The 116,487-nt window shown below is 42.2% G+C and overlaps 3 protein-coding genes across 5 annotated transcripts; 1 reads left to right on the top strand and 2 right to left on the bottom strand.

Annotated features, from left to right (window-relative positions):
• The first annotated feature begins 1,255 nt into the window (after positions 1–1,255).
• TAF11 (TATA-box binding protein associated factor 11) lies at positions 1,256–8,621 on the top strand. Of its 2 annotated transcripts, XM_082638252.1 has the most exons (5): positions 1,257–1,544; positions 4,560–4,708; positions 6,763–6,850; positions 7,202–7,298; positions 7,965–8,621. In XM_082638252.1, the coding sequence occupies exons 1-5, from the start codon at positions 1,374–1,376 to the stop codon at positions 8,093–8,095; spliced, it is 636 nt and encodes a 211-aa protein (XP_082494378.1). In that variant the 5' UTR covers positions 1,257–1,373; the 3' UTR covers positions 8,096–8,621. The 2 variants fall into 2 exon arrangements, with proteins under 2 accessions (XP_082494379.1, XP_082494378.1); XM_082638253.1 differs by lacking the exon at positions 7,202–7,298 and having other exon boundaries at positions 1,256–1,544.
• Positions 8,622–11,569: 2,948 nt separating this feature from the next.
• BLTP3A (bridge-like lipid transfer protein family member 3A) lies at positions 11,570–65,659 on the bottom strand. 2 transcript variants are annotated; one of them, XM_082637467.1, is made up of 21 exons: positions 65,392–65,659; positions 46,211–46,373; positions 46,071–46,109; positions 45,262–45,353; positions 36,878–37,067; positions 36,424–36,564; positions 35,823–35,993; positions 34,941–35,133; positions 27,860–27,946; positions 27,173–27,343; positions 26,647–26,786; positions 26,099–26,240; positions 25,657–25,850; positions 23,992–25,448; positions 19,127–19,323; positions 17,225–17,379; positions 16,990–17,140; positions 14,836–15,098; positions 14,281–14,389; positions 14,049–14,155; positions 11,570–13,642 (listed from the first exon to the last, which is right to left on the bottom strand). In XM_082637467.1, the coding sequence occupies exons 1-21, from the start codon at positions 65,433–65,435 to the stop codon at positions 13,517–13,519; spliced, it is 4,332 nt and encodes a 1,443-aa protein (XP_082493593.1). In that variant the 5' UTR covers positions 65,436–65,659; the 3' UTR covers positions 11,570–13,516. The 2 variants fall into 2 exon arrangements, with proteins under 2 accessions (XP_082493593.1, XP_082493594.1); XM_082637468.1 differs by having other exon boundaries at positions 27,227–27,343.
• Positions 65,660–80,441: 14,782 nt separating this feature from the next.
• Positions 80,442–93,306, bottom strand: SNRPC (small nuclear ribonucleoprotein polypeptide C). The gene is made up of 6 exons (XM_082638828.1): positions 93,231–93,306; positions 92,832–92,874; positions 87,382–87,490; positions 84,972–85,061; positions 83,395–83,499; positions 80,442–80,785 (listed from the first exon to the last, which is right to left on the bottom strand). Exons 1-6 carry the CDS (start codon positions 93,236–93,238, stop codon positions 80,661–80,663), a joined length of 480 nt encoding a protein of 159 aa, XP_082494954.1. The 5' UTR covers positions 93,239–93,306; the 3' UTR covers positions 80,442–80,660.
• Between the last annotated feature and the right edge of the window lie 23,181 nt (positions 93,307–116,487).

Here is a 116,487-nt window from a genome sequence, read left to right as displayed (position 1 = left end):
AGAAACAAAGAGAGGAATATGGTAACGCGCACCTACATTTCCAAGGCCATTCCTTCTGAACACATAAATATGTAATGGGTGTGGGAACCTAGTGATAAAGACGTGAGTAAAATGCCCCCCTCCGTACCGCAATGAGGAAACAGGGGAAAATTTTAAAAGGGAAATATCCGTACTTCATGCTCCCAATCCCTGAAATGGCTCGTTAAAGCGAAACACTCAAAGGAAATATCTCCCTCCCAGCAGGATTTGTTTCCCCTTACTTTTTTTTTTTTTTTTTTTAGCCGCCCCCGAGGCATGTGGGATCCTAGTTCCCGGATCAGAGATCGAACCCGCTCCTCTTGCAGTGGAAGTGCGGAGTTCTAACCACTGGACCGCCAGGGAAGCCCCTATTTCCTCTTACTTTTTTTTTTTTTTTTTTGCGGTACGCGGGCCTCTCACTGCTGTGGCCTCTCCCGTTGCGGAGCGCAGGCTCAGCGGCCAGGGCTCACGGGCCCAGCCGCTCCGCGGCATGTGGGATCCTCCCAGACCGGGGCACGAACCCGTGTCCCCTGCATCGGCAGGCGGACTCTCAACCACTGCGCCACCAGGGAAGCCCTCCTCTTACTTTTGATGACATTAACCAAAGTGACATTAAAAGTCACATTTGTAAAACCGACCCCAATCTTGAGTCCTGGTGAATTGGGAAAATAATACAATTGCGTAGAAACCGCCTGTTTTTTGTTTGTGGTGCTAGGACTGTTCCTGGCTCGAAGTAGACGCTCAGTAGTTGTGGAGTTAATAATGCACTGGATAAATTCTGTTCAAGCTGTATGACTATTTTCTTTCATTTTAGGTGCTTGAGGAACGGAAGAGAAATGCTGGCAATTCAATGTTAACACAAGCCCGAGGTCTCTGTCCAATTGAACTCTAAGAGGTTGAGTTCCCGCCTGCGTTTGCCCGGTAGCCGCATCCCACAACAAGGGCGAACAACGGAATTGAGTTTTCTCCTGTCCCCAAACTTTACTCTGAGGAAAGCGGATTAAGGACGGAGTTCACTGACACTGCGTTTTGAGAAAGACGGAAAGGAAAAAGAAGCCCTTCAGTAAACAACAAAGCTCTCCTTTACAAATGCTGGTTTCCCAAGGTGGAAAATCCATAAGCTGATTTCCGTGCCCTCAATTTTCCCTCTCCCCACTGCCACCAAATCAGAAGTAAATCGGAGCCCTGAAGTCCTCTAGGCGCGCCTCTAAATGACCTCTCGGAGGAGCGGTATGGGTGATGTCATAGCAGCGCGACGACAGGAAGTAAGCTCCCGGGCTGCGGTACTGTGCGGAGTCCAGAGCTCCTGAGTCTGACAGCACCGCGATCTCCTCTCCCATCTTCTTCTCGCCGCCATGGATAATGCCTGCGAGTCGCCCACGGAAAAAGGTGGAGAGACAGGCGAGTCAGATGAGACGGCCGCTGCTCCTGGGGGCCCGGGGCTTACTGACACGGACGGAATCCCGGAGGAAACTGACGGAGACGCAGATGGGGAATTGAAAGAAGCCTCGGCTGAAGAAGGCGAGGTAGGGAGAGATGTGTTGATGAGGCCGGAGGAGTTGTGTCACTGGCTGCTTGACAGGCTTCTTGGTTGGTCCCTCCCAAGCTAAGATAGTCGAACTCACCATGACCCTTTAGATCTGCCATCGCGGGGTTGGGGGGAGAGAGGAGACAAAACCTTCAGAGCCGGTTCAGTTCCAGAGACCCAAGCACTGGCTCAATATTTTTAATCCCTGCCCTTAGGCGTTAAAGCTACTTCTAAGGGAATTTCAAATTGCCTGTTGGTTTTCCTGGTGAGGAAATTGAGGTCAATGCCAATCAACACTGAAACTTAGGGCAAAAGCTAGAACCCAGGATTCCTAGTACTACTTTCACCCCAATATGGTTTCTTAGATATTGCTTAAGTGTAACTTTGTCATTATAGGCTGCAGTGTCGTTAAAGGGAGACTTTGAGGTAGTTACTAATTTAGTCACGTTCTTATCCTCTTCGGACATTTAACTGCTACCAGTGACCTGGGTGCTGATGTCCAAGGGTCTCTATGGCACCAAACCTATCAATTGTGCCATCCCAAGAGTTCAGCAATGTTGCTCCGCTGAGCATCAGTCAGGATACTAGAATCTCAGCGTTCTCTAGGTTCCATTTCTGAAGGTAGAATCTTGGGGTCTTAGAGCTATAATTCCTGTTTGAATATAAGTGTGAGAGCATGGGTGAAGACATTGAATTAAATGGAAACAGACTTTCAGAGCATAAAGTTGTATCAAATTATATAAAGTTAAGAACTTTTAGAAAAAGAAAAATGTGACAAAACTACTTTAAGAAGGAACTTTTAAAACAGATCTCAAGGCCAGAAAGGATTTAAGTAATAATTAGCTTAGTCCAGTAAAAAGCTCACTACATACAGAAATTTGCACCTAGAAGATTAAAAAAAATTTTGATGCTTGTGAAACACTTTTTTTTTTTTTTTTTTAGCGGTACGCGGGCCTCTCACTGTTGTGGCCTCTCCCGTTGCAGAGCACAGGCTCCAGACGTGCAGGCTCAGCGGCCATGACTGACGGGCCCAGCCGCTCCACGGCATGTGGGATCTTCGCGGACCGGGGCATGAACCCGTGTTCTTTGCATCGGCAGGTGGACTTGCAACCACTGCGCCACCAGGGAAGCCCATGTGAAACAGTTTTTTTAAATTGATCACACAAAGAAAAGCATAAATTCTTAAAAGTAGAAATCATAACAGATCATATCCTGTTAGTACAGTGCAATAGAACCTGAAATTAACAACAAAAAGTTTCTCCCACTCCCACTCCCTCCAAAAAACTAACACCTGGACATTTTAAACTAGTTTCTAAATAGCCTTTGGATTAAAGAAATTAACAGAGAACGCCACATCAAATCCAATGGGATTTGACCAAAACTTTATTTAAAGAAAAATTCATAACCTTACATATTTTTACTAACAAACAAGAGATATTGAAAATAAGCACCCAGCTCAAGAAACCAGAAAAAGAACAAAATAAACCAGAAGAATGTAGGAGCAAGGAATTAATCAGGATGAAAGTAGATGTTAATGAATTAGTGCTTAAAAACATAAACAATAAAATTAAGACCTGGTTATTTGAAATGTAAATGTACAACATTATGAAATAAGAAAGGGCTATAGGCACTGATACAGAGATCTTTAAGCTTTAAGAAAATTTGATGTTCAAGTTTAGAACAAGTAATTTTGAAACTTCAAGAAAAATGGCTCATTTTTAAGGATAATGTAAATCACCAAAACTGAAGCACAAAGAAGTTAGAAAATTTGTATATATCAGTAACTAGAGAAGAAGTTGAAAAGGTTGTTAAAGATTTACTGCCTTCGCTCTCAACTTACTTCTCATATTCCTGTATGAGTTTAAATGTGAGTTTCTCTTTAAGGAAGCAGAAGTTAAATCTCATTAATGAGGTTTTTTGTATCCTTAGATTCTATATTGCTGGAGGGGATGAAGTTTGGATTTTTTTGTTGTCATTATTAAACAGATATTAAACATCTAGTATGAGTAAAACAATGGGTAAAAAACAATGAGTAAAAAAATATTTATGTGAGGAGAGATAAATAAGAGACAAACCTATCTTCAAAAAGTTGCCAGTCTAAGGGCTTCCCTGGTGGTGCAGTGGTTAAGAATCCGCCTGCCAATACAGGGGACACGGGTTCGAGCCCTGGCCCAGGAAGATCCCACATGCTGCGGAGGAACTAAGCCCATGTGCCACAGCTACTGAGCCTGCGCTCTAGAGCCCACGAGCCACAACTACTAAGCCCGCGTGCCTAGAGCCCGTGCTCCGCAACAAGAGAAGCCACCACAATGAGAAGCCCATGCACCACAACAAGGAGTAGCCCCCAATTGCTGCAACGAGAGAAAGAACGTGCACAGCAACAAAGACCCAATGCAGCCAAAAATAAATTAATTAAAAGAACTAAAGAATAACTAAAGTTATCAGTCTAGTAATGGGAAGTAAATATTTGCATGATACAGTGGTATTGAAAGATAGGAAGAAAAGAGCCCTACATGTGGGAGAAGCTCACTTAAAATCCCAAATTCAGAAAAACACTGCTTTGATGAGAAGGTGCCTCCTTTTTAATATTCTTTCCACATAGAATCATCATCAGTAAAGAGATCTATAGATTTAGATGAAGAAGAGCTGGCTGGGTAGAGAGGACTTTTATGACATCCCCTCTAAAAAATAAGGTCAGAAGAAGGCGATCAGGGGGAGAGTGGTTTTCATGATCCTTGGCACTACATTGCCCTTGTAAACAGATAACTGGAACTAGGATCATAGCTAACCTGGAAAACTGGACTATTTAGTAGGTTTTCTTTCCACAGCAGGGCTAAAAACTCCTTTAGGAGAGACAGGGTAGCTTATATTTGATGGTACAGCCAATGCCTGGAACCAAAAAACTACAGAAATAAGTAGATTTGTTGTGTTGTAATGAGAAATGATGTCTTCTTACCTTACCCAAGTCTGGGAAGTAGGTCAAATATATAAAGGGTTTCTTTTGTCTTCTTAGCTCAAGAGTCAGGATATCTCAGATTTAACAGCAGTTGAAAGGGAAGACTCATCATTACTTACTCCTGCAGCCAAAAAACTGAAAATAGATACCAAAGAAAAGAAAGAGAAGAAGCAGAAAGTGGATGAAGATGAGATTCAAAAGATGCAGTAAGTCACTTTTCTGATCTTTCCCCTTTCAAGGCTCCAACCTAATCACACAAAGTTAATACATTTTTCTTGTCCTTAAATTTTTTTTCTTTTTTAAACTCAAAAGAAAATAAAGCAATTAATATTGTATTATGTTATGGTATAGAAAATATAAGTAAAAAGAAAAATATCACCATAACACCAAAATGAACACTGTTAATATTTTGATGTATATTCACCAAGATATTTTCTTTATATATATATATAGATTAAATTAAAACTTTCAGGGCTTCCCTGGTGGCGCAGTGGTTGAGAGTCCGCCTGCCGATGCAGGGGACACGGGTTCATGCCCCACCAGGAAGATGCCACGTGCTGCGGAGCGGCTGGGCCCGTGAGCCATGGCCGCTGAGCCTGCGTGTCCGGAGCCTGTGCTCCGCAACGGGAGAGGCCACAACAGTGAGAGGCCCACGTACCGAAAAAAAAAATTTTTTTCAAAGATGTTAAAGACTGTTTGTAACCTGTTTTCCACATTATATATGGTAAATGTTTTCCATGTCAATAATTATACATCTAGGTCATAATTTTCTTCAAAATGGAAATAGCTTCATTATGTTTTCTGATTGTAAAAATGGTATGGGTTCATTGCAAATAATTCAGAAAATACAGAAAAATAGAAAAAATAATTACTTATAATTCCACCACCCAGAATTTACCCAGAGTATATATTTGGCTATATACCTTTTCAGATATATTCTTTAATGTTTGATATATCAGTATTTAGCTAAATATTTTCATGTCAGTAAATATGCCCATAAATCATCTTTTTTTCCCTTAATTAATTAATTTATTTATTTATGGCTGTGTTGGGTCTTCGTTTCTATGTGAGGGCTTTCTCTAGTTGTGGCAAGCAGGGGCCACTCTTCATCGCGGTGCGCGGGTCTCTCACTATCGCGGCCTCTCTTGTTGCGGAGCACAGGCTCCAGACACGCAGGCTCAGTAATTGTGGCTCACGGGCCCAGTTGCTCCGCGGCATGTGGGATCTTCACAGATCAGGGCTCGAACCCATGTCCCCTGCATTGGCAGGCAGATTCTCAACCACTGCGCCACCAGGGAAGCCCCTAAATCATCATTTTTAATGGCCGCATTGTATTCCATTATGTGGATGAACTATGATGTAACCTATTTCTGTAGTTGTTCTGGGTTTTTTTTTTCCTCTTTTGACAACGTTATGATCAACATCTTTGAGCACATCTTTGCATACTTGTCCATTTACTTCCTAAAATAAACTCCTAGAACGTAATTGGTAGTTTAAACAGTATGAACGTTTTCAAAGGATTTTCATTTGTATTTCCAGATTCTCCAAAAAGGTTGTTCCACCTCACAGTCTACCAGCATGTATGAGTTTGTGTCCTCCCATCCTCACTAATACCATGCTTTTTAACACTTCTTTATCTGTTTTATGAAAAATGTTAATCTTGCTTTTAGTTCATCATTTTAATTTCTTTAGTTAATACTGAAGCTTAATTTTTTCCCTCTCTATATATTGGCCATTGGTATATTTTGTAAATTTCCTATTCACTTCCTTTGCTCATTTTCTAAAATTGGTATGGCCATCTTTTAATTTATTTGAAAATTTAACTATATATTAAGATTATTAACCCTTTTCCATATATTTTATAAAATTTCCCCTTAATCTGTTAATGTTGGAAACTACTGGTTTGAATATAAATTTACATATTAAATTTTTATCTTTAATGTGAAGTGTAGTGAGGTAGCCTTATGGGGAGAGAGAGCCTAATGCTGAAAACATAACCTGTGTAGTGTGATTCAATGACCCAACATTGTTGTTTTTGTTCTTAGTGAAGTAAGAAAGGAACTTGCATTTCACTTATTGTCAAGTTCCGTAAGAGTAGAAATGCTTTCTCTTCATTCCTCATAAACACTAAGCCTAATACTATTGATCCCTTGAAAAATTTATTTTTTAAATATCTGAGACTTGCTTTTATTGACATAATAATATATATCTTAAGTATTCATTCTTATAAGTGAACTTAATGACCTGAATCTTTGTCTAGAATCCTGGTTTCTTCTTTTTCTGAGGAGCAGCTGAACCGTTATGAAATGTATCGCCGGTCAGCTTTCCCTAAGGCAGCCATTAAAAGGGTAAGGATGGACTACCACACTCATTTCCATGAGCTATGAGAACTGAATGAGACTCAAGAGCTGTATCCATTGGCATTTTAAGTGAGGTGTTAGGCAAGTTGGTGGAACATTTAGGCAGGAAAATAAAAATAGCATGCCCCTCAATAATCTGACCAGGTGTAATTTTGTATTCTAGGGATAGGGTCTCAACAAATAGAATAGGCCATTATACACCTGAATCCTTTTGTTTTACTGGTGTCAATTTCAAATCCAGCCTTTAGTGAACTCTTTCAGTGCAGAGCTCTTATGGGTACTATGTTCCAAAGCCGGTCCTTGACTACCTTAATCACAGTCTTTTGTCCTTCTTTCAAGCTGATCCAGTCCATCACTGGTACCTCTGTGTCTCAGAATGTTGTTATTGCTATGTCTGGTATTTCCAAAGTTTTCGTCGGGGAGGTGGTAGAAGAAGGTGAGTGGTGTTGGTCTAAATACTGGATTGAGCCTGTGGTGGTCTTATTTCCAAGAATATCTATAGTGAGGGACTTATTAAGGCACCAGTGGTGGTTTCCATTTACACTAGAAAGGGAGCCTTGCATTCAGGAGAGCATGAACATTATTCCTTGAAAGTTTCAATACTGGAAGGCCTGGAAACACCTAGGAAATCTGCCCTCCTGATTCCTGTCCTCAGCCCAGGGTGACAGAAGCAGACTTTGTATTTTCCTCCAATGGATTTTGCTCATTTCTGCTGCCAAAAGTAAAGATACAAAAAAAAGCAGTCACTGGGGCTGACCAGTGTGGTATGGTGAGTAGTTGTCCCTGATGTTATGAACCCTGGGAACTGCCCCCTGTCCATCAAGTAAAGAACCTGGCTGCTGCCCATTGCTAATTTCTAGCTGGTGAAATACCTATTCTTTTAAGGAGAAGATATGTTTTAAACTGTTGCCTATGATAAAACCTGACGTGGGATATACTAAAGCTAACATGATACATTTTATAGCATTCTCTTAAGGGAAAATGTCTTGGTTTATTTCTTTAGCAAGCTTAAGAAGAGTTAATGAGAATTACAGGACTCAAAAGGATTGTAATACATAAGCTCTTGTGTGATAATGAAACTCTCTCCTTGCCCTCTGTTTAGCACTGGATGTGTGTGAGAAGTGGGGAGAAATGCCACCGCTACAACCCAAACATATGAGGGAGGCTGTTCGGAGGCTGAAGTCGAAGGGGCAAATTCCCAACTCGAAGCACAAAAAAATCATCTTCTTCTAAACCACAGTCTAGAAGGGCCTGGTACTGAAGGAAGAAGTACTCATTCCAGACTTCCTATTGCATGAGACTCTCTGCACTGGTGCTTTAGTATCTCAGTCCTCGAAGGATTCCATGATGCTTTAATCTCTTCCTCAAAACTCTGATATTCATTATACCTTGAAGGCATGCAGCCTGTTTCATACTTGCCTTGACTAAATATTGGGACCTCTGAGGGCATTCTGAGGCATTTAACTATTTATTACTGGCTAGTTGGGAGAAGAAAGGTTGATGAGCCTTAAGCATCTTCTGGACAGGAATGCTGCTTTCAGGAAGAAAACCCTTCCAAGACGGTTTGACGGTTTCACATTGAAGCCTGAAGTTGCAATGACTTAGGATGTTTCTTACATTTGGTTTTAAGTAAATGAAACAATCAGAAACTTTTGACTTGTGATACTCTACCGTGAAGGACACGGTGACAGCAGGAGCAGTGGAGTAGTCTGTCCCTGTAAACATTTTGGTGAGTGATCATTAAACTGTTTTCCAACTTGCCATGTGTGCGTTCGTTTTCTGTCTAGCAGGTTGGAATGGCGGGGAGAAGTTCATCGTTCTTTTTGGTGTCAGAGTAAAACTGGTCTTGGCTTTTTTGTGAAAATTTGAGCCCTCCCCATTTCCTACCAGAACAATTAAAATTTTATCTCATAAGAGTACTTAAAAACAATGTAAAACCTCATATGTTTCAATTGCTATAAACAGATATACCAGAACCAATACTGTTTAATAAGTTTAATTTGCTTTTTTCAAGTGGTTCACAGAACCAGTACACTCAAGCTTTGATTAGATACTGCAACATTAATATTTCCCAATACTGACCAATATTCCAGTTCATTGGATACATTCTCATTGTTTTCCTCACATAGAGGGGAATGGAGTGACCTTTTATTGAGTGATTAGCAGTAATAAGGCTACTGTAATATAATTGGCAATCCCCAATAATTCTTTCCTCTCAATCATTTGGTGTCATAAGGAGAGGGGTTTTGAAGCTGTTCTCTTTTGAAGCTTTCCTGAGCATGTCTTAGTAAAGATTCCAATTCTGTTTAGCACCCTGAGTGGGGGAAACAGCTTGGACACACAAAGTTGGGCAAATCTGGATTTTAGTATCTTACATTAAAACTCATGGCTTTAAACATATAGCTAGCCAACGGAGAAGACACTTCGGTAGTGTATTCCACAAAGAAATGCTGTAAGACTCGGGCTAAATCTTGACCAAAAACTAATATATTGAACGGAGAAACAAAAACAGATCTCTCAGCTCTCAGAGGGAGCTTTTTAAGTGGTTATAAGAACTATACCTATTGCAATTTGAGATACTGGATAAGGCTGAAATTTACAAATAATAAGGAAGTTCACGTCCCAAGTCTAGCCACTTAGCAAAGCCTCACAGTTTAAGGTTATCTGAGAGTGTTTCCCCTTGTATCTGTTGTAAGAGAGGGAGAAAATAATCCCCATTCAACAACAGCTACTATCCGTACCTACCCAGAGGTGAATGGGAATATTCCTATTCTAGCAGAAGGTGGGGGAAGATCCTGGGGAAGGCCATAGTCCCTGAAAGGATAGGACATCACACCAGAATCTCTTGAAACACAGTAATTACTATGGTAAATCACAAGGCAATGACACAGCTCTTGCAGTTCTCAAATAACCATCCTACTAGCTTGTGTAGCAATGTTGTTTCCATAGTTTTGTGATATTACTATAACTGTTTTTGGAAGTTTAGGCAAGTATTAAATAGGGGAGAGAAAAAAAAAAAACCTTAAAGGTTTGGAATGGAAACTTCCCATATCACTATATTCAAACTACCTCTTCTTTCCACTACCCCCTGAACTAGCCTATGGGGAAACTGATGTAAATGGGTTAAATGGAAGCATTTAAGTTATGGGGTATGTGAGGGGTGGCTTATCCCTTGTATATTCCATAGACAGGAACCATTCCTTTCAGAACCATGAAAAAGGGTACGTAAAGGTTGAGGCCTGTGACAAAATGAGGGTCAGATTAAATACACAGCAAAAAGCAGCCATCACGAGAATAGAACCTACTCCTGTCCTAAGTCTAATAAACTAGGTTAATTATTCCAGTGAGTTGAAAACAGAGTTTGAGATTGATAACCATCCCTGCAGCTCAGCTAAGAGAGATTTAAACCAGTCCATATGCACTAAAGCACATCTCTAGTATATCCGTGTAAACAGGAACTCTAGACAGTCAGATGATACATAGGTGTAAATGCTTCACAGCTGAAATGGTGATGTGCGGTGGCTGAAGTCTTTTGAGGGATAGCAGTGCTATCACTCCAGACATTTTCTTGAGGTATTGTTATTTCTTGTTCAGAGTCTTAGAGCTCCAAGGCAGAAATTGTAAGCAGTCCAAAGGAGCTGATACTACTATGTTTTCCTTCTGTCTTTTTCCTTTACATTTATCCTGAGGACTACCAACAAGGTCACATTTCTTCATTATGAAAGTCGTTCTTCCCCCAATGAATAGGAGTATGAAGTTATACAAGATGATTTTTACTAAAATTCCATGGGACATTGACCCCAACCACATTTCCTGAGGCAGGAACTTCAAGACACAATGCCCAAAGCTGTCACATAAGGAAATTCATATTCTAGGGCTCCATTTGTCACATGGACGAGAGTGCCAGAGAGCCCAGAAACCTGACTGAGCTCTGCTCATTAAAGGGGTGAGCCTCAGTGCTTGCCAGATGTTTCTATTGCCTCCCACTAAGCACAAGCTTAAAGTGAGGGTGTACCAAGCAATTCTTTGCATGGAGGGACACAGTGGGTAGAAGAGGAGGGGAAGGGAAGAGAATCAGAATGTGATTTTATACCAATTCAGGTGAACCTAAGGTTGAATACTTCTATTTTCTGGCTACTGGCTCTCCCTCCTCCCCCTTTAAACACATTAGAAATGACGTACTTGAGAGGAGCAGTGATTCTTTTTGTTCATCATTCTGCCTTTGAAAGGGGCACTTAAGGGGGAGTCTGTGGAGGGATGCAGTTACCCTTTCCGTTGTATATCACCAGATAGCCCTAGTTTTCCATAATTCCTCTTGGAAAACCATCATGCAAGGATTCCTCTTAAACCTTCTGTACCCATACAGTTTCTGCCAGCACCACTTCTTGAACAATGACCTCTAGAAGTTTCTGATTTGCTACGAGAAGTGCTTTCTTTTACCTAAGGCTAATAGGTACAGCCCTAGAGCTAGTATTTTGGGACCTGAAGAACATGTCCCTGCTCTTGACTGAATATCTGACCTAACACTACCCTCAGCTTTCATCTTTCCAGAACTGGAGCCAACATTTTAAAGATGTGTGGAAGTACCTCCACCACCTGATAATTTTTGCTGTTCTCTGGACCTTTCCTCTCTTCACCATATACTTTGTAAATAAGGTCACCAGAAGTGCACAGATAATTTAAGACATTACCATGGCCTTGCATGAGGTGCTGTTTTCTGTGTTGGCTGTGTTTTGTGTTGTGCCCTTCCTGATGATGCAGTCGGGCTTTTGGCCACAGCAGCACACTGACCCCTCCTCCCTCTCAGCAATGCTTAGGTTTCTTTCCTGAGTTCTAACAGAGCTCACTGCCTCGCTGGTTGCTGATTCTCCCATAAGTGTATTACTTCACACTTACCTACACAGAACCTCACCTGTCACTTTCCTGAGTATTCACAGCCCAGTTTGTGAATCTTCTGCAATTTCACTTTTTTTTTTTTCAGTTTCTTCTGATTTATCTTTCACTGCCTGGAAGCAGTGACATTTGATTGCACTGTAATATCCTACTTTCAGGTTATTTATAAAATTCTTAAATAAGGTTAAACCAAGCATCAACCCATAGGGAAATTACCCTGTTAACATTCTCTCTAGAAAGGTGTTCATTTTTAAGTCTCTACGTTGTTTCCTAAGCATGAGATAACATTCCCATAATCTCATAGTAATTGTTGTTCTTAAGATTGCCTTAGTGACGAACCACAACAAAAAGTCTGTAAAAGTCTGAGCAAATTAGATATTGTTCCTTCTTGAACACGTATTTCTTTTTATCCTCAAAAAACTAGAATATACAAGTCAGGCATGATTTCCCATAAAGGAAACCATTTTATCTTTCCTTCAGTAGGTCATGTGTGATTAAGACTTTAGTGACATTACTAAATCACTATTTTGCCATCTTGCCAATTCAAGGTGAGTTAGCTGATGAACTTCTGTCCAACACAGCTTGAAGTATATCACAGAGCAGTATGGATGAAGATAGAGTGTTGGTAAAGAATTCGGTAGTAAAGAAAGAGGGGGAAATAGCTCTTTCATCAGGCAGGGGCAAAACCTAGCTAGGTTGAAGGGTTTTGTTTTGCTTTGTCTTTTACTTAAGTCAAACTAACATGATTTTAAAAAGCCACAGTGATAGAGGGGGGTGAGAGGAAACAGGCTGAGATGTTAATGTTCAGTTTAAAACACATTTTCAGCTCCCAAACCACCAGGTGCTAACGAGAGTGCTGGTAGAAAGTCATAATGCTGGGAAAGCAGATGTGCCAGGGACCCCAGGGAGACAGGAAATAACCTGTGAGGTGCAGCTGTGGAAGAGAGACAGGACACAGCCAGCAACAGCGGCGCAGAACCAAGCTGCCCTACCGATCCTCACCATGTCATGCCTTCAACCTAGCTCAGGGTGAACAGTTTTTTCTTAACTTTCAAACAAATTGCATTATAGAAGGGAAGGATGATACAAGTGAGCTGCTACTGTTGTTTACTTCCTACCACAGCATCACAGCAATGAAAGCATCACAGAAAGAAGGCTTAGCCCTGAAACATCTGACTGTAATATAAGCCAAGAGGACATGAGCTTGGTTTCCTTTCCAAACAAGGCAGACTCCATGTCTCATGTATTCTTGTGCCTCCCCAGGCTCCCGCCTTGCTGGCTATTTCCTGTTCTACTCTACTACCGTGGCCGAAGCTCAAGCCAAGGACTTCTCAGGTCCACTACAGGAAGCTCTGGAACATAGAATCTTTGACGGCTCTGTGGGTGACCAACTGAGGAGATGGGTACTCTGCCTTGTTCACACAGGTGGAGCAAGCAAATGTCTCTGCTATGAAACCAGACGGTGAAATGACCCTACAGTGTTGAGGAGATTCCACCTAGTGTGCAGAGGGCCAAAAGGCTTTATACAGGAAAGACGTGATGCCTGAGCCACGCACAAAGCTGCCCCCAACTTCCTGGAACGTGGTAATACTTTGCCCTGTCTTCCATCCAAGTCAGAACTGCTAGTAGAAAGGACACCACGAGTAGTGAGTTGAGCATCCTTAGCTGACTTGTCCAACACTGGATGGCGCCTGTCGCAGGTGGTGCGATTGCTGGTGATCTCCTCCTCTCTCCTTGGCACAGATGGCTGAGCCACTGCTGTCAGAGCTCAAAGAGGGGGTTATATTTCCTAATCTCCTGAAGAAGTTTCTCTTTATCCTGGTTGGCATGAGCCAATGCTTGTTTAGTTTCTATAAGTTCCTTTTGTAGGGTAGGCAGTTCTTGTACCTGAGGAACAATTAGTAATTCACAGTGAATGAATAAGGTAACACACCTTGCAGAAACATCCAGTAAGGGAACAAGGAGTAAGAATTCAAGCAGAACAACCCACAAGTTTGGTCAATGATCAAGAGAACCCAACTAGATATTTGCTAAGAGCCTAAACCCCTCTTCAGAGTTCATCAGGTGCAGGGACAGCAACAGGTGGAAGATGTCATCAGCAACTATTCACCTCCAGCTCCTGACTTACGTCCTCTGTTCAGCACTTCTAGAAGTTGCTGCTAGGTGACAGGAGCCCAGACCACCCAGCTGTACCCAGCACAAGCAACCTTTTCAGCCCTCTGGGTTTTACCAGCTTCTGTGATTACAGCCCCTAAGGGTTTATGGGAAAGGTACTGTTCAGTTATATCCTCACCTGTGGACCAAAAGCCTCCCCTGTGGGCACCGGAAACATCTGTTCTTTTGGGGGCTGCCTCTTCTCACTTTTAAGTACTTCGGCTGATGATCTGTCCTGAGCAGCAGCTGGAAAAAAGTAAAGGTTCTAAATGACAAGCTGCCAGCAACGTTCAGACTATTCCTAGTTGTCACCCATTCCTTTAAAGGAGCAAAAAGGCAGAGAAGCCGGGAGGCTGACAAGCCCAACTCACCGCCTATGTGGAACACACCATCGTCACTCCGCTTCAGCACAACGTGCTCCAGGGCTAGAGTGATGGGGATGGGGCCTGGAGAGGTCGGATAGATGGGGGGGATATCGTCCTATAGGAAAGAGAGAAACCACATGATGCCCCCAACCAGCTCAGAGCAGCTTAGGTAACAAGCCATGCTTCTACCACTGAGCTGGAAGCACTTTTATGTCAAATGTATGTTTATCCATACATTCTTGCGAGATGTGAGAGGCATAATTGAGTCTCTCCCACTCTAGAGGTGGTGAGACTGAGGACCTGATAACCTAATGGGCTTGCACAGTCATGCTGCATGCCAAGGGTCAGGGCTAGAGACAAGATCCCCTCACTTGAACCCAGGACTCTTTGCCAGCAACGCATTTTTATATACTACTGTAACACTGACAAAGAACGCTAATATGCATTTCCTCACTTGATCCTCACCACATTTTACAGGGAAAGGAGAAGAAGTTAACAGCTGTCACTGCTAGAATCCCTTGCCTGACAAAGTGTAGGGTAAAACCCCAAAGTTCCTCTCACCTTTAGAGTGATCCTGGAGTTCAGGAGCTCAATCTTCATGGGAACTACCAGAGGGATCTCCTCATCCTCCAAGAAGGGCCCCAGGCCACTGAGCACCGAAGTGAGCAGCTCAAGGTCACAGCCCTGAAGCAATAAACGTAGGAAGCCATTCTGTGTGGCCAGAGGGGAATGAACAGCTGCACCAGGCCCCACCTCAAAGCGAAGGCCTACAGCTGGCCTGATGTGGCCAGTCTTCAAAGTTGAGGCTTCCTGAAAGCTTGTGCCTTTGAGAAGAAAGACAGAAGGAAAACATATTAATTAATTACTAGTCAGTGATTGCTCTAAGCACTTTATATATATTTAATATTCCTAACAACCCTGGGCCAGAAGTATTATTATCATTCCCATTTTAGAGATGAAAGAACTACGGCACAGAGAGTAACTTGCCCGAAGTAACACAACTTGTAAGTAGCAAGGATACGATTTGCACGCAGGCAGCCTGACTGCAAAGACTGTGGGTTGGCTACTTTGCTCTAACGCCTCTCATGACAGAAGGGATGTTAAGGACCAATAAAAAGCTGGTCTTGCTATGAATCAGAGGCACTGGGCTGATGGCCAAGGTAAAGCTCTTAAAACAGAGGACCCTTGGGAATTCCCTGGTGGTCCAGTGGTTAGGACTCGGTGCTTTCACTGCTATGGCCCAGGTTCAATCCTAAGGGAACTAAGATCCCGCAAGCCACACAGCACAGCCAAAAACAAACAAACAAGCAAACAAACAAACAGAGGACCCTGAACTCTGCTAAATTTGATCATCTCTTCCTTTCTCCAGGTCTTGGTCTTCTCACCTCTCTCTGAGGAAGCCAAGTGGGATCTATGCTAATTTACTCAAAACTGCATAAAGAATAATCTCAGGTGTAGCCAAGGCTATGAAACAACTTACATACCTATATAAATGCAAATTGGTACAACCATTCTGGAAAACAAATTGGCATTATCTACTAAGGTTAAAGCTATACCTACCCTAATGACCTAACAATTATTTCCTCAGGAATATAAACCTGGAGAAACTCTCCAACATACATATCAGGAGACACGTACAAGGATGGGCATGTCAAGACAAACTTATTTGAAATAGCAAAAAAACTGGGAACAACCCAAATGTCTGTTCAGAATAGACTGAAGAAGTAACTAGAGTAATGGGTACAAGAGATATTTTGGGGGTGATGGTGATGGTTGTAGAACCCTGTAAGCTTACTAATATTTATCAAATTGTATACTTACAAGGAGTGAATTTCATAGTATGCACAAGCAGTTTTTAAAAAAGCAAAAAGTGGTATATTTCTACAATAGAATATTATATAGTAGTAAAAATGAATAAATTATAGCTAACTCAACAACCTAGAAGAATCTGAAGAATATCATGGTACTTGAAGGAAGCAAATCACAAAAGAATACAAACTATGATTCCATTTAGAAAAACCTGAAAAACTGCAAAGCTAAATAATACATTGATACAAACACATGCAGAAGAATTGTAAAGCAAGAGAATGAGAAATAAAAAATTCAGGACAGTGATTCCCTATGATAGGTGAGAGGCAAGAGGAAGGTTCTGGAGAGGGACTCCTGGGGTCTTCAAAGTTAATGGTACTGTTCTATTTACTAAACTAGGTAGTGGGTACATGGGTTCATTGTACTGTTGTTATTTTATACCTTATATATATTTTACAAGTATTCTTTAGTATCTACTCAATATTTTTAAAAAACTTTTTAAACAAAGCATGTAGCTTAAGCCCAGATTTTTCCTGTCATCTTTTATAGTATAAATGATAATTCATATCAAAGGACTGAATCAGAAGTTCCCTGATCAGATATAGCTTGATGTTGGCAGCCTCACAAAGAAGTGGACACAGTCCTCATGTATAAGCATAAGTAGCACCTGGGAGTTGAGGGCGGAGACTAGCCTACTGAGTACAAAACCCCAGAAAGAGCTCTGGGAGGCTCCTTGCAAGAAGGAGGCTTCATTAGACTTCTTCCTCCCACCGATGGCTGCTGGAGAGAAGCGCCAAGGGCTTGGCACTAAGGTAGCTGCCCTTGGAGCACAGTGACAGGAGCAAGTTAAGCTATGGATGCCCCAGAAAAATCCCACCAGCTCTCCTGCAATCCCACCATCCTCACCTGGGCACTGTCCATGCAGGAACCGCCAGAGCCCCACGGTGCCTAGCTGCTGGAGGGTCAGCTCCTCTGCTTGCAGGGCCACAGTCAGGTCCTCACCATGTACCTCAATCCCCAAAGACACCTCATTCACCTTCAGGACCAGAACTGAGACCTGTAAAAGGAGACTCCCTTAGCTGAGTCCCAAGCTTCCAGCTTACAGCCTACCCTCTGCAGAGAAGAAAGTAGAACAGCTGACCAGGTGAAGATGGAGGTCTTCCCCACTGGGTGAGGCTGAACTGTTGGCCTCCGGTGACCCCTGGCCATAACTATCCGCAACAGGGCTCCCTTGAACACCGGCACTGTCTAAGACATTGGGAAGAGATCCTGGTGGAAGAGATTCTGGACCAGACTCTGCATAAGAAAGGTAACAAAAGAATTTGAGAGTCAAAAAATTCTATTCAAATCCAATCTCTAAAAACAGTGACAACTGCAAAAACAAAACATTTATGACACTCATGAGACAACTGGAAATTTGAAGACTAACTAGATATTTAATGAATTTAGGGAATTATTGTTAATTTTTAAAAGGACAATGGTATTTGGTCACCTTAAAAAAACGTCTGGGGCTTCCCTGGTGGCGCAGTGGTTGAGAATCTGCCTGCCAATGCAGCAGACACGGGTTCGTGTCCTGGTCTGGGAGGGTCCCACATGCCGTGGAGCAACTGGGCCCATGAGCCACAACTACTGAGCCTGCGCGTCTGGAGCTTGTGCTCCTCAACAAGAGAGGCCGCAACAGTGAGAGGCCTGCGCACCGCGATGAAGAGTGGCCCCCGCTCGCCGCAACCAGAGAAAGCCCACGCGCAGAAATGAAGACCCAACACAGCCAAAAAATAAATAAATAAAATTAAAAAAAAAAAAGTCTGTAAATGGAAGCAACCTAAGTGTCTATGGACGGATAAATGGTTAAACAAAATGTGGTATAAACATACAACAAATAATGGTCTTAAAAAGGAAGGAAATTCTGATACATGCTACATACAACGTAAATGAACCTTAAGGACATTTTATGTGAAATGAAACAAGCCAGTCACGTATGGTTCCATTTATGTGAGGTACCCAGACGGTCAAATTCATAGAGACAGAGAGTAGAATGGTGATTGCCAGGGGCTGGTGGAAGACGGAATGAGGAGTTATTGTTTAATGGGTATAGAGTTTTGCAAGATGAAAGAGTTCTGGAGATGGATAGTGGTGATGGTTGTGCAATGATTCGAAGGTAATTAATGCTACTAAATTATAGTTTAAAATAGTTAAGATGGTAAATTTTATGTTATGTGTATTTTACCATAATTTTTAAAATTTTTTAATATTTAAAAAATTTGTATTTTCTAGAGATGCATAATGAAAATATTTATGGATAAAATGATATGTTTGGGATTTGCTCCAAAATAATATGGGAGGAAGGGAAGTGGGCAGAAGAATATATAAAACAAGAATGGCCATGAGTTCTTAATATCTGAAGCTAGGTAATGGGTATATGAAGGTTCGCTATTTGATTCTGTCTATTTTTAAATATTTGGATTTTCCCGTAAGAAATTAATAATAATAACAAAACAAACATGGATATATACCATCCAGCTTAAGAAACAGTACATTCTCTTTTTATTTTCATTTAGATACTCTTAAGGGGTGATTTTAAAAGTTTTCATTTCAATAAGCTGAAAGAAATAGTGTTAACTCCTAGTGGTGATTAATCTAATGCCTAAAGGTTACTTGTTTTATCATAGACAGAAAGCTCCTAGTTATTTTCCAACAATAAAATACATAGTTTAGGCAAAAAGCAGACAACAAACACACACACCATTGATACAGCCACAGAATTAGTCTTACCGCCACAGCTACATGGCTGTAAGACTAGCACTCTCTTCTTTGAGTGTTGTTCTGTGATAAAGGTCAAGTACTAATCAATAACCTAGAAGATGTGGGGATAAAGTCAGAGCCACAAATCCACTAAAATTTCTCTCTTCTTTTGGTTTTCTGATTAAGAAAATGTCTACTTTATCAAATCTCAGCTCCTTTTGCATCCTGCTGGTCTGAATACAGGCATCAGAAAGAACACTCTTGGGGCTCTACAACTCTGCCCGGCTCTGCTTCCACCTACCAGACTCCAAGAGCATCACAAAGTTCTCACTGCCATCACTGTCCACTGAAATCCGGTCTTCAGGGCCACTGTTATCCAATGAGACACCATCAAATGACTGCTGAGATACTGTCCTCTTCATGGAGAAAAATCGGAGTCGGGCAGCACCTCCACCTACTGGGGCTGCCACCCCCTCATCTATCTTGGCCATGGGCTCCCTGTTTAAAAAACAAAAACAAAATCCACAAATGTGGCTTAGGAGGTATGTTGTTCCATTCCCTTGCAATACCCATCCTTTTCAGCCCAGACCGTTATTGTATACATAAACTTTGATGTCAACTATTACCCGCTACAAGACCACTTTTCAACTGCTGGCCTTTCTGAATCCTCATATTCCAGCATTTCAAACTGCATAGGCAGTTCTCCCATATCAAATGTCAAGGTTATTCAGGGTCATCCCATGTACAGAAGAGACCAACTACCTACAGCCCTGGTGCTTATGAATGGTACCTGAAACCCATGTTCATTCCTCAAGTACTTACTGAATAACCTCTGCATACAAGGCACCATGCAAGGCACCGGGCAGTGGTGGGGAGTGATGAATAAGACATCCCCTGTCCTCAAAGAATGTACATTCTATCAGGAGAGGGGAGACTTATACACAAATAACCTTATATGGTAGTAAGTCACACACACCGTAAGAGGGACAGGGATACAAGCCAAAGGCTAGGCAATACCAAAGAGGGGAAAGGATGAAGAGAACGGCCCTGTGGAAAGAGATTATGTTTGAGGTGGTCCTTGAAGGACTGTGAAAGAGATGACAAAGAGGGCCTTCCATAGGGAAGAAACAGCATGAGCAAAGGCATGGAGCCAGAAAACGAAATGTACCTTTGGAGACTAGTAAAGAGCTCAACTCAGCTGGAGCATAAGTTTTGTCGGGGGAGAGCAATAGAAGATAAAGTTAGAAAGGTTTCTTTAAAGAAATCTTTAAAGACCTTATGTGCCCACGCTCTGATTTTATTTATAGGTGAAGAAACTGACTCAGTCCCAGTTAAAGGTAGAATTAAGAAGAACCCAAGTCTCCTAACTTCTTGCTAAGTGCTTTTTTCACTTTACCACATGAGTGGCAGCCCGATTATAGAAAACCCTGGACAAAAGATAATGCATGAAAGTGCTCTGAAAACTGTGAAGTGCAGGAGGCATACAGGAAATCTCTGTATAGTCTACTCAATATTGCTATGAAGCTAAAACTGCTCTAGAAAATAGTCTATTTTAAAAAACTGTAAAGTGCCATATGGATATATCATAATAACTGATTATGCCACACTAAGAAGTTCAAACTCAATTCAGGGAGAATAAAGAAAAAGCCAGAAGGCTTTAGAAACGGGAAATAACAAGATCATACCTGTGGTTTAAGAAGTTTGACCTGGGACTTCCCTGGTGGCGCAGTGGTCCAGAATCCGCCTGCAAATGCAGGGGACATGGGTTCGAGCCCTGATCTGGGAAGATCCCACATGCCGCAGAGCAACTAAGCTTGTGTCCCACAACTACTGAGCCTGAGCTCTAGAGCCCGCGAACCACAACTACTGAGCCCGCGTGCCACAACTACTGAAGCCCGCACGCCTAGAGCCCGAGCTCTGCAACAAGAGAAGCCACCGTAATGAGAAGCCCACGCACCACAAGGAAAAGTAGCCCCCGCTCACCGCAACTAGAGAAAGCCCGCGCGGAGCAACAAAGACCCAATGCAGCCAAAAATAAATAAACAAATTAATTAATTAATTAATTAATTAAAAAAGAAGTTTGACCTGCCTTTTCCAAATATACTAGAGAGGGAAAGATATCCAATGAGGAAATCAACTAATAGTTCACTAAAATAGTCCACATGTGGGAGCAGACAGGAGAAACAGATGTGAGACTCCCTAGAGCTGTGCTCCCAGCGTCATCCTCATAGGAACATTACCATCTAAAGGGGAACTCATTAGAAATGCAGCTTCTCAGGCTCCATCTCAGACCTACTGGACGAGGAACTCTGGGGACAGGGCTCAGCACTCTGTGTTTTAACAAGCCTTCAGATGATTCTGAAGCATGCTTAAGTTTAAAAGTATGGTCAGAACCCGACAAATGCCTGGAAGAAGCAGAGCTTGAATGAGCAAAGGAATGATGCCACCAAAAAAAGAAAGAAAAAGAGAACTGGCCGGGGGAGGGAGGGATAAGGAATTTATCCTTTTATATATATGAGGCTCAAGGCACCCCTGGGAGATCAATGTGGAGCTATGGGCAGTAGGTAGTTTTAAAGCAAGAGCAGGGGAGGGGAGGGAAGTCAGGACTGAAAATAAGGACTCTCGCAGACGTGAGGAGATGGACAAAATAACCTAGAGCGAAAGTACAGCTGATCCTTGAACAACACGGGTTTGAACTGCACAGGTCCATTTATATGCAAATTTTTTTCAAGAGTAAATACTATAGTACTGCACAATCCACGGATGGTTGAATCTGTGGATGCGTTGGAACCATTTATATGCAGGAACCTCTTATAGGTAAGGCCAACTATAGGTTACATGCAGATTTTCAACTGCACAGAGATTCAGTGCTCCTAATCACCACATTGATCAAGGGTCAAATGTATTCAAAAATGTGGAGTGATATAAACCTTCTGAAAGTTTGGTAAATACATCAAGAACCTTAAAATGTTTGTAGTGTTTGACCCAATAATTCCACTTCTGGGTTTTATTCTAAAGATTTAGATATGCATAAAGAGTAATGTTCACAAAAATAGGGACGTTTAACACAGCCTTGGTTTTACCTGAGAAAAAATTGGAAACAGACTAAATGATGCCCCCCAGAGAGTGGACTGGATGAATAAGTTATGATACACCCATCTGCAAGAATATAATAGAGCAATTAAAAATTGTATGTTCAAATACCTCATGAATGGGAAACTATTCACAATAAATCATAAAGTGAATAAAACTGGAAATTTTCTATATTATATAGAAATAATATAAATACACAAATATTATAAAATAATATTTGTGTATTTTATATGAGTAGGCACATATAAGCATTCGCATGGATACACAAATATGTGTAGAAAAACTGGAAGCAAACAGATGCAAATGTAAACAATGGCTATCTCTGGACAATGTCATTACAAGTGACTGTTAACATTTTCTTCTTTATTCTTTTATTTTTCCCCATTGTCAACGAAATGAACACAAATCATTTTTATAATTTAAAAAATAAAAATTATGACAAATGTGATCAGAATATGGACAGCCTAGTGCTGTGGAACAGTTCCATTTACAGGATAAAAGGAAGAAGAGAGCAGCCAAGGGAAAAGAAAAGACTCCTTCCGAGAAGTGCGAGGAACTGGGTGGGTTACAAGTGCCCAGAATGAACTGACCAGCAAGGCTGACTGCACAGAGGAGTCCTGGAAAAAGATGACTGAGAAAAGGCCACTGGCCTGGGCAGTTAGGAAGTCAGTGTTGGTGTTTCAAAAAGAGTTTGTATCACACACCTTTCTTTTCTCCTTTTAACCTCTCCTCTTTTCTCATCTCCCTTACTCTTCTCTAATTAGAAAAGGCAGCACATCAGGTGATTGGGAGTCCAGGCTTTCAATCCCCACCCCACCACTCACAAGCTGTGTGATCCTGAGCAAGTTTCTTACCTCTATGAGCCTCAGTTTTCTCATCTGTAAAATGTGGAGTGATATTAGGACCTGCCTTATAGGGTTCTTACAATAATTCAATGCATTAATATTGTAATATTTAGGACAAGACCTGACACATAGAAAGTACTCAATAGATGTTGCCTAGTATTATTACATAATTAATCCTTTAAGCTCTCCTCCTCTTTCCTCCTAGGCTATCTAGGCCTAGCAGGTGCTAGTATACCCGCAGGCATTGCTTTGAGACACACTTAAGAAAATCCACTTAGACAAAAGTTCTAAAGCCACTGATCTTCAAACCATGGTCCCCAAACCACTAAGTGTCCCAGCGAAGATTTCCCACAGTTTTCATTATCTTTCCTAAAACCACAGGCACCCATGGAAAAATCTATACCTTCCCACTCTTCCGACTGTGCATTTCTGTGTTTTCTGCTTACTCCCCACTGTAGCCCCGGCGTCTAACACAGAGCCTGGCACACAGTAAGGGCTCAAAAAATACTTGTTGAACGGATGAGTGAAATTCTTCCTTCTCTATTACTCTGACAAATATTGATAAGGTGTACCAGAAAGAGCAAGTCCAAAGCCCCAGCTTTTCTAGTTATAAGATACAGGATCCATGGGCTCATCCTCTCTGAAGCTTCCATTTCCTCAGTTATAAACTGGGGATACAAACATCTGCAGCGACCTCCCCGAGCTGCTGTGGGGATTACATCAAACAGAATACTATATGAGAGCCCACTGAAAAGAATAAAATATCATACAGATGCCAGGTATTATTATTCTGATACAGCATAGATGTATCAATAACAGTGAATCAGTGAAAGAGGAGATAGCTTGATGCTAAGAAGCAATAAATGTTGACTTGAAAACTGCCCAAGACCAGGCTAAGATACATGGAGGCATGAGAAAATCCATGGGGTTTTGTTATTTTATTGCAATTTCTGGTTCTTCTCCTATCACAGAATTAGGTGTAGTCCTGAAAGTAAAGTCCCTCTGACTGTATGCCTATATCCTCTAAGTAGCCTGAAAGTTCTTCCGCTGCTCTACAGGCAGCTCTGAAAACTAAAGCCTTTGCCACATTAACTAGGCCATTCCATACACACTCCTGGACCACGCGGTGCTTCCCAATCTACAAGTGCACATGGCAGGAGGCCTGAGCCCAATGGCCAGAGCTAGGAGGGAGAGAGGAGGTGAATGAAGGAGGCAGAGAACCACTCACTTGGCTGGGGGCAGAGACAGCATCTTGTGCATGGTGGAGGTCATTCGGTCTCTGCCCAGACTGAAGGCATCCTTAGTCAGGGACATAGCTTCCTTGGTGAGGTCCATGGTGGCATGTAGAGCCTCCTTTGTGGCATCCTTGGTCATGTGAATAGCACTTGATAATTCTCCCTCAATGTTCTTCAAGGGGATGAGCTCGCCCTGTCCATTCACAGCAGTATCCTTGCCCCCTGGGGGCTTCAACTCAGCTGGTGAGCTAGGTGCCTGGGCGCTGCTCAGTCTCTTGGCCTGTAAGGAATCAACTGCCTCATGGCCCTTCCCTGCCTCCTGCTGTGCAAGAGAATCTGAGTCCTGCACTTCTCCATTGCTATGGAGAGGCAGTGGCCTATCCTGGGATGCATCCAGATTTTCAACGTCACTGTCCTCCAGAACCTTCCTGGGGCTTGCTGGGCCCTGTTCTGAGGAGGCATCAGACTTCAGCTCCCTATCCTCTGAAGGAGACAGCTCTGAATCTACAAGGCTTGTAGTATCTGAACCCTCAGAGTCAGCTTCGACAGCCCCAGGGACAGGATGCATGAGCAGAGCCACCTCAGCACTGGGGAAGAGGACGCCAATGCAAGCTGTCTGGTCCTGTAGAGGAGACCCAGTCATGGCCTCGGTATCCTTAGTAAGCTGCTCCTGAAGACCCTGGAGCACCTCCTTCAGGCGGAGGAGAGCCAAGTACTGGTAGTGGTCAAGCCTCACTCGGACATGCTTAGGCGAGTGTACGAGCACATGCACATCTGCCGCGTCCTCCAGCTCTGTCAGAGGCCCTTTGTTATCCACACTACTGCTGCCTTCTTTCAGAATTTCCATGACTTCTGTAAGGCCTGATAGGCTTTTCAAATCATGCTCAGTCTTTGACCTCTGATGGGACACACTGTCAGGGGCATGGGCCTCAGAATGGACAGGACTGCCAAAGCTGGCGGATGCTTTCAGCCTCCCTTCTGTGGCCATAAGGAGCTTTCGTGCCTGGGCTTGCTGCCAGCGGAGGGGTAGGCAGGCCCAAATCGACAAGGGGAAGGGGGCCACAAAATTCAAGGAATGGCCTTTGAAATTCTCTGTTCCCTCAAAGTCCAAGGAGATCTGGGTGAAGTGGATGGACCAGAGATCCTGGGAAGCCTTAAGCCTCTGGGGAGGGAGGGCACTAGATTGAGGGAGTCGGGAATCCACTTGGAAGGCATGATGCAAAAACAGCATGTGCAGAAGGCTAAAGCCGCCTGGCACCTTGGGAAACTGAACATAATTGGAATGAAAGAACTCAGCAGCAGCAAAACCCCGGAAGAGACTCTGGAGGTCTGGACAGCTACAATGTGGGGCGTGACGTGTATTGGTGGCAGTCACGCCTGATGCAGAGAAGACAAGGGCCTGGGGACGGTGCAACCCAGCCCGCTCTCTCTTCTCCAGCGGGAAGCTCACCTTCAGAAAGAAAATGAAACCCAATTCAGAATGGCCAGCTGAGCAACTCTGCAACCCACCGTTAATACACACATGAAAGACCGTTTGGGCTGTAAAACTGCTTTCCTTACTTCTATCAAATGGACAGAGCAGAACCTTGGATTATAGCCATGGTAGAAGTGCAGCTGTGGCTGCCAACAGGGAACAAAAAGCCCACTCTCTACCCTACCTTCAACCAGAAGGCATCCAGTCGGATGTCCAGGTGTTCATCTTTCTGGCTTGAATCTTCCAGCTTATAGATAGCTTTGAACTGCTCCAAGCTGCGGTATAAATCCAGGCAGAAGAGGTTTCCCCAGAGCAAGCTGACAGGATCCACAGTAAATGTCAGACCATTTAACTGAATGTAAAGATTGGGACAGGGAACTGGAAAGCAGAGAAAAAAAGAAACCATGAATGAAGTAGCAGCTCGACTCTCACTTATCAGCTAATATTCATTTTATTATCAAAGGTATGTATTTACACAGGGAAGAGTTTTCAACAAAGGTGTGCTAAACTAACTCAAACACTTAAAACTCCAAATGACAAACAGAATATAAGCAGAGAGCCCCCGAGGCTGACAAATGCGAAGAGCAAGAGCAAGACAGTAAGGACTGACCAGAGCAGATGCTTACCTGGCAGCTCCTGATTATCGGGGAAGTAATACTCTGTGAACTCAATATGAATGGCAGAGACCTGAGTGGGGAGGTTGTGAAGTTTCCGACTGCAGGAAAGGAGTGTCGATGGCTTCTTACTTGGCTGTCCAGCTGTAGAAACCTATGCAATCACGAGTTGCTGTTAGCATCTATATAGCACCCAGAATAGAATGTCCTCAATTTCCTCTGAGATAGGAGGATAAAGCCTCTACAACTCTTCCAAAGTCCGTCACAGGGAGCACAGTGCTCTTCACGCAGATTCCAGGCATTCTCACACCCGACTAACACTATCTACGAGTTCGTTTTTTCAGTGAAAGGTTTGTAGTGGGGTATTCAGAGGAAAGTGGGGAATCCCAAGTCCTGATCTCAGCAGTCACACTCAGAAAGAAACAGACCAAAGTGTCAAATCCACCTGGAAGGGAGGGAAACAGCCTCCGAATTCTACAACCTTGATCACATTTGTTGCGTTCCAAATGAACTGCTCCACCCCTTTCCAGCCCTGTTTCCCTGTGTCGTGGGCTCCTTACCTGGTGGACGTCCAAGTCATCCACCCGTATTACCAAGCAGCTAGAGCGTAGGCGATTCCATGCTGGAGGCCGAAAGACAGCCTGTTGGCTCTGAGAGGGGCTTCTTTCAAGGGGGCTCTTTCGAGGACTGGAGAGAGAATCTAAATAAAAATAAGAAGGTGGGAAAAAGAATCAGATACACTCAACTATCATCATTAATAGAATTCGGAAAATAAAAACCCTAAGATTATTAATGCTATATGTAGGAAAGAGTTTAACACTGGCAAGCTCCAGGATGGAACTCAAAAACTATTCTCTCCTTAAGACCAAGGCAACGGCCTACTGAATAGAGAAGCTGACAACCTCTCTTCCACACTGCAGCTACCCCTGGAGACAAACAGGACTCCGTAAAGAAAAAAGTCACGGATGTCTCTCCGTGGGATAAAGTTGGAATAATCAGCTGGGAGTAAGTTGGGATAATTAGCCAGTCCAGTGCTTAATGTCAAGAGGCAAAGCAACAGGAGTCCTCCAGCTCCTCATAACCCACCTGCCTTCCTCTGGAAGGGAGAGTCTACCCCCAGGTGCCAGGGTGGTTTCAGACCTGTCTCCTCATGCCACTTCTCCATTTTACTCTGAAATTCCATCACCAGCTTCTGGGCCCACTGGCCTCGGGTCTCCATGGCCTCACAGTGACGCACCCAATGTTTGCAGCTATCGCCTGTGTGATAAAGCAAAAAGATTTTAGTCTAAGATCATGATCCAATGTTACAAATTTTCTTTTCCATTGGTATAGTTTTCCATAATTCAGAATCTGATCCCTCACCACCAATCCAAAATTCTCTGAGATAAGTAAAAATTATCTAGTGAGAGTACTCAAGTTCTTCTGGATTCTATATGTGATTTTTCCCTAGGGTTCCCTAAAGGTCAGCTGCTGACTTTTGCCATCTTTGACCATGGACCACTGGAGAGGTTCTAAAACTAGTGGAAGTAAGGGGTAGAGCACAGAATCAAAAGCAACTTCTCAGACACTGCCTCCCCTCCTACTGCTTCTCATCAACAGTAGACCCTGCAAGTTTCCAGAAGATGTCCTCTTGAAAAGGACTATTGCCAACACCTCTCTGAGCATGTGCTGCAATCCCTGGCACCCTTCTGCTGGGCAGTCAGGGATGAACCCAGGCATATGGCCTCAATACCTAGGCCACGCTAAAACTGCACCCATTCAGAATTCTCCTACCTGCCCAGTGGAAGGGGTAATAGTCAAATGCCATCTTGCGAAAGGTAAGCTGCATTGCACCACCCATGAGTCTGTTTGCGGAGACACCTACAAAGAAAAATAAAGGTGAACAGCAGAAGAAGAAACAGAGGCCTAAACACCATTTGAAACATTTAAAAGTCCTCCTAAGGGTCAGCTCCAAAGCCTGGCTGATACATAAGTGCAGCCGAAAGGCCATGATGTCAGGTGATTTGCAAGGCTGAGGCCCTCCTCTTTTGAATTGCAATGGACATGCTCTAAAACATTTTTTTTAAAAAGCATATTCCACTGTCTCTGTAAATGGCTGTCAGATTTCCGGAAAGACAAAAGAAACTGCAAAACTCAGGATTCTAGAATTCCAATCCTAGGTCTCCCACAGGCAACCTTGATTGATTGATTCCCCCAAACCTGGCAACACTAGTATTGCTGCCCCTCAGCACAACACCTGGAGAGGCATAAGCCAAACTCCCCAAAAAACAGGACCCATATTACTTCCTTTCATATCTTAGCTAAAGCTGTGATATAAGACTGTCATTACACACTGTACATATGAAGTACCATGGAATACTAAAAACACTGCACTAACAAGGACATTATAAACATACAGAATAGTGTAGATAAATTGAATTTTTTTGCAATAAGTCAAATATTCTATTGTTTATCTTGAATTTACACTTAATTCTTACTAAATGAATGAACTTTCCATGTTTCTGTCTTATCTCTCTAACTAGACTCTAAGAACTGTAAGAACAAGGACTATTTCTTCTACATATGTGTGTTGTCTAACCTACCCTGTTCTGCACTTCCCTCCTATCCCTTCCATCCTATTTCCAGGTGAAGGGAAATACCATGGAAACTTCTAGCTGTAAGCTGGTACACCTACAACCAGGAGGGTCATTTCCATCCACTCTAGATATCACCACGCCAAGGTTCTGTACTAACCACCATCCTACTAGGAGATACACCTACACCTGTGTTCCTGTTGCTCAACCTTTTTGTCAAAATTACCACCTCATAGGAGCCTGTTTAGCTATTTTTTCCTAATTGTCCCTTCTCCATGAAATTTAATACCACAGATATACTGTATATCTTATGTACTATATGTCTACCTGTGCTTTATACATAAAAAGAATAAGAATAAAGCTTATTCCTTTTATTCAATGCCAGGTTAAGAAAGACTAAATAATTCTTTTAAGTTAAAAGTTAAGGGACTTCCCTGGTGGCACAGTGATTAAGAATCCGCCTGCCAATGCAGGGGACACAGGTTCAAGCCCTGGTCTGGGAAGATCCCACATGCCATGTGGCAACTAAGCCCGTGCGCCACAACTACTGAGCTTGTGCTCTAGAGCCCACACACCACAACTACTGAAGCCCGCATACCCTAGAGCCCAGGCATCACAACTACTGAGCCCATGCGCCACAACTACTGAAGCCCGTGCACTCTAGGGCCCAAGTGCCGCAACTACTGAGCCCACGTGTTGCAACTACTGAAGCTCGCACGCCTAGAGCCCATGCTCCACAACAAGAGAAGCCACTGCAATGAGAAGCCCAAGCACCGCAATGAAGAGTAGTCCCCCCGCTTGCTACAGCTAGAGAAAGACCAGCACATAGCAACAAAGACCCAATACAGCCAAAAATTTTTTTTAAAAGGTTAAAAAATAAAGTGTGAAAATTTAAATTTAAAATTTTAAAGCTATTAATATTTAACTTAAGTTTATAACTATATCTGCTGAGTAACTTTTATATATATATAAATTTATTTATTTATTTTTGGCTGCATTGGGTCTTTGTTGCTGTGTGCAGGCTTTCTTCAGTTGCGGCGAGTGGGGGCTACTCTTCAATGCGGTGTGTAGGCTTCTTATTGCGGTGGCTTCTCTTGGTGCAGAGCACAGGCTCTAGGCGAATGGGCTTCAGTAGTTCTGGCACGCGGGCTTCAGTAGTTGTGGCTCACAGGCTCTAGAGCGCAGGCTCAGTAGTTGTGGCGCACGGGTTTAGTTGCTCCGCAGCATGTGGGATCTTCCCGGACCAGGGCTTGAACCCGTGTCCCCTTCATTGGCAGGCAGATTCTTAACCACTGAGCCACTAAGGAAGCCCTGCTGAGTAACTTTTAATGTAATTTATTTCTTATATAAATTATAATGTATAGAATCACATATGCAATTTAGTAATTTATATAAATACATAATAGTGATATAATCAAATTTTTAGTTATTCAAAATTATTTTTGAATAAAATAAAGTTTTTAAATTAATTTCTTAAAATTATTATTTTGTTAGCTTTTAACTTTTGCTTAACATGAGAAAATAACTTTAGCTTAACTAGGTGCTAGATATTCAGATAGTGTCAATATTTTTCCTTTTCAACATTTAACTAAATTATTGATTTGTTAAACAATTTGTAGAATTAAATAATAAAATATAAACGATTTTTATTTAATTCTCAAAGTTCAAATCACAAAAGTACTAAGGATTAAACATAAACAACACTGATGAGGCAGCCAATGACAGCTGCTAGCTGTGTACAGGCCACCTCTCACCATCTGACTTTAAGATCAAGCAATAGATAGATAGAAAGTCTTCTAATCACAGCCATCTGTTTGCCATTGTTTATAGCCCTGATCTTCCATGAACTCAACATCAGTGTTGCTCATATGATACCCAAGAAAACTCAGTAAGAGAAATTAAATACTAAGGAATAAAATTTTGTCAATAAGGTTAAGCACTGTTATATCTAAAATTTTTTTCACCCCCACCCCCACCCCCACCCCTCACCAAAGAACCAATTTTCAACGTCCAGAATAGGCAAACATCAAAACAGAAGGATCAGTGGTTGCTTAGAGCTACAAAATGGGGAGTGTCATCTAATGGGTACAGAGTTTCTTTTACAGATGACAAAAAGGTTCTAAAATTAGATTGTAGTAATGATCACATAACCCTATGACTATACTTTAGAACACTGAGTTGTATATTCTAAATGGGTGAACTGTACAGTATATGAATGATATCTCAATAAATATATATCTGTTTAAAATAAAAGAGTGGATTTTTATCTGCTGTGGGGAGATATCATCCCAGTTGAACATGCATGACCTAGGCTACTGGAGGGAGAGGGAGCATGGCTCCCTCTATTGGATTTATTTGGAACTAAAAGAACAATAAACTACACGACTGAACATATTAAAATAAGGTTTAGAATAGAAATCAAATATAATTACCCATTATCAACATATTTAATTATAAACACATAATCATATATGACACATAAATGGTAAATAGTGTACATAAATGACTAAAATTCTCCAGTGAGATGGTGGGAGAGGATAGCCTAGCCTGAAGAGAGATGAAGAAAGCTTTGGCTCACAGCCCTTATCCTGAGGGAGATAACTAAAAAGAGGCAGATGACACTCTTTTCCCCATCAACCACCCTCCTCTTCCCAGAAGCCTGAAGGGTGAGCTGCTCCAGTTTGATTTTAAGAGACAGTGCTGCCCCACTGCAAGCCAAGCTGTCCCCAGTTACCCACCAAGTTTCCAATAACTTCACCTCCAATACCAAGGCTATAGTGTCCCTTAATGAAAAAGCAGACAGATGTAGCCTTCAAGGAGTCCCTAGAGCAGCACTCCAAAAGAGCTTTCTGTGATGATGGCCATCTTCTATGGTCCATAGATTATAATGAGTACTTGAAATGTTGTTGGTGTAAATGAGGAACTGGATTTTTAATTTTATTTAATTTTGATTTTAATTTAAATAGCCACATGTGGCTACTGGCTACCATATTGGACAGAGAGTTCTAGAGCAATGCTATCCAATACAAATGTAACATAAGCCATATAAGTAATTTAAAATTTTCTAGTAGCTACATTAAAAAAGTTTTTTTAAGTGAATTTAATTTTAATATTACACATTATTTAAACCAGTATACTCCAAATATTATCATTTCAACATGTAATCAATATGAAAATAATTATTAAGGTATTCTACACTCTTTTTTTGTACTGTATCTTCAAAATCCCAGGTGTATGTTACACTTCCACCCCATCTCAATTTGGATCAGCCAATATTTCAAGTGCCCAATAGTCATATGTGGCTAGTGGCTGCCATATTGGGCAGGACAACTCCAGAGAATCTTAACACCCTTTCCGTAACACCTAGTCCTCCCTTCCCCTTTCTTCCCAAATCCAAGGAGAAGAATCAAAGTCACAAGAACTCTTTGTGTTCCTTGCCCCTTCACAGAGTCACCTGCCACACCTGGGTATGGTTGGCTGGGATTTATCCCTCTATCTAAAAATATCTTATCCAGGGCTTCCCTGGTGGCGCAGTGGTTAAGAATCTGCCTGCCGATGCAGGGGACACGGGTTTGAGCCCTGGTCTGGGAAGATCCCACGTGCCGCGGAGCAACTAAGCCCATGAGCCACAACTACTGAGCCTGCACGTCTAGAGCCTGTGCTCCACAACAAGAGAAGCCACGACAATGAGAAGCTCACGCACCGCGATGAAGAGTAGCCCCCGCTCGCCGCAACTAGAGAAAGCCTGCGCACAGAAACGAAGACCCAACACAGCCAAAATAAATGAATAAATAAATAAATTTATTTTAAAATAAATAAAATAAAATAAAATAAAAATATCTCATCCAAAACTTCCCTAAAATCCACCAAGTAGATTCACTTAGCTTAATAAATACATCGGGGCTTCAGGGAAGGCTAGTCATTCACCTCTTAGTATGGATTGCAGGACCCTGTTACATGAAGAGGACAGTGCTATACGCCCTTATCAAGCAAAAGGATGAAACTCTCAATAATGTATTTTTAATAAAGATTTCTGAAAGGATTAAAAACAAAACAAAACAGGGACTTCTCTGGTGGCGCAGTGGTTAAGACTCCACGCTCCCAGTGCAGGGGGCCCGGGTTCGTTCCCTGATCAGGGAACTAGATCCCACATGCATGCCACAACAAAGAGTTTGCATGCTGCAACTGAAAAAGATCCCGCACGCCACAACGAAGATCCTGCACGCTGCAACTAAGACCCGGTGCAATCAAATAAATAAATAAATATTTTAAAAAACAAAACAAGGGCTTCCCTGGTGGCGCAGTGGTTGGGAGTCCGCCTGCCGATGCAGGGGACACGGGTTCGTGCCCCGGTCCGGGAGGATCCCACATGTCGTGGAGCGGCTGGGCCCATGAGCCATGGCCGCTGAGCCTGCGCGTCCGGAGCCTGTGCTCCGCAACGGGAGAGGCCACAACAGTGAGAGGCCCGCGTACCGCAAAACAACAACAACAACAACAACAAAAACTGAAGTCCCGTGAATTCCCTGGCGGTCCAGTGGTTAGGGCGCCGCACTTCCACTGCAGGGGGCATGGGTTCGATTCCTGGCCCGGGAACTAGGATCCCGCGTGCTGGGCAGCGCGGTGAAAAAAAAAAAACAAAAAAAAAACACCCAAAACAAAACAAAACAAAACTGCAAGGTCTTTATAGCAACACTTGGAAGAAACAACCAAACAAAACAATAATTGTTTTAGCAAAGAACTTCCAAAACTAGTGGCTTACAAACCAGTGAGCAATGTATTTCCTGTGGTGGCAAAAGCAATCTTTATGCTGTCACTGCTCCTTTCAGTTCTTTCATATTGGGAGTGGAGAGGGGCTGAAGTCACATCAAGACCAAGGTATAGCAAAGCAAGAGAGGCATTGGTGTTTGGTGTTCCAGAAAGAAAAGGTAGTAGGTTCCCCCAAGGAAAACGAATCGAGGTCTCATTAAGAAGCAAACATAACCTCCACAGAGGAAAAGGCAGCAAGAACACAAGCTTCCATAGGACGGCATCTAAAAACAAGAGCTGGTGGCAGAGGGGTGTAGAGGGGGAACAAAGAGTACTGAAGGAACTGGCAGCAGAGAAATAATAATACCGAATACTGGCCTATGATTAATGTCTTTCAAATTTAGTATATTATGTCATTTGAGCCTGATAACGACCTATGAGGTAAATGAGTAAGATATGATTTAACTTAAGTTCACAAATGAAGAAACTCAGAGAGGTGAAGTGATTTCCCTAAGGCTCATGAAGGAAAGAATGCGTCAATTATTTTTTCATTCTGAATAAATGTGTATGTATACTTAACACCAGTTGCTCTAGTGAGTCTCAAATGGGCAGAGATGTCTGCCGAAAAAGCAGGTGCTATTTGTTTATGCTCTGCTTAGAGTGCCACAAAATAAAAGCAATGTCTGAAGGGCTCTGGGCTTGACTTTCCTAAGGACCACTCCACTCTGCATTAACGTCCTCTCTTTATTTAAAGATGGCTCTCCTATATCCTGTGTCTACTCTTTTTCATATGAAATACCCCCGTGTCTTTCAACTCTTTCCTTCTATGCTATGGTTCCCATAGCATTAAACAATCTGCACACCCTTCCTGGGATGCTTCCTCTTTGTTAATGTCCTCAAGGACAGCATCAAAAACAAGGCTCAGAGTTCCAAATGGAGTCTACAAAGGTGCCAGAGAAGAATTTCCAGAGTTCTGGAACCCACACTTCTATTGATGCAGTTTAAATTAATATGTGATTTAGGGAACACCATGTTAAAAAAAATTGCTCTAATGAATGAAAAAGCATCACAAGAACACACCATAACCTCTCTGCTTGGGAAGAACACATTTATACATAATAACTATTTAAATTGACTCAAAGATCTGAAAATTCTGAGGTTTCCTATAGTTGAATTTACTTTCCTGAAAGCTTATACCAGTGGTTAGCATTGCCCAAAAGACTCTGAGGAGGGAAAAAAAAGTATACACTGCTTGGGCTCTACCCCTGAAGATTCCGATTTCGTGGGGGCTGGGAAGAGGCCCAGCTCCTGTGTCTTACTGTCTCACAGGTAGTTCTGCTGCATCCTAAAGGCTGAAGAGCACTTGCAGACAGAGAGCTGCCACAGGAGCACAGAGGCCTAAGGAAGACCTGTGATTAAGGGGAGCCAGACAAATACCCCACAGAGTCTTGAAAACAGCCTTCCATCCCCAAGCTTTGCCCAGAGCTCCAGGCGGTGATGGACTATCCTGCACAGGCTTAGGCCTCACGGGGTACCTGGCTCTCGGGACTGGCTATCATCACAAATGTGCAGGTCCAGGCGGGAGATGAGCAGATGGTAGGAGGACTCTTTCACATCAAATTTCTCAAAGTACTGGCTGAGGCGGCTGCTGCTGCTGTTGCTGCTGCCCTGGCTGCCACCGAACGCCTGGGCCCAGGACTGCTGGGTGCTGGGAGCAGGTGGGGTGATCTACATGTGACAGAGAGAAACAAGAAGCCAGACCCAGACAGCCTCCTTGCTGGCTTTCTTTAAGCTTTAGTTCAGCCTGAAGAAAACCACAATTTGACAAGGTGTCCCTTCCTTCTCATAACTATTCGCCTGGTATCTCATGTAGGTCTATCCCACTTAAATAACCCAAACTCCAAGAAGCCAAATTATAATTCATCTAGTAACTGTCAGAGTCCTGTTCTGAGATTTGAATTGCCTTCTAAGCTCCCACCCCCCTAGAACTTAGCTGACTGATACTAAAACACCTCCTCCAGGAAGTCTTCCCTAAATGCTCTCTTTCAGCCCAGGTAGTTGGATCCCTTTTCTTTGTGCTCTCATGGCACAGTGTTTACCTCTATTACAGCACTTATCACATAATATTGTAATAACTTGTTTATAGTCCATATTTTAAGACAGCAAGAGTTCCAAGGACAGGAACAAGAGGCGTTCCAGTGGCTAACACTGTATACCTAACACACTAGAGGCACCCAAAGAACAGAATAACTGGATAAATCAGAGGCACAGGCAAAGCCTACGTACCTACAGAAGTGAATGACAAATTCCCCCAAATAAGCCTAATAAAGTCTAGGCTCCACATACGGTGGAGGTATGAATTAGGTCCGGCCTACCATCTACCCACTGCCACCAAGGGTCTCTGTTTCACTTCTAACCTGTACAGGTTCAGGGGCCAGGCTCTTTCTCTGCTGGGCTGACTTCTCCATGGCCTCACTCAGTGATTCTGCATATTTCATCATAGCCTTGAGCTGTGAGTCAGTTAGCACCCAGAGCAGGTCATCCAACAGGAACATCAGCTTGGAGGCTATCACATTGCAATCTTTGGTCTGAAGGGGTCACATAGAACACAGTGTTCAACATCTGGTACCATCCCAACTACTCAAAGTGACCACTGCCCAACCAATTTCAGAGATGGCTTTTCAATCCCCAATACATGAAAGGAAAGTATCAAGCACTGTGGAGAGTCAATTTCTTACAAAACTACTAAAGTTTTCTGTGATTAACAAGACGCAGCAATAATCAACTGCCTATGTGTCCCTATATACAGGTAAAAATCGTGGTTTTCAAAATTAAAATGACAGGGAGGTAGAAATGTTTCCTCATTAGCAGATACAGTGCAATACTGAATTGCAGGTCCTCCCCTTTCTAATGTCATTCCAGGGGCCAATAACACTCAAAAAGGAAGAAATGCCATCTCCCATGCTATCTGGGAGAATAAAAGATGGAAGTTTTCATGAGGACAGAGAACACACTCACTCTTCTCTTGAGGGCTATTTGGATCCTGCCTTGGTTGGTAATAAGCCTCAGTGGAGTGGTGACTGGGTCCTGATCACCATTGTCTGTAGCATCTGCCTCAATTCGAAGTGTTTGCCAAGTTATTTCCTTAAATGTTAAAACCTAGAAGGAAAGAAAGTAAAATCCCTTAATTCTGTGGATGAAATTAATCAAGAGGAAGGAAGTCCAAGGGGAAAAGACTGGCAAGGCAGAGACCCCCACCATTCTCAGCTGGGATCCTACCCACAGAAGGCAGTGTATCAGAGATCCATAATTGAGGAAAGGATGTAACAGTAACACTGGACAGAAGGGATTCTTGGGTTCCCAAGAATGGGGGAGACTTTGAGGAAATCCCCAAAGCAGGAATAACATCCTTTGAGAATAAGTCCTATTTTGAACCCCCCATTCTCCCTTCTCAGAATGCCAGGGCTGTCACCTCTCCTCGGCGGGGGTCAGTGATACGGGTGAGGCGGAGGTCACTCTGCTGCCAGTTGGGGTTCACACTATAGCCCTGGAGCTGCCACAATTCAAAAGAAGCGTGGAAGGCCTTGGAGTGAATCTTGATGGTGATGGAATTGACGATGATGAACATCCCCTCCACCACCTTCTCGGCAAAGCCATACTCACTACAACAAACGAGGCAGACCAACATTCAGGATCATATGACACTTGACACATACTCTTTTTTTTTTTTTTTTTTTTTTTGGCCATGCCGTGCAGCTTGCGGGATTCTACTTCTCCGATCAGGGATTGATCCTGGGCCCTGGCAACGAAAGTGCCGAGTCCTAACCACTGGACTGCCAGGGAATTTGTAGGCATACTCTTTATACTAGAAGACATAAGACAAGACTCTTAACAACGCCTGTCTTTGGATGCTAGAGCTGTGGATGACTTTCTAAAAATTTTTCTCCTCCCATTTCTGCTTTATATTTTTTACATTTCTAAAAATTTTTATGATGATGTAGTACTCTTTCTGATGAGATTTTTTTTTTTAAAGAATGGAATAAAAGAAAGAGTTGACCTGGAAACAATCTCTGGTTAGAAAGAATAAATTGAAAAAAATATTTTCACAGTCCACAAACTACCTGAATAAATAATGAATATTGTCTGTGAGGAGAGCTATAACAACAGAAAGGAAACACTAGGTTTCTATAACATCTTCAAAGACAGAACATACTCTGCAAAAGTAGTGAAAAGAGGAAAGAAGTACAGCCAGGTTAGCATGAGGTCTAATACTGTGAAATCTAGTCAAGAACAGTCCCACCTCTGCCCTGTCAAATCTATCCCAAAGAGCATAGCTGTGTTTTATAGTGAGAGGCAGAAACAGCAGGGAGAGGAACAAAGGCCATCCTTAAAGTCCTTCCGGACGTGGAAAACACAGACATTCTTGACATGTAGGTGAAACAGTTCTCATTACAAGAGATAAAAAATTCTGGGAATTACAAACTGGAAAAAAAAATCTTTGCAATTTATATCACAAAGGGCTAATATCTCTATATAAAGAGTTTCAAAAAACTCAGAAGAAAAAGACCAAGAGCCCAATAAAAACGGGACAAAGTAGGGACAGTTCACAGAAAAATAAATGCAAATAGATATTAAACATAAAATGATGTTCAACCTCACTCATATATAAAAACTACACTGAGAGTCACTTGATTTATGACAAAAGTGACAATGTAGTCGGGAAAAGACTGTCTTTTCAATAATGGTGCGCGGTCAGTTTGAGGCTATCTGCAAAGAGAAAAAATAGTATTGACCCTTATCTTACATTAAACGAACAAAAAAACAAGTTTCAAGATTGATTGTAGATCTAAATGTGAAAAGTCAAACAATAAAACTAAAAGAATAAAGTTAGAAAAAAACATAGGAGAATATCTTCATGCCTTAAGATAGGAAAAGATTCCTTAAACAAGACACAAAAAGTGCTAACCATAAAGGGAAAAATAGATATATAGGACTATATTAAATTAATTATTTCTGGTCAACAAAAAAGTAACATTAGGAGTGATAGGGAACCCACATAGTAGGAGAAGATATTTGTAATACATGTATATAACCAAGGACTTGTTTCCAGTATAAAGAACTTCTACAAATTAATAAGAAAAAGACAAATAACCCCCAAAATAACCCAAAAGATAAATGGGGGCTTCCCTGGTGGTGCAGTGGTTGAGAGTCCGCCTGCCGATGCAGGGGACACGGGTTCATGCCCTGGTCCGGGAAGATCCCACATGCCGCGGAGCAGCTAGGCCCACGAGCCATGGCCGCTGAGCCTGCGCGTCCAGAGCCTGTGCTCCACAACGGGAGAGGCCACAACAGTGAGAGGCCCGCGTACCACAAAAAAAAAAAGATAAATGGGCAGAATACATCAATGCTTTGTGAAAGAGGATATTTGAAATTCTAATAAACAAATCATTCAAAAAAATGCAAACTAAAATCGTAATGTGATACAACTACACATCTACTAGATGGCTAAAATAGAAAGAGAGACAATACTAAGTGCTAGCAACACTGCCGGGGGAAAAGTGGTACAAGCACTTTGGAAAAGTGTCCAGCAGTATGAACTAAAGCAGAACATATGCACAGCCTAGGACCCTGCAACTCTACTGCTAGATATATAGAAATCAGAAATGTGTACATACGTTCACCAAGAGGTATGTATAAGAACGTTCATAGCATCACTATTCTTTTCTCTTACATATTTTTAATTTACGTACAGAAAAGATCATTCTTTGTGGTGTACACATCCAGGGTTTCAACAAATGCATAGAGTCATGTATCAACCACCACAGTCATGATAGAGAACAGTTCGATGTAGCATCAGTATGCTTAATAGCCAGAAACTGCAAACAAATCAAATGTCCATCTACAACAGAATGGATAATTGTGGCATATAATGGAATAACATACAGTAATGAGGATGAATGAACGATAACTACATGTAACCACATGGATGACTTTCACAAACATCATGTTGAACTAAAGTATGTAGACACAAATGATGACATAATTTGTGATTACATTTATATAACTTTAAAAATAGGGAAAACTAACGTGTGGTGTTAAAAATCAGGATAAAGTTATCCTTGAGGGTGGGTATGACTAGGAAGGGTGCAGGAGGCTTCTGGGATTCTGGAAGTGGTCTGTTTCTTCTTGTAAAGAATCATTAATCTATACACTTATTTGTGCACTTCAATATAACTTACCAAAAAACTACACAGAAATACCATGTGTTATCTTTAGACAAAAATCCTAAAGTTTGGACTTCCCTGGTGGTGCAGTGGTTAAGTATCGGCCTGTCAATGCAGAGGACACGGGTTCGAGCCCTGGTCTGGGAAGATCCCACGTGTCACAGAGCAACTAAGGCCGTGCGCCACAGCTACCGAGCCTGTGCTCTAGAACCCGCAAGCCACAACTACTGAGCCCACATGCCACAACTACTGAAGCCCGCACGCCTAAAGCCCATGCTCTGCAACAAGAGAAGCCACCGCAATGAGAAGCCCGCGCACCACAACAAAGAGCAGCCCCCACTCGCAACTAGAGAAAGCCCGCACGCAGCAATGAAGACCCAACACAGCCAAAAACAAAAAAATAAATTTAAAAAAAAGCCTTAAGTTTGAAAATATTGTCTATTGGCAAGGCTCTTGGAAAACAAGAACTCTTATAACATTGCTGGTGGTAACATGAAATTACAAAATCCTTATGGAGGGTAATTTAGCAACGTCTATCAAAATTATACATGCATTTGCTATTTGACGCAGCAGCCCCACTTCCAGGAATCTATCCCAAAATATGCTGGCAACAAAAGTGGAAACAAACCAAATGTCCATAAACTGATGAATGGATAAATAAAATGTGGCATATCCACACAATAGAATATTATTCAGCCATAAAAGGAATAAAGTACTGATACATGCTACAACATAGCTGAACCTTGAAAACGCTATGCTAAGTGAAAGACACCAATCACAAAAGACCACATAATATATGATTCCATTTATATGAAATGATCAGAATAGATACAGAAAGCAGATTTATGGTTGCCTAAGGCTAAGGCAGGGGAGAATGAAGAGTGACTGCTAATAGGTATGGAGTTTCTTTTGGGGTGATAAAAATGTTCTAAAATTGATTGTGATGATGGTTGCACAACCTGGTGTATACACTAAAAACTACTGAATTGTATACTTTAAATGGATGAATTCTGTAGTATGTGAATTATACCTCAATAAAGCTGTTTTTTAAAATATGCTGGAAAAATACTAAGTAACTTACGAACAAGGTCATTTATTACTGCACTACTTTTAACAGCAAAAAACCTAGAAATAATTCGAATATCCATCAACAAAGAACTGGCTATATGAACAATGACGCCTCTATAAAATATACTGAGTATTTTGCAGGTGCAAAAACGAATAAGAAATATCTCTCTACATACTTCTATGAAGTGCTCTCCAGGATATACTTTTAAAAGAAAAAAGCAATGTGGAAAGTGTTTATGGTATGTTACATTCTGTGTAAGAAACAGAGTGGAGACAATACAAACATACATACATATAACATACCTTGTGTTATAGTTTTAACTTTGGAACTAGGTAATTTTACATAGGTTAAAAAATAAATTAAAAACAATTTAAAAATTTAAGACAAACTGATATAAAACTCCTAGAAGATAACATAAGAAAAAACCTAGATGACCCTGGGTATAGCAATTACATTTTAGATACAACACCAAAGGCGCTATTCATGAAAGAAATTATGGATAAACTGGACTTCATTAAAGTTAAAAATCTGCTCTGTGAAAGACAATGTCAAGAGAATGAGAAGACGGTCCACAGACTGGGAGAATATATCTGAAAAAGACACATCTGATAAAAAAGACTGTTACCCAAAATATACAAAGAACTCTTAAAACTCAACAATAAAACAAACAACCCAATTAAAAAATGGGCCAAAGACCTTCATAGATACCTTACAAAAAATGATATACAGATAGCAAATAAGCATGTGTCTTATAAGCTCTACATCATATGTCATCAGGGAAATGCAAATTAGAACAGCAATGAGATTCCACTATGCACCTATCAGAATGGTGAAAATGCAGATCACTGACAACACCAAATGCTGACAAGGACGTGAAGCAGCAGGAACTCTCATTCACTGCTGGTAGGAATGCAAAATGGTACAGCCACTTTGGAAGACAGTTTGGTGGTTTCTTCCAAAACTGAACACACTCTTACCACAGATCCAGCAATCATGCTCCTTTGTATTTACTCAAAGGAGTTGAAAACTTAATGTCCATACAAAAACCTGCACATGGACATTCACAGCAGCTTTTTTCATAATTGTCAAAATTTGGAAGCAACCAAGATGACCTAATAAGTGAATGGATAAATAAACTGTGGTATATACAGACAATGAAATATTATTCAGCACTAAAATGAAATGCGATATAGAGTCCTAAAAAGACACGGAGGAACCTTAACTGCATATTACTAAGTGAAAGAAGGCAATCTAAAAAGAAGGAATCATCCTGGAAAAGGAAAAACTATGGAGACAGTGAAAGGACCAGTGGTTGCCATGGGTTGGGGCAGGGAGAGGGATGACTAGGTGGAGCACAGAGGATTTTTAGGGCAATGAAAATACACTGTATGATACTATAATGGTGAATACATGTCATTATACATTTGTCCAAATCTATAGAATGTACCACCAAGAGTGAACCTTAATGTAAACTATGGACTTTGTGTGATTCTGATGTGTCAATGTAGGCTTATCTATTGTAACAAATATACCACTCCATTTGGGGATGTCAATAATGAGGGAGGCTGTGCATATGTGAGGGCAGGGGGTATATGGGAAACCTTTGTACCTTGCTCTTAATACTACTGTTTAAACCTAAAACTGCTCTTATACTGTCTTTAAAAAAAAATGAAACAAATGAATGCCTCTGTATGTCAAATTGGTATCCAACCATAAGAAGAATGATTTCAAGGAATTTTAAAACACAGGTTTTTTTTGTTTGTTTTCTGTTTGTTTGTTTGTTTTTTTCAGTATGCGGGCCTCTCACTGTTGTGGCCTCTCCTGTTGCGGAGCACAGGCTCCGGACGCGCAGACTCAGTGGCCATGGTTCACGGGCCTAGCCGCTCCGCGGCATGTGGGATCTTCCCGGACCGGGGCACGAACCCGTGTCCCCTGCATCGGCAGGCGGACTCCCAACCACTGCACCACCAGGGAAGCCCTAAAACACAGTATTTTTTTTTTTTTTTGCGGTATGCGGGCCTCTCACTGCCGTGGCCTCTCCCACCGCGGAGCACAGGCTCCGGACGCGCAGGCCCAGCGGCCACGGCCCACGGGCCCAGCCGCTCCGCGGCACGCGGGATCCTCCCGGACCGGGGCACGAACCCATGTCCCCCGCATCGGCAGGCGGACCCTCAACCCCTGCGCCACCAGGGAAGCCCCTAAAACACAGTATTTTGACAATACATCCCTAATGGGATATATCATAAGGTTAAAACACACATACACACAAAGAAAGCTACTGCATTCAGTAGTCTTATCGATAGTTATAATACTGGTTTTGTTATTTTTTGAAACTACTGAAAAAGTAAATCATTTATTATATTATTGTAGTTAGGAACCAAGATTCAGCATATGAATAAAAAATACAGGGACTTCCCTGGTGGTCCAGTGGTAAAGAATCCGCCTTCCAATGCAGGGGATGCGGGTTCGATCCCTGGTCAGGGAACTAAGATCCCACATGCCGCGGGGCAACTAAGTCCGCATGCCACAACTACTGAGCCCGCACACTGCAAACTACAGAGCCCACATGCGCCACAACTAGAGAGAAGCCCATGCGCTGCAAAGCAGAGCCCATACCGCAATGAAAGATCCTGCACACCTCAACAAACACCCCGTGTGCCACAACTAAGAGCTGACACAGCTAAAAAAAAAAAAAAAAAAAGAATCCAGCATTTATCTTGACATTCCTGTACAAACTGTATTTCAAATAGTTGGTGAAAGAAAGTTCTTTATAGAAAATCACAACTAATAAATGCAATAGGAAAAAAGAATTATAAAATCTCAATTTTCTATCCTACAATGATATAATAGATCTACAGACAACTATCATCAATGGTCCTTAAACCATGAGGTAAGAGGTAGATGAGGAACTTACCATAACGGACAAGTCAGGCCAACATCATCTGAATCCACTGATTAATCCTAACCAAAGGAATATTATGTGCCTCCCGTTATGTTACAGTAGGAAATACATGGTACCATTCATGAAGTATTTTTACCAAGAAAACAAACAAACAAATAAATCAAATCCAGCCTTTAAATCTAACTAGCAGATTAAACAAGAAACATTTTAAATGACACCTTGAGGACACAATCAGCCAAAATATAAAATGTGGGAAATTCTTTAGAAGAAATACTCCAGTTTCTACAAAGAACAAATGATATATAAAAAAGTGTAGGGGTGGGGTACTGTTCAGAGTTAAAGCGCTTTAAAAGGCATATCCTCAAATATAAGGTGTGGAGATCTGTGGCACCACACTGAATTGTAAAAAAATATTTCAGGGCTTCCCTGGTGGCGCAGTGGTTGGGAGTCCGCCTGCCGATGCAGGGGACGCGGGTTCGTGCCCCGGTCCGGGAGGATCCCACATGCTGCGGAGCCGCTGGGCCTGTAAGCCATGGCCACTGAGCCTGCGCATCCGGAGCCTGTGCTCTGCAACGGGAGAGGCCACAACAGTGAGAGGCCCGCGTACCGCAAAAAAAAAAAAAAAAAAAAAATTTCAGAGACAATTCAGGAAAACCGAATATGCAATAAGTATTAGATGATAAGGAATCCCTATTAGTTCTATTAATTGTGATAATAGTACTGTGGGGTTTTTTCTTTCTTCTCAATCCTGTCTGTTAAAGACACACAATACAGAAGTACTTACAGGTGGAATCATATGGCACCTGGGATTTGCTTTCAAGAACTACAGAGTGGGGCTTCCCTGGCGGCGCAGTGATTGAGAATCCTCCTGCCAACGCAGGGAACACAGGTTCAAGCCCTGGTCCGGGAAGATCCCACATGCCGTGGAGCAACTAAGCCCATGCACCACAACTACTGAGCCTGAGCTCCAGAGCCCGCATGCCACACTTACAGAAGTCTTCGCACCTAGAGCCCGTGCTCTGCAACAAGAGAAGCCACCACAATAAGAAGCCCGCACACCGCAACGAAGAGTAGCCCCCGCTGGCCGCAACTAGAGAAAGCCCACGTGCAGCAACGAAGACCCAACACAGCCAAAAATAAATAAATAAATAAATAAATAAATAAATAAATAAATAAATAAGAACTACAGAGTGTGCGAACACACACACATACACACACACAAAGTGGCAGAAGAAAAGTATAAAAAGAATGGTAAAATGTTGAGAATTGTGAAAGTTAGATCTTCGGTGCATGGGGGTTCAGTACACTATTCTCTCTATTTTAGTGCATGTTTGAAATTTTCCATAATAAAGTTTTTATTTTTTAATTAAAAGGTGATCCGGGGCTTCCCTGGTGGCGCAGTGCTTGAGAGTCCGCCTGCCGATGCATGGGACATGGGTTCTTGCCCTGGTCCGGGAAGATCCCACATGCCACGGAGCAGCTAGGCCCGTGAGCCATGGCCACTGAGCCTGCACGTCTGGAGCTTGTGCTCCGTCCGCAACGGGAGAGGCCACAACAGTGAGAGGCCCGTGTACCGCAAAAAAACCCTAAAAACCAACAACAACAAAAGGTGATCCAAACCAGTTAATATGTTGTAAATAACAGGACCCAAAGCAACTAACCTCTGCCCTGAAGCGAGGGCAATAGGAGACTGTCCATTGGGGGGCCGAGGCTCTTCACATGTCTTCATCTCCACCTCTACCTTATCCAGACACTGAAATAAAAGCCACAGAGAGCTAAGCATCTGCACAAAATCCCACACAGCACAGACTGTGTCTTACCCATCTCTGTGCTCCAATACCTAGTCGAGGGCTGTGCCCACAGTAGGCAGATAATAAATGTCTGTCGAATGAATGAATGAACAAACTGAAATACAAAGAGAGCCCTCATCTTCACCCTTCCATTTCCGTTAGCAGCAGAACTCCATGACAGGCATGGGATTAGCTCACCACAGAAAAAGAAAACATATATCCAAGTTACCGAGATATTACTATTCCTGGGAACTCCAGTCTTTGGGGTAAAGATATGTATCAATCAGTTCCTGGAGGGCTTTCAGCTGATAATCACCCAACAGGCAACATGAACTAAACTTCTAATTTTTCCTCTGTCAGGAATCCAAAGGAAATGTAAAGGTAGAACCTGGGCAGCAAAACTTGTTTTAAAATAAAAACGAAAATCAAAACAAAACAAAACCAACTCAGGACTCCAGGGTCTTGTGTCTCAGTGCTAACTGCTATGTTGCGCAGCAGTTCCAGAAAAAGCCCAGACAATAGTCACTCTGTCTCACAGAGAAGCTCGCAAGCCAGACAGAAGAACCCACACTCCCAAAAGGTACAGCCCATCAGGGCTCCTCCCCATCTTCTCTCAGATCTTCTAAAACCTTACCCCGGCCATCCCCATTTGATTACTTGCAATCAAGAAAGGTCATTACCAAGCAAATTGGGTGTGTCTTCAACTTTGTCCACTGGATCTGAAAGAGGAAAGCAAAGACTCAGGGCTTTGGGAGTCACCCCTCAAGAAGGCAGGCCTGCTGGCCAAAGAGAGTAGCAGCGCTCTGACCCCCATTCTCACCCGGATTGAGGCCCTGTTGCAGTAGACCCGAGTGATGGCTAACCAGGTGGGAAGCTCCAGCACATTCTGTAGAACCTCTTCATCCAGCTCCAGGTTGGTCAGCTGACCCTCCCCTTTCAGGGTGCTCAAATTGATTTTGTCCGGGGAAAGATTCTTAGTGAACCTGAAAAGAGTGATGATAAGAAGCTATTATTTCCACAGAAATCTGCAAATGGGCATTATAGCAAATAACACTTCTCAATTTAGAGAAAAGAGAAAGTTAAAGAACAAATGGGGACTAATGGCCACACTGTCTCTATGCCATGTAAGATGTTAGGTGAGGACTTCCCTGGTAGAGCAGTGGTTAAGAATCCACCTGCCAATGCAGGGGACATGGGTTCGAGCCCTGGTCCCAGAAGATCCTACATGGCACGGAGCAACTAAGCCCGTGCGCCACAACTACTGAGCCTGAGCTCTAGAGCCCACAAGCCACAACTACTGAAGCCCGTGCACCTAGAGCCCGTGCTCCGCAACAAGAGAAGCCACCACAATGAGAAGCCCGCTCACCGCAATGAAGAGTAGTCCCCACCCGCCTCAACTAGAGAAACCCCGTGCGGAGCAACGAAGACCCAGTGCAGCCAAAAATTAATTAATTAATTAATTTTTAAAGAAAAGATGTTAGGTGAGACATGTCATTCTGTCTCGACTGTGTCATCTTTCTACTCAAGAACCTACGATGGGAATTCTGGAGAAATGGCTATAGCAGTGGCAAAAGAGCCTTTTGACACATCTGAATCTCCATATAAAACCAGAACTAGATAGCAACTAAAAAACCCATGGATAACATTTAAAACAAAACTAGAAGATAAAGCATCCTCATAAACCCTCATACACAAGCAGGCAGGGAAAAAACATTAAGAGCCACAAGACATGAGTGCTATAAGCAGCTGTGCATATCAACACAGAGGAAAACAATAGGGCATCAGACAGATCAGAGAACAGAAGAACTCCAAGATAACCAAGTACTCAGCGAAAAGCAATGTGGGCCAATTTGAGAATAGCAACTGAAACTGGAGGGATTTGGGGCAAGGGGCCCAAAGGAGCTGAAGCAATCTAACCCTGTAAACTCATGGAACTAACCAAGGCTCCTTCCTAGGACAGGGTGCTGCTGGGAGAGGAATCCAAACTGAGCAAGACAGAAATGAAGAAAAGAGATGGTCCAAATAAAAGCGGGGCGGGGGCATTGGGGGGTAACAGACCAGGACATCTCAGAAAGCAAGCCATTATACTTTTAAACACTACTTGAAACAGCAGAAGAGGGAGCTCTATGAGGTTAGAATATAAAACAGTAGCAGATTAAATTATTGGCTTGTTAAGTAGGGTAAAGTGAAACCCCAGACCCTTACACCTACCTTTACTGATGTGACAAAAGAACACACAACCACTTACAGACTTGCCAAAGGGACTGAACCTGAATCTCATCACGCTACTGGGTCCAGCTGCTAATTTGCAGGAAATACAGAGGAAAACTGCTGAACTGCACCATAAGTGTGCAATCAGCAAAATCCAGGCCATGGGAAACTCTACAGGTCAAGGGGCCTGGACATAAACAATGCACACAGGCCCATCCTCTCCCTGTTCCACAGTCACTGTCTCGTCTTTGCTCATGTGCTCTTGCCACCCACTCCTTTTCCTGGAGCACCCTTATCACAATTTGCCATTCAAGCCCCAACTCCAGACTTCTCACTGAGGCTTTCTTTCCCTAACTGCTTGAACTCACATTAAACTCGTACCTTCTACATCCCTGGAATCTGTAACACACATTTAGGTCATAATCAGAGAGGGTCTTAGGCTGTTCTCTAATTTTCCCATGTGTAACTACTGCTGCACAATTAGATGTTGAGCCCTTTGATCAGGGGCTTAGTCTTAGCCATCCCTCCTAATAAAATGGTTCCCTGACAGAATGCTGGGCCTACATACCTCGTAGCTAACTGCCCTGTTGACTGACTACTCCCAGCTCCCTTCTCTCATCTTTTTGGCTGGATCAACTTAAGGCCATTGCCTCACAGCATAACCCCCTCTCCTGTATGACAAGTTGTCTAGATGAATCTCACCCATGTAAGTTCTCACTGTTGTTGCCTCACATAGCCACTATTTTCTACCCCAATAATGAATTCCATTTCTCCTTCCACCTGTAACTATACTTAGCCCTTACATATATTAGATGCTAATAGCTGACTTTAGAGTTATACGTTGTTTACCAACTTTTTTTTTCCACACATATCCTTTCCTTTTACTAAGCTATGTTTTCAGTGTTTGTGGTTTTCCTTGGACCATAACATCATGACGGGCAAGAGTTTTATCTTTACAATTTTCCCCTACAGTGACTAACATGGTATTGGGCTGGCCAAAAAGTTCATTCGGGTTTTTCAGTAAAGTGTTATGGAAAACCCGAACGAACTGTTTGGCCAACCCAATACTATGTAAAAGGGCTCTGTAACAATTTTTTAAATGATAGTAAAAAAATTTTTAGAAGTTTATAAACACACAGTACTGTATGATATTAACAGATACACAGAAATGCACTGGCATGATAACAACAAATTCAGGGAAATGCTTACCTGTGGGACAAGAGGAGGAGACCACAGCAAGGTGACAACCTGTATGGACAACGCTTATTTCTCAAGTTGGGAGGTGACTGTATGGCTATTCATTATATCACTCTCTATACCTTTCAGTATGGCAAATATTTCACAATAAATCTACCTAAGATTTCTCTCAGTGACTTACTGTATAAACTTCCTGTTTGAGAGAGCTACTCCTCCCATGGGTCTCTCACACTCTTACATGTCTTGGTGGGTAAGAAAAACACAAAACACATGACGCTGACCACTCCTTACCCAAGCCACTTCTCAGGATTCTGTTTGCAAAGCGTTTTGAGGGATGAAGTAATGTCCCCCTCCAGGGCAAAGAGCAGGCTTGTGTACCACGTACTATAAAAGCAATGGATTCCCCAAGCTCAATGTTCCACTCCTACAACACATGTACAGGCATCCAGCAGGGCCTGTTCATACCACGCCCGTGGGACCTGTGGGGGCAAGGGGAACTAGTGCAAACCTGTGTTTATGCTGCTTGCTGGGCCATGAGTAATAAAGTCCTTTGTCTGTGACCCAGGAGCCTCATGCTCTGCCAGCAACCACGAACTGCAGCAGGCTGTTAGCTTCTAAATAGGATAAAATAAAATCCCAGACCCTTACACATACTTTTACTGATTTTAATTCATAAAAAAAAATTAATCAACATTTACTGAGTATGGATCAATTTTATTCTCAGAACAAAAAAAACAAGTTTTCTATAATGGCTCCTATTCTCTGAAAACTAACTTGCCACAGAGGGAAAGAGAATTCCTTTTTTCCTGTAAAGAAGGGCCACCTACTAGGAAACAGGACTGGGTGTGAAAGGGAAAAAAGTACACCTTAAACACTTCCACTATGTCAAACAACAACAACTGAAAGTAAAGGAAGATACAGTGCACATCCCTGAGTAAACTGGAGGAAACACAGTCCTGAAGGAAGGAAAGGAAAGCAGAAGACAGAACTCAACGTTATTTGTAATCACTAGGTACCAGCAGGCTTTGTTTTTCAAGCCCCTTTCGTATCTAAAATAAGATATTACAATTATTTCCTCCCACCAACCCTTCCTTTACTCTTTAAATATTCAGGGAAGCCGCCTCGGCTCAGAAATGGGGGCGGGGCATCCGTCAGAAGAATTAGTCTTCAAGATAATAATTTTTGAAGACATAAAATTAGTTTTGAGGACTGTGTGTCTCCCCTCTCCTCTGCACAGATTCTGATAAGACCCCGCCTCCCCACCTCAGCTGAGAATCACTAAGATAAGCTACTTTTCCTTCGGATAAAAAGCTATTTTCAAGAAAAAAAAGTAATAGGGACTTTTTCAAGTATGTTTCTCTCTGAAAAAAAGAGGAACATACTTCAAATAAAATGAATAAGTTACACTGCTTATTAGCACTGACATTCGCAGAGTGACTGTATTAAATAGACAGCATACATCTAACTTCTGTACTGTATTCTATGCAAAATCTAATTCTATTTACAGCTCCATATAAAATAAATGTCATTTTTCATTTTTTCAAGCCTTAAAAAAATAAAAAAGTATGACAACATTTTACTTTGTACCAGGCACTGAAAAGGAACTTAAACACATTATCTCAATCAGTCTTCGCAATACCCCATATGAGGTATGCCTCATTATCCCCATTTTAAAGAGGAAGAGAAATGGTTCTGATGAACCTAGGGGCAGGACAGGAATAAAGACGCAGACAAAGAGAATGGACACGGGGAGGGGGAAGGGTAAATTGGGACAACTGAGAGAGTAGCATGGACATATATACACCACTAAACGTAAACCAGACGGCTAGCGGGAAGCAGCTGCACAGCACAGGGAGATCAGCTCGGTGCTGTGTGACCACCTGGAGGGGTGGGAGGGGGAGGGGATATGGGGATACATGTATACATATGGCTGATTCACTGTGTTATACAGCAGAAACTAACACCCCATTGTAAAGCAATTATACTCCAATGAAGATGTTAAAAAAAATAAAGAGGAAGAACATGAGGCTCAGATGTAAAGTCATTTGCCCAAGGTGACAGGGCAGGAAGAGGCAGAGGAAAAGCATGAACCCAGCTCTGCCCACTGGACTGTCTTACTTCTAGTAACATTTTCACTCAGTAATATGTTCCTCTAAAACACATCTGGCACAGAATGAATTTATAAGCTATCTCAGAAATGGTTAGAGGACATCTTTTCCCTTTTACAACCTACCATGGACTGCTTAACCTGTATAAGAAGAATAAATCTGTTTGGGGGGGTAAAGTTAGAGTGTAACTCCATCAAAAACTTCTCTGCACTTCGCCAAACAAATCAGATTAATAAAATCTTTCTTAAGTATGCCCAGGGCTAAGTCACCACCATACCAGCAGTAATGCCCAGTCTCTACCAAGACACTGACAAGAGACCACACAGGTTACTGTGCCACCAGCTCTATGATCAAATATGCAAGTAAGTTAGTAAGTAATCATCAAAAACTGAACACAAGAAACCACCAAGAGTTCTTTACTTATGCTCTAAGGATGGCTGACAGTACAGGCAGGTTATGCTGGACCACCACAGGCTGTTCTCCCATAACAGTAATAATGATATAACATAGATTTGTTTTTTAATTTATAAATTTACTTTTAGGAGTCAACAAAAAATGGCTATTGCCTTACCAGCTTCTCAAAAATGCAGTAAGAATTCCTCACCTGATTTTGTCCTCATTTTATAATAACAAAGAATAGGTGAAAGGTGACCCATGGGGCCAGTCGTGGCGGAGGTTTGTGGAGGTCTACTCAACCAAAGAAACCACTGATCTCAGATCTAATTGGAAACCATCCAACAACCCCTGGTACAAATTTCATTCAGCATTTGTGCTCCTAATAGAGGATGACATCACTGAGTCCAAGGGTGGCTGAAAAGGCTAATGGAAGCCTGCTATTTATTCCACTTCAAGAATGTGGGAAAACATGGCCATCTGTTACTGTTACAGAGCATAGAAGCTAAGATGAAATCAAGATGGAAAAACAGATTTTGATCAGGTTTCATTTCTGCCAAAGAACTGCAATCTGCCAAAGAGACAACAGAGAAAGGCTCTCAGACATCTTTACATGTACCACAATGATGGGAAGTGAGAATTCTTAGATTTGCAGAGTCACAGAATTTCAGAGCTAGAAGGGATCTTAAATAATCACTTAGTCCAGGGACTTCCCTGGTGGTCCAGTGCTAAAGAATCCGCCTTCCAATGCAGGGGACAGGGGTTCGATCCCTGGTCAGGGAACTAAGATCCCACATGCCACAGGGCAACTAAGCCCCCGTGCCACAACTACTGAGCTCACACACCTCAACAAGAGAGCCTGTGTGCTGCAAACTACAGAGCCCATGCACTCTGGAGCCCGCACACTTCAACTAGAGAGAAGCCCGTGTGTTACAATGAAAGATCCCACGTACCACAACTAAGACCCAATGCAGCATGCATGCGTGCATAAATAAGTAAATAAATATACATAGTCTTTTTTTCACTTTCCATTTTTAAAGGTCATTTTAGCTGGATATGGAATCCAGGCTGAGTTTCTTCCTTTAAGCATTTTAAAGATATCATCCCATTGTCTTCTTGCCTCTTTTGTTACTGATGAGAAGTCAGCCATTAATTTATATCAATGTTCTCCTTTCTGTGATGAGGCATTTTTCACTGGCTGCTTTCAAGTTTTTCTCTTTATCTTTAGTTTTCAGCAATGTAACTGTGATGTGCCTGGGGTGGTTTTCTTTGGATCTATCCTGCTTAGGGTTCACTGAGCTTCTTGGATTCAGTAAATCTGTTTTTCACCAAGCTTGAACATTTTGAGACATTATTTCTCCCACTCTCTCTCTCTGTTGCAGCTCTTTTGAAATATCATTAACATACCATATATACATCCATTTAAAATGTACAGTTTTTTTAGTATATTCAGATGGTTGTACAACCATAAGCTTAATCAATTTTCACTACCTCCCTCAAGGAAAAAAAAGCCACACCCTGCAGCTATCACCCCCAATCTCCCCATCCCTCCCAAAGCTAGACAACTGTCATTCTATTTTTTGTCTCTATAGCTTTGCCTATTCTGGACACTTAATATAAATGGAATCGTACAATACGTGGTCTCTTGTGACTAGCTTCTTTCACTTAGCATACTGTTTTCAAAGTTCATCTATGTTGTAACATGAATCGGCACTTCATTATTTTTTATAGCAAAGAATATTCCATTGCATGAATATGTCACATTTTGTTTATCCATTCATCAGGTGATAGATATTTGGGTTATTTCCACTTAGAGAATATTATGAATAATGCTACTATGAAAATGCAAGTACAGGACTTCCCTGGTGGTCCAGTGGTTAAGACTGCGCATTCCCAATGCAGGGGGCCTGGGTTTGATCCCTGGTCAGGGAACTAGATCCCACATGCCTCAACTAAAAGTTCACATGCTGCAACTAAAGATTCCCCATGCTGCAACAAAGATCCCATGTGCCACAACTAAGACCCAGCACAGCCAAATAAAAAAATAAATATATTTTTTTTAAAAAGCAAATACAAGTTTTTTTGTGGACTTAGAATTTTATTTCTGTTAGACATACACTTAGGCGTAGAATTGCTGGGTCAAACGGTAACTGTTTTACTTTTTGAGGAACTGCCTATTTTCCAAAGTGGTTGTACCATTTTGCAATCCTACCAGCAGTATTTGAGAGTTCTAATTTCTCCACATCCTCACCATCACTTGTTATCATCTGTCTTTTTCATTATAGCCATCCTAGTAGCCATTGTGGGTTTTGGGGTTTTTTTTAACATCTTTATTGGAGTATAATTGCTTTACAATGGTGTGTTAGTTTCTGATTTATAACAAAGTGAATCGGCTATACATATACATATATCCCCATATCTCCTCCCTCTTGTGTCTCCCTCCCACCCTCCTTATCCCACCCCTCTAGGTGGTTACAAAGCACCGAGCTGATCTCCCTGTGCTATGTGGCTGTTTCCCACTAGCTACCTATTTTACATTTGGTAGTGTATATATGTCCATGCCACTCTCTCACTTCATCCCAGCTTGCCCTTCCCCCTCCCTGTGTCCTCAAGTCCATTCTCTACATCTGCGTCTTTATTCCTGTCCAGTCATTGTGGTTTTGATTTGCATTTCCTTGATGGTCTCATGATGTTGAATATCTTTTCATGTATTTGTGGCCATGTCTATTCAGATACTCCGCCCATTTTTAAATTGGTTACTTGTTTTTTTTATTATTTAGTTGTCAGCCATTATTCAGAATTTTTTTGTCTTGTTTTAGTTATCTACTGCAGCATAACAAATTACTCCTAGTGCCATAAAACAGTAAGCATTTTATTAAGCTCACACATTCTGTGCATTAGAAATCCATTCAAGGGATAACTAGGGTTGTTTTTCTCTGATTCATGATATCTGGGGCCTCACCTGGGAAGAGATGAATGGCTGGGAGCTGGGATCACCTGGAGCCCTCTTCATTCACATGGATGGGCCCTGAGCTAGAATGTCTCAAAGGCTGGGCTCAGCTGGGACTGTTGACTGCACACCTACATGTAGGTGCTTCGTGTAGTTTGTATGTCACTTCCACCCCCATTCAGTTGGTTACAAGAAAGCCACTAGGGCCAAGAGAAAAACATGTAAGGTGACAGATATCATTGTAGCCATCTTTGGAAAGTATAATCTGCCATGTATCTTATTCTCTCTTCTCTCCTTCTAGGACTCCAATTACACATATTTTAATATTGTCCCATAGTCACTGAGGCTGTTTTTGTTTTTCAATCTTTTCTGTTCTTCAGAGTAGATAATTCCTACTACTCTATTTTCAAGTTCACTGACCCTTTCTTTAGCCATCTCCAATCTGCTGTTGAGCAAGTCCACTAAATATTTCATTTCAGACACTGTACTTTTAAGTTCTAGATTTTATATTTGGTTCTTTTCATACTTTCCATTTCTCTGCTCACATTCTCCATTTGTTATCAAGTCTGCTTTAAAGTCCTTGTCTGATATTTATTACTACCAAGTTTATTTACTACTACCAAGTTTGCTTTAAAGTCTTTGTCTGATAATTCCAACATCTGAGTCATCTTGCGGTCATTTCTACTGACTGCCATTCTCTGGACAATGAGTCACATTTTCCTTTATTACACATGTAGTCATTTATTATTGTATACTGGACATTATTGAGATTCTGGATTCTGTCAATCTTCCTTTGAAGAATTTTGTTCTGTTGGGCAATTAACTCAGCTAGATTCATACTCCAAACTCTGTCTTCCCTGTGGTGGACAGAAGCTGAATCTCAGCTCAATTCTTTCAGCTTTCAACCACTGCCTTTCCAGGCTCCATGGAGTCTTCCCCCATGCATGTCAAGGATTAAAGCAGATTTTAGGGCTTCCCCTTCTGTTGCTCCCTTCTTTTTTTTTTTTTTTTTTTTTTATAATTGCAAATCTCTTTATTCTTTTCTTTTCTTTTTGGCTGCACTGGGTCTTCGTTGCTGCACACGGGCTTTCTCTAGTTGCGGCGAGTGGGGGCTACTCTTCATTGCAGTGCGCAGGCTTATCATTGCGGTGGATTCTCTTGTTTCAGAGCATGGGCTCTAGGCATGCGACTTCAGTAGTTGCAGCACGTGGGCTCAGTAGTTGTGGCTCACAGGCTCTAGGGCACGTGGGCTTCAGTAGTTGTGGTGCATGGGTTCAGTAGTTGTGGCTCACAGACTCTGGAGCACAGCCTCAGTAGTTGTGGCACACAGGCTTAGTTGCTCCGCAGCATGTGGTATCTTCCCGGACCAGGGATTGAACCCGTGTCTCCTGCACTAGCAGGCGGATTCTTAACCACTGTGCCACCAGGGAAGCCTGCTCCCTTCTTTCTGAGATTTATTCCCTCATTTTCCAGCCCCTCTTATAGCCCTGAACTCTACTCTCTGACTCCCCAAGCTAGTAAGACTGCAGACTTTTGCTTGAGTGCTAGCCATCACCCACCATGCAAACTGGGGAGTGTCCTCAGGCAAAAAGCTATATAAGTGAGACTCTTACCCAGTGCAGTTCCCATCTTTCAAGTTCCCTGTCAGTTTCTGCCTCATTTGGTCACTTTCCAAAGTCTTCCAGTTGTTGCTTTTTACATACTACCCAGAGTTCATAATTGTTACATGAGGGAGGGTTAGGTCAATATAAGAAACTCCTATATTATTAGAAATAGAACCGTTTTCTACCTCTGTCAAGCCATTTCCTCAAATGAAGTGAGTTCCTGAACACTGCAGCCCCTTCTTTCGCTCAGGTTAAAAAACACAGATTTCAAAAAAAGAGACATACAGAGAGAAGAAAGAAAAACAGATTTCTCTTAGAAAAGGAAAACGCATATTTTCAGCTCTGCCTGGGAAAGCACTACACCAGATGGCGCGAGGAAGTCAGCTTGAATGAACTTAGCCATCCCTATCTGGATTGTCTACATTTCAGAACTCCCCAACTTTCAATTGACTCATATATACCACTGCCCAGACCCCTGCTGCCCAGACCCCTGCCCCATCCTCACTGCCACTGCAACAAAAACCACTTTTGGAAAATAAAAAACAAACTTGGAGCTTCCAGAGTATCTGTGGATTGAGGAGCTATGAAAGTAAGAGTAGCTTAGGGGAGCTGACCCTGTAGGACATACTACGAATTCGAGTTGGTCTAGTTAGAATAGCATTCCTGCTCCCAAATATGTTCTCTATTCCTCCCCTTGAGCTGGGTGAAATCATATACCCTAATGAACTGGGAATTTTGGTGAGAAAGTAAGGGGAGCAGAGCATATAGGCCTGAGGGTAGGGGATATGGTAGCAGAGGACTGAGGGTAGAACCGGGGCAATGGGTGCATGAGAAGGGGGGACTTAGGAGGTGGGAAAGAGACATAAAGGAGAGAAGAGCGAGGATATCAAGCGCAAACTTGAGCTGTTTCAGATTCCAGACTAACTCAGTGGTTCTCAGCCCTAACAGACTCAACTCTACGAGTGGTATTGCCAAGACTGACAACATTTTCTAAAATAATGTTCAGAACAATCTTCCCCCATGGTAGCTGCAGTCCTGGAACATTCACTCTAGTTCAAAGCTATGCAGGGAATTCCCTGGTGGTCCAGTGGTTAGGACTCCGTGCTTCCACTGCAGGGGGCATGGGTTCGATTCCTGGTCAGGGAACAAAGATCCCACAAGCTGCGCAGAGCGGCCAAAAAAAAAAAAAAAATCTGTGCAGTACTTTGTGTTTACATGTAAGTAGGCTTATATAATCTAAACAGGTAATTCACCTCTGTAAACATCTAACAAACATTAAGAAGTCAAAAAGGACAAAGGACAGGGAGTTCCCTAGTGGCCTAATGGTTAGGATTCCGGGCTTTCACTGCCGTGGCCCAAGTTCAATCCCTGGTCAGGGAACTGAGATCCTGTAAGCCACTTGGTGCAACCAAAAGTAAATAAATAATTAATTTTTAAAAAGACAAAGGACAATCCTTCTTTGTGTAAAATGATTCTGCATACTGCATGACGTCAGCATCTCCAGCCCACTCATTAAATGCTGGTCACCCTCCTCAATCACAACCAAAAAAAAAGTCCTTGCTGAGATACAATGATCTCAATGATCTAAAAGATCTTACTCCAAGGAATGGGAAAGGAAAACGTTTTCTTCTTCTTCTTCATCTCCCCGCCTCCTTCAAATGGTTCCCTAACAATCAAGACCCAGATCTCCATCTAGTGAGCTTATATTATATATAATTAACACACTATTGCTTTTGTGGGCTAAGTGGGAACCTATTCAACATTTACAACACTATTTCTACTACGGGACCACACACTCCAAATTTCAAACTTAGAAATAAATTTTGAGAACATAACACTTCCGTAAGTCAGAGACTTAAATACACTGACCTCTCACCATCAGTGTTCTCATTCTTTAAATGATGGGCTGACATCCAAGATAGATATAGATATAGATATAGATATAGATATCTCCAAGGCACTATAAAGACTGAGTATACATGTAAAATGATCATTGCTGTGGGCAAATAAAACAACATCAATCAACAAATAATTTATAATACATCTAGTCCTTATTTTTGTGGCAAGAAGGTACAAACTACAAACCCTTTACCTAACTTGCTAATGTGAATTCTTTTTACACCTTAGTTTTTCCGTTTACTACAGATATTGATTGATTGATTGATTCCACTGCTTATAAATATTGGGAAATGTTCTTTAGCATCTATAATCAGCACCAGTAGCACTTGCTTCATCATGCAAAGATAAAAGGTCCCTTAATGACACTGGGTGAATTGGATTCCCTTGCCCTTCTGCTCTCCCACCCCCACTCCTGCTCCGGTCTATGGTTCCGTGAGTTATAACTATGCACCCCCATTCTACATACCTTCTCCTGCACCCACTTAACCCACTCAAAACATCTTAAACTCTCTGGTTTTCAAAGTAGCCAAAGGACATAAGCCCTGCCATATGGAGGTCACACTCCAGTGGTTGTAGAGAATTAAGCTGTGATAAAAAGAATCTTTTTTTTTCAGCAATTAACGCCATACTTAACAGATTACTATTCAGCCAGGCTTTATATTAGGTGAGGGTAACTAAATGACCTCTAATTTTTTTTTCCGCTGTGAGAATACAGTATATGATTGTGCTATCTTCTTAAACTTTGGATTATTAAATCTTCTAAGGACCCAACCCAGTATTACATTTCAAGTATTTCACCTATGCTGAGGTCAAAATTTACCTTGTAGTGTGCCTTGATAAGAAAACAATGATAAATGGGACCAGCCCTTGTTTCCTTCTCTCCTTAAGCAGTGATACAGAGCATTCATCTCTACCTCTCCATATTAAAATATTAAGAAACGTAATTCTTAAATATCTAAAGAATTAAGACATTTGGGTAAGTTAGGCACTGTTAGTGATCTCTCTTGAGCAACTTTAATAAGATAAGTAGTAGTCACTGTTCATTGAATACTTTTTCAGTACCAGGCACTTTTATACATTATTTCTAATCCTCAAAACAACAGAGTGCATTATTATCCCCCATTTTACAGATGAGAAAACTGAAGCTTCAAGAAGCAAAAAGACTTCTGAACACCAGTTTACAAGTAGCAGAGTCAGAATGTACAGCCACCTTTTAGAATCCAAAGTCCTGGTTCTTTCTACTACTATGACATGCCTCTCAATTAATTTTTCAAAGCAGCTAATTTCATTATTTGTGAATCATACATTAAGCTTTGTACATCAGATACATATGACAGTACTGCTTTGAAATTTTTATTGCTTATAAATGCTACTTTTTAAGACACAAGACAACCACTTTATGATAAAAGGGAATCATCCTTGGAAAGTTGTAAAGACTCTAATACAAAAACTATGAAATTCAGGGCTTCCCTGGTGGCGCAGTGGTTGAGAGTCCGCCTGCCGATGCAGGGGACGCCGGTTCGTGCCCCGGTCTGGGAAGATCTCACATGCTGCGGAGCGGCTGGGCCCGTGAGCCATGGCCGCTGAGCCTGCGCGCCCGGAGCCTGTGCTCCGCAACGGGAGAGGCCCGCATACCGCAAAAAAAAAAAAAAAACAACTATGAAATTCAAATTTTAGCTTCTTTAGTAAAGATAAAAGACTATGCCAGTGGGGGACTAAGCTTATAGAACAGAATGAAATTATTTAATATCCAGGGTAGTCTGAAGACCAAATATTTAACAAAAACTCAAATGCCTAAAGAACGGCCCCTCCTTTCTCTCAAGGTACATGACCGTTATTTTGACAGGGAGCAAAGCATCACATCCATTCCAAGCAAGAAATGTTCTGGGTTAATGGTTACAAATTACCCTAATTATTTTCATTGAACCTCCCAATTTGAACATTTCTCCAAAAAGATCTGTTTTCAAGGTTCTGACATTTGCTTGTGACTCAAATCTACAAATAAATCAGAATTTGAAAATTAAACAGAGGCAAAAATAAAGTGGCCATCTGGTTTACCACAGATGAAGTAAAGAAATTTTCAAAACATATGCATCAGAATGACTAAAATGAAAAAGATAAAAAATACCAAGTGTTGGCCAGGATATAGAGCAACCAGAACTCTCATACATTTCTGGTGGAAGAAGTGAAAATTGGTACAGCCACTTTGGAAAACTGTTTGGCGATGTCTATTAAAATTTAACATATACATATCCCACAACCCAGAAATTCCACTCTTAGGTATATCCCCAACCAATATGTATACATTCGTTCACCAAAGGACATGTACTAGAATGTTCCTAACAGCACTATTCAGCATAGCCCTAAACTGGGGAACTATCCAAATGTCCATCAATAGTAAAATGTATAAATGCATTTAGGTATATTCACATAATAGAATACTAGACAGCAATGAAAATGAAAAATCTACAAATTGATATAACAGAGATTAACCTCACAAAAATAATGTTGAACTAAAGAAGCCAGACATGAAAGCATACATTCTGTGATTCCATTTATGTAAATTACAAAAAAAGACAAAACTAATCTTTGCTGTTAGAAATCAGGACAGTGGCTACCCTTTGGTAGATGTAATGATGGGAGGAGACACAAGGGTGCTTCTTGGTGCTGATAATATTCTCTTCCTTCACATGGGTGCTGGTGGCAAGAGTATGTTTAGTAGATGAGAAGCATTAGAGCAGCAGAGTGATTAAGGAGCCCGGCTCTGGGGACTTCCCTGGTGGTGCAGTGGTTAAGAATCCGCCTGCCAATGCAGGGGACATGGGTTTGATCCCTGGTCCAGGAAGGTCCCACATGCAGAAGAGCAACTAATCCACGCGCCACAACTACTGAGCCTGCACTCTAGAGCCTGCACTCCACAACTACTGAGCCCGTGTGCTGCAACTACTGAGCCCGTGTGCTGCAACTTCTGAAGCCCGCTTGCCTAGAGCCCATGCTCTGCAACAAGAGAAGCCACTGCAATGAGAAACCCATGCACTGCAACAGAGTAGCCCCCACTCACTGCAACTACAGAAAGCCCGCACACAGCAATGAAGACCCAAAGCAACCAAAAATAAATAATAAAATTTTAAAAAATAAATAAAATAGAACAGATGATTAATAGGCATTAAAAAAAAAAAAAAAAGGAGCCCGGCTCTGGAATGGGAGTGACTGCGTTAGAATCTCAGTTCCATCACTTACTAGTTATGATTTGGGGCAAGTTATTTAACTTCTCTGTGCCTCATTTCTTCATCGATAAAATGGGCCTAATGTCTCCTTCACAGGGTTAGTCTGAGGATTAAATCATCATAAGACTTGTAAAATGCTTATTCGCACAGTTGGCTGTTACTATTAAATATTTGCTGAGTAAACAAAAGCACTTATTCTGAAGCAACACAACAAGATGAGGAAGGAAACAAATACATATATGATTGCACTATTGCCAGAAAATGCACAAAATAATTATTTGGGAAATGAAGATGACAATAAGTAAAGTCTAGTATAAAGGGGCGTGATCTGGAAGCTGAGACTAGGCCTAGAAGCCTTCACCTAAACAGACCCTGGGCAAGCAGGGCAAGCCTCTCCGAGCCTGCAGCTCCCAGCAGTCCACCAGAGGCTGGCCCAGTGATCTCTCCAGGATGATGAGTATAAACGAGTGGAGACACTGATCAGAAACGGAGAGGGCTGAGCTCACAGTCAGGCTCTCTTATTCTCTGAAAGGACTCTGAAATCTTCTATGCCTCTGAATTTCACCTAATGCTTATGTTTTTTAAAATATCTATCATGTCTATCAGCCATGTCTTTGTCACTCGGGGTCACATTTCCCACAGCCATTCTGAGTAAATAATTCATACTTCTGATGGGTTTCTAAAAGAGCCAGTTGGATTAGTTGCTGTCACCCATACCATGGAAGTGTATTCTCTGGCCATGCAATAATAGCTACTCTTTATTAAATGCTACTTCCATGCCAGGCACTATAATAAATACTTTATCCCCAATTCTCAAAAAATTCTGCAAAGCATGTAGTATTCTTCCTTATTCTCATCCTTTACAGATAAGAAAACTAAGGCTCAGAAAGGCTGCCCTGTTCATTAAGTGGCAGAGCTAGAAGGTGAAAAGCTCTTTTCCTGAGCCATAGTCCCTTGACTCACTTTACAATCTATCATATTTCTTCTTACTTGTATAACAAAATGTCTTAGCTAAGGTGTTCTAAAACAAGAATAATCTAATTCGGTGAAAAATCAATTTTGGATATTTTTTAAATGATTACTTTTGTTTCTAAGTAAAGGTCTCCTCCTGGGTTTATTTAAATGAATACTGTACATTGAAGCTATTTGTATTAAACAGCAGTCATCCAAACCATAGGTTGAAGGCCTTAGAAGAGATTTATACTTCTTTCCTCCTGAATCCCCAGTGCCCAGATCAGTGCTTGGCCTAGAGAAGACACTTAACAAAAGTATCTTGAACATCACCTCCTTCAAATCTTGTTTACCAAAATACTCTACTAACAAGTAGGATGCATTCCAACAAGAAACTTTAGTACCTGAAACTTCATGACCAAAATTAAAAATAATATGCGAGTCACTGGGATATCCTTCCTGCTATAGGACACTCTTCCAGGTCAAGCGGCACTGTCATCATCAACAAGTAATTATTAAACACCTATAAATATTTACTTAATATAGTAATCCAGTATCCCTTCTCTTCTCTCTCCTTCCCCATCAGGTTTGGCAAGACACAGAAGCTATAGTTCCCCTCCAGGCAGGCCGGCCTCTGTACGTGTAGTAGAGACCATACAAAGACACAAATGTCACATGTGATTAAGGCAGCTTTTCCAAGTTAAACCAACAGAAGGGCCTCAGGAGCTTGACCTTTCCCCCAATCAGACCCATGTCCTAGCACTTTTCCAGGAGCCCTGAAATTGCAGCCCTGAATAACCTTCTCCCCCCACCTCCTCAGTCAAACACACAACCCTGAGGAAACAAGAAATTTCTTCCAATGTGTGTCATACCTATTCCTAATTCATCTAAGAGATACTTTGTTCACTAAGGATTCACTGAATGTGTCAGCAATACTATTAAAATTTTTCTTTAAAAACTCTATCTTCATAGAGGGTGCACAGAATATGAGTATCCTATGGGGAAAGTATACCAGAATTAGAAAGCTGGGTTCTATTTCTCTACCTTTTTTTTTGGCCGGGCCATGGGGCTTGTGGGATCCTAGTTCCCGGACTAGGGATTGAACCGGGCCCTTGACAGTGAAAGCGCTGAGTCGTGACCACTGGACCTCCAGGGAACTCCCTCTATTTCTCTACCTTACCTTCCACTGCAACTTAGGCAAGTTATTTATCCTCCTAGGCTTTACTTTCCTCAGCCATAAAATGAGAGGTTGAACTAGTCAAGGATTATTCAGGGAATTCACTCAAGATGCCTTATGGGGTTAAGGCATGTGCTTTAAGGGGTTCTTAACCCTCCCCCTCCCCCCGGGGAACTTATATAAAAAATTACTTGTTTGTGTATGTGGATTTTTCAGGAGAAGTCTATGGCTTATATCAAATTGTCACACAAGTTGTGGCCCCCAAAATAGCCATATCTCATGTTTTATCGAGCACTTACTATGTGCTAGGCACTGCACCGAGCCCTTGTGTATTAACTCATATAACCCTCACAATAACCCTTTGAGTTAGATACTATTATTATCCTCATTTTACAGTTAAAGAAAGTAAACCAAAAGGACTTCCCTGGCGGTCCTGTGGTTAAATTTCACCTTCCAGTGCAGGGGTGCGGGTTCGATCCCTGGTGGGGAAGCTAGGATCCCCCATACCTGGGGCCAAAGAACCAAAACATAAAATAGAAGCCATATTGTAACAAATTCAATAAAGACTTTTTAAAAAAATAATAAAGAAACCAGAAGAGCCTGGGCTTCTAAACACAGTGCTATGTTAGGTAAGGTCATCTCTAAACTTTAAAATCCTCTGATTCTGTGTTCACTCAAATTAATGGTTTTCCTTTAGTTAAATTTTCTGTCTCATTTCACAATCATTAGTCCTACACATAAATCTTTACACAGAACAACCAAATTTATGGAACACCCAAATGAATGTTACCTGAAAAACAATATACTAGGGAATTAACCAAGTAAAGGGTCCAAAGGCACTTTCCCACTCCAGCCTCCAATCTGCTTTTACTTTTAAAAACATGGTGTGGTGATTAATCAAAAGATGTATCTGAATCTAATGACTAATTAAAGTCTAAAATCAAAGTAACAGTAAATTGGCCAGTGTCTGCCAGAAAAGGAGATGCAGTGACAGCAATAGTGTCTCACACACCACTCACCAAGGCAATGAGAAGACCAGGAAAGATACATGAGTGCAAGGTCTGGGGTCCCATGTTGACTGGCTTCTCCCCCTACTCGCACCTCCTGAAAACCACTGACCACTGTGGAGCCAAGGACTGGATCACTCTCCACGTGACAGACAACGGCTGTCTAAAGGTATTAAGGTATCACCAAGCCCCGCTTGGAATATGGAGTGAAAACGAACTGAAAGGCTAGCTTCCAATTTTTGTGGACACCAGTTCTGACAACCTGCAATCGTAATCAGGGGTCAGCAGTCACCCAATTAAAACTGAATTGTTTTGCCTGTCACCTGGCTCGGGTCCAAATGACTTGAGGGACATCACATTGCTTAATAAATGACTGCAAAGTAGAAGTGGGCGTCGTTAGCTATTTTCACAGGCTGTCAAAAAACCTCCACATCTTAAAGGGAAGGTTGTTGAAACTTTATGCCCAACTCTCATGGCCCTTCTCCATTTAGTCTATGTAAGGAGAAGAGAAGCAAAGGAAGGAGAAAGGAGATCAGAGGAACGGCCCTGGGTGCAAGGATTAGGTTTTTCAAGGGTGATGCAACAGGGTCAGCCAGACGATGAAGAGGAGGAGCTGGGTGCTTCTGGGAAGGAGAAACCAGTGTCGGGGTTGGGAATCTGAACAGAATATGGGTTACGCGGGACTGGGTGACAGGGTTATTTAGAAGGGGCCGGGGAAGAAGGATCTAGCTCGGAGCAGAACTAGGAAGAGGAAGGCCGGGGTGGCGGTGGTGGGCGGGTCAAGAGGCGGGCAGATGGCCCCGAGGGAGGGGCAGCGGGTCCTCAGCCGAGAGGAAACATAGCGGGGCGGGCAGGAAAGGATGGAAACCGCGGGGTCCACGAGTGACGGGCAGAGGGCCCAGGGGGCATGCAAGGGAGGACGGGGTGACCTGCCCGGCGGTGTGGGAAATGAGGGTGCGCGCAGCCGGTCAGGAGACCCTTGGGGTCGGGAGGGCCTGGGGGCTGTTAGGCTGGGGAGGAGAGCCTGGGCACCCGCGCAAGGGCAGGGGAGCCGGGTCCCGGAGGGCCCAGGGCCAGGGAAGAGCAGAGTGGTGACAACGTTTGGGGCCACCGGAGCGGGGAGGCGGACGTCCGGCTCGAGTTGAGGCGGGGATCGCCGCCGAGTCCCGGCCCGGGCTGAGGAGAGGGAGGCCGGCCAGGAGCACGGCGCCAGGGAGGAGGGTCGAAAGGGGCGAGGAAGGGCCCGGGACCGCTGGGGCCGGCGCTGGCGCTCTCACCGGGACAGGTGCTTCAGGATCTGCTTCTTAATGAGCCCGGCCATGCCGGAGCCGCGGCCCGCGTGGAAGGCAGGCGGGCAGCTGTGTTCTCCTCAGCCGCCGAGAAGAGGCGGCCCCTCACCTCGCCGCGGCGCGGGGACCGGACGCCGCCGCCACAGCTGCCGCCATGGCGCCCTTGCGCCCCTGCCCCGGCGCCCGGAGCTCCGCCACGATCCCACCCACCCGCGCGGCGACAAGAAGATCGCGCGCCTCCAGCCTGGCTCGCGGCAGCCCGGGGCGCGCGGTGTGGGAGGGGCGCGCGGCGGCGGCGGGGGCGCGCGCGGCGTGGGGCGGGGCGGGCGAGCGCTGAGCTCGCTCTCTCCCCTCAGCCCCGCCCGCTGTCTGAAGCCGAGGGGGATCTGAAGAACTTCGCCTCTGAACTGCAGGAGGTTCACACCCCGGCAGTCTCCTTGAAGCATTAGGGAAAGGTGGCGTGTCTGTAATTTTTTGCAGGAATTAGCTAGGTAATTGCACACCTCCTGGTCCGCTTCTCATTCATTTCCCTCACACGTTAACTCATTTGTTTAGCACCAGCTAACTGTACTGCAGGAATCGGGCTGGGGAGTGAAAAGTAGTCTCAAGGACCTCACAGGCCCATAGAACCACTGCGCTCTGCTGCTTTGTGCTGAAGAGTGAGAGGGGGGCGCCCCGCCATCCTCTATGTGCCCCTCTTAGCCTTTACCTTGTTAACCAATGGATATATGTTTACTCAACACATATGAGATGTACTGCAGAGGCACCCACTCTCAAATGCTGGGGGCAGCAGAAAATGAGGCAGTAACTTTAAATGACCAAGGGCTTTAGAGATTAACTTTGTTTAAAAATAAGGAAACTGAAGCCCAGGGGAAATAGTTGAAAGAGCTTACTGAAGGTCACAGCTACATAGTGAGACAAAAGACTAGAACCCAAGTGTTCTTACTCTCAGTCCAGTGCTACTTCCACTCAGTCCATACATTTAAAAGTGTAACCCATATGCCGGGGACACCTGTAGATTCAGGCAAAGGTAGAAAGGTGGCAGTTTTCTGGACTTAAACCTTCAAGCAAAAACCTGAGCAAAATACTCTCCGAGACAGGCTCATAGGAAATCTGGCCACCGGTTAATTTTAAGTTTATTCATTCTTGTAAATAGGTAATACATGAACATAATAGAAAAATCAAGATAAGCCTCCCCCCTTCCTTGTCCCTCAGCCATTCAATTCCCTTCCACTAAACAACTGTTACCCCTTTCCCAAATTATGTTTTTGTTTTGTTTTAATTTATTTCATTTTATTTATTTATTTTTGGCTGCATTGGGTCTTCGTTGCTGCGCGCGGGCTTTCTCTAGTTGCGGCGAGCGGGGGCTACTCTTCGTTGCGGTGCGCGGGCTTCTCATTGCGGTAGCTTCTCTTGTTGCAGAGCACGGGTTCTAGGTGCGCGGGCTTCAGTAGTTGTGGTGTGCAGGCTTCAGTAGTTGTGGCACGCGGGCTCTAGAGTGCAGGCTCAGTAGCTGTGGCGCACAGACTTAGTTGCTCCACAGCACATGGGATCTTCCTGGACCCGGGCTCCAACCCGTGTCCCTGGCATTGGCAGGTGGATTCTTAACCACTGCGCCACCAGGGAAGCCCCCAAATTATGTTTTTAAAAGGGAACAAATCATCCTCAGCCTGGGTTCTCTACTATCCATTTTCCTCCATCAAGACTGCATAATCTATCATTATTTGTTCCTCTGCCCACTTCTCACCAGAATACATACCAGGGACCAATAGACCCCACGGAAGAAGAGATTTCTTGCCAGGATTATTGACCATAATAGCTCCTTCCCAGTTCGGCTGTCACCTGCTGGGGCCTCAGGGCAATTTCTTGCATTTCTTGCTCCTTTTCCTAGAGCACCCCAGCAGGCGACTGGATATCTGACATTAGCTATGTAAAACAAAACTTGCCTCAAGCTCAGAGACTCAGCATCCTTGTTAGATGATTCATCATGCCTGATGAATGAGATATTTTTATTGAAAGCAAAAACTCATGCTCTAAAAAAAATATGGCCCCTCTAAGGACCACGGAATAGGAGAGTTCATACTCTCACCAGTAGTATCGTACTTTCCCTGCAATGCTAAGAATGCAAAGCACATAAAAACAAAAGGGATTTGGGGCCGATCTGTTTTTTTTTTTTTTAAGGTTAAACATTTCATTTTGAAATTATTGTAGATTAACATTCAGTTAAAGTAAGAAATAATACAGGGATCCCTGTACCCTTTACCCAGTTCCCCCCAATGGTAACATCTTGCAAAACTTTAGTACAATATCACAACCAAGATATTGACATTGATACATTCAGTGTACAGAATATTTCTTCCTGATATGAATCCCTTTTATTTCCTTTTCTTGCCTTATAGAGTGGACTACCACTCCTGGAACTTTGTTTAATAGTACTGGCGAGAGCAGACATCCTTTCTTTGTTCCCAACCTTAGGGGGAAAGCATTCATTCAGTCTTTCACCATTAAGTATAACGTTAACTGTAGATTTTTTTGTAGGTGCTATTTTCAACTTAATGAAGTTCTCCTCTATTCCTATTTTTTCTGAGAGTTTTTATCAAGAATAAATGTTTAAGGACTTCCCCAATGGTCCAGTGACTAAGGCTCCATGCTTCCAATGCAGGGGGCCTGGGTTCGATCCCTGGTCAGGGAACTAGATCCCACATGCTGCAACTAAGAGTTTGCATGCCACAACTAAAGATCCTGCACGCAGCAACTAAGACCCGGCACAGCCAAATAAATAAATAAATACTTAAAAACAAATAAATAAAGGATGTGATTTTAAAAAAAAGAATAGGGACTTCCCTGGTGGCACAGTGGTTAAGAAATTGCCTGCCAATGCAGGGGACATGGGTTTGAGCTCTGGTCAGGGAAGATCCCACATGCCCTGGAGCAACTAAGCCCATGTGCCACAACTACTCATCCTGCACTCTAGAGCCTGAGAGCCACAACTACTGAGCCCGCATGCCACAACTACTGCAGCCCGTGTGCCTACAGCCTGTGTTCACAACAAAGAGAAGCCACTACAATGAGAAGCCTGCACACCACAACAAAGAGTAGCCCCCGCTCACTGCAGCTAGAGAAAGCCCACACGCAGCCAATAAATAAATAAATTAATTAATTAATTAATTTTTTAAAAGAATAAATGTTTAATTTTTTTCAAAGGCTTTTTCTGCATTTAATGTTATGTAATTTTTTTTAGCCTGTTAACATGATGGATTACATTGTTTGACTTTTCAAATACTGAACCAGCCTGCATCCCTAGAGTAAACCTCATTTAAACATGGTGTATAGGGCTTCCCTGGTGGCGCAGTGGTTGAGAGTCCGCCTGCTGATGCAGGGGACACGGGTTTGTGCCCCGGTCCAGGAGGATCCCGCATGCCGCGGACCGGCTAGGCCCGTGAGCCATGGCCACTGAGCCTGCGCGTCCGGAGCCTGTGCTCCGCAACGGGAGAGGCCACAACAGTGAGAGACCCGCGTACCGCAAAAAAGGAAAAAAAAAAAACATGGTGTATAATTACTTTTATATATTGATGAATTCTACTTGTCAATATTGGGTTAAGAATTTGTGTATATTTCCTTGATGGCTAATAATGTGGAATGTCTTTTCATTTGCTTATAGGTCATTTGTAAATCTTCTTTGGAGAAATGTCTATTCAGGTCCTTTGTCCTTTTTTTTTTTTTTCATTTATTTTTGGCTGTGTTGGGTCTTTGGTGCCATGCACGGGCTTTCTCTAGTTGTGGAGAGTGGGGGCTACTCTTCATTGCAGTGCGCAGGCTTCTCTTGTTGCGGAGCATGGGCTCTAGGTGTGCAGGCTTCAGTAGTTGTGGCTCGTGGACTCTAGAGCACAGGCTCAGCAGTTGTGGCACACGGGCTCACTTGCTCCACGGCATGTGGGATCTTCCCGGACCAGGGCTCAAACCAGTGTCCCCTGCATTGGCAGGTGGATTCCTAAACACTGCACCACCAGGGAAGCCCCCCTTGTCCATTTTTAAATTGGGCTGTCTTTTTATTATCAAGTTGCAATAGTTCTTTTTGTACTCTAGATACAAGTCCCTTATCAGATATATTATATATATATAATATATATAATATATAATATATTATATATATTATTATATTATATATAATTATATATAATATATATTATATATTATATATTATTAATATTGTATATAATATTATATATATTATATAATATATAATATATATTATATTATATATAATTATATATAATATATATTATATTATATATTATATATATAATTATATATATTATTTCAAAAATTTTCTCCCATTGTCTTTTCATTTTCCTGACTGTAAACTTTGAAGCACAAAAATTTTTAATTTTGATATCATTTCTTTTATTGCTGTTTTTCATGTTGTGTCTAAGAAATCATTGCATAATCCAAAGTCATGAAGATTTACATGTTTTCATCTAAAAGTTGTATAGTTTTAGCTCTTACATTTACTCGAAATGATCCATTTTGAGCTAATTTTTGTATATGGTGTGATGAAGGGAAACAATTTCATTATTTTGCATGTGGATATCTAGTTGTCTTAGCATCATTCATTGAAAAGAATATTCTTTCCCTATTGAATTATCTTGGTGAAAATCAGTTGCCATGTACCAGGAACTGACATAGGTTGTAGGTCAATTATACTTCAAAAACTAACAAACTCATAGAAAAAGAGATCAGACTTGTGGTTACCAGAGGTGGGGGGTTGCGGGGGGAATGGGGAATTGGATGAAGGCAGTCAAAGGTACAAATTTGTTATAAGATAAGTAAGTACTAGGGATATAATGTACAACATGATAAATATAATTAACATTGCTGCACGTTTTATATTAAAGTTGTTAACAAAGTAAATCCTAAGAGTTCTCATCACAAGGAAAAAAATTTTTTTCTATTTCTTCAAATTTGTATGTTTATGAAAGGATGGATCTTCACTATACTTATTGTGGTCATCATTTCATAATGTATGTAAGTCAAATCATTATACTGTACACCTAAAACTTATACAGTGCTGTATGTCAATTATATTTCAAAACTGGAAGTAAAATAATAATAATAATAATAGAAAAGCAATTGCCAATATAAGGGTTTATTTCTGAACTCTTAATTCTATTCCATTCATCTATATGTCTAATCTTATGCCAGTAACACAGTGTCTTGATTAGTGTAGCTTCATAGTAAGTTTTGGGGTTTTTTTTAATAAATTTATTTTATTTATTTTTGGCTGCGTTGGGTCTTTGTTACTGCGAGCAGGCTTTCTCAAGTTACACAGCGAGTGGAGGCTACACTTCGCTGTGGTGCGCGGCCTTCTCATTGTGGTGACTTCTCTTGTTGCGGAGCACGGGCTCTAGGCACACAGGCTTCAGAAGTTGTGGCACGCAGCCTCAGTAGTTGTGGCTCATGGGCTTGTAGTAAGTTTTGAAATAAGGAATCTATAGTGTTTTTGAGTGTATAGCTTTTAGTTGTACAGCTTTTGTTTGTCTAGGTATTACATTATTTATACAAACCTTATCACAGTCTACTGGTATTGCCATTTACCAGACATAATGAAGTATAGAAACCTTACCTCCCTTTATGTTCCTTTTTTCTCCTGGAGGTATAATTGTCTTAAATATCTCCTCCACATATGTTTAGAGCTGCATTAATCAGTGTTGTGATTTTTGCATCAACCATCAAACGTAATTTAGAAAACTCAGGAAAAGTATAGTCTACTGTACTTAACCATATTTTTGCTTACCATAGCCTTCCTTCCTGATGTTATGAGATTCATTCATTTATTGTTTCCTTTCTGTTTAGAGAACTTTTTAGCCCTTCCTCTAGGGTATATCTGCTGGCAACAAATTCCCTTAGCTGTGCTTCATTGGAGAACATGCTTATTTCCCAGTCATTCCTGAAACACTATTTTCACTGGATATAGAATTCTGGACTGATAGGTCTTCTCTTTCAGCACTCGAAAACTGTTTGCCACTTCCTTCTGGTATCCATGGTTTCTGATGAGAAACTGCTGTCCTTCGAATTATTTTCCCTCAAAAGTAAGGTATCATTTTTCTCTGTGTTTTCAAATTTTTTGTTTTTAGTTTTCAGAAGTTTGACTGTGTCTTGGTGTAGATTTCTTTGAGTTATCCTGGTTGAGATTCACTCCATCCACTGCAAACCTTTGGAAAGTTTTCAACCATTATTTGTTCCAGTACTTTTCTTGGCTCTTCCCTTTTTTCCTCTCCTGGAACTCTAACAATATGAATATTACATATTCAGGGACCCATGGGTCCCTACAGCTCAGTTCATTTTTTTTTTGTAAGTCTATTTTCTGTTGTTCAGATTGGGTATTTTTATTGTTTTATCAAGTTCTCTGATAATTTCCTGTTCCTGATTGTTTGCTGTTGAGCCCATCCGCTGAATTTTTTTACTTATTTGGGGGTTCCAAAATTTCCATTTGTTTCTTCTTTTTTTTTTTTTTTTTTTTTTGGTACGCGGGCTTCTCACTGTTGTGGCTCTTCCCATTGCAGAGCACAGGCTCCGGACGCGCAGGCTCAGTAGCCATGGCTCACGGGCCCAGCCGCTCCGCAGCATGTGGGATCTTTGCGGACCGGGGCACGAACCCATGTCTCCTGCATCGGCAGGCGGACTCTCAACCACTGCGCCACCAGGGAAGCCCTGGTTCTTCTTTTTGCCTTCTACTTCTTTGCTGAGATTTTTTTTTAAAATATTTATTTATTTATTTGGCTGCACTGGGTCTTAGCTGCGGCATGCAGGATCCTCCTTGTGGCATACAGGATCTTTTTTTAGTTGCAGCACGCGAACTCTTAGTTGCAGCATGTGGGATCTAGTTCCCTGACCAGGGATCGAACCCGGGCCCCCTGCATTGGGAATGCGCAGTCTTAACCACTGGACCACCAGGGAAGTCCCCTTTGCTGAGATTTTCTATCTCTTCCTTTGTTTTGAGCATGTTCTTAATTGCTCATTGGAGCATTTTTATAATGTCTGCTCTAAAATCTTTGTCAAATAATTCTAGCATCTCTGTCATCTTGGTGTTGACATGTATTGATTGCATTTTAAAATTCAGTTTGAGATCTTCCTTGCTCTTGGTATGATAAGTGACTTTAAATTGAAACCTGGATATTTTCATATTATGTTCTGAGACTCTGGATCTTATTTAAACCTTCTGTTTTGCTGACATTTTCTTGCAATGGCCTGGCAGGATAAGTGGGGAGATGCCCTCCTGTTACTATCAGGTGGAGATAGGATTGCCCAATTAGCCTCCTTGGACACCCAAGGGAAGAGCTCCCCATTATTGCTGGGCTAAAGTGAAAGTTCTGGCTTTCCAGTAGGCCACAGCTAATACTTTTCCAGCTGACAGTGACAGAGTGTTGTTACTGCTCCCCACAAGGCCTCCACTGGCATGGGGGTATGTGCAGCCTCATCACCACTGGGCATTGTTGAAAGTCCTTAAAGTCCTGACTAAGCATCTTCTGAAACTATATCAGTCAAGAGGGGGCAATGCCTTGTAACTGCCAGATAAGAATGATAATCCCAGCTCTTCTCTGATACCACCCTGGCAGGAATTTGGGGCACTTCATTATAGCCTCACAAGGGTGGAAGTGTAAGCTCCCCACTTGCCCTTTGTGGCATGGGTTGCGGTAGGGTAAGTTTTTTTCTATGCTGTTTGGCTGGAGTAGAGTGGTTACCGTCTAAAAGTTTTCTGTCTTGCTAAGCTGCCTCTTTTCTGGTCCTCTGGCTATAGGGAGCAGGCTTTTCTTGGGGAGTTTTTTGTCTGTTGCCCATTGGAGTTTCTTGGTTACCAGCTTCTTCGGCTCCAAGTCTGGCACCTTTGAGGCAAAAAGAACATCCAGACAGCTCACTGTGTTGTTCCTTGGGTCCCAGGTTCCCTAGCAGTTCTGCCTTCTTTTCTCCACCTTTCAGAGTTTCTTTTGCTTGTTTTTTAATATAATGTCCAGGATTTTAGTAATAAGAATAGAGAAATGTACAACTATTCCATCTTTCTGGAAGCAGAAGTTCATACATTTTAAAAAACTTATTTCAAAATAATTATAGATTCACAGGAAGTTGTTAAGATAATACAGAGAAGCCCCATGTGCCCTTCACTCACTTTCCTGCAATGGTTATATCTTACACAACTACAGTACAATATAAAACCCAGGAAACTGATATTGGGGGGTGTGTGTGTATAATTCTGTCATTCATTATGTGTGTAGACTTGTGTAACCACTACCACAATAAAGATACAGAACTATTTCATCACCACAAAGATCTCCCTCATGCTACCCCTTTATAGTCATTCCCTGCTCCCCCCTAACCCCAACACCATTCCTAACCCTTGGCAACTACTAATTTCTTCTTCATCTCAATAACTGTGTCATTTATATAGATGGAATCATGCAGTAGGTGACCTTTTCAGACTGGCTTTTTTCACTCAGCATACTGCCCTTGAGATCCATCCAAACTGTTGTATCAACAGTTCATTCTTTTTTATTGCTGAATCATATTCCACAATCCATATATTTTTAAAACACCTAGGTGATCACTTTATTTCAGACCCAGTAGCTTCGCTCACCTGCTTGGTAGGACAGCCATATCTCTAAATTCATGATTAGGGACTTCCCTGGTGGTCTAGTGGTTCAGATTCGGCGCTTTCACTGCCATGGCCCAGGTTCAATCCCTGATCAGGAAACTGAGATCCCATAAGCCGTGCAGTGCAGCCAAAAAAAAAATCATGATGAAACATTCATTTGTACATACTGTGCTTTGTATGGAACAAAAGAGGACATACACAATGCCCAAAGAAAGATAAGACTATGCAGGGCTTCCCTGGTGGCGCAGAAGTCGAGAGTCCGCCCGCTGATGCAGGGGACACAGGTTCGTGCCCTGGTCCGGGAAGATCCCTCATGCCACGGAGCGGCTGGGCCCGTGAGCCATGGCCGCTGAGCCTGCGCATCCAGAGCCTGTGCTCCGCAACAGGAGAGGCCACAACAGTGAGAGGCAAGCGTACCGCAAAAAAAAAAAAAAAAGATAAGACCATGCAAACAAGGAAAGGTAGTTTTATAGAAGACTCAAGAGCAAGAGGGTTGAGTAGCAAAGAGATGGTATTGCTGTCTGTAAGGATTCTTGAGAGCAGTTTTCTAGTTTGTGGTAGTTATGACTTAAAAACAACGAGGGGAACTTCCCTGGTAGTGCAGTGGTTAAGAATCTGCCTGCCAATGCAGGGGACACGGGTTCAAGCCCTGGTCCAGGAAGATCCCACATGCCACGGAGCAACTGAGCCTGTGTGCCACAACTACTGAGCCTGTGCTCTAAAGCCCGCGAGCCACAACTACTGAGGCCAGCACGCCTAGAGCCCATGCTCCACAAAAAGAAAAGCCACCCAATGAGAAGCCTGTGCACTGCAAAGAAGAGTAGCCCCTACTCACTACAACTAGAGAAAGCCTGCACGAGGCAATGAAGACCCAACGCAGCCAGAAACAAAAAATAAATAAATAAATTTATTTTAAAATATATATATATATTACTTTCCTCCTGGAGTATCTCTTTTATCAGCCAGGTAGGTTCAGCTGCACATAACGGAAAACTCAAGATAATGTGTGACCTTAATAAAAAAGATGTTTACTTCTCTTCCAGGTAAAAGAAGTTTAAGGTAGAAGTACATGGCAGCTCTTCAATCTTTAGGGACCTATGCTCCTTCTCTCTTGCTAACACCATCCTTAGTTGCCAATTCATGGTCCAAGATGTCGCTTGCATTTCAAGCAAACATCATATCCACGTTCCTGTCAACAGAAAAGAGAAAGAGCAGGAAAAAAAGGCATGTTCCCTCCTGCCATATGGGCTCATCTAGTTACAAGCTGTGGGAAATGAGCTATGACCCACTGCCGATGGTCATGCATACTGATAAAAATTAGGCATTCTCTTATTAAAGATACTAAGAGATACTGGGGTAGGCAATTAGTAATGTCTTACTGCCACTCTAGGCTCTATTGTTATTCTTTTTGTCCTCCTCACATGCTTCTCTCTCTAGCAGAGCCCTGAGAGATAAAAGGGATGAAGAGGGGGAAAATATAGCATGAGTGTAGAGGTAAAATTCTTTGTCCTACTTTTTACTTCTATATTCTTTCAACAAGCATCCCCAGAAAGTACTAGGATGTGATGTACAGGCAAAGAGGAGGGGGGAAGGATTAAGAGACCTGTTTCTCAGGGTCATTGTGAAAGCTAAGTACTTACAAAGGGCTTTGAGATCTCGGCCTCCTGTGCTGAGTTCAATGTTGCATCATCATATGAAGACGTAAGTCATCTTATGGGCTTTTCTTTTTCAAGGATGTGAAACCAGTTTGCCTTTATTTTTTGTCTGTGCCACACAGCACGTGGGATCTTAGTTCCCTGACCAGGGATTGAACCCGCACCCCCTGCAACGGGAGCTCGGAATCTTAGCCACTGGACCACCAGGGAAGTCCCCTTATCGGCTTTTCTTAATTGGCAGCCAGGGAAAGATACTTATTCAGAAGGAACAAGTATGGAGAATTTGGACAATCACCTGGTAGGTGATCAAAATTACTGTTACCAATGAGGGGCGGATGCCTGTGTGCCTGCCTACAGATGTGATATTCTAGGGATGCAACTGAGGACATGTACCAAACTGTAATCATGAGGAAACATCAGGCAAACCCAAAATGAGAAATGAGGAACATCCTATTAAACAAAAGCTGGTGAAATCATCAGTATCATAAAAGACAAAAGAGAGGCTGAGGAATTGTTCTAGATTAAAAGGAGACTAAGGAGATGTGACAAAAAATTAAAGTACATGATCGCAGAGAGGATTCTCTACAGGAAAGGTGAAAAAAATACAAGGACAATGTTGGATCAGTGGGCAAAAATGAAACATCGTTGGTAGATTAAATTATTGAATCAAGGTTGATAACTAAACCACAGTTGTGTAAGAGAATATACTTATTGTTAGGAAATACACACTTAAATATTTATGGTAAAGGGTTACTCTCAAATGGTTCAGAATAAAAAAGAATGTATATATATGGAGGGAGGGAGAGAGAGAGAGAGAGAGAGAGAGAGAGAGAGAGCGAGAGCACAAGCACAAAAGATAAAGCACATGAGGTGAAATGCTAACAGGTAACAAAAGGTGATGGGTGATTCTGATTAAAGGGTATGTAAGTGTTCTTTGTGCAGTTCTTAAACTTTTCTGTAAGTTTGAAATCTACCACTCTGACCCTTAAAGAGCAAGAATAAGGATCATTTGGACTTTTTTACTCTTGCACTTGTCTGACGAATTATTCTAGATGCTGAATTCGATCCTGTGCCAGAAAGTCTAACCTTTAAGTTTTCAATTGGTAGGGAAAGAAATGTCTTCAATTAGTTAATGTTTATTAAGGTTTTCATGTAAAACAATATACCAGGCAAGCCTTCAGGACACTTCTGTCAGAGGAACAAGTATGGATAATTTGGATAATCAACTGGTAGGTAGGTGATCAAAATTACTAGAGTAAATAGTAATTTACTAAATAAATTACTATTAGTAACAGTTATTTAGTAGTATTAGTATATACTAATTTACTAATACTAATTTACTAATAAATCACCTTAGTAAAATTACTAAGGTAGGCCAGGGTTTTTTCTTCTGTTCACCAAGTGAAAGATACTAACTGACTGAAGCTATGTAATTGGGACAAGCACCTAATCACCACTGGACTTTTTCCATACAGGATGACCAAGTTAGCCTGTGGTTCTATGCAAGGATCCCATTTCTCATGCAGCCTGGAATCAAGAGGCCTGGCATTCTGACAAACCATTAAAGCCATGCAGTAGACATGATGACAGCTTGGACTTTATTTTATTTTATTTTTTTATACGGCAGGTCCTTATTAGTTATCCATTTTATACACATTCATGTATATATGTCAATCCCAACCTCCCAAATCATCCCACCACCACCACCCCGCCACCACTTTCCCCCCTTGGTGTCCATACGTTTGTTCTCTACATCTGTGTCTCTATCTCTATTTCTGCCCTGCAAGCCGGATCATCTGTACCATTTTTCTAGGTTCCACATACATGCGTTAATACACGGTATTTGTTTTTCTCTTTCTGACTTACTTCACTCCATGACAGTCTCTAGGTCCATCCACGTCTCTACAAATGACTCAATTTCGTTCCTTTTTATGGCTGAGTAATATTCCAGTGTATATATGTACCACATCTTCTTTATCCGTTTGTCTGTCGATGGGCATTTAGGTTGCTTCCATGACCTGGCTATTGTAAATAGTGCTGCAATGAACAGTGGGGTGCATGTGTCTTTTTGAATTACGGTTTTCTCTGGGTATATGCCCAGTAGTGGGATTGCTGGGTCATATGGTAATTCTATTCTTAGTTTTTTAAAGAACCTCCATGACAGCTTGGACTTTAACTACACTCCCCATGGCTTTGGATCTGCCCATAGGAAAGGAAGCAAATATGTTACCCCACATCAACACTAACTTCTTCAATTCTTGGTATCTAGGAGTAGTCTGGTTTGTACCTATACAAATGCTCACATTACAGTTGACTCATATTTTAGAATTAAAACCAGATGTCTAAAGGCATAAATCAATAGCAGTAAGTTTATCTTCTTTATAGCCTCTTACAAAGGAAATGTCTTATGATCATTCATTATAATAGTTTGCCCTAGAAGGAGTTAATAAACAAAATAAAAAGAACCTTCCTTAGAACTATTTACTCCTACTCTTGTTCACTGTAGTTAAAACTTGTTAAACTTTTAAGTCATCATATTGTTTTTCTGAAGCTATGTAAAACACTTTCTTCAAAGACGAGAAATGTTTCTAGGGTGGATATTCAACCTTAAAAACATACCGTGGAAAAAGCTTCCTTTTAGGAAAACCTGGGTTGTTTTCTGTGTATCCACAGGCTCTTTACGCTGAGCCTCACAGAGCTATACAAAGCAGAAACTTGCTGAGTCACACATAAGCTCACTTGGCACGGTTTCCCCTAACAAACCCTTAAGTCTGCAGAAGATTTTAAAAACAAATCTGAGCTATTAAAGTCATACAAACAAAAGACATATAAATTATCAATTTCTGAGACTTAAGTCCTCCTTAAAAAGATGTGACAACAAAAAACTAAAAAGCAACAAGTAGTCCTGGCAAAAGCTCAGACTAGGAAGTTGACACAGCTCCTACAGAGGCTGAGCATAAAGATCATCTCACTGTAAGGATATCTATTTCTAACCTCTTGTTTACCGAGATATGGTGATTTATTTGCCTAAATTAGCTTCTCTTCAAAATATTCATGAGTTTCTAGGGAAAAAAAGTAATCTACCCATTGTCATTTTAATTTCTAGCTACAAATCTTTTCAAAATTATAGACACATACATAGAGTTATATTCATTTTACTTATTTATAAAATTTATTTATTTGGTTGCGCCGGGTCTTAGTTGCAGCAGGCGGGCTCCTTAGTTGTGGCATGCGAACTCTTAGTTGCAGCATGCATGTGGAATCTAGTACCCTGACCAGGGATGGAACCCAGGCCCCCTGCATTGGGAGCTCGGAGTCTTTACCACTGTGCCACCAGGGAAGTCCCCAGAGTTACAACCTTGAGTAAAATAGATCCTAAGACAGAGTTTGCCAAACCCACTAATAATAATCAAAATTTCCTAGGGAGCGTTCCCAAAATGCAAATTTCCTAAGCCCTAAACCAGATATATAGAATCAAAATCTGGCATCTTTATTTTGGAAAAGGTCCTCCATAATTCTGATCACCAGGCCAGGTTGTAAACTGCTGGTGTAGGGCACCCTCTGCCCATCACTATAATAACCTCAGATGGGAAAGGTGGCTTCTTTTTTAAATAGCTAATGATTCAAAATCCAAAAGATACAAAAAGGTGGGAAACCTTTCTCCTTCATCCCTGTCCCCCAGCCACCCATTTACTCTTCATGGGCAACCAATATCTCCAGCTGCTGATCTGTCCTTCCAGAGATCCTTTAAGCACACACAGGCACATACTGGTATCTCCTTTACAAAAGGATAGCAGCAAACAATACATTGTTATGTGAACAAACCAAAGGGCAGGGCAATGTGTATCTCGGAGTTCTTTCCCCATCAGTATAGAACTTCCTTATCCTGTTTCAACAAGCATGGTACATGCCACTTCGTGGATGTAACGTACTTGATAAATCAGTCCCCTTTCACTGGACACCTATGTGATTTCCAGTCTCTTGCTATAACGCATAATCTTGTACACAAGTCATTTCATACATGTGCAAGTCTATCTGTAGGATAAATTCCTAGACATAGAAACGCTATGTCAAAGGATACAAGTATTGTAATTCTGAGCGATACTGCCAAATTGCCCTCCCCAGAGGTTATACAATTTTCACTCCCACTTGTAGTATGAAATAGTTTAGATTTTACACTAAGCTGAATATGAACAGTGGCGATGGCTTACTTTCTAGATGTCCCCCTGAAAATATCCTCCTTTTATAGCCTAGTAACAAATAACATTCTGCAAACACCTTCTGCACCATGAAAATCTGCATAGTTTTCCCATTACTAATAGAACATTTTCTGACTATTTGAAGTCCAAGAAAAAGAGGAGCTGAGTGCAAGGAGGTTAAGGCAATTCTTGCTGCTGTTAGCTGACATGCACTCACCGTGAAGCCTTTTTCCCTACTTTAGCATAAAAGAATTAAAATTTTCCACTCACTACACAAAGTATTATTAATGTGAAAAATTAACCAGGTGCTGTTTATTATTTTAATCAACAAAAGCTCTACAAGTGTTGGATTTACCAGTTTTTGCACAAGAGAACTTTACTAAATAAAGACAAGGTGCCCAAAGGGACCCACTCTACAGCTAAGGGAAAAGAATGTCATACAGAGGGCGTGCTGAAGAAAGAATAAGCTAGAGAAACACAACTGGACTCTCCTTTATAATACAAAAAGAATACAGAAGGGAGAAAAAAGGGAACACATTTTTAACTAAAAGAATTGACAATTTTATTTTCACATTTCACAATACAAATGAAAATTGCTTTTTTTGTCCCACCACTCCCCTCCAAAACTACTCTCTCTTTGATAGGAAGGGGGAGCAGGTCTTCCTTGTCATCCTGTTAGAAAACATCCCGAGTCACAGCACCATGATCTCCTGGTGAAGTAATATAAAACTGATATAAAGAGGTTCCCCAATCTCCTTATCTGTCTGGTCGAGTCATTCCTGGCCGGGTGGGCACCATCATGGGACGGGCGGGAGGTCTCATCATTGGGGGCCCAGGCATCATTGGCATGTGGCCTCCCATAGGCGGCCTCATTCCAGGAGCTGCAGGTAAAACAAAGAAAAGGAAAAAAGACAGTCAAAAATACTACTTAGGAGAGCTTGATGGGACTTCAATTAAAGACAAAAAAGTAGCCCCCCCCTGCAAAATGCTGGAAAAAAGACATACTTGACAGAAGAAATGCAACAAATTCATCACATCTGTAAATTACTTAGACATTCTCAAACAAAAAACAAAAAGGTCAACACAAGAACCATATGGGAATCATGATCTAATGATAGTAAGGGGGAAACTATTAATAGACTGCTTTCCAGAAATCACCAGGGACTAGTTCCCTAAATTGACCTTATTTCTCACTCAGGGAAATTCACAACTAAGTCACATGTTAGTCAGCTCTTTTAATCAGTTCTATCCACCATATAACCAGGAGCTATTTCATGAATGTACACAGGCACAGAGGACAATCTTACCACTAAGCGTTTGTTCGGAGTTGTAGGAAAGGTGAGCAGGAGGCCCATGCTGAGAACCTGTTAGTAACCATACTTAGCTCAAGTCAAGAAAAATAATAGGCAATAATGTGATTTATAACAATTAGCACACACACACAAATCTGATTTTTCTAATACATTTCAGAAACTATTAATGAGTTTTTTTTAAGTGTCCCATCAATATACCAGCCAAATAAATGAGTCAGGGAAGGGAGGGCAAGCAGACAGGTGAGGGTTGGGGAGGAATACAGGCAGCTTCACAGAAGTAGTAATGTTCTACTTCCTCAGCTGGGTGGTGGGTTCATGGTATTAATTGTATTACTATGCCTTATAATTTTCATGTTATGTATCTTCTTTTTAAATATCAAATTTTACCTAATTATTTATTTTCAACTAAATCATTTTGATTAAAGGCTTGCAATAAATGCTTCAAGAGAAAACTATATTTAAAGTTGAATATAGCCTTATCACGAAAAGTAAAACACAAGGATATGCAAAAACACAAAATCCAACAGGTACAGAATTAAATTTCAACAGAAACAGAAAATACTAAAACTTCTAAATATCTTATTAAAAAATCCCTCCATAACATAACCTGTATTCAGCATTTCTTAGAAGAAACTGATCTAGACCAAAGACTGAAAATGAGGCCCCTGAAAACTTTTTCTTTGGTCTCCATAATGCCTTAAATCTTAATTAGTTGTCAACATTGGCAGTTAATATGTCTTGTTACTAATAAGTAATTCTAGATATCTTTTTTCATCTTTGTATTGTGGAAATGTTCGAACATACACAAGCATAGAAAAAAAGAATATAATGAACATCCATGTACCCATCAACCAACTTAAACAATTATCCACCCGAGGGCAACCTTGTTTTATCTTATCCTCATCCATTCTTATCCTTGCCTACCCCCCAGCTACTCAATTATTTTAATGCAAATCCCATAATTTTATTATTTTATCCTGGCTAAAAACAACAACAACAAAATACTTGGGCAAATTGGCAACACTAAGCCTGTATTCTCAAATGTCAACCACAGGTTGACGCTGAGTTCTAGAAGCCTTCTTTGCATGTGACAAGCATTCCCCAATTCACATCCTTAACCCCTCTAGGAATGTGAATCTGTGATCCCAATTTAAGAATGCAAAAGACATCTGAATCACTTAGATTGTGATTGTGAATCACTTAGATCCACAAGTCAGTAAGGCAGGAATTCTCTTTATCTAAACTCTCCCACCCCTAAATGAGACCCACAGCAAGCATACTGAATGTTTCTGGCCAGGAAGCTAGCTACTCTAATGCCTTTGCACACTGTCTTACCAGTTGAGTTGTAGGCTTCTTATGTCAGTTGTAGTTACTCTAATTACATAATTTAATTATTCTGCAAACTGATGAAATACGAATGCAGAAAAAGAACTATTTCTATAAAAACTAAGCTGATAATAAGACTCAGGCAAATCATCCCCCAAAAGTACTCACAAATTTGGTAAGCGAAATGATCATAAAAAATAGAAACTAAATTGCCTCACAAGGTCTCTAACCACTTCAAAGAAAATGAAACTGAAGTTGGTAAAGGACGCATTATGAGTATGGCTTTCTGGTTTATGCAAGAAATATATGGTGTTCCAGTCAGTAGACTCATTCTCAAAGCAAAGGCCCTGACCATGTATCAGAAAACTCTGCAAATTAATGTACATTTATGTTTATGTTAAAATAAAATGCTTGAGGCATAAGTTTTTTCCCCTTCCTGAATAAAAGACTAACTACCAGGCCTAAGGCCTTTTTCATAAATACTAATTAACCTAGTTAACCTGCAAGATTAAATCAGCAATAGGCGGTAGCTCTGCTCCAAATCAAAACCAAGAAAAGCAGCAGCACAAATATATATCCACCCTTCTCCGCATTATAAATGGCCAAAAGTCAGGAGGGGGTGACAGGAGGGACAGAGAAGGAAAAAAGAGGCAGTCTTATCCTGCTTTCAGTTGCACAAGGTCTTTGGATACCATCCAATTACACTGATAAACCAAGTATTTCTTTTTATCATTATAGATTCACCAAATGTAATTTGTTGCAATACATTTAGACAGCTAATTAAGAATTCTATTTAAATGGAAAGCTAAAACACAATGGAGCATCCAAGAAGGAAAGAGATTCAAACTTACCAGGTCCCACTGGCATCATCCCAGGAGGAGGAGGGCCCATCATTGGCATCATGGGAGGGCCCCCCATGTGGGGTGCTGGCATCATCCCAGGGCGAGGAGGACCCGCTGAAATAAAGAATGGGGCCTGAGGCTGAGATATGCTTGTATATTAACATTTTCTCTTCTCAGTGAAATAGGGCCTCATGATCTGGCCCAAATTCTGTAATAGTTCTGTAACTTCTTATGGTTTCTTTTATAACAGCAGATTCACAAAAATCAGTGGGCTACAAAACTTTAGTTACATTATGACTAAAAAACAAGAACAAGCCTGCCTAGACAGAAGTGTAAAATAAAGATAAGTTTCCCAGGTTAAAAAGATTCCAGAGGGGGCCTCCCTGGTGGCGCAGTGGTTGAGAGTCTGCCTGCCGATGCAGGGGATATGGGCTTGTGCCCCAGTCCGGGAGGAGCCCATATGCCGCGGAGCGGCTGGACCCGTGAGCCATGGCTGCTGAGCCTGCGCGTCCGGAGCCTGTGCTCCGCAACGGGAGAGGCCACAACAGTGAGAGGCCCGCGTACCGCAAAAAAAAAAAAAAAAAGATTCCAGCAGTTTAAATTTTTAAAAGAAGGGTATTATACCCCTGATGAACTTAAGCCACAAGTACCTAATTTCAGATCTTTTTTTCCAATCAAAACTATGTTTAAGAGAGTCTTTGGAAATACGAAAATGTTTCCGCACAGATATTCCTGAACAATAACAATCTGGAACAACTTAGATGTCCAACAATAAGCAAATGGTGAGACTAATTATGTACATTCATACCACTGACTATTCTACCATTAAAAATAATGGAGTTGAGTGCCAGCCAGTCAGGATAGAGTAGGAGAGCAAGCCAGTGAGCCTGATCAGGTCCCAGGGTGGCAGGATTCCAAGAAGGGTTTGGTGGGTCACTAGTGGTCTACCTGCATTAGTGTGCAACTATTATAAACAGCCTACTTCTCTGTGTTTATATCCATGATAATTTACAGGACTGAGTTTAGGTCTCTGAGTTCAATTTAATCTGAACCCTTCCAGGAGGGCCAAAGAACTTATGGCCTAGTTGCTCAATGTCCTCCTGTCTGTCATGCAGAAACAACAAACCTTCCGAGAGAGTAGAGTCCTTTGATCCACTCCTCTTTTAACTATGCAGTTTTTGTCTTTCACAGGTATATATATTGGTTTTAGATGAGTTACAAGGTTGGGAGAGAGACTGAGGAGTTTATCAGCTACATCAATCCTCCAGTGTTGTATTCATAGCAGTAAACAACTCAGCAGCAATACCTCTTTATACATCAGCTCATCTAATCACAGGTACATTCTGAGCTTTCCATTGACTCTATCTCAGACCCATTTGAGATGCCACAAATATAATACCCTAATAATAAGGTAATCAGAAGGTAACTCTAAAGATATTTCAGAAATTATACCACTGAAGCTGTTTTCTATTACTGCCTATGAATTCACTTAATGAACATTTGAAAGCCAACTGTGAGATAATCCAACAAAATCAAGGATAATCTGCCTAGTTACACCCCTTAAGATAAAAACTTTATAAACTTACGGAGACTGGGGGGAGGTGGAATCATTGCCCCTGCAGGAGGAGGAGCAGAGAATGGAGTAGGAGGTATCTTTCCTTGTTGGAATGCAGCGGCTTTGGAGAGTGAGGAAAAAAACAACAAACAGTGAATGAGAATTCAGCAACCTATTTATTTACTAAAATAACCACTTTCTTTTAAATTTTTAACAGTCCCATTATTTCACTCTAAAAAGCATTCATCTAAGATTACTACATCATGGTCTCCACAGTTTTTAAATCAACTGTAGGTACTCACAAGCTAAAACTGCAATTAATTGGTTTACTGATCTGGGTTTTTTAACCTGTTTTTATTTCATCAGCATTCCTACAGATGAATTAACTATGAGAGACTAGTTAACTATGAGTGAAAACCTCTCACCTATAAATGTCTTACCAAAGAGCAGCAGTCATCTTTAATCTGTACATGTAGTTTACACTCAATTCAAGTTGCTCATAGTTTTGTTTGAAAAATGTGTGATAACTGCCCAGAGGCCAGGCTTTGTAAAATTTCAATCCTTCCTATATATGCTTTCCTCCATCAAAACAATACACCATTTTGGTTTACCTGTTTTGAAATTAATGCACTGAGGTAAGAGATGTAAAAGAAACAAAGATTTCAAAGCAAGAGCCTGCTCCGAAGGAGATTATGAGCTTGAAAAATGCCCAATAAAATTATCTTTTAATTTTTCTTTCAGAAAATATGAGGCACAAATGAAAACAAAAGAAATTGAAGATTGTTTATACTTGGTTTGGGAAAGGAGTCATACATAAATACTAAAATACACATTCATAAAGTCTACTCCTGAATTTGTTAGCTCTTCCCAATTCAGTGCAGCCTGCAGCCCAGACACTCCCCCGTTCCACTCCAACCCCACAAGTGCAAAGGAGATCAAATTACTCAAGTAGATCACTGGTAATTCATGAGAACCAGATCCAAAAAATGACCCCGAGTAGAGATTTATGAACAGCTATCATATTCCTCCAAACAGAGCCTGTGCTCTCTAAGGGATCACATCCCCCAGCAAAAGCCTTTTCCAATCAAAAGTCACCTCCCACACGTTGTGTAGGACAGCTTGTAAAGGCTGAAGAGGGAGTGGCTAAGTAGCGGACTCAACATCAACATAATCCTGAACATGATGAGGTATGCCCCCAAGGGCTTGCTTCTTATCCTCTAAAAGTCCTCCATCAAAAACATTTACTCATCTTTAATTATTCGGCTGAGCACAAAAAATAACAAACATAATGCTAACCTTTAATGCAAGAAACTTCCAACATCTTTTCAAATAGAGGAGAAAATGATTACATTATATTTTTTCCCAAAGGAAATGAGACAATGTCTGAGATTTGCTCCTTAATAATCCAGGAGGGGAAAGGGAGGAGATTGCCTCAACAAGGGGCAATTCTGTCCCCTTGGGAACACGGGGCAATGTGTGAAGATATTTTTAGTCACAACTGGGCATTGCTATTGGCATCTAGCAGGTATAGGCCAGGGTTGCTGAACAGTCTACAATGCACAGGACGGCCCCCAACAAAGAATTATCAGGCCCCAAATATCAATAGTGCTAAGTTTGAGAACTTTAGTATAAATGAAACAAGACTGCCACAGCAGAGTGATGCGGGTGTGGCAGTCATGGGAGGTTTATTCTCTAAAGTTCTCCTTCTATTGTGCTTAAAATTTTCCATGATAGTTTTGCTTTTTTTTTTAAAAAATAAAATCACACCACAATCAAAGTCCACATTTGCCTGCCAGTTCTGGGTACAATGAACGATCAGGAAAGGCCATGTTTCAAATACACCAGGATGATCTAACATAAAAATGCAGTATCTCTTTCTGTCAGTGTCTTGGACGCAACTATCCTAAACAACAAAAATGTTCTTAATTAAACAAGAGGAGTATGGCATGTATGGCAGGGGTCCAAAACATACCCAAACTATTCTGTCACATCAGTTACTTCCTTTGTGACCAGTTATCTTTGCCAGGACAACGAAGAATAAAAGTGTCTCAAACTCTTCAAAGAGAGCTACAAACTCACCCCCACCTTTTCCTATTACAACCAGAAAACAGATCTAAAAACCATGGCTCACTACAAAGGAGGTTCTGCATAAATGTGCTACAAAATCTGGTCCACATCAATAGTGAAATATTAGGCAACTCATTCTTCTCTGCCCAAATTCCCAGTCTAATCAATACCTGATTGCTCTAACCTCAAAAATTAATATTAATGTTTTCCTATATCCCTGGGAAACCAATGACCTTCCACTTCTTTGATTCAGCACATCAGAATGCTCCTATTTATCATTCAGAATGAGTTGCTTCTGTGAAAAACAACAGAGAGACAGGGACGAGAAAGAATGGGACCATTCTACCACATCAGAACAAGAGACTGAAACGCACTTGTTTTGTCAATCAGGCTCTGAGCCTGCTCTTCCATCCATTTCTGATAGTAGTCTTTCACATTCTCTTTGTGTTTCCTACCACTGCAGTGTGTCTTTCTCACAGATGGCTGTAAAACAAAAGGTTGTATCAGTCAGAGAAACAAATATCCAAAACCAGAAATTTTTTAAAGCCTTACCTTTTAATAGGTAGCCTGGCTACCTCTAGCAGCCTTAGCTGGTGCCAAAGCATCACTTAAAAACATTATCCAGCAATGTACTGTGGTAATTTACCTACTGTATTTATTATCTAAACCAGGGGTCAGAAAACTATGGCCCATGGGTCAGCCACCTGATTTTGTGGAAAAAAAGTACCGGAACACAGCGGTGTTCATTTGTTTACGTATAGTCTATGTCTTGTCTCTACAACAGCAGAGTTGAGCAGTTGCAACAAAGACTGGTCCACAAACCCAAAATAATTACAAGCCAGCATTTGAAGAAAAAGTTTACAATCCACTGATCTAGAAAACAATATCATATAATGCCCTTCCTTAGGCTATTCTACAGCAAAATAATATAGCTTATATACATTTAAATAACACTGTTTATGGGAGTATATTCTTTTAAAGGACCATGGGTCTGGAAAACAGACTCCATGTGAATCACACACAGACCTTTGTCTCTAGCCCACTAATCCTTTTGTTCTTTCTTTAACAGTTTTATTGAGGTAAAAATGACATAAGATAAACTCCACGCACTTAACCTTTTGTTTTTTTAAGTTAACATTTATTTAACTCTTACTACATGTCAGACACCATGCTATGCACTTTACAAGGAGTGCCTCAATCTCTATAGAAATCACACGTGCATGGTACAGTGGAATACTAATCAGAAAGAACGAATCACTGATACATGCGATACGGACAAATCTCAAAAACGTGCTGAGCAAAAGAAATCAGATACACACAGAGTGTATAAGGATCCATTCATATGAAGTTTAAAACCAGTAATAATGATCTTTAGTCATAAACACCAGATCAGTCAGTGCCAGGGGTGCAGGGGACTGATCGCAAAAAAACACAGGGAACTTTCTGGAGTGATGGAAATGTTCTATATCTTGATGCATACATCAAGTTGTAATCATTTGACAAGTCATCAAACTGTACACTTAAAATGTGTGCATTTAATTGAATATAAATTATAATTCAATACAATTGATTTTAAAAATCACAAGGTTGGACTTCCCTGGTGGTGCAGTGGTTAAGAATCCACCTGCCAATGAAGGGGACATGGGTTCCATCCCTGGCCCAGAAGATCCCACATGCCGCGGAGCAACTAAGCTGGTGCGTTACAACTACTGAGCCTGCATTCTAGAGCCCACGAGCCACAACTACTGAGCCCGCAAGCTGCAACTACTGAAGCCCATGCGCCTAGAGCTCATGCTCTGCAACAAGAGAACCCACTGCAACAAGAAGCCTGTGTACTACAACGAAGAGTAGCCCCTGCTCACCACAACTAGAGAACAAAAGCCTGCACACAGCAACGAAGACCCAATGCAGCCAAAAATAAAATAAAATAATTAATAAAAAAATAAAAATCACAAGGTTATTGGGACTTTCCTGGTGGTCCAGTGGCTAAGACTCCACACTCCCAATGCAGGCAGCCTGGGTTTGATCCCTGGTCAGGGAAGTAGATCCCATATGCCGCAACTAAGAGTTTGCATGCCACAACTAAAGATCCCACATGCCACAACCAAGACCCAACCCAGCCAAATAAATAATTTTTTTTAATCACTAGTATGTATAAAATAGATAACATGAGAACCTGCTCTATAGCCACTCTACTTCACTTCGCTGTACAGTAGAAACTAACACAACATCGTAAAACAACTATACCCCAATAAAAAAAAAAGTTTAAAAAATTTTTAAAAATAAAATGTTTGGTTCTACTGGAAAAAGAAAGAAATTTAAAAAAAATCATCCACTGCATGCAACTCAATTGTCGGGAAGGACATTTGAATTTTTTAAAAATTTATTTATCTATTTTTGGCTGCGTTGGGTCTTTGCTGCTGTGCGCAGGCTTTCTCTAGTTGCAGTGAGCGGGGGCTACTCTTCGTTGCGGCGCGTGGGCTTCTCATTGCGGTGGCTTCTCCTGTTGTGGAGCACGGGCTCTACGCACATGGGTTCAGTAGTTGTGGCTCGCTGGCTCTAGAGCACAGGATCACTATTTGTGACGCACGGGCTTAGTTCTTCCGTGGCATGTGGGATCTGCTGGACCAGGGCTCGAAGCTGTGTCCCCTGCATTGGCAGGTGGATTCTTAACCACTGCACCACCAGGGAAGCCCCAGGACATTTGAATTTTCACAGAAGAAAAATAAGAAAATAAACCCTTTACCTACTTAAAAAAAAAATCACAAGGTTATTATCTTCTGTTTATGCTTAAAGACTTGTCTCAAAACACATAGATGGTAAGAAAACTAAGGCCTGGAATCCAGATCTCATTCAGATGCTCCTCACAGCTGCCTTCCTCCCTCCTAACTCTCTTCATGTGACTGCTTCAGCAGCAGCATATACAACCAACGTCGTGTGAGCAAAACTGTCTTTTTTTTTATGGTCTGTATCTCAAAACACTGTTCCCTGTCTCCCAACCACTGCTTACACTAATACCACAATGATGCCTTAAGCCTAATAACAAAATCATGCCTAAGAACCAGCAAAAGCTCAAAAGTGAGAGCACTGAATGTTTTATACATTCATACTGAACATTTTATACATTTCAAAGTCCACCACAGGGACTGCTTCAATCACTATGGAAACTTCCTATTTTCACAAGGCATCATGTTAGAACAGCAGTATTACAAGGATTCCTGACATTTCTCATAAAGAGATATTTATTATAAGGAGAGACTTTTCCATTCTCTGAATTCTCGCATTACCAAGATGAGTGAGCATATGACAATATAGCACTGGAAAAGGGTAGAAGGGCATAGCCCCCCATACTAACAACTTCAAGAAATTATGACTAGGGGTTTGACCTAGAGAGGGGGTTAGGGACACAAAACCAAACCAAAACAAAAAGACGGGGGATCTATAGGCAAGCTACTACCTCTACCAATTTACTGGAGGAGTCTCCTCCAGGACAATCTATAATAATATTTAGAACTATTATTTCTTCAAGAGGTACCACCCTACTTACATGTTCCACAAATCTATTAATGCTGAACTACATCTAACCATGTGTTAGAAAGAATTCCAAATAAAGTGGCAACAGAGAAATTATTGGCTAGATTCCTGCAGCTACTATTCAAGATGACATCATGATCGAGTTCTAATTTAATCACGTCTCTGCAGAGGCAGCAAAGTAGAGAGCTGCAATTCTGAAGGTATGGCTCACAGACACCACTCAAAGTGCAAGACAGACCAGTGAATTGTAACGTTAAAAGAGCGTATGACATGGTTTCAGATTCCACACTGCAACTAGCCATGTGCTGAGTTTTGGTGCAATAATATAAAGTAATAAAGAATATCCATGGGCTTCCCTGGTGGCGCAGTGGTTGAGAGTCCGCCTGCTGATGCAAGGGACACGGGTTCGTGCCCTGGTCCGGGAAGATCCCACATGCCGCAGAGTGGCTAGGCCCGTGAGCCATGGCCGCTGAGCCTGCGCGTCCGGAGCCTGTGCTCCGCAACGGGAGAGGCCACAACAGTGAGAGGCCCGCGTACCGCAAAAAAAAAAAAAGAAAGAAAATCCATGATTGTCTAAAAATGCTATTAAAGTACTCCCATATCCATGTGAGGCTGGATTCATCATATACTTCAACCAAAACATAGTGCAGCAGATTTAAAATAGAAGATGAGAATCTGCCAGCTTCCATTAAGTCAGATGTTACACAGGATTCCAAAAATGTTAAAATGCCATTCTTTGTACTGAATGTTTTTGTTTTGGAAAATAGCTATTTTTCACTTTTAAAGTGTTATTTGTATTACAAGTAAAAAGTCTGTTATCATTACCTTTAAATGCATTAATAAGCATTTTTAATTTTAAGTTTTAACTTCAAATACAACAAATTTTAATGAATATAACCCACCTTTTTTATTCTTTTTGAATAATCCAGTAATTTTTAAGAGTGTAAAGGGACGATGAAACAAAAAAAAGTTTGAGAGCTGCTGGCATAGAAGCTCTGGAGTTAGACTGCCTAGACTCATCTTCCAGCTCTATACAACTTACTGGTTTTGTAACATCCAGTCAGTTATTTACCCACACTGCCTCAGTTTCCCCCTTTGTAAAATGGGAGATAACACCAACCTCATAGGATTAACATGAGCATTAAACAAAATGATACATGGAAAGCATTTGGAACGCTGCCTGACATACAATAAATATTCAATCTTAGTCGCTGTTATTATTTGTTAAGCAGTTTTTAATCAAATCAAAGTATTTGGTTTAAAATTTAGGCATTTCTTTCCAATTTAATCAGTCAAACATTTAAGAGCCTTAACACAACGAAATATTTGAACTTCAGAACGTTTTCCTAGAATTTTTACTTGTCATATGAATTTTTTTCATCTTTAAACTTGCTAAAGCTTTATTATTTCGGGTCTCCATTAAAAACACTGACTGATGGAAGACTAATAACTTTGAATTATGAAGACAGTTACAGGAAGAGTGGAAAAACAAACACCCCAAAGTGTTTTCTCCAAGCATTAGTCCTTAAACCTTAGCAAGATGAAATGCACAAATTACAAAATTTTTTAGAAATCTAATTTAGGGAGTTCCCTGGTGGCCTAGCAGTTAGGATTCCGGGCTTTCACTGCTGTGGCCTGGGTTCAACCCCTGGTCAGTGAACTGAGATCCCACAAGCCGCACGGTGCAGCCAAAAAAAAAAGCCTAATTTATTACATATAAGGCTTTCCTTAGGTTTCCTTTTATTAAAAAAATAACTTACTTGAGCTATAATTCACAGATAATACAAGTTACAAATAAGTGTACAATTCAGTGGGTGTTCGGTATATTCACAGAGTTGGGCAATCATCACTACAATCAATTTTTTTAAATTATAGTTGATTTACAATATTATATTAGTTTCAGGTGTAAAAGGCAGTGATTCAATATTTTTGTAGATTATGCTCCGTTTAAAGTTACAAAATAATGGTTATATTTCCCCTGTGCTGTACAATTAGCTATTTATACACAGTAGTTTATACCTCTTAATCCCATACCTCTATCTTGGCCCTCTCCACTTCCCTTTCCTCACTGGTAACCACTAGTTTGTTCTCTAAATCAATGAGTCTGTTTCTGTTTTGTTATATACATTCGTTTGTTTTATTTTTTTAGATTCCACATACACGTGATAACAAATAGTATTTGTCTCTGACTGACTTATTTCACTAAGCATAATACTGTCTAGGTCCATCCATGTTGTTGCAAATGGCAGACATATACGGTTTTTTGAAGCTGAAAAGAAACACTACTTACAGAGTCATGGGTGAGGTATGTATCGCAGTAGTCACAATAAAACCTGGAAAGAGAAGGAAAGTAGAGAAAGAGAAAATGACAACCCGTTAATAGATGCCCATCCACCGAGGCGCTGTTTATTGAAGGTAAAATAGAAAATAAAATAAAGTAAAAGACCTATTCACGATACGAAGACATCAAACAGAGCGTCCTGACACAAGCCAAGCTTTTGGGTTGCCTTACGGAGAGTCGACCTCCACACTCGTAAAGAGGTATCTAGAAATCAGGGTCTCCCTTCCTCCCCCAGACCCTCTCGCTCCCCCAGAGGCTCGCGGAGCCAGAACCCGTTCTGTGCTCTCCCGCAGGGCCACAATCAGTGATCGAGACCGCGAACATCCCCAGATTTAGGCCCCAACTCACTTAGGCATGTCGCTCGGCAGGCCGTTGGCAACTCCGTTCCGCGCCGCCCGGAAGTGACGCGCACAGTGAGCGCCGACGCGGCGGAAGCGATGAGTCAAATGCGACTGCAGAAGCCCCACCCAGTCATCCAATCCGCCAGCTACGCTGCGCCTGCTGTACAGCTTTGTCGGCGGAGCGAGAGGCGGGGCTTGTCCTGCTCCTCCCTTCACCTAGAGGAGGGTGGGAAGGGGGAGTATCCAGTATCCGTGCGAGAGTCAATGCACGCTGTTGTGGCCGCGGTTTTCGATGCTCCCGGAAGCATGTTATTCATCCTTTCTTTCGACAGTTATCTAATGAGTGTCTGGTATGTGCCAGGCACTGCTATAAATGCTAAGAAGCCAGCAGTGAACAAAACAGACAAAAATCCTTGCTTTCTTGGACTTGACATTCGAGTTGGGGAAGACAAATACAGTAATAAAGTCAGTATGTAGTGGGTTAGATGGAGCCAAGTGCTATGGGGAGGGAGGGAATGAAGCATGGAGGAAGGGAGTTCAACTTTAAATAAAACAGAAAGCTTGCTGAGAAAGTGATGACTGAGAAATGATAGGTTTCTTAAAGCAAGAAAGCCAGGCGCAAGCCATTTTACATAGTGTCTCTGTTTTTGAGTCTCATTAACCACTGGAGGTGGCAGAATCCCCAGTTTCAAGTCTCGTGGCTGCTTCCTAGCTGTGCTGCATGTGCAAGTTATTTAATATTTCTGACTCCATTTACTCATATGAAAAATATGAATAATAGTTCTTACTTGTAGGCTTTGAGGAAGAATTAGATGTGAAAATGCTTGTAAAGCTTTCAGTGCAATGTCTGTACACACTAAGCCCTCCACAAATGGTAGTTATGGTTCCACAGGAGGAAACTGTTAGAAGAAACTCGTCCAGGGAGTTCCCTGGTGGCCTAGGGGTTAGGATTCCAGGTGAGAAATGGAGTATTTCCTACCATATCAGTAAACAAAGGATGTCACACTCATCAGCAATTGCAGCCCCCACTGTTGTGAGCTGGTGAGCCCTGAGGGAACTGAGGAAGGAAAAAGTACCTTCCATCTAGCAGCCATCAGATTGCGGCCACTCCCTACGGTGAGCCCTGAGGAAACTCAGGATGTGAAAACACAGGACACTGGCCCCCAGATAGCTGATGTGCATAGCAGAGGAAAGATTTCACTGAGCCCAGACTCTTGCATCTTCCCATACACAGAAAAGCGCTAAATTCCTTTACTTGGGATATCTGATTTTCTTTAATTAACAATAATCTTTTGATGTTTAGACTACCTGCCCTTTGTCGCAAAACTGCTATATAACCTGGCTCCCTGCCTTGCCTCCTCCGAACAGTTCTCTCAGGGTTACTTGAAATGCTGCCTCCCGGGCTTGAAGTCCTAAAAATTCCTGCTGAATAAAACATAACTCTCAACTTTTAGGTTGTGAATATTTTTTAAGTTGACACAGGCTTTCACTGTCGTGGCCCGGGTTCAATCCCCGGTCAGGGAACTAAGATCCAGCAAGCTGCGGGGCAAGGCCAAAAAAAAAAAAAAAAAGGTAACTTGTCCATAGGGATAACCCATTCTGGCAACAAGGCCAAATTTCCGTCCTGGTGTATCAGACTCCAAAATGGCCTGACCCCTCTTTCAGAAAAGGGAAACAGTGTTGGGAACTGGGGAGGAGGAGCTTTTGCTTCTTTTGTTCCGTATTCTCCCATGGTGGAGTTGCAACCAAAATAATAAAACCTGGTGCTTTATTGGAATATTTGCTATGTCCTAGTGAGACAGGAGATAGATGGGCCCCAGGCTGAACAGTGTGGACAGAAACTCCATAATAGCAGAAACTCCATAAAAGCAGGATGATGGAGGAAGCTGGGCCCTGCCCAGATAAGAGATAAAAGACCACTTCTCAAAGTCGAGGAGACCTCCCTGACTACACATGCACAGAAAGGCTCCTTGGAGATCAAAAAGGGAGGGGGTGCCACCTCATCGTAAATGATGCCAACTACCCATAGGCCTCTTCACTAGAATCCATCTTGGCTAAGAGGTGCACATGCACACAGGGGAGGACCCTGAGATATACCAAATGCGGACTCAGAACCAGGCAAAGCAAGATGATTGGACAAAGGAAACCCGGAAGAAATGCCCCATAAAAGTGATTCAAACTGCCACGAGTGTGTGGCTCTCTCTCTCTGAGCCCGCCCGAGTGTCTATCCACTCGTACTGTACTCTTTTTCCTTGTAATAAACCCTTTACTTGCTTCACTACTTTCAATATCTATGTGGAAATTCGTATCTTCATACCTGATGGGTCAGGGCCTTGTCACTAGCCACTGGTCCATGGTGGTCTAGTGGCTAGGATTCAGCGCTCTCACTGCTGCTGCCCGACCTCAAGCTCTGGCCGGGAACCGAAATCCTGCTTCAAGCCACTGTAGGCCAAGGCCACCCTAGATCACTAGGTGCTTTTGTCAACTGAAAAAAAAAGGCACAGGGACTTCCCTGGTGGCACAGTGGTTAAGAATCCGCCTGCCAATGCAGGGGACACAGTTTGAGCCCTGGTCTGGGAAGATCCTACAAGCCGCGGAGCAACGAAGCCTGTGCGCCACAACTACAGAACCTGCACTCTAGAGCCCGTGAGCCACAACTACTGAGCCCGTGTGCCACAACTACTGAAGCCTGTGCACCTAGAGTCCATGCTCCACAACAAGAGAAGCCACCACAATGAGAAGCCTGCGCAATGCAACAAAGAGTAGCCCCCTCATGCTGCAACTAGAGAAAGCCTGCACACAGCAGTGAAGACCCAACACAACCAAAAATATAAATAAATTAATAAAAACACAGATGAAATCAAATTTAATATTAAAAAAAAAGCACAACCTAAAAATTGAGAGTTGGGACTTCCCTGGTGGTACAGTGTGTAAGACTCCAAGCTCCCAATGAAGGAGGCCCAGGTTCGATCTCTGGTTCGAGAACTAGATCCGCATGCATGCCGTGACTGAGTTCACATGCTGCAACTAAGAAGAAGTCCACAGGCCACAACTAAGACCCAGTGCAACTAAAATAAATAAATAAATTAATTTTAAAAAATAATAAAATAAAGGGACTTCCCTGGTGGTCCAGTGGTTAAGAATCCGACTTCCAATGCAGGGGACGCAGTTTTGATCCCTGGTCAGGGAACTAAGATCCCACATGTCGTGGGGCAGCTAAGCCCACGTGCCGCAACTAGAGAGAAGCCTGTGCATCACAATGAAGAACCCACATGCTGCAATGAAGACCTAGCACAGCCAAAAACATATAAGTAAAAATACAAAAATTAAAAATTAAAAAAAAATTTTTTAAGTTGAGAGTTATGTTTTATTTGGCAGACAAAACTGAAGACGTTAAGCCCAGAAGACAACCTCTCAGAGAGCTCTGGAGGACTGCCCCAAAGAAGTAAGGGAGGATCCAGAATATATGAGTGTTGCAAGAAAAACATCAAAAGATTACTGTTAGGGCTTCCCTGGTGGCGCAGTGGTTGAGAGTCCGCCTGCCAATGCAGGGGACACGGGTTCGTGCCCCGGTCCGGGAGGATCCCACATGCTGCAGAGCGGCTGGGCCCGTGAGCCATGGCTGCTGAGCCTGCGCGTCCGGAGCCTGTGCTCCGCAACGGGAGAGGCCACAACAGTGAGAGGCCCGCGTACCACAAAAAAAAAAAAAAAAAAAAAAAAAGAGATGATTGTTAATTAAAGAAAACTAGACATCTCAAATTAATGAATTTAACATTTTTCTATGTATGGGAAGAGGCAAGAGTCTGGGCTCATTGAAGTCATTCTTTTGAAATACACCTTAACTATCTAGGGCCAGTAACCTGCTCTTCTCCCTCCTGAATCCCCTCAGGGTGCACAGCTGGGGCTAGCTGCAGTGGCTGCTGGCTTGATGCCACAACATCCTTTGTTTACGGATATGGCAAGCAACCTTTTTCATTCACACTTTAAATTAATTACTTTATTTAATCTATTCAATAACACTGTTATTCATATTTCAGATGAGGAAACTGAGCTTTAACAAGGTTAAGTGTACCACAAAAATTACTTCCTGGTCTTAAAAGAAAAGTTAACTGCACAATGAAGTTATCAGGCTTTTACCACCTTAACACAGTGCTTAAACTTATCATTATTAATGTGGGACAATCAGCTATTATGTGTCTCCTGCTGGGAGGCTAATATTAAGTAGACACCATCAACTATGATGTATTCTTTTTTAAAAAATAATTAATTAATTAATTTTGGCTGTGTTGGGTCTTCGTTTCTGTGCGAGGGCTTTCTCTAGGTGCTGCGAGCGGGGCCACGCTTCATCACGGTGCGTGGGCCTCTCACTGTCGCGGCCTCACTTGTTGCGGAGCACAAGCTCCAGACGCGCAGCCTCAGTAGTTGTGGCTCACGGACCTAGTTGCTCCCCGGCATGTGGGATCCTCCCAGACCAGGGCACAAACCCGTGTCCCCTGCATAGGCAGGCAGACATTCAACCACTGCGCCACCAGGGAAGCCCTAACTTGGATCCAATGAAGTATGTAGGATAGGCAAGAGGATCAAGCTAAAGGGAAACAAAAGATGCTGAAGAGATTCAGAAGCTGGGACATTCTATAGAACAACTGGCCTCTTTCCTTTAAGTCAAAAAAAGTGTCATTCTACATTAAAATATTTTTAAGAGACATAACAACTAGATGTAGTGTATGGTCCAGGGTTAGATCTTAGTTTGGACAGACCAGCTATAAAGAACACTTTGGGGAAACTGTCTGGGCCTTAATGTTGCAGTGCTACAAACCCACTTTGCGCAGACAGCCTGAGTTTATTCTTCTTAAGGGGAAGGATTCATGAATTATGTTTTGATTTTTTCCCTACTTTCTCTCTGTCCTGATCCTGGGCCAGCTTTGCCCTTAAGTCCATTCCTCACCTTCCCCTGCTCCTTTCAGTATGGCAGTGGGGGCTGATCCATAAAGGAAAGCTGCATGTCCTGGGCTCCAGACTGAGTTGCTGGCCTCCGTTAATTGGAGGCACTTCTGGAGATTGGTGGGATCAAGGAAGAAGCCACACAAGAGGGAAGCGATATGGGAACATATGTATATGTATAACTGATTCACTTTGTTATAAAGCAGAAACTAACACACCATTGTAAAGCAATTATACTCCAATAAAGATGTAAAAATAAAAAAAAAAAAGGAAGAAGCCAGAGTATCCCCACCCACACCCCATCCCCAAACCAGAGCTTCCATCCCTACGCCCACCCCATCCTACCCACACTTCACCCTCCAACCTCAGGCTGTCTCCTCCTATCTATCTGGCTCCAGCTTCTAGCAGATGATCCCAGCCCCTGGGCTCTGGTAACACCACCTCCTTCTTCTGCCTCTGCAGTGTAAGGGTGACAGTAGCTTCTTGCTATTGCTCATCTCTGGGCTACTTCACTGTTCTCTGTTTCATTTTTAATCCCTGCCAACACCTACGTAAAACAATTCTGTGAATTAAATTCCCTGTTTTAAATATTTAGAGTGGGGACTTCCCTGGTGGCACAGTGGATAAGACTCTGCACTCCCAATGCAGGGCGCCTGGGTTCGATCCCTGGTCAGGGAATTAGATCCCACGTGCATGCCACAACTAAGAAGCCTGCAAGCCGCAAATAAGACCTAGCACAACCAAAAAACAAAAAACCTTAGAGTGATCTCTTTTCCAGGACTCAGAGGATGACCTTACCTCCTAGTTCCAAGGGGTATCTCCCCCCAAGTCTTGCCTATAGGCTCTATTATCTTGTAAAGCAGAGCTTTTCACACTTTTCCTGAGTGTCACAGGCAACTGAGAGAGCTCATCTGTTACTCTCATTCCCCTAGATCTAGGGTGAAAATCCCAAGCAAGCTTGAAATGCCCTTGAACTCTTGTATGATATCTTTTTTTTTTTTTTTTTTTTTAGATATTTGCCATGTATTTCTTCTTAGGTCTTTTTTTTAAATTAATTTATTTATTTTTATATATATTTTAAAATTTTTGGCTGTGTTGGGTCTTCGTTTCTGTGAGAGGGCTTTCTCTAGTTGCGGCAAGTGGGGGCCACCCTTCATCATGGTGCGCAGGCCTCTCACTATCGCAGCCTCTCTTGTTGCGGAGCACAGGCTCCAGACGTGCAGGCTCAGTAGTGGCTCACGGGCCTAGTTACTCCACAGCATGTGGGATCTTTCCCAGACCAGGGCTCAAACCTGTGCCCCCTGCATTGGCAGGTGGATTCTAACCACTGTGCCATCAGGGAAGCCCTGCATTTATAAGTTTGAAAAATATTGTGTAATTGCCCTCCATTGTAGTTGTATTTACCTGATAATTAATGAGTTTAATGACTTGAAATTATTTGATTTTGTTTAAACTAATTATCATATTTGGTTCATTCAAGTCCTTTTGGAGTTCACTTGTAAACCAAGCTTATTGCTTAGTAATGAAGTTAGGGTTGATGCTATAATAAGTATAATTTTAGGTTGTTTGTTTGGGATGCTCAGTGTAGGGGTAGCAGGAGGGCAATTTCTAGATCAAACAGGAGGAACGTGATAGCTACTAGGAAAAATTTTATGGAAAAATAGATGTGCTGATTCTATGGAATCAAATCCACATTCATTGGGGTTTGGTTTTTCTGTATAAATATTTATTTGAGGGCATATACAACCTGATAGGTTAAAAAGTCATTGTATTATAATTTTAATTTCTCTTATGAATAAAGTGTAGCATTTTTTCATGTTTAGGAGTCTTAAAGAGTCTGCAGAACCTTCTATGCATAGACTACCTTTTCATGTCCTTTGCCTAATTTGTGTATTATATTGTTAGCCTCATCCTTTTCTTTTGATTTGTAGAGAACTTCATATATAAGGAAATTAACATTGCCTGTAATATGAGTCACAAATATGTTTCCATTTGTTATTTGTCTTTGGCTTTAATTGGGGTGATTTTTATCATGAAAAATTTTAGTTTGTATGTTAGTCAAATGTTAATCTGGGGGCTTCCCTGGTGGCACAGTGGTTAAGAATCTGCCTGCCAATGCAGGGGACACGGGTTCGATCCCTGGTCCAGGAAGATCCCACATGCCTTGGAGCAACAAAGCCATGCACCACACTACTGAGCCTGTGTTCTACAGCCCGTGAGCCACAACTACTGAGCCCTCATGCCACAACTACTGAAGCCTGCGCACCTAGAGCCTGTGCTCCACAACAAAAGAAGACACTGCAATGAGAAACCCATGAACCACAACGAAGAGTAACCCCCACTTACCACAGCTAGAGAAAGCCCGAACGCAGCAACGAAGACCCAACACAGCCAAAAATAAATAAATAAATTTATTTTTAAAAAATGTTAATCTGTTCTTTTACGGTTTCTGGGTTTTACGTGAAGGCTTTTCTCTGAGTTGTTGTGGGGTTTTTTGGGTTTTTTTTTTTGCGGTACGTGGGCCTCTCACTGTTGTGGCCTCTCCCGCTGCAGGGCACAGGCTCCGGACACACAGGCTCAGCAGCCATGGCTCACGGGCCCAGCCGCTCCACAGCATGTGGGATCTTCCCAGACTGGGGCACGAACCCATGTCCCCTGCATCAGCAAGCGGACTCCCAGCCACTGCGCCACCAGGGAAGCCCTCTCTGAGTTTTTTAAAAATTCTCTCATATTTTTCATGTTTATATTTTTTATCTATTTGGAATTTGTTTTAAAGTGTATAATAGGGATCTAACCTAATTTTTCTTTTCATAACAGTAACCCAGTTACCCCTCCCAGCACCAGTTAATGAATAATCCATCACTGTCCCTTCTAATTTGAAATGTTACTTTTAGCATTTTCTCTATAAACTCTACCTCATTTCTGAGCTTTTGGTTTGTTCCATTGATTTGTCTATTAATGTGCTTCTACCAACTGTTTTACTTGTTGTAGCTCATATCTTATCTATGGTTATTTTAATATAAAATATTTTTCAATTACCCAGTTAAATTACATACTTAACCTTATCCTTTCCTAAAAAGAATCTTCCAGCAGTGATAAAGGTGTTACATTTCTCATGTGGTTGGGTACATCCTCTGATACACTGTTGTATATCCCAGTATGGTAAAGTTGCCAGCTAAATACACAATGCCCAGTTAAATTTGAATTTCAGATAAAAAATTAATAATTTTTAGTAGAAGTATGTCCCATGCAATTTTTTTCTATTTCTGGAAATCCAACTATAGGATACTTGATTTTAAAAAATTATTTTAGGGACTTCCCTGGCAGTCCAATGGTTAAGACTCTGTGCTTCCACTACAAGGGGCATGGTTTCGATCCCTGGTCCAGGGAACTAAGATCCCACATGCCATGTGGCACGGCCAAAAAATAAAATTATTTTAGTTAAATATGACAAAGCCAACTTACATTAGTGTAGGAAGATAGGGATTACAGAGGCCTAGAGAGCTGAGACCTCTAAGGGTAGATTATCTTCAGGTCTGGTTGACCCAGGGTCTCAAATAATTTTACTCAGTCTCTTTCTCTCTACATCTCTCATCTCTGTATGTCTGCTTTTCTTGGTACATTGGCCTCATCCTCTCACATCGCAGCATGGCTTCCTCCATGCAACCAAGTGAGATAACCTCAAATATCTCCAAAATTCCATTCTTCTTGCACCATAACGCCAAAAGCCAGGCAGGGGTCTGAATGGCCAGGCTTGGGTGAAGAGTCCTTCTTGGGTTGGGATGGGTGGGAATCAACAGTGTCACTTAAACTTCAGGGAGTAAGGGGGGAAGACCCAAGTGTTGGGGGAGTACTGTTTTTTTCTTTTTTTTTAAATTAACTAATTTATTATTTTTTTTGGCCGCACCATGCGGCTTGCAGGATCTTAGTTCCCAGATCAGGGATCAAACCCATGCCCCCTGAAGTGGAAGTGTGGAATCCTAACCACTGGACTGCCAGGGAATTCCTGGGGGAGTACTGTTTTCAAAGTAGGAGTACAGGAAACCATTCTGGGCCAAAAACGGTATGCACAGCTGTCACTGTTAGTCATATCTAGCCCAGGTTGCAAAGCCCAACTCAAAGAAAATGCCAATTTGAGGTGGTAATTTCCATTTTCACTACCAGAGGACTAGAGTCCTTAGTGCCTTAGCATCCTACACCTCCCCTCACGTCTTTTCCATAGCTTTCCCCAATGCTAAGGAACAGTAGGTAATATTCAGTTATTCAATATTTATTCAACAAACATTTACTGAACACCCACTTGGTGTTCAGGTCAATGTTGGCCACTGTCAATGGGGAAATAAATAACACACTGTGCCCACCATCAAGTTTCGTGTAGGAGATAAGGTTTCAACAAATAATTATAGCATTATATGGTATATGAATATTCATGAAGAAGTAGTATTGTGTAGTGATAATGAACACAGCTTCCAGATCCAAAGTGCCTATTGCTTTGACCTTGGGGAAGTTGCTTAACCTCTCTGTGTCTTCACTTCCTCATCTGTAAAATGGGGACAGTAATAGTGCCTACTTCATAGATTTGTGGCTGTGAGGAGTGAATGAGATAGTTTTCTTTTTTTTTTTTTTTTTTTTTTTTTTTTTGCTGTACGCGGGCCTCTCACTGCTGTGGCCTCTCCCGTTGCGGAGCACAGGCTCCGGACACACAGGCTCCGCGGCCATGGCTCACGGGCCCAGCCGCTCCGCGGCATGTGGGATCTTCCGGGATCGGGGCACGAACCCGTGTCCCCTGCATCGGCAGGCGGACTCTCAACCACTGCGCCACCAGGGAAGCCCGAGATAGTTTTCTTAAAGCACTTAGTACATGGTAAGCACACAGTAATTGATGGGTAGTGTGGGCACTGTCAGTAATAAGAATTGGTACTAAAAACCCAGATCTCTTGAATTCCACATCCAGACATCCTTCCGGGCCACTTCAGAACCACACAAGAGGTGAGCTGTGGAATTAGAGGCATTTTCCCTCTCGCTTCCAATTAGAGATTTATATTTTGCAGCCATCAATGGCTGCTGAGTCTTCTATTAGGCACACTTCAGAATCCATAATTCTTAGTTCCAGTCCCAGACCTCAGGGCCCTGAAATTCAGGGGAAAGACTGAAACCTGGAGGTGGACTTGCCTCTGCTCTCCAAGCTGTACTTCCATAGATGTCTCACTGGGGAGGATCTATCATTGTGACCTCACCCCCTAACTTCTTTTTTTTTTTTTTTTTTTGCGATACACGGGCCTCTCACTGTTGTGGCCTCTCCCGTTGCAGAACACAGGCTCCGGACGCGCAGGCTCAGTGGCCATGGCTCATGGGCCCAGCCGCTCCGCGGCATGTGGGATCTTCCCGGACCGGGGCACGAGCCCGTGTCCCTTGCATCGGCAGGCGGACTCTCAACCACTGTGCCACCAAGGAAGCCCTCCCTAACTTCTTTTTGAACTGAGACCTCACTACAGTGAAGTGGACTCAGAAAGCTAAAACTTGATCCTTATTTTTTTTTTCTTTTGGACAGGAAAGTAGGATTTATTGGTGGGCACAAGTAAGGACAGGACAGAGCCAAGGCTCTCATGAGTGCAGGGGCCGCCAGTTATCCAGAGGAGCACGATTAGGGATATATGTGACCCCAAAGTCATCTGGGATGAGCTGTTTTCTGCCACCATGTTTTCAAATTCATCCATTTTAAACTTAGTAAATCTCAACTTCTTGGAGATATGAATATTCTGGCAGCCAGGGAACTTGAACTTGGCCCTGCTGAGGGCCTCAATCACATGCTCCTCGTTCAGGAGCTTGGTGCAGATGGACATTATGACTTGCCGATGTGGACCCTGGCCACTATGCCCTAAGGCTTTCCAAAGGCACCGCACATACCTGTCTGGAGCCTAGACTGGGGACAGCATGCCAGTCATGAATGTCCACTGGAAAGGGCTGTCTCCAAGGTCCCTTAGGGCAACCCATACAGACAACAGGCTGCATGCACTACCAAGGAGGCTGCTGTTTGCAGCCATTGCACGCCGGGCCCCCATGGGGAAAAGAGCACAGTCTGCTTAATTGGCTGCAATAAAACTTGATCTTTTGTTTGGAAACAACAGCAGAACATAGGACCCCAGTTGTGGAAGTTCACGCCAGGCCCCCCAGCAGGGTGTAAACACAGCTGTGGCTGGGAACTCATGGCTGTGGCTGGTGAGAGGAAGGGGAGTTCCTGAGGACCTCACCCAACATTTAGCCCATTCTACCCTGCAAGTGAAATCAACTGGGAGGTGAGGGAGCTCCTGATTTCCAAGGCCAATGACTGGAGACGAGGCTTTCACCACCTAACCTGGGCAAGTGAAAACAACACTAGGACCATAATGAGGGTGCCCACCTGGCACCTACAGGATGTCAGCAGACCCCATCCATTTTTGCCTGGCGAGTGAGGAGGAATAATTATTTATTAGTTCTGTTGTGATTGTCTTGCCTTCCTCACAGAAAGCAGAGGGTACAGTGTTGGGAATAGAGAAGCCCAAAGTCCTAGGGCCTGAGGAGCAAGTTCTTTTTTTGAACCTCTTCATTAATTGAAGGCTGTTGGACCAACAGGCCATGGTATCAGGAGGAAGCTGGGTCAGCCACTAATCACCAAGGCAGAAGAACAGATTTGTTGGGGTGGTTTTGAGTAGCTCCTTATTAAAAAAGGGTTATTATACTCCAATAAAAATGTTAAAAACAAATAAAAATTTAAAAAATAAAAAAGAGTTATTACTCACTCTTAGAATGTCTTCTCTTAGACAAATATGATATTTTCCCTGTGAGCCCATTTTATTAGCAGAGGAAGCTTTCAGTCTGAATCTAGGGGGGCCAAACTGGAAAGCTGGAAACAGAAACATAAGTGGCCTCTTTGTGGCTTAATACTCCAGCAGGACCTGAGGTCGTGGCTCAGAATGAGACGCACACACACAAACACACGCACACACACCCCATTCTGCTGTCCCCGGCATGTTGTTTTTAGTGACGTGGCTTTTACTGCAGAAAGGGGCAGCTAACATTTACTAAAGCACCTAGTCTCTGTCACCAATAAACAGTGTGCTTTCATTATATTATCTGATGGGATTTGATTTTGAGGATTTTTTGGTAATAAGGAAACCGATACCCAAAGAGGCGATGTGATCTGAACAAAATACCTACTTAATACTGCCAAAGACAGGAGTTGAATCCCAATAGAGTCCAGTACTTACACTCTTTCCGTTGAACACACTGCCTGTAGACCTGAGACCTTCAAAATCTCTACCTGAGTGTAAGCCCCTCCCAGTAACTCCCTTACTGCAATGGATGAACCTGATTTATTCAAATATGTACTTCAAAGCACCAAGTACTACAAACCCCCAGCTGGAAGGCCTTCCACATAAAAGGAGAGGCTCCATTAAAAGGTGAACCTTATTGTGTATAATTTATACTTCAGTAAACCTGACTATTAAAAAGGTGTTGGGGGACTTCCCTGGCGGTGCAGTGGTTAAGAATCCACTTGCCAGAGCTTCCCTGGTGGTGCAGTGGTTGAGAGTCCGCCTGCCGATGCAGGGGACACGGGTTCGTGCCCCGGTCCAGGAAGATCCCACATGCCGCGGAGTGGCAGGGCCCGTGAGCCATGGCCGCTGAGCCTGCGCGTCCGGAGCCTGTGCTCTGCAACGGGAGAGGCCACAACAGTGAGAGGCCCGCGTACCGCAAAAAAAAAAAAAAAAAAAAAAAAAATTAAGTACAATTTTTTTTTGCTGTTTTACTTATTTATGTATTTATTTTTATTCAAACAGTCACAAAAATTACCATCATCTTCATCAGTTCACTCAGTCCCATGTAATTAATTTTTTTTTCATCTTGATCTTTTTTTTTTTTTTTTTTTTTTTTTGCGGTACGCGGGCCTCTCGTTGTTGTGGCCTCTCCCTTTGCGGAGCACAGTTCCGGACTGCAGGCTCAACGGCCATGGCTCACGGGCCCAGCCGCTCCGCGGCATGTGGGATCTCCCTGGACCGGGGCACGAACCCGTGTCCCGTGCATCGGCAGGCGGACCCTCAACCACTGTGCCGCCAGGGAAGCCCCATCTTGATCTTTTGTTAGCACTTTTATGAATTCATCAGTTTTCCATTAGAGTTCTGAAAATGCTTATTCATTTACTTCAGCAGTATAGTTACCAGAAACCTGTACTTGTCAGTCTTTTCCATGAATTCCTTGAAGATGAAACTCTTTTATAGGAAGATTTTTGCAAAAGCATCAGAGTACACCCAGAGCTGTCTGTAAATGACAAAGACTTGTAAATGACAAAAGACTTAGAAATGACCACGGTTTAAGATTTGATGAAAGTTCATAATAATGCAATTGACAAGGAAATTTAGTTATTTCTGAGATATACATTTTAAAATAATAACTACAATTATGACATAACATTATACCAGAACATACAAGATTTTTAGGAATTTCATGTAATGTCTGAAACATTTATATTAACGTATTTCCATACAAATAACCCAAAGAAAGTTTAGTTGTTTTTTTTTTGAATTTTTGAATTTTATTTTATTTACATTTTTATACAGCAGGTTCTTTTTTTTTTTTTTTTTCGGTATGCGGGCCTCTCACTGTTGTGGCCTCTCCCGTTGCGGAGCACAGGCTCCGGACGCGCAGGCTCAGCAGCCATGGCTCACGGTCCCAGCCTCTCCGCGGCATGTGGGATCCTCCCGGACCGGGGCACGAACCCGTGTCCCCTGCATCGGCAGGTGGACTCTCAACCACTGCGCCACCAGGGAAGCCCCAGCAGGTTCTTATTAGTCATGAATTTTATACACATCAGTGTGTACATGTCAATTCCAATCGCCCAATTCATCACACCACCATCCCCACCCCCTCATGGCTTTTCCCCCTTGGTGTCCATACGTTTGCTCTCTACATCTGTGTCTCAACTTCTGCCCTGCAAACCCGTTCATCTGTACCATTTTTCTAGATTCCACATACATGCGTTAATATACGGTATTTGTTTTTCTCTTTCTGACTTACTTCACTCTGTATGACAGTCTCTAGATCCATCCACATCTCAACAAATGACCCAATTTCATTCCTTTTTATGGCTGAGTAATATTCCATTGTATATATGTATCACATCTTCTTTATCCATTCATCTGTCGATGGGCATTTAGGTTGCTTCCATGATCTGGCTATTGTAAATAGTGCTGCAATAACATTGGCGTGTGTCTTTTTGAATTATGGTTTTCTCTGGGTATATGCCCAGTAGTGGGATTGCTGCATCATATGGTAATTCTATTTTTAGTTTTTTAAGGAACCTCCATACTGTTCTCCATAGTGGCTGTATCAATTTACATTCCCACCAACAGTGCAAGAGGGTTCCCTTCTCTCCACATCCTCTCCAGCATTTGTTGTTTGTAGATTTTCTGATGATGCCCATTCTAACCGGTGTGAGGTGATACCTCATTGTAGTTTTTTTTTTTTGATTTATAACAAATTTAATCAGTTATACATATACATATGTTCCCATATCCCCTCCCTTTTGCGTCTCCCTCCCACCCTCCCTATCCCACCCCTCCAGGCGGTCACAAAGCACCGAGCTGATCTCCCTGTGCTATGCGGCTGCTTCCCACTAGCTATCTACCTTACATTTGGTAGTGTATATATGTCCATGCCACTCTTTCACTTTGTCACAGCTTACCCTTCCCCCTCCCCATATCCTCAAGTCCATTCTCTAGTAGGTCTGTGTCTTTATTCCTGTCTTACCCCTATGTTCTTCATGACATTTTTTTCCCTTAAATTCCATATATATGATTTGCATTTCTCTAATAATTAGTGATGTCGAGCAGCTTTTCATGTGCTTCTTGGCCATCTGTATGTCCTCTTGGGAGAAATGTCTATTTAGGTCTTCTACCCATTTTTGGATTGGGTTGTTTGTTTTTTTAATATTGAGCTGTATGAGCTGTTTATATATTTTGGAGATTAATCCTTTGTCCGTTGATTCGTTTGCAAATATTTTCTTCCATTCTGAGGGTTGTCTTTTCATCTTGTTTATGGTTTCCTTTGCTGTGCAAAAGCTTTTAAGTTTCATTAGGTCCCATTTGTTTATTTTTGTTTTTATTTCCATTACTCAAAGAAGTGGATCAAAAAAGATCTTGCTGTGATTAATGTCAAAGAGTGTTCTGCCTGTGTTTTCCTCTAAGAGTTTTATAGTGTCCGGTCTTACATTTATCCATGAGTCTATTCTTTTTTATTATTTTTACTTTTAAAAATTATTATTTTAATTGATATGTAATTGACATATAACATTATGTTAGTTTCAGGAATACACCATAAAGACTCCGGGACTTCCCTGGTGGTCCAGTGGTTAAGACTCTGTGCTTCCAGTGTGGGAGACGTGGGTTTGATCCCTGGTCAGGGAGCTAGGATCCCACATGCCATGTGGTGTGGCCAAAAAAAAAAAAAAAGAAATGCGTAATGACTCCATATTTGTAGATATTGTGAAATGATCACCACAGTAAGTCTAATTAACATCCATCACCATACATACTTACAAATTTTTTTCTTGCTAAGAGAACTTTCAAGATTTACTCTCTTAGCAACTTTCAATATACAAGCCAGTATTATTAACTGTAGTCACTGTTGGTTTGCAAACTTAGGAGTTCCTCTGGTGAAATCCAAAACTGGTCCCCATACACAGAGGGCAAGGAGAGAGAGCTTTTGGACACTTGATGAAGAAAAACAGTAGTTCATGTTTGATGAGATCTGGATGAGACTGCTTGTCTTGAAGAATCTCCTGGAGAGGTGAGGGGGGGTGGCCGCAGCTCACCCTGGGGACATAGGCAGTGGTGGCAGACATACTAGAGAACATTCACCCACATGAACACTGTTGATATTGGCAGATGACATATTGGTTCCATAAATTTATTCTGGCATCAGTAAATAACTATGTAAATAACTGGGGAAGAAGAAGGAGATTTTCCTTATAGCACATCTATCTTTTAAAATATTTATTTATTTATTTATTTATTTATTTAGGCTGCACCGGGTCTTAAAATGGATACTATCCGGACACTTACCAAATTTTGAATATGGATTGTATAAATTTCCTATGGCTGTGGAAACAAATGACCACATGTTTGGTGCATTAGAATAACACACATTTGTTCTCTTACAGCTCTGGAGGTCAGAAGTCCAAAATCAGTTTTCACTGGGCTGAAATCACAGTGTTGGGAGGGTCATAGTGCCCCTGGAGTGGTAGAGCACACAATGTCTCCAACTTAGTTTTGAGTAAATCAGAAATATATATATATATAATGGGATGAAGTATCAACAATTAGGAAATCTGGATAAAAGGTGTACAGGAGCTCCTAGTACTATTTTTTTTTTTTGGCCACCCCACAGCTTGCAGGAATCTTAGTTCCCCACCCAGGGATTGAACCTAGGCTACCGCAGTGAGAGTGCCAAGTCCTAACCACTGGACCATCAGGGAATTCCTGCTCCTTGTACTACTTTTGCAAGTCATTAGGTTTGATTATGCTAAAATTTAAAGGTACCAAAAAAATAACTATTAGGGATAATAGAGGCAGGGATATTGATGCCAAAATCTTGGCTCTCTCTGTTTTTTTTTTTTTGTTTTTTTTTTTTTTTCTTTTTGCGGTATGCGGGCCTCTCACTGTTGTGGCCTCCCCCGTTGCGGAGCACAGGCTCCGGATGCTCAGGCCCAGCGGCCATGGCTCACGGGCCCAGCCGCTCCGCGGCATATGGGATCCTCCCAGACCGGGGCACGAACCCGTATCCCCTGCATCGGCAGGCGGACTCTCAACCACTTGCGCCACCAGGGAGGCCCTCTGTTTTATTTTTTAATATTTTAATTTATTTATTAGCTGTGTCGGGTCTTAGTTGCAGCACTCCGAGTATTTCATTGCAGTGCAAGGGCTTGTCTCTAGTTGTGGCGCTCGGGCTCCAGAGAACGCGGGCTCAGTAGTTGCGGCGCTCTGGCTTAGTTGCCCCAAGGCATGTGGGATCTTAGTTCCCTGACCAGAAACCGAACCTGTGTCCCCTGCATTGGAAGGCAGATTCTTAACCCCTGGACCACCAGGGAAGTCCCCAAAATCTTGGCTGTTTGTGCACTGATGCCAAAAAGAAATATGGAGACAGAGTTTTGGAGGAACAAGAAAAAAGTAGCTTTATTCTTTGCCAGACAGAGAGAACACAGCAGGCTTCTGCCTCAAGAACTGTGCCCCTCTCCCTGGGGAATAGAGAGAGGCTTATAACCCAGGGCTTGTGGTCTGGGGTAGGTGATAAGGCTCAAAGTAATGAAGTCTTGCTTTTTTTTTCTTTTCTTCTGTAAATTCATGGCCAAAGCTGGCATCAGGTGGCTCAGCAATGGGGTCTGGTGTCCCTGAAGTTATCGGACTGTGACCTTTTTTCTGAAATGACGAGTGCTACAAGGGAGTGTAGGGGGAGAAGATGCCAGGTATAGAGTGTAATTCATATGGAGTCAGAGAGTAATTAGCTTTGTGAAGGACAAGTCTAGCTACAAGTGTTTGTTAGTAGTAACAGCTAAAGAATAACCAAGATTGCTTAACTCTTTCAGGCCTGTTTATGCTGTTTCCAAGCCTGTTTATTGTTTCCTTATTTTCCTTGTTTATCAGAAAAGTCTCATTTCTATTTTTGCTGCAACAATATAAGAAAAAGTTTCATACCAGTTCTAAGGTCAGTAGGATAGATTCCTAACCAGAGGCAGGAAAATGAGTTAGGTAATAATACTTCTTCGCATTTGGATGATGCTTCTTTTCCAAATTATGTCATAACTATTGTCTTATTTGATCTTTGCAATAACCCTGTGGGGTTGGAAGAGCAGATGTTTTTATTCTCATTGGACAAATGAAAAAACTGAGTTATTTAAGGGACTCACCTAATATCCCACACAAGCTTAGTAGCAGAGTTAAAGATTAGAAATTCTCTCCAGGGACTTCCCTGGTGGTCCGCTGGTTAAGACTCTGTGCTTCCAGTGCAGGGCACGCGGGTTTGATCCCTGGTCAGGGAACTAGATCCCGCATGCCGCAACTAAAGACTCGGCACAGCCAAATAAATAAGTAAATAAATAAATATTTTTTAAAAAGAAAGAAAGAAAGAAATTCTCTGCAGATCCTTCTGTGCTAGTTGTAAGAAGGTGGTTAAGATTGGTTGAAGTCAGACAGACCTGCACAAAAATCTTGGCTACAACTCACCTAGCTGTTTTACTCAGTGTAGGTAGGTTATGCAGTAGTGACAAATAAACCCCTGAAACGTCAGCAGCTTAGCACAACCAAGGTTTATTTGTTATTGCAATTACAGTGTAATGTACACCAGTCCGCTCCCTTGAGACACTCTCCTCCAAGCAGTTACTCAGGGGTCTGGGCTCTGTCCTTGAGAGGGAGGAGGGGGTGGGGTGAGTCCTTGGCTTCTAGCTGTGCAAATAAGAAAGAGAGAATGAAAGTTTGGGTGGACTGTTTTAAACCTGGAAATGGAGTATATCACATCTACACTCTGTTGACCAGAACTCAATCACATGGTCCCATCTAAATACATAGAGATCTGGAAAATGCAGTCTTTCTGTGTGGTCAAAAGGAAAATAAAACAGGTCAGTGAACATCCAGCTCTGGCTCTGCCATACTAACTATTTCAACTTGAGCAGTTTATTTAAAATCCTCGGTTTTCTCATTCATCAAATGGAGACAATAATACCACACAGGGCTGTTGTAGTAATTGAAGCACATAATGTCCATGATGTGTAGCAAAGTGCCTGGCACTTAGTAAACCGTAAACGCTTATTCTTAATGTCAGTTAACTTCCCATGTCTCTTATGGCACTAGTTCTATCAGTTCCCTGGCTAGTGGTGGGGACTATTCATTCCAAACCTTTCCATGTGCTGCCCATTTGTTCATTGCTCTCTGCCCACAATGTAATGTAGATTTGTTTCATCAGAAAGAAAGATCAAGGTCTTGGAGCAGGGCCCAGGAGGCAGCATGTAACGTGAAGAGCAATGGGTTACAAAGTGTCATTTTGCAAAATATACCTCAATGCAGAGGTATATTGAGGTATATATATATATTGAGATATATATATATATATACATATTGAGGCAGTGAAGGCACCCCTGAGCCCCCTGGGGTTGCAGAGATGGCCCCTCTCATAACAACAGGTGTTGGCACACTTACAACAAAGCTGGCTAAGAGGTCTATTCTCTACTCCTGAATTTAGAGGAAGATGAAGGAGTGGTGTCCAGGGGAGGTCAGATGTAACAGCTGTCCAGAGCTCACAACTTTCCCCATACTCTAGGCCACAGTACTTTGAGGTGGCCCAACTAAGGCCTGTCCAGAGAGGCCCAGCGGGGGACATTCTGGGCCTCCTGGTGACCTGAAAGACAGAACAGTGCGAGCTATGAACAGGAGTAGGGTGGACTCCTCCAAAGAGGCATGCATGATCATTTCTTTTCTGCTCGATAGAAACATCCCTTTCAGTCTGGAAGTGGACACCTGCTGCCAGAATTTGGGACCTGCCGCTTGCATAGACTCCACTTCCTACATACAATCAAACCATGATTTGTCCCACCAGCACAGAGGGTGGTTTAATCTTCCAGTTTGTGGCCAGAGTTGAGAAGTTTAGCAAATTTGGTAAGCAATGTAATTCATGATGGTGTAGCAAAATTATTCTTCTTTTAGATTAGTAGATGTCCAAATTCTCTTGGTTTTTACAAACTAGCAGATTTGGAACGCAGTAGAGTTAAAACTCAAGACTCCAGATCAAAGAAAAAAATTTTTATGTTTATTTATTTATTGGCTGCATTGAGTCTTAGCTGTGGCACATGGGCACTTCGTTGCAGTGTGCAGGCTTCTCTCTAGTTGTAGCACAAAGGCTCAGTTGTGGCGCACAGACTTAGTTGCCCCAAGGCATGTGGTATCTTAGTTCCCTGAACAGAGATTGAACCTGTGTCCCCTGTATTGCAAGGAAGATTTTAAACCTCTGGGCCACCAGGGAAGTTCCTCCAGTTCAAAATTTGAATCCACTTGAAACAGATTGCAACTTTTACTGAAGCCTTCCCTCAAACTTGCAACTTTTGCTCATTCTTGTGAGATGCCCTCCCAGCATTTCTGGTGGTGATTTGTAGACCTTGGACTTCTATGTGGCTCAGGTCATCATGAGTGGGTTCAGAGCTCCTCTCTTCTCCATGCAAGACCAAAGTCCAATCAGCCTTCCCTCTGCCCAGGATCAATGTTAGGCTCTGCTTAATTGTGCTATTTGCTGACTAACTCCCAGACTCTGGACCTTACCTGTCTCATCTTACAGTCCCGTTCCATTTCCCTGTTACATTAGTCATTTCTGTGACTTGAATCCTTTCTGCTGGTACCTGCCAGATCCTGGGAAGTCCTGTTTTCTTACCACTTATCATCACTGGCCCCGGAATTTCTGTAATAGGGGTTCTTAGGAGAGACAGTCTCTTTGGAAGGTGGTTAGGCAAGTCTCCCTTCTTGTGCAATTCCAGGGGCATCCCTTACTCTACATTTTATGTAAATGATACCCCTTGGAGGTATGAAACTCGGGGACTCTGATTTTTGGAAATTGTTATGAAGTTGCATTTCCCTAGCACTCTTTCTAGTTAAATTGTGTGTTTATTTGGAGAGGTTGATGGGTCGGGAGGCTAAAGTTCTCCCCAAGTCGCCTCTTGTTGCTGCCACTACCACCCATGATCGGACAGGAAAATAAATGTGGGAAGAAAATTTGAAATCAAAGGTTGTGGAAGTTTGCAGTTACCATCAGCACCTTCAGAAGGGTCAAGAAGTGACCCAGCAGAAGTGAGACTAAAATGAAAACTAGAAAAGGTAAGAAGGGAATTCCCTAGCAGTCCAGTGGTTAGGACTTGGAGCTCTCACTGACTAGGGCCCAAGTTCAATCCCTGGTCGGGGAACTAAGAACCCGCAAGCCACTTGGCACGGTCAAAAAACAAAAAAACAGGGCTTCCCTGGTGGCGCAGTGATTGGGAGTCCGCCTGCCAATGCAGGGGACACGGGTTCGAGCCCTGGCCCTGGCAGATCCCACATGCTGTGGAGCAACTGAGCCCGTGCGCCACAACTGCTGAAGCACGCGTGCCGTGCTCCGCAATGAGAGAAGCCACTGCAATGAGAAGCCCGCGCGCCGCAACGAATACCCAACGCAGCCAAAAATAAAAATTAAAAATTAAAAAAGAAGGAAAAGGTAAGAAGAAAAGAATTTTCCAGAAGCAAACTTAACTCTAATGGCTCTTAATCCCTCTCTATTGGTTAGGATGATGGCTCATGAAACCCTGTTGGTTAAAAGGCTTTTCTGGAAGAAGGTGTCATGGGGCCGTAAGTTAGGTGACACAGCTGAACTTCTAAATTCCCCAACTTCCAGTTACTGAACCCTGAGGGAATTGCTTCCCTTTCCCAGGGAGTCTCCTGGTCTGGAGAAGAGGACTCAGCCCACCTCACAAGTTGTTGTGAAGCTCAAGGCTGAGGTAAAATAATGATGTGGGAGTGTAGTGAGGGGTTTGGTCTCAGTTTACCTAAAAGCTTCTAGGCTTCTTGGAATTTCCTATAGAAATTTTAAGGAACCTGAAGATCGTTTCAAATGCAACTTGCTTTTGTAAACTCCCCTTCTTCTTCCCAGATATATCTGTGTCCAGAGTGGCCTTCAAGTCCCCTTTTATAATGCTAATGACCCTGGGGAAAAAACACCACTGACACATTTTCAGGTAACACTTTAATTGTCCATAAATGTTTCAGCTCAGTGGGGGAATGAGATGAGGGATGGTTCCCTGTGAAGGAAGGGAGGACCAATTGGAGGTTCAGAGGTCTGATAGCAGATGAGGTACAAAGCAAAAGTAGTTTGCTTCCCAATTTTGCAGAGGGAAAAACCAGGCAGAGCAGGACGATCTTTCAACAGTTTTGTTATATGTGACAATAACTATCCAAAGGGGTGGAATCATTTGTTTTTCTCTCTGCGATATGTCTATATTTGTAAATGTGTATGTATAAATTATATTTAATCCAGTCCCTTAACTGACACACCACAAATGGCTAGATTGGAGTTGGAATCTGAGGTTTGCCTGGGGGATTTTAGTGCTTTGTCAGCCCCTAGTTCACCCATGAGAAATACTGAATAAAATATGAAAGGACAAGGAAAATATTGAACGTTCTCAGGAGAAAAGCTCAGAATGTCCTTTTCTACTGGGGAGGAAGCTTGGACATTTTTTAAAATTTATTTATTTATTATTTTTTTTTGGCTGTGTTGGGTCTTCGTTGCTGCACATGGGCTTTCTCTAGTTGCAACAAGCGGGGGCTACTCTTTTTTGCGGTGTGCGGGCTTCTCATTGCAGTGGCTTCTCTTGTTGCGGAGCACAGGCTCTAGGCATGAGGGCTCCAGTGGTTGTGGCATGCAGCCTCAGTAGTTGTGGCACATAGGCTTAGTTGCTCCACTGCATGTGGGATCTTCCCGGACCAGGGCTTGAACCGTGTCCCCTGAATTGGCAGGTGGATTCTTAGCCACTGTGCCACCAGGGAAGTCCCCAATGACACTTTTTTTTTTCGGTACGTGGGCCTCTCACTCTTGTGGCCTCTCCCACTGCGGAGCACAGGCTCTGGATGCCCAGGCTCAGTGGCCATGGCTCACGGGCCCAGCCGCTCCACGGCATGTGGGATCTTACCACACTGGGGCACGAACCCGCGTCCCCTGCATCGGCAGGCGGACTCTCAACCACTGCGCCACCAGGGAAGCCCCCCCATGACACTTTTTAATCAAACTTAAAAAATTTAAAGTATAACTGTATATAGCAAAGTGTGAAAATCTTAAGCTTGATGACCTGCCTATACCCCAGTGTAACTCCAGATCAAGTTATATACAGGACATTTCCAGCACCCTAGAAGGCTTTCTCATGCTTCCACCTACAGTCAATAGCCGTTGTCCCTTCCTCTCCATCTTCCCAGATAATCAACATTCCAACTTCTATCAGCAGAGATTAGTTTTGCCAATCTTATACGTGGAATCATACACAACATGCTTTCCTGCATTATGTCTGTGCAATTAATCCATGTTGTTTCTTATAGCAGGAGTTCATATCTGTATTTAGTATTCCACTGTGTGGATAGATCACAATTTATCCTTCCTACTGTTTGTTGGCATTGGAGTGTTTCCAGTTTTTGGCAATTATGAATAGCACTTCTCTGGACATCCTTATATACTTCTGTTGGTGGACATAAGCACTCAGTTCTCTTAGGTATACACCTAGGAAAGAAGTTGTTGGA

Source organism: Mesoplodon mirus, assembly GCF_964341445.2.
Source record: "Mesoplodon mirus genome assembly, chromosome: 12".
NCBI classification, from domain to species: Eukaryota; Metazoa; Chordata; class Mammalia; order Artiodactyla; family Ziphiidae; genus Mesoplodon; species Mesoplodon mirus.
The sequence above is the reverse complement of the archived record's forward strand: the minus strand, read 5'-3'. Positions and strand labels throughout refer to the sequence as shown.

Excerpts from the sequence above, each read along its gene's own strand:
- TAF11 (XM_082638252.1), top strand. The coding sequence starts at position 1,374 with ATGGATAATGCCTGCGAGTCGCCCACGGAAAAAGGTGGAGAGACAGGC. Across the intron at positions 1,545-4,559 it reads CCTCGGCTGAAGAAGGCGAG|CTCAAGAGTCAGGATATCTC; the intron begins GTAGGGAGAGAT and ends TTGTCTTCTTAG. Across the intron at positions 7,299-7,964 it reads CGGGGAGGTGGTAGAAGAAG|CACTGGATGTGTGTGAGAAG; the intron begins GTGAGTGGTGTT and ends CCCTCTGTTTAG.
- BLTP3A (XM_082637467.1), bottom strand. The coding sequence starts at position 65,435 with ATGGCCGGGCTCATTAAGAAGCAGATCCTGAAGCACCTGTCCCG. Across the intron at positions 26,787-27,172 it reads TCCCTTCCAGAGGAAGGCAG|ATTCTCTCTCCAGTCCTCGA; the intron begins GTGGGTTATGAG and ends ATTTTTATTTAG. Across the intron at positions 15,099-16,989 it reads CCTGCATGGACAGTGCCCAG|GCACAAGCTTTCAGGAAGCC; the intron begins GTGAGGATGGTG and ends TTCTTCTCAAAG.
- SNRPC (XM_082638828.1), bottom strand. Across the intron at positions 87,491-92,831 it reads CATACCTCACCCATGACTCT|CCATCTGTGAGAAAGACACA; the intron begins GTAAGTAGTGTT and ends TTTGTTTTACAG. Across the intron at positions 85,062-87,381 it reads GAGCCTGATTGACAAAACAA|CCGCTGCATTCCAACAAGGA; the intron begins GTGCGTTTCAGT and ends CACTCTCCAAAG.